We start from the raw sequence: 126,771 nt of genomic DNA, 5'->3' as shown, positions 1-126,771 counted from the left end.
GACCCAGTAAATGAGACCAGAACAAATCCTGATCAACACTGGCAAAGTCCACAGATTTAAACTCTGACCTCCTGAACGAGAGACGAGGGAATGTCAGGCATTACTCTGAGGATTAGACCGTTCCAGATCCTGAACTAGAGAGCAAATCTTGATCTAGACTAAAAGTTTCACTGATTCAGACACTGATTTGTAGGGATTTCTGGAAGAACACACTGACCCTCATAGGACAAAGGATTTATTGACTCATACACTCAGCAGCAAATCTGTCACTTGTTCATTTTGGATTCACTGAATTTAAAGATTCATTGACTTGATGAATGTGAAAGGAATGAATCATTTTTGCAACCAAAAATTTATTCTTTCAGAATCCTGAATCATTCAGTGAAATGTCTTCTAGGAAGTCAGACTTCATTTCAATCTGTTCTGGTTCCTTCGGCAGGAATAAAGTGAAATTTTATGGAAAAAGGTCCTAATAGGTTGGAAGCATGCCTATTCCTCTAATATTCTTTTTTTCTTTTCTTTAAGAGAATAAAGGTCGTCTTCATCTCACCAGGAAATGAAAAACGAGAGATCAAAATCTATATAATATATATTTTCAGACACGAAAAAAACCTCTGGTGTGGAATCATCACTGTGTGTTCTGACTCCAACACTGATATGATAAATGAGAAAGATGCAAATCTTCGCCAAATAATCCACTGTTACAAATAAAAAAAAACGAATGAGAGAAGAGCAAATCTTTTTCATGACAAAAAAAATAATTGAGTCAAATTCCGATTAAACTGACAATCAATGAAACAAAACTTTTTTTTTTTTTTTTGGGTCCCCTGGTGGTCTAGTGGTTAAGATGCAGCGCTCCCACCGCTGCGACCCGGGTTCGATTCCCGGTCAGGGAACCATCCCCAGCCGGTCTTAGTGCCGGTCCCAAGCCCGGATAAATTGGGGAGGGTTGCGTTAGGAAAGGCATCCAGCGTAAAACATGTGCCAAATCGAACGTGCGGAGGATCCGCTGTGGCGACCCCTAACGGGAGAAGCCGAAAAGAAAGTTAGTTAATGAAACAAAACTTTTTTGCGATCAAAAATGTTTTCTTCAAGAATGAGTAATTCAGAAGTAAAAATTACTACTAAAAACCAGAGGTGGATGAAGTACACAGATCGTGTAATTAAGTTAAAGTAGATCCACTCAGTAAAAGGTGACTTCAGTAAAAGTAAATGTGTCCTTTTAAAATTCCACTTGAGTAAAAGTACAAAGGTTTTTGCCTTCAAATGTACTTAGGTATCCAAATCACTCTGATTTATTACGGCTTTAATGTTCCTATTATCATTTTATCACAAGTGTTGATGTGAAAAGACTCGAATGTGACTCTCAGCACACTGATCTATTAATAGAAGGATATTAATGACTCAAACACTGATTGATTTCTATTACAATGATCATGAACCCAAAACCTTCTTTTCAACTACTTCAAAAAAATCACGCAAATGAGGTCACGTGTGTTGTGGTGAGTTCGTGTCTGGAGTTTCATTTTCATTTCATTTCATCTTCTCCCGCTTATCCGTAATTCGGGTCGCGGGGGCAGCAGTCTAAGCAGATTCCCCAGACACTTCTCCGTGTCCAGGGATCGGGCTGTCAAGGCCCCCGCCTTCGACTGCTGCCCAATCCTCTCAGCACCGGTCCCTTACGGTCCCTCCTACGGTCTCCTCCTCTCTAAATGTTCTGCTTGATGTTAAACTGATCAACAAAACAAGTTCAAACAGATCACGCTCGACCCTGATTGGTGGATTGTTGATCAGTTTTTAATCCTCATAAATAAAAAGGGATGACTGATTTTTTTAAATGTAGTTGAGTAAAAAGTACACAATTTGACTTTACAATCCCTTCAGGAAAGTACAGATACAGTAATTCTCCGCTTTAGCGCCGTTTAAATCTCGCCGAATTGCGTTTGCCACATAACTAATTAGCATGGATGATTTCCCCGGTCTCTCGCGGAGAGCACGATAGACCAAAAAAACTTATAGAGAATTGTATTAATGGAGTTTTATGTTAAAATAATGAAATTTATACTTATAAAATGGAGCAAAATGTTAATACGGTACAGTACTGTATACAGGAAATAGCATTTTTGCAATTTCTTTTACTTTTCTACTTCCCACCACTGCTAAAAACGTCCGAACAATCCGTTCTGGTTCCATCAATGGAAACAAAATAAAAGGTCTTGAAAAGGTGAAAGCATTTCTATTCCTCCACCATGTTTTCCTCCCAAATTTAACAACGGACTGCTTGAAAGCGAAATACATGTAGTAGATTTTCCGACACAGAAAAACTTAATTTCCGGTGTGTTTGCTGCACTGCTCTGCTGGAAAAAGAAATCCTAGGGCTCTTGATAATCAGACAAATTAAACACAAAATGTAATTTTTTTATTCGTTTTTTTACTTATTTTTCTTTTACACATAAATTGATAACGATATGCTCAGTGAGGTCCCTCAGGACTGAGCTAATTATGTCTATCTCTATTACAGATACATCAATACCATTAGTGTGTTATACAGTCCTACCCTCTGGCTTTGTGTGTGTGTGTGTGTGTGTGTGTGTGTGTGTGTGTGTGTGTGTGTGTGTGTGTGTGTGTGTGTGTGTGTGTGTGTGAGAGAGATGAGGGAAAGCATGACCTATATTTTTGGATTCTGTCAAATGGGGTCATGTATTCATTATGTTATGACTTTAACACATATAATAAATGATGGAGAAACAAATCTTGCTCAAATGATGAACTGATTCAGAAAATGAGTCAAATTCTGATTGGACGTGACGAAAGCCACTTTAACGCCGCATCAACGGATTTCCTGAGTTTGAAGCTCTGAATGAAGGGCATGACTGCAAGGATTTTCCGAAACAAACACTGAAAGCTTGTAGACCCAAAATAAAAAAGAAAACAAATCACTGATTCAAACATCTCAGTAAATAACATACAGAGCAGGAAATCCTGGTCGTGTCCGTGACAATTCGCTGAATGACATCTTTCATTTCGGAAAGCTTTGAGGATTTCAATTCTTCGAAAAGCCTGAATCGTTCCGAAGAAGAACTAGGAATTTCGATCAGTTCTTCAATCTTTTTGATGGCAACCGAGATGTTTCTGGAAAACAAGGTGGTGAAAAGTATGCCTGTTCCTCCACCGTTCTTTCCTCCGTATCTAACATTAGACTTCTCTGAAGGTCGACCCCCTGAGAGAAGGGTTGATTTCCTGAGCACCTGAACAAGATTTCACCTTTCTCTTACACAGCGTCAGGGACTGACCTTCCTGTGCTTAGGTTTCCTTCCTGCCATCTATGAGATTGGCTACGTCAGGCTCTGATGTCCTTTCCTTCTCCGTTTTCTGTCCTGTCCTTCTCTTTCCATCCACTTAGCAGCAGCGATGCGTATTCCTCTCGGACGGAGGCTAGACTCAGAGCGGAGGCCCACATGGATCCACGTTACCGTTGTGAATTATTCACCAACAGCACTTATAATCGAGAAATAAACCTTTTCCATGGGTTCATTTACCTTTTTTACAGTCCTGGGAATTTGGTGTAACATAATGTGTGATGTTTTCTTAAATATATAGAAGGATTTTCAATAATTGAGCATTTGTAATTGTCATGGAGTTTTATAAACAATATCTTTTTACTACAGCAGAAAAGAAACTTTGAAAAGAGCAAAACTTCCTGTCTCAATTTCAAATCAGATCAATTATGCGTTGTATTAAATATCACTGTAATTCGAATCAATTCATTTTTATTTGTTGTGAACTTCTAACAATGGATTTTGTCTCAAATGAAAGAATGTATACGTTTGTTCCTTATAATTCTAAGCTTGTCCCTAATCAGCGAGCCAGTGGCGTCTGTGGCGAGAAAAATCCCCCCTGAAACATCATGATAATATTCTGTCTACATTTTTTTTTGCTAATGTTCACTTTATCTTGATTGCTGCTATTTGCTCATTTGCACAAATTTCTGCTACTGTTCACTTTATTTTGTTACGACAGGCTTACTCGCAGAGCTATTTTGTGTTTTGTGTATTGTGTATTGTCTTGCACTGTCTTGTGTTGTCTTTTGCACCAGGTTGCACACATGCACTTTATGTGGCAAGGATTCTTCTTACTAGTTCTTGGCCTTGTGGACATCCTCACCACCGAATGTCCATTTATTACAGGTTATCGTTGTTGAGGTGTTCAGTGGTGATTAAATTTTTTTCTCAGTTGCTTTAGAGCGTTTCTCGAATCATCCTTTCATATTTGCAAACCCAGGAAGTGCATTTCTCAAAACAATTTGTACTGATCCTGAGCCATTGTCATAGACTGTATTAATTACAGTCCAAATCCACCTCAAAGCTCACGTGTTGCTCTGTAATTTAATGGCTCGCCAGACCGCTGATGTGAACCGATCCCAAGCTGCACAGAGTATAATGTGTGTGTTCTAAGATGTAAAGATGTGAATCGCACACCTCTCACACACACACTCTTGACCCTCATGATCTTTTTTCTTTTGTTAGTCAGAGTGGTACAATGTTCATGATTGCGGCTCCAAAGAGTCCAATTTCTGAGAAAAAACACTAAAACTGAAGTCAAATATATTTTCTTCTAAGCTGAATTGATCTTTCATCATATTGCTTACCAAGTAAATGCTAAAACCTGTCATACAGCGATAAATGAATGTCATTTAAACACACCTTCTGCTGGCTAAATCTTTCTAAAGAGACGTACAACCTGCTAATTCTTCCTTAATTTAGCTATCTAGACATCCAACCTAGCTTTTCACTTTAGTGAAATTGTTAGCTAGTTACTAAGTTAGCTAAATTAGCTGTAACTCAAACAAATAAAATAAAAAAAAAAAACAGCTGCTGCGATGTTATCATTGTTCTGGTTAGCTAGCTGGGTTTTTAAAATACAGACGCTCCCACCTTACGAAAGAGTTACGCACCGAACAAGCGTTCGTAGCATGAATTTGTTCGTAAGTTTTTACTGTGCTCGTTATTGACTACACATTTCTCCAATTGATGTAAGAGCTATAAATATGATCAAATTAACAATAAAATATACTAAAAAAATCTAAATAATTAAAATACTGTATATAATATATATGACATCTATCTATCTATCTGTCTGTCTGTCTGTCTGTCTGTCTGTCTGTCTGTCTGTCTGTCTGTCTGTCTATCTATCTATCTATCTATCTATCTATCTATCTATCTATCTATCTATCTATCTATCTATCTATCTATCTATCTATCTATCTATCTATCTATCTATCTATCTATCTATCTATCTATCTATCTAAACATCCGTTCTGTTCCCTTTCGGTTGATGGCATGTGAAAACTTTAGTGTTGAGTTGGAATGGTGATGTCTTTGTCCCCCCTCCTCCCCTCTTCCAAACCCCAGCCTCATCTCTCACAGTGTTAACTCACCCAAGCCCTGTCTCACAGATTGGCCATGGCGCTCAGCCAGATACAGTTTCACCCAGAGGACAAGAGGAGGTTATAAGAGAGGTGCAAGGCTGACACAGATGACACAGATAGAGATACAAAGGGCGAGGAAGGCCGAGTGAGATATCGGCCGCGGAAAAGTTCTGGCTGCTCTTTAACAGTACACAAGGTCCCGTCTCGTGCCCTTTCTCGAGGGTTGGGCCTCCGGGGCCATGTTTGCGGCTCGGACTGGCACGGTGGGTCGTGGACTCCCTGACGAGGCGCTGAGGCACCGTAAGCAGTCGGCAGCGTCCCTGTCTGGGCCCCGGGGCCAGCGCAGCTCTCAGGACAGCTCTCGAGATAGTCGCAGGCAGAGCCAACACACGGTGCTGGCACAAGCCCGCAGGGTAGAGCTCATCCGCGAGATCGAGACCAAGTGGTACCTGAAGCTGTGCGGTCGTGCCAAGGAGGACTGCGTGGCCTTCCAGACGGGCATGCCTTATCGGTGAGCTTCTGACTCAGTGAGAATGGAGGACGAATGCTGCAGGGATGACATGACTAATTGACTGATTGGCTGCAAGTTGTGTTGATGTGAATTCGTGGCGATGTTGAATTTGCTCAGCTTGCATGTTGACAATGCTTAGCCGCATGGAATTTCAATTGTTAATTTCAGTTGTAAAAACTAATCAGAATGAAGAAGATGTGGAACATCACTGGTGTAAATGCTATTTATTTTTGCTTTAGACTTGAAGTTTGTATTTTTCTACAAACTAATTCATTTTCATTCAATAATTAATTAATTAATTTAATGGCAGAAAAATATAAGATACAGGAAAAAATATTATTTAAATCCTAAATTTATAATGGGACCGTGTGAAAAAAACACCTAAAATATATTAATTGATGAATAAATCAATGAGTGAATTATTTTACACCAGTATTTTACACAATTTACATTATTTAATTAATTTATTATTTATTCATCCATGATATTTTTTATTTGTTTATCCACATTATTTTTATTTATTTATTCATCCATTTTTTTTATTTATACACAATATTTATTTATTAAATTAAATAATACATAAAAAATTATGCCATCAAATAAATAGCAAAGTAAATGAATTCAATTATGCATTTATTAATTAATTTTTATATTTTATTATATATTATATTTTTATATAAAAAAATAGAAAGCCATTAAATTAATATATGTATTTTTTCTTTTTTTTTAAATCCAGCATTAGTCTATTAGAAAGATCAGGCACTGCTGTCCCACTACTGGGCTCTGAGGTTGAGTTTATGGGCAGGGCAGGTATCCTTTGGTATCCCTTGTGTAATTCAATCTCTATAATTACGCTGCGTTTGTTAATTACCCGAGCTGTCGTGTCACCCGAACCTGAGCTTCACTCTGATACCTCGCTTTGACCGGTTAATGCGAGTGTACATCCTGATCTGTAGTCTTCATCTTGAGATCTCTGAAGAGATCTGAGAAGAAACCGTGTGATCTTGAGTACAGTGAGGAGTTCGTCTCTCTGTGTCTCTCTGTCTGAGTGTTAGTCATGATGAGATAAGGTCTGTGAAATGTGAGCATGCCAAAGCAGTGGCCTTTAATCCTGAAGCTCAAGGGTAGGATTTTCACCTGGGCTTTGTGTCAGGAGCACAGATCAGCGCTCCTCCTCATACCTCCTGTAAGCTTGTGTAAGAAAGTCGCCAGGTTTCTGATTGATGGCGCTGAAATGCTGTAAGTTTTATCTGTAAGGAATGTTATAGAGCGTAAATGCTTCATTTTATACAGCAGTAATAATATACTTGCATTTATTGTCATAATGATGCTGTGAATCTGTCAGGACACATCACACACAATCATGAGCCTTCACCAGACTTTATTCATCTCACGTCATGTGTCACTGATGATATGTTTAAACTGTAGTGAGTGGATGCTTCATGATATGAAACACACAGAAAGAGAGACACAGAGAGAAATCAAGTGAGAGTAAAAGTATTTGGTGCTCTCCATGATCTCCACAGAGAAGCCGTTGATGTTCAGCGAGTAACAGTCAATTTGTTGATTTCCTCCTGAAATCAACAGTTATCTCTTTTGTTTGTCTACATTCAGATACGTTCGGCTTTACATCGGTCCGTTAACCTCTGCACCTTCTCTCGGTATGCTGACTCATTGTTTTTTCAGATAAGACAGACCACGGTCGTGTCAACAGCAAACTGGAGCTGTGCACTGCTACACAGTCGTGGGTCAGCAGGGTGAACAGCAGTGGGCTAATTACGCAGCCCTGAGGGGCCCCAGTGCTCAGTGTGATGGTGTTGGAGATGCTATTCATAATCCGAACTCAATGAAGTCTTCCAGTCAAAAAGTCCAGGATCCAGTTAAAGAGGGAAATGTTCAGGCCCAACAGGTTCAGTTTCATCTGCTGAGGAATGATAATGTTGAATGCTGAACTGAAGTATTTGAACAGGAAACATTTGTATGTATGAATCCTTGTTTTCCAGATTAGTGAGGGGCAGGTGGAGTTTGGTGGACATGGCGTTGGCGGTGGAGCAGTTTGATATGTGAACTGCAGTGATCTAGTGTTACAGGCAGAAGGGTCTTGATGTGCTTAATGACGAGCCTCTCGAAGCACTTCATGATGATAGGAGTGAGTGCAACAGGGCGGTAGTCATTGAGGCAGGACATAGATGGTTTCTTTGGCACAGGAATGATGGTCGTTGTAATGGAGATAGATAGATAGATAGATAGATAGATAGATAGATAGATAGATAGATAGATAGATAGATAGATAGATAGATAGATAGATAGATAGATAGATAGATAGATAGATAGATAGATAGATAGATAGATAGATAGATAGATAGATAGATAGATAGATGTCGTCTTGTCATGTGTCATCTGGTGAAGTCGGTTCCAATGAGGGAATTGCATGGTGTATGTTGAAGTATAGAATGGCTGCCATGTTGGTTCAGGATTCCTCTCACCATTTAACCTACATGTAGATAATGATTTAGCATGTTGTGCAAATAGGAACAGAAACTTGTAAAGTTAGAATGTGACACAGCTACATCCAAAACGTACTGTTAAAGGTCAGTTTGATAAAGATTAATACCATCAAATGACCAAGTTTGTTGGCTAGAAACAAAAGGAAAACCATGTGTGTCTTAAAACCCATCGATGACTAGGTGCTTTTAAACGTTTTACTGACTCTGGATATAAATGAAGAACAATACAAATGTGTTATATCCAGAATATTTCTTTCTCTCTATCATGTCTTTAAAATCAAATCAGATTGAGCGCTTTCTAATCTCCAGGCAATTCTTTAGTGCCCGGGAAAACAACATAAACCGATTGGAGGGAAAAGCGTTAAAAAAAATGCTTTCCAGCCAAGAAGAAGAACGCAACTTTGACTGACATCTCACTTATGATCCATCTAATGAGAGCTCATTAAACATGAGCAGAGGTTTTATGGGCCATTGTGCTGCAGGGCAACTCTGAGTATTTAGCGTGACCCAGAAACACAAATATGAAGATTAAGTGGAAGATCTTTTAGTGGCCTGCTATTGAGCCCTGACCTCAACCCTATTCAACACCTTTGAGATGAATGTGAACACTGACTGCACCCCAGGTCTCCTCACCTTCTCACCTACATCACTACCTGATTTTACTAACACCCATGTGGAAGAATGAGAAAAAATCTCCACAAAATCTAGTGGAAACATCTTCACAGAAGAGTGGAGGTTATTATAACAGTAAATTGGAATTTCGGTTATGGTTTTCCTGGGGATTTGACATGATGGCAAATTGTGTATTTTTGTGTAAATTCTACAGGAAAGAAAACACAAAAGTATAAATGGTTCATATAAAAGTTGTACAAATGTCTGTCTTGTAAATGTCCTTGTATCTGCAACCAAATGGATTTCTTCTACTGTGTCAGCCATTGTGGAATAAATAAAGCAGCTATTAAATCCACATGTATATATTAAATTTTGTGCAGTTTGCTACAGATGTGTTTTTTGACCTCTGACTAGTGCGCTCTCTGACCATCCAATCAAAATACGTCAAAATGCTGACGTTATTGGACGCCCTCTAGGGGGCCTCGATGGGGTTTATGTTAAAAAAACGCAAAAGTTGCTGACTCTGAAGGTCTTACATCAGATAGTTTTGACACTGGCAACTCTTAACGTGACGTCTGAAATCTGATTGGTGTTTGCATAAAACTCTGATTTATGCAAACACTCGGGAAGCAGCGCGCCTGAGAGAGATGCTATGAAATTAAAATAATGGAATATTAGGAATAATTTAATACATATTCATTGACAAAAATGTATTAAAACATAAGTCAGTGATTCTGATATGCCAGAAGAGAAGGTCAGTTAAAGCTGTGGGTTACGGATTAAAAGGTCACGGGTTTAAGCTCCATGAAACAAACGGTGTGTATGGCAGAGAATTAGTTGTGAGCTCACTGTAAATAACTACAAATAGACCAGAGCAGGATGATGTTATTAGCTTTTCATAATGCGTGTTTATGTAAAGTAATTGGTCCTATTATATGATGATTTATGGATTTTGGCAGCTGAACTTAAGGAGAAAAAGTTGGTCAAAAAAAAAATACCAGTATTGAAAAGCTCTTAGGTTATTTCACAGTGTGGGTGCACCTGTGTTTGTGTGTGTGTGTGTGTGTGTGTGTGTGTGTGTGTGTCAGTCAGCTATAAATAACCTCTGCATTAATAAAAGAATTACTGGTTACTGTTGGACGCACACCTCAGTTGTTCCACTCCACCCACTGATAGTGAAATCCGAACACAGCTGTGTCTTCATCCAGCCCCAATATGTGTTTTTTACATGTTCCTGTGTTCCAGCTAAAGGTCCAAATTCTGCTAATTATGTTTTTGTGGTATGTGCCAAAGCTGGTTACTTTGTGATGTACTTCCTTGATATGGAAAATCTTTCCTACAAGGCATTCCCTGATATGATGTCATGAATCAAGTCCCAGCACTGCCAGCCGAAGGGGGAAAAGATCTCGATATCTGGCAAAGTAACAAAATGCTGGAAAAAGTGTGAGTAACAGAAGCATTGCTTCACTGACTGTAATAACATGTTGGATTATGGTTTAATCAGCTCCCAAAAGTTTAATCTAGAACCACAAGTTGTATTTGTTTCTTCTGGATAACCACCAGGTCACCCTCCAAATGGTTCCAACTGGAACCTGAAGGTTCTCCAAGCAAACCGAACACACTATAAGATCATAACGTTTGGTCCGAGTCCATATTAGATAGATGATTAGAAAAATGATGGAAAAAGTGGATGAGTGAAAGGATGAGAGGATGAATAATCAGGAGTGAGAGGTGGAGCATGAGTGAGGGAGAAAAAAAAAGCAGGGCGGAGGGATGGAGAGGAGAGAGAGAGAGAGAGAGAGAGAGAGAGAGAGAGAGAGGGAAAGAGGGAGGGAAAATGTCCCAGATTCCCATGGTGTGTAATGGAGAGGGAAATCAAGCCAAGCCGATTAACCCAGCAGCAAACAAACTCTGTCACACTGTACAGTAGAACTCTTAAAGGGTCTCGAGGACCTTTAAGTAGAACTTTCAAAGGAGCAGAGTACGAGAGATGTACTTATACAAAGCGACTTGCTCAGAAATCCCCAACCTGAAGCCCAGAGGAATTCAGAAGGCGAGTGGAGACAGAGTGCAGACCCGCATCAGCAGGGACAGCTCAGTGGACAAGGCGTATCCGATAATATGCTGGAGAGGCCTGAGGAACAACGCACACCTGGAGCTCAAACATCTGGAGGAGTTCCTCAACACACACGCTACCTCGCTGCAGGACACGGTACCGGCCACAACCGGCATGGTGTACAGGTACACTTTTAAAGAACAAAGAACAAACTTTACGGGGTCCTGAAATACACAAGGCAGCTTTTGCTCCTATACACTGCAAAACAAATAAATACAAGCAACAAATGCAGGATTGAAGACGATCCAGAATAGAAACAAGTCAATGTATCTGCCAATGCAGTGAGATAATTACACTTGGTAAGATTTCTTAAAATAATAAAACATATTGAAGATTTAGAAAAAAACAAAAAGTCTTAAAATGAGCATTCGTTTTTAACAATTTGCTTCTTTTCATTAGTGTGAAAAGATCTAAAAACCAGAGCTACTAAACGATAGAATTCCTCTTAATTTGGGAATCATTATATATTCTGTCTTAAGATGAGACAAAACATTTGAACTAAAAACAAGATTACTATTAAAATCAAGATACATGCGTATTGTCAACAATTATTTATTTAAGACAGTCTTTGTCTTGTGACACGCAGAAGTTATGATGTAGAAATCATTAATTGCTGTTTCTCAAAATACTTAAAATTTTTGCAACATAAAACATTATTGAATGTATTTTGTCACTACTGAACACTGAACGATATTCAACATGAGAAACTGAAATCGAACTACAGAACAACTTTGTATAAAGAACAAAGTTAAAAAATAACAATAATAAAGTTTGGAAAAAGTGTGTGGGGACTTAATGCTTTATATAATTTGTTATTAGGTTGTAAATAAATGTGTTGGCGTTGACATAAAACAAGCTTTTGGAATAAATTCTAAGTGTCTTAAGTGTGATTCTTGAAATTTTTTTTTTATTATTCATTTATTTTTTTTTAAAAGATAAAAGGCCTCAAATGACGTCTCTGATGGTAATTAAGCTTAATGTGCAGTTAAAATAACTTTTAATTTAATAACTTTACTGCTTTTTAAAATAAATTTTATAAGCTTTACTGACTACGGAAAGAAGAAATTGATAAATCTGCTTTTGCATTGTATTTTATTCCTAAAATAAGACCAATAAGATATAAATAAGATTGTAAGACTACTAGATGTGTAGTTTTTGCAGTGTAGAGCTTCTCTTTAAATCTCCTTTTGGTATGAAGAATGTCTGATGCTCTTGTGGGGGAACTTAAGTTTTGGGGATTTCTTGAAGGTACAAAGTAAAGTACCTTCTGCACTGGTTGGTTGGTTGGTTGATTTACTTTTAGATGACTTATTTCTAAATTGTGTTGGCAAGCAATGTGGCATATTGCAATTTATATTGAAAACATTACGATGATACAGTTACAGATTCTAACTTTCAATCATTTATCTCCTGGGCAAGGTTTTCATGGTCCAGAGATTATCCTGGGAACACTGAGCATGACTCATGGTGGTGACTTGACTTGACACTTGACATCTAATTCTGTATCTTAGTTGTTTTTTCTGGTGAGAACCTCTAAAAGGTTCTAGGTGAACCCTAACACTCTACCACTGAGGTCCATGTAAAACCCCTTCAGATCTAGAAAAGTATTTATGAGTTTTTTAATGCGATTGATTCACTAAAATGGAGCAGTTCATAAAAGTCATTTGTTCGCTTTAATAGAAAGATGAGATTTCTTGCCATTATTTACGATTGTATATTTTTTATGTCGTCAATTTGAAGCGCCGCTGCTGTAAATCGGTCGAGGAAACTGATTGCATTTATATTTTATACATTGGAATACCAGTGTTTTAAACAGATTTGAACTCTTTTATAAAACTTCTGCAAGCAAATCCATGGGCTGTACGGTTCTACCGAGGTTCAGTCTTATAAAGCTTTCCCCAGAGCGGCAGGAACATCTTTAGATCTCAGATCTTACATTAGAAGGTTTAACACAGAACCCTACAAAATTCTGCAAAGTTAACACAGGACCTAATGACCCAAAGAACCCTTGATGAACCCATTGTTCTTTCTGTTTTTCATCAACTCCAGTCTTTATCTGAAAGAAGGAGAAGAAAGAAGATCATGATAATGTTCTAGTCATTTCTCCCCATGATATCAGCCCCCAACCACGACGTTACTCATTAAGACGGCATCAGTTCACCCCATTTGTGCTGGAATCTATTATCTTGGTAGCATTAGGAGTACAATTTGGCATGGAGTGTTCTGCTCATCATATCATGCAGAATGTTCTGAACTGGTTTACTTATCCTGAGGCAAATGGGATGAGGTGTGTAGGGGGTATTTGGTACTCAGGCTTTTCTCCGTAGCAACAGAAATAAAAAGCTGGCGGTGGTCCACATTCCAAAACCATGCACTCATGAAATGTTTGGCCTGTGGACATGCTCTTTCAGTACCACCTCATGGCTCCATTGGAAGAAGGAGTCAAATGATACAAACATCTGGGCTTGAGTGAGAATTTAAAGACTGGCTGATGTCTTTGATATATTGATCAGAAGGTTAAAGGTACAATTCCCAACACCAAGTTCTTGATCATGTGTGTTCCTCAGGCTTTGGGCTTCATTTCGGGTTCAGATATGTGAAAGAAAAGTTTCTATTTTCAAGGTAGCAGAAATAAAAGAGGGTTCAGATTTCAACTATATGACCACATGCTCTGATTTTCAATAAACAAAGGTGTCTAATTCTCAACATAACATTTGCCTAGTAGAATCAGACACCAAGTTTCATGGCTGCCTTGTAAAGATGCCAGTTCTGTCACATGTTCTTTGGATGAACTGTAGTTTGAATGGCAGCATGAACACCAAAGTCATATTTAGCATAATTGTACTCATGCACATATGCACCAAGCTTAGTGATTAAAGGGATTCGGCTTTGATCCGAAAGTCGTAATTTCAAATCCCAGCCACACCAAGCTGCCAGTTCTGGACCCCTGAGCAAAGCCTTCAACCCCACAGCTGCTTAGTTGTATGAATGACATAAATGGAAGTAGTAGGTAAAGCCGTCTGCCAAATACTGAAAAAGATGACGTTCTGGCAGCACGTTGTAGCTCAACACTTGCATGGTTGCTTGTGGTTAAGTCATTGGACTTTTTACCTGATGGTCTGCCACTGCTGGGCCCTTGAAAAAGGCCCTTAATCATCTACTGCTCAGTAGTAAGTCACTCTGGATAAGGGTGTCTGTCATGCTAGAGTTTCCCACAAGCCTCTACACAACACTGAACTATATCACGTGATCCTTTCACGTACCTGTTTCTCATTCACTGTAAAACAGTTTTCATTTCTTATGCTTTTGTTTTTTTTTCACCTAAAAACCTAAACTCATGGTTACACTTTCTTTGATACAATTTTAGCACTTCATTTATTTTTATTTGTATTTCACTTTTAACAATAGACATTGTCTCAAAGCAGCTTTACACAGATAACCTGGTTATAAAGTTGTATTAAAGAATGTATAAGTTTAGTTCCTATAACAAACTATACAGTACACCTACATAACAACCTGACTTTACTAACACCCTTGCACAAGCACACTCCAAAATCTAGTGGAACATCTTCCTAGAAGAGTGGAGAGAATTATAGAAGAAAATTAGGACCAAATGTGGAATGCAATGCTTATAAAGCACATACCATAGTTATAAACGGGTGTCCGCAAACTTTTGCCAATATAGTGTAGAGCAAATGTTACTGCGTAGGTTTTCTGCAGTCAAAACACATTGTTCAGTTTTCCTTTTTCTTTTCCGACAAACAAACTTGGACATGATGTATAACATCCTAAATGTAGAGGCATTATAACCTCCTTATGACTCCTCTGGATTTATATATACAGTAAGGAAAATAAGTATTTGAACACCCTGCTATTTTGCAAGTTCTCCCACTTAGAAATCATGGAGGGGTCTGAAATTGTCATCGTAGGTGCATGTCCACTGTGAGAGACATAATAAAAAAAAAAAATTCCAGAAATCACAATATATGATTTTTAAACTATTTATTTGTATGATACAGCTGCAAATAAGTATTTGAACACCTGTCTATCAGCTAGAATTCTGACCCTCAAAGACCTGTTAGTCTGCCTTTAAAATGTCCACCTCCACTACATTTATTATCCTAAATTAGATGCACCTGTTTGAGGTCGTTAGCTGCATAAAAACACCTGTCCACCCCATACAATCAGTAAGAATCCAACTACTAACATGACCAAGACCAAAGAGCTGTCCAAAGACACTAGAGACAAAATTGTACACCTCCACAAGGCTGGAAAGGGCTATGGGGAAATTGCCAAGCAGCTTGGTGAAAAAAGGTCCACTGTTGGAGCAATCATTAGAAAATGGAAGAAGTTAAACATGACTGTCAATCTCCCTCGGACTGGGGCTCCATGCAAGATCTCACCTCGTGGGGTCTCAATGATCCTAAGGAAGGTGAGAAATCAGCCCAGAACTACACGGGAGGAGCTGGTCAATGACCTGAAAAGAGCTGGGACCACCGTTTCCAAGGTTACTGTTGGTAATACACTAAGACGTCATGGTTTGAAATCATGCATGGCACGGAAGGTTCCCCTGCTTAAACCAGCACATGTCCAGGCACGTCTTAAGTTTGCCAATGACCATTTGGATGATCCAGAGGAGTCATGGGAGAAAGTCATGTGGTCAGATAAGACCAAAATAGAACTTTTGGGTCATAATTCCACTAAATGTGTTTGGAGGAAGAAGAAGAATGAGTACCCTCCAAAGAACACCATCCCTACTGTGAAGCATGGGGGTGGTAGCATCATGCTTTGGGGGTGGTTTTTTTGCACATGGGACAGGGCGACTGCACTGTATTAAGGAGAGGATGACCGGGGCCATGTATTGCAAGATTTTGGGGAACAACCTCCTTCCCTCAGTTAGAGCATTGAAGATGGGTCGAGGCTGGGTCTTCCAACATGACAATGACCCGAAGCACACAGCCAGGATAACCAAGGAGTGACTCTGTAAGAAGCATATCAAGGTTCTGGCATGGTCTAGCCAGTCTCCAGACCTAAACCCAATAGAGAATCTTTGGAGGGAGCTCAAACTCCGTGTTTCTCAGCGACAGGCCAGAAACCTGACTGATCTAGAGAAGATCTGTGTGGAGGAGTGGGCCAAAATCCCTCCTGCAGTGTGTGCAAACCTGGTGAAAAACTACAGGAAACGTTTGACCTCTGTAATTGCAAACAAAGGCTACTGTACCAAATATTAACATTGACTTTCTCAGGTGTTCAAATACTTATTTGCAGCTGTATCATACAAATAAATAGTTACAAAATCATACATTGTAATTTTTGGATTTTTTTTTTTTAGATTATGTCTCTCACAGTGGACATGAACCTACGATGACAATTTCAGACCCCTCCATGATTTCTAAGTGGGAGAACTTGCAAAATAGCAGGGTGTTCAAATACTTATTTTCCTCACTGTATATATATATATGAGATCGGAATCTATTCTTATGCTTATTTACTCTCGGCAGTATCTTTCCCTGATTGTGTGATTGAAACAGGCGTCCTTTGGGGCAGGAAAATGCACAAACACACACGCACACACACACACACACACACACACACACACACACACACACACACACACACACACACACACACACACATATATATATATGCATACCCATTCAGTGATGTAATGGGACTGTTTTGGATTTCACACGTCAGTGTCAGTAAATGTTTCTCCTTCATGCTGATCCTAGGTCAGTTCCATGGTATTAGTCATGCTTATGATTAGAATCTGACTGATGACATTAAGGGAATTAAGGGGAACACCAATCATAGAAATCCTCATGAAAGGTCCTGTGTATGTCTGCATAGCCTTAGTTGGTTCTCCTTTGCAGCACATCAGTCCTGGAGGAATGTTGTTTGTGTTTTAAACCAGCTGGATAAAGATGTAATAGACACTAAAGACACTTGAAGTGACTTGAAAAAGTCTCCATTTGCTGTTATAGCAACCTCCATTCTTCTGGGAAGATGTTCCATTAGATTCTGAAGTGTACTTGTGGAGATTCGGGTTCATTCAGCGACATCGCTTAGATTCTCATGTAGGTCAGGTGAGGAGGCCTGGGGTTCAGACAGGGTTCCAGTTCATCCAATTGAATAGGGTTGAGGTCAGAGCTTTATAAAAGGCTACGCAAGATCTTCCACCATGTTTACATATAGCTGGCTTAGTGTACACCCAGAGACCGGCTGTAATATTGATGTTCAGGCACTGAGCATGGAGTGTATAGACTTTGTTTGTGTGTGTGTGTGTGTGTGTGTGTGTGTGTGTGTGTGTGTGTGTGTGTGTGTGTGCAGTGAAGGGCAGGGAAGGTCATGTGACCCACTGGACACAGGGCGTCATATAACCCCAGGCTCAAAACACAGCAGGCAGGCTGGAATGCCGGGCAAGTAATCAATGTCCCTCAGTCTGTTGCATCATGGGACATCAGTGTACATACCAAACATTTCTGCTCTGACCTTTTAAGTCCTAACCCCTCGGTTCCTCTCCGTAGAAACGTTTACATGTGGATGGTTTTGCTTTGAAATAGTTCCTGGTTTCTTTTTCAGTCGCAGACGATTGGTCGGATGGTAAAGGAGGTTGATGTTCGGTCGTAAAGTCTCCCGGGGAAGCCTTTTAAAGTGTAAAACCCAGAGCGTCGCCATCCATCATGCCCTCGCTGCCTAATGAGCGTCTGATTGTAGCCCTTATACGGATGAAGCCATGCTAAGGATTTATAGCAGTTCTGGCAGCTACGGGAATGCTCTGCCTTCCTTCTCCTGACTGCAGGGAACCTTGTTTTGTTTTTCTTCTCCGTGCATCATTTCTACATTTTACGGATAGAATAGATAAACGATCGATGACGAGGCTTATTTTCATCATTTTACCTGATTATGCCGTTACACACTGGCTCAGCATTGGCTTCGGCCTGCTTCTATTTTTAACCAGAGCAGGCAGGCGCTAGCAATTACGCATGCAGACGCTGATTGGCGCTCCAGCCGGATCATGTGTTGGATTGGATTCCTGCTTCAAGAGATTCTACTGTGTTATGTAGTAAATGTGACATGTGCGTTTTAGTCAACCAGCGTTGTTGTGAATATATATATATATATATATATATATATATATATATATATATATATATATATATACAGTGCAACCTCGATACTCGTGGAGGTTACGTTCTAGGACCCCTCACGAGTTACTAAAAAACGCGAGGTTGTGACTCTGCTTTTGATGGTTTGAAGGACAATTGTACATGTACTGTAGAGTAAATCCAACAAAAATTCTGAAATAAATGTTTTATTTACTATTTTAAATGAATAATGCAATAACAAAATTAGCAACTTTTAACTTTTTACTATCAGATTTTTCACGAGTTCCTCTCAGTCCGGTTCCAAATGAAAAGTCGCCAACTATCGAGGTCATGAGTATCGAGGTTCCACTGTATATATGTATGGATAAAAGTATGTGGTAGGGGTCTTTGGATGCACAAAGCAAACTCCATGAAGATATGCTGCGCATGGGTTGGAGATTAAGATCTCCTGCTATAGATCTCAACTCTATTGAACACTTTTTGGATGAATATGAACCCTGACTGCACCCCAGGCCTCCTTACATCCCCTACATCAGTACCTGACTTTACTATCACCCTTGTGGCTGAATAATCACAAACGTCCACAAGCACACTCCAAAATATCTTCCCTGAAGAGTGGAGGGAATTATTAGAGCAAATAATTCCCAAATTGGGACTAAATGTGGAATACCGTGTAAAAAAACATACTTATGACCAGGTGTCCGCAAACTTTTGGTAATATATATATTTCTTCTTCTTCTTCTTCTTTCGGCTGCTCCCATTAGGGGTCGCCACAGCGGATCATCCGTCTCCATACCACCCTGTCCTCTACATCTGCCTCTTTCACACCAACTACCTGCATGTCTTCCCTCACCACATCCATATACCTCCTCCTTGGCCTTCCTCTTTTCCTTCTACCTGGTGGCTCCATCTTCAGCATTTTTCTACCAATATAATTCATGTCCCTTCTCTGCACATGTCCAAACCATCTCAATTTTGCCTCCCTCACCTTGTCACCAAAACATCCTACATGTGCTGTCCCTCTAATAAACTCATTTCTAATCTTGTCCATCCTCGTCACTCCCAACGAAAACCTTAACATCTTCAGCTCTGCTACCTCCAGCTCCACCTCCTGTCTTTTACTCAATGCCACTGTCTCTAATCCAAACAACATCGCAGGTCTCACCACAGTCCTATAAACTTTCCCTTTCATTCTTGCAGATACCCTACTATCACAAATCACTCCTGTCATTCTTCTCCACCCACTCCACCCTGCCTGCACTCTTTTCTTTACTTCTCTAACACACTCTCCATTACTTTGCACTGTTGACCCCAGGTACCTGAACTCCTCCACCTTCTCCACCTCTTCTCCCTGCAACCGCACCACTCCACTGCCCTCCCTCTCATTCACACACATGTACTCTGTCTTACTTCTACTGACTTTCATTCCCCTTCTCTCCAGCGCATATCTCCACCTCTCCAGGCTCTTCTCAACCTGCTCTCTACTCTCACCACAAATCACAATATCATCTGCAAACATCATAGTCCAGGGAGACTCCTGTCTGACCTCGTCCGTCAACCTGTCCATCACTCAGGGCCGATCCTTGATGCAGTCCAACCTTCACCCTGAACCAGTCTGTCGTACCTACTGCACACTTCACTGCCGTCACACTGTCCTCATACATGTCCTGCACCACCCTCACATACTTCTCTGACACACCTGACTTCCTCATACAATACCATAACTCCTCTCTCGGCACCCTGTCGTACGCTTTCTCTAAATCCACAAATACACAATGCAGCTCCTTCTGTCCTTCTCTATACTTCTCCATCAACATCCTCAAAGCAAATAAGGCATCTGTGGTGCTCTTCCTCGGCATGAAACCATACTGTTGCTCACAGATGGTCACCTCTTCTCTCAGCCTGGCTTCCACTACCCTTTCCCATAACTTCATGGTGTGACTGATCAACTTAATTCCCCTGTAGTTACTGCAGGTCTGCACATCTCCCTTATGCTTAAAGATCGGTACCAGCACACTCCTTCTCCATTCCTCAGGCATCCTCTCCCCTTCCAGAATCCTGTTAAACAATCTGGTTAAAAACTCCACTGCCATCTCTCCTAAACATCTCCACGCTTCTACCGGTATGTCATCTGGTCCAACCGAATTTCCATTCTTCATCCTCTTAATCGCTGCTCTCACTTCCTCCTTACTAATCCTATCTACATCCTGCTTCACCAACTCCACATCCTCCAACCTTCTCTCTCTCTGATTTTCCTCATTCATCAGCTGCTCAAAATACTCCCTCCACCTTCTCAACACACTCTCCTCACTAGTCAACACATTTCCCTCTCCATCCTTTATTGCTCTAACTTGCAGTACATCCTTCCCAGCTCGGTCCCTCTGCTTGGCCAATCGGTATAAATGCTTTTCTCCTTCCTTAGTGTCCAACCTCTTATACAGTTCCTCATATGCCTTTTCCTTGGCTTTCACCACATCCCTTTTTACCTGCTGCCGCATCTCCTTGTACTCCTGCCTACTTTTCTCATCACTCTGTCGATCCCACTTCTGTTTTGCCAACCTCTTTCCCCTAATGCTCTCCTGCACTTCCTCATTCCACCACCACGTCTCCTTGTCTTGCTTTCTATTTCCAGATGTCACACCAAGTACTTTTCTAGCTGCCTCCCTCATCACTCCTGCAGTAGTTGCCCAATCATCCGGCACCTCTTCACCACCACCAAGCCCCTGTCTGACCTCTTCCCTGAACCTCACACTACACTCTTCCTCCTTCAGTTTCCACCATCTTATTCTTCTTTCAAACCTTACTTTCCTCCTCTTCTTTTTCGCCTCCAAAACCATCCTACAGACCACCATCCGATGCTGTCTAGCTACACTGTCCCCCGTCAACACCTTACAGTCTCCAATCTCCTTCAGGTTGCATCTCCTACACAGAAGATAATCCACCTGTGTGCACCTTCCTCTACTCTTATACGTCACCCTATGATCCTCCTTCTTCTTAAAATACGTGTTTACCACTGCCATTTCCATCCTTTTAGCAAAATCTACCACCATCTGCCCTTCCACATTCCTCTCCTTAAAACCATACCTACCCATCACCTCCTCATCACCTCTGTTCCCTTCACCTACATGCCCATTAAAGTCTGCCCCAATCACTAATCGTTTTTTCCTAGGTACACCATCTACCACTTCATCTAATTCACTCCAGAATCTTTCCTTCTCCTCCATCTCTCAGCCAACTTGTGGAGCATAGGCACTGATGACATTTATCATCATCCCTTCAACTTCCACCTTCACGATCATCACCCTATCAGAAACTCTCTTCACCTCCACTACACTCTTACTGTACTCTTCCTTCAGAATCACCCCTACACCATTTCTCTTCCCATCCACACCATGATAAAACAGTTTAAATCCACCTCCAATGTTCCTGCTCTTACTCCCTTTCCACTTGGTCTCCTGAACACACAGCATATCTACCTTTCTCCTCTCCATCATATCAGCTACCTCTCTCCCTTTACCCGTCATAGTACCAACATTTAAAGTACCAACCCGAACCTCTACTCTCCTACACTGCTCCTTTCCCTGCCATCTCTGTAGACGCCTTCCTCCTCTCCTTCTCCTCCTTCGGCCAACAGTAGCCCAATTTCCACCGGTACCCTGTCGGCTAACGATACCTGTGGCGGTCGTTGTTAACCCGGGCCTCGACCGATCCGGTATGAAATTCTCATTTGTGATCCGCATATTTGATTTGGCACATGTTTTACGCTGGATGCCCTTCCTAACGCAACCCTCCCCATTTACCCGGGCTTGGGACCGGCACTAAGAGTGCACTGGCTTGTGCCCCCCTAATGGCTGGGTTGGCAATATATATATTTAAACTGGTAAAAAAAGTTTCAAGACTCGCTCTCTGTTTACAAGAAATTACTTTATTTATATACGATTCCACACAATCACCTTCAGAATACTCTCTGTGCACAGCGTTACAGCGCCCCCTGCGTTCCTGACACTTCTGGGATGTGTTCTGAAAGTCTTCTTTTTCAAAATGTGTGGAGCACCTTCTGATATTCGTGCTGGATTTCTGGTGTAACCAACATTAACCTTTAACTTTACTAACACATTTGTAGCTGAGCGAGCACAAATCTCCACAAAATCTAGAGGAACATCTTCACAGAAGAGTGGAGGTTATTATAACAGTAAAATGGTGACTCAGGTGAATTGAATTTGTGTTTTTGGAATGTTGTAAATGTAAAAGCCTCTGTTTGATTCGGTGCGTGTGTGAGTGTGTGAGAGAGAGAGTTTTTTCTGGATTTATTAACCCCTTCGAGATATAATCCTTGTCTCAGCACCAAAATGGCCACTAATGGTTCTGCTTGCGTGACACAATTTTTTGCAAATCGCTCGTTCTGATCATTTATTCATCTCGGAAAGCTGCTGAATGTTTAATGAGAGATCGCCAGGTGTCTCCAGTTAATAGTTAATCAGACGTGAAATCAGAGAAGAGAAGAGAAGACAAGCAAGCTGGGGTTCCTCAGGACCGTCCATCAGGCAATCTGAGACAAAACTCTTGGGATGGAGGTGAGGGGTGAGGGGGTGGATGTAGACAGGGAATTCAAACCACTACGTTCTACATTAGAAATGGTGTTATGGAGTTTTAATGACAGATTGCACAGCCATCGGCCACAAAAGCTTGTGTACAGTACCAACACTTGGGACTTTCCAAATCCTACATCAATGCTATTCTCACTCCATAATGCGTTCTCTTGTGAATTAGCCATGTTAGATTAAGGATAATTTAGAATTCTCACCCAGGTGTGTTAATGACTCAAATTAAATAAAAAAAAATTAATTGCACTCTACAATTTGCACAGATTTCCTGGTTTTTATTTACTGGTTTTTATTCACTGGCTAGCATAGCGCTATTGGATGTCTTGCATAGCGAGTTTTGGTGCACTTGTTTTACTGATATTTTTTATCTTATTATCATTTATTGGTATTTGTACTTGGATTTGTCTTGGTCTTGATCATTGATGTCCTCATTGAGGTCTCAGCTGAATGTATGCAAAAATGCGTTTTTGTTTGTCAGGATTATATTTTCTCACACAATGTCACATGAGCACTACACCTGATCCACATTTACTCGTGATTAGCACTTGTATTAGCATGAATTGATCAAAATGGACTCTCACATTAGCACAGGCGAATATTGTTGTTTTCAGGGGAGATGGTAGCTCAGGTGGTTAAGGCATAAGACTCTGGTTCAGAAGGTCATAATTTCACATCCCAGCACTACCAAGCAGCCACTGCTGGGCCCTTGAGTAAGGCCCTGAACTCTCAACTGCTCAATTGTCTGCCAAATGCTGTTTCTGCTTTATTACGTCCTGTTAACTGATTGCGTGGTATTGGGGAGAGGGTAAGAGGTGAGGAAGCAAACATTCTGTTGATTATATTGCATTGATGTGACTGTTATATGGATTTATATTTATGCACGTCTTTTTTTGACTCATTCAAATGAAACAAAAATCGACAATCGTCTTGTTGAATGTGATGAACAACATTTTGATGATTAACAAGTGCAATGAAGGATTCTCCTACTGCCAATAATCTTTGTACATATATCCTCACGCCACTGTTTTACTCATTGTATCTCGTTTTTTATTAATAGTTGCTCTTTGTTTTAAGGACTTTATGTACGAAGTGTTTTTCTTTTCATGGCTTTTTTGTCTTACATTTGCAATTAAAATAAATAACTACATTTGCATCCACCTTCACTTCAATTACGTCACAGTATTGTTGCAAAAAGTTTTTGACAAGACAAAATTCCTTTTTTTTGGCGCAAAGCATGAATAAGCCAACTAGCTGAAGTTAGTCTTGAACTTTTAGTGTAGATCTTGACTACTTCTTACTTTTATTTGGACTTGATCTAGACTTGGTGACTTGGACTTGTTTTTGACTTCACAATGTCTGTCATGCATATAAGAATGCATACGTAAACATGATCCAGAAATGCTGCCGTCCTCTTTGGGCCAAAGCTCATTTAAATGTACTGAGGCAAAGTGAGACACAGTTCTGTAGTCCAATCAATTTAAATTATTATTATTATTTTATAATTTAATTTAATATTTTATAATTTTACATCACGTCCTCCGGAATAAAGAGGAGAGGGACCATCTGACTTGTTATCAGTACTCAGTTTAATAAGCTGCATTTCTGATGATATAGGAGTTCATGACTGTGGAATGGGCAGCTTGCACATCTGGAAACGCTCAGTAAACAGATAGCATTGTTTGTGTATTTGAGCAAGACAATGCTAACTGCAAACTGCATCACTCTGTAGTAGAAAAGTCTGGGTTCTGAACTGGCCTGGCTGCAGTCTAGAACTTTTACCATTTAAAAACATTTGACGTATCGTGAAATGAAAAAATACAACAAAGGACACCCAGAACTGTCGAGCAGCTAGTATCCTGTATCAGCCACATATGGAAGAACATTCCTCCCAAAAACTTCAGCAACTGATCTCCTCAGTTCCCAAATGTATTCAGACAGAACGTGGTGCTACACAGTGGTAAACATGGCCCTTTCCCAACACTCTTTTCCTCAACAGTTCATCGAACAACCTACAATAGAGCTGATGAAGCGATGAAACTGGCACGAGCTGCTGATAATGAGTGCCAGTTTCAATCAGTGGTAAAAAGGCTGAGGTCAGGTCACCGAGGGCAGATTAATAATAGTTCCGGGTCGTCTGATTGCACAAAATGAGCTCAGGGCTTTTATAAAGAATCACCTACTTAGTGTGATTGAGTGATGTTTTTAGGGGAAGATTTTACTGCACACACTCTTCCTTTTTTCACATTGTGACATGATCGCATCTATGAACAGGCTTTATTTATCACACACACACAAATAAAACTAAATCTAATGCTTTTTCCCCAAAAAATCCAGAAAATTACACATTTACCTATGACTGAGATCTGATGGTATTACGAGGTGGATTGATTCAGGTAGAACACCACTAAAGGCTGAGGGGTGAAATACACAGCCTGAGACTGTATTCCAGCAATAATGTTGTTCTGACTTTCTGTCAGTCTGTTCTTTATGAGGTTTAGGTGATGGAGCTCGTCCCTGTTAATGAGGTGCAGTACGATGTAACCTTCTAAGATCCATGTACATGATATTTATGTGTACTTAAATACATCTCTCTGTAGATGATTGTTTGTGTGTGTGTGTGTGTGTGTGTGTGTGTGTGTGTGTGTGTGTGTGTGTGTGTTTGTGTGTGTGTGTGTGTGAGAGAGAGAAGAGAGAGAGAGAGAGAGAGAGAGAGAGAGAGAGAGAGAGAGAGAGAGAGAGAGAGAGAGAGAGAGAGAGAGAGAGCGAGCGAAATTCAGTGACGTGTAATTGAGCCAAATCATCACTGAATTCCCATCTGCCACTCAGTGGAGATCTTATCTGTTGTGTGTGTGTGTGACTGTGTGTGTGTGTGTGTGTGTGTGTGTGTGTGTGTGTGTGTGTGTGTGTGTGTGTGTGTGTGTGTGTGTGTGTGTGTATGTGTGTGTGTGTTTGTGTGTGTGTGTGTGTGTGGGGGGGGGGTGTTGGTTGTTGGCTGTGGCCTTCAGTTTAAAGTGCAATTAATTATTCAGTCATTGGTTTGACATTACCATTAAAACCAGCAGCATCTTTTAAACCCATAGCAACCAGGAAACAGAAAGTCATCTCTCTCTCTCTCTCTCTCTCTCTCTCTCTCTCTCTCTCTCTCTCTCTCTCTCTCTCTCTCTCTCTCTCCTTCATATCTCATGTCTGTCATTTATTGAAAAAACAATCATATTTTGTAAATGCTGTAGAAAAAAAAAAAGAAAGAAAGAAAGAAAGAAAGAAAGAAAGAAAGAAAGAAAGAAAGAAAGAAAGAAAGAAAGAAAGAAAGAAAGAAAAGGAGAGAAATGCATTTTTTCTTTCCACAGCGATCACAAAAAAAAACGTTTTTGTGAATAAATAACAGAAGTGAGAAAAAAGGAAAGAAGGAAAGAAGGATAGATAGATAGATAGATAGATAGATAGATAGATAGATAGATAGATAGATAGATAGATAGATAGATAGATAGATAGATAGATAGATAGATAGATAGATAGATAGATTTTTTTTTGTCTATAACCTGCCCGTGTGTGTGTGTGTGTGTGTGTGTGTGTGTGTGTGTGTGTGTGTGTGTGTGTGTGTGTGTGTGTGTGTTTTGACCAGCAGGTGGTGGTGTAGAGTCAGTAACACTGTAATGATTGGTTAATTGAGAGTGAGATGGTGATTTGTTTATTTAATCTGAAATCACGAGGTCTGAACTGTAAAGTTTAAGCGTCTTATCATGATCTAAACACTGAGATGATGTTTTTGTTTCTGTCCTCTGTCTCTGTCCTCCGTCTCTGTCCTCTGTCTCAGTGGAAATCAAACAGACAGACTCATTAAAAATCTATGAAGGCGCTATATGACATGGTTGATAATGGCGTGAAACAGAGCGCAGATGATCTTCATTATAATCGATTACACACACGTGTTTCACTCACACCGAGCCACGTGTAAAACCAACACATCAGAGGTTAAAGGTCAGATCTCTATAAGAGGACTGGGCTTTACGGTGGGATTTACACTTTTAATAGACCACACACACATACTGTAAAATAAGCCTGAAATAAAAATAATGAACACATCCATAGTGTAATTTTTTTTATAATTTACAAAACAAATATTTTCTAGTTATTTATATTCTAGTTATAAAAAAAAAAAAAGATCTTCATGGAGCAGACTGTGTACACAGGTGTATTGTCATGCAAAGACACACTATACAATATACAATTGCTTCTGGTAACAGTTCAGGGAAGAACCACATATGGCTGAAAAAGTCAGGTGTGAAAATACTTTTGGATTCATAGTGTAAATGATTCATTTCTGTACACAGGCATCAAAATATGTTCCAGTGAATTTAATGATTCTTTTTTTTTCTCTTCTTTTGTATCACACCGAATGGATTTTTCTTTTATGATTCTTTATAAAAAAAAAAATCCCATTCGATTATTCGATCAGTAACTGGCCTAATCTCGTGCACATGCGGTTTATAAGAAGTGCGTAATGGGATTATATTTGATTGATATATATATGACAAACACGGCCTACTGATGATCATAAAGGAACTGACATGAAATCAATATCACATGGAGGAAGAACAGCAGCTCTCGGTACGAGTACAGCAAAAAAAAAAATGGGATAGTTTTAAAGACATTTTTCTTGGTTGGGAGGCGTTTCTAAAGGCGCAGCATCTTGTGGGATAATATATTTTATAAATGCTGATTGCTGCTTTATAAATGCATTACTATTGTTTATAATAATAGGATAATAATAGTAATAATAAAAATATAATAACGATAATAACAATAATAATGATGAGGATAACAATAATAATAGTAATAAGAATAATAGTAATACCACCCTTACTAATGATAATAACAATAATAACAATAATTGTAATAATAAAATAATAATAACAGAGTACATTACATTTCACATTGTGCATATTCTGTTCAAGATTTACATTTGTTTTTACTCATTTTACACACTTTAAGTTTTCTTTTATTTGCTATTGTTACAGCAGATGAGTAGAGACAGATGCAAATGCAGGAAAGGATTAATAAAGGGGGAAACAAATGCAAGTCGAAATCCAAAATCATAATTTAAAACTCGAGTACAAGCAGGAATTAAAAACCCAGAGCTTCAACTAATGTAATAAAAGTTTTGGTCAGTAAAGCTATTAAGTAAAATTAGAGAAAAATATTGAGAAATTTGAGTGTAACAAATGAGTTGCAGTGCTACAACTGAGCCTTCTTATGTACTGTTTATGTTTGTACTTACTGTAGCGGTGTGTGTGAATGTGACAGAGTGTATTGCTGGGAAGTGTAGTGCATGGTGACCATTTACGTTCAGGATATTACCTCATTTATACACCGGTGCAGTTGAAGCTTGGTGACGCTGAACTAAATTTAATTCATAAAATTTACATTTATAGCATTTGGCAGACGCCTTTATCCAGAGTGAGTTACAATTATCTCATTCAGACTGAGTAACTATGGGGTTAAGAGCCTTGCTCAGGGGCTCAGGAGTGGGAGATTAGTGTGGCTAGGATTTTACTTAGATGGGGCTTTTAAGTATGGACAGTGTCCCAAAGCAGCTTAACAGAGATAAAGAGGTTATAAAATATGAATGCACACGTTTAGTGCCTGTAAGTTTTGGCCCTAATGAGTGAGCTAGTCGAGTTTGTGGCGTAGAAAAACTCCCTGAGATGGTATGAGGAAGAAACCTTGAGAGGAACCAGACTCAAAAGTGAACTCATCCTCATTTCATCCTTATCAATTTTCCAATCAGAATTTCAAAGTTGTATTCAATGGGATACCTTTTCCATATTTGCCATATCTGTGTGTGTATGTGTGTGTGTGTGTGTGTGTGTGTGTGTGTGTGTGTGTGTGTGTGTGTGTGTGTGTGTGTGTGCATTTGTGTTATGGGAAACAGAGTTCTCTGAAGCTAATCTATATAGAGTTTACATATTTAATCAGTAATTATAGCTTGTAAAAAAGTTAACATATTCATTTGCGACCAGAAACTTCCTGGCAGAGGTAGAAGTAGAGCAGTAACTCATTCCTGTAGTGTTTGCAGTGTTATGAGTGTTATATTTTTTTATGGACAACTGGAATGAATGTTTTAGCAGTGCCAGTGTGAACACTGAAAAACACACAGTGACATGGTTGTGTAAGGAAAGCATAAATGAACACCTTCTGGGGAATCAGAACCATGGACAGCACTTGCTTTTATAAAATATGTGAATTTCTTGTCTTCACACATCCAATCTTTTTTTTTTAGGTCATTTGGGGAAAAGAGAGTGAGAGTGAGCATGATGAGAGAGAGAGAGAGAGAGAGAGAGAGAGAGAGGAGAGAGAGAGAGAGAGAGAGGTCAGATAGAAAGAGAGAGAGAGAGTGTAAGAAGGAAAGACAGAGTGAGAGAGCGAGGGAGAGAGAGAGAGAGAGAGAGAGAGAGAGAGAGAGAGAGAGAGAGAGAGAGAGAGAGAGAGAAAGAGTGTAAGAAGGAAAGACAGAGAGTGAGAAAGAGAGAGTGAGAGTCAAATGGAAAGTGAGAGAGAGTGTGGGAAAGAGAGAAAGAATGTGAGATAGATAGATAGAGAATGAAAGAGAAAGAAACAGAGAACTAGTAAGAAAGAAAGTGAGTAATAGAAAGAAAGACAGAGAGTGAGATAAAAAGAGATAGAGAGTGATATAGAGAAATAGATTGAAAAATACAGAGTGAGTCAGATAGAAAGAAAGAGGGTGAGAGTCAGATATAGAGAAGAGGGTGGGAAAGTGTGAAGGAGTGAGAGAGAGTTAGAAAGAGAGCAAATGAGAGAGAGATAGAGTAAGTGAGAGAATGAGAATGAGTAAGAATGATAAAGAGTGAGAGCAGTGAGTTCATGTTTAACGCTGATTACACTAAAAAACTCTTCATGTATTCAACGCTCTGAACTCATGCCTGAACTTCCAGCCAATCACAGTCCAGCATTCCCCTGGAGTATAATTATCAGTACACGATGGTTCATAGTGTGACTATAATGTGGTTTCTGGTTCCCTCGGGAATGTAGCGGATGACAGATTGGAATGTATCGGGATATAAACAGGGGAGCTCGTAACGACTCTCGGGGGCAGCTGATAATTGCAGTAAATATTCTCACCTCTGAGAGGATCGATACTTCGGCGTGCAGCTGTAATGGAGAGAGTGTGTGTGTGTATTAAACAGTGGCAGTGATCAGAGATTGATCTGAGGCTCAGTGAGAGACCTGGAGATATTGCTGGGATTCGATCAACCTGAATCCGCAGTACAGCGATTCACTCCATATACAGCTTCATTTCTGTTGTCTCAGTTATTTTCTCTGTACGCGCCATCAATCCAGGTGATGCACAGGAAGCGGTACAGTGGTTTATTTATTTATGCACACTACAGGGCCAAAAGTGTGCTTCTTTATGGACATCCAATTTTAAATTGAGTTCTCATAGTTCATAGTTCTCCACTCTTCTGGGAAGATGTTCCACTACATTCTGTGGAGATTTGTGAGCTTTCAGTGTCTCCTAGTTTAATTGAAGGGAAATATCAGGAGCATGAGCAATATAATAACTGTCTGAAATGTAAAATACAAACCTGTACAGCAGAGCGAGGTGAAGCTTCAGTCAGACTTTTACGTAGGGAAAACAAACAAAAGCAAAGATCATCTGATTGAACAGAAAAAAATACAGGAGTGAAAAGGAACTGAAGCTCAATTAGGTTTAAGCGAGTGTATGAATGGGGAAGAGGTCCTTCACAAGCTTTAATATTGTGTGTGTGATATGGTGTGTGTGTGTGTGTGTGTGTGTGTGTACAGCCTCACGCTCTGTTCAGGAAGCAAAGGTCAGCCCTGTAACCGTGGTTACATCTCAGTCCATCTTTGTATAAGAAGGAAAACACTCCTGAAACATGACCACATTTCTGAAACGGAGATTTCTCATTTATAGCATTTTACACATAATCTTTTATATTAAACTGGCTGAAAGTACCCGTGCTTCGCTACGGAAGGCAGAACGCTAAGCAATATAGCAATAAGCAGTAAGCACTGAGCAGGACTGGATGATCAGAGATCAGAACGTAACGTCAACAAATAACGTACTACCCCTTTGTAGTAGCGATACAGGGCAAACTACTTTGAAAATAATTTTTATCGTGCATCTAACATGTAATAAGAAACAATGTAGTAAGTTTCATGAGGATCCGTAATGTTATTTCGAAGAGTTTACAATGCGTGAGAAATCTCGTTTTTCGCGAGTTAGCCGCGATCCAGGGCGAATTTTTAAAAACCCTTTCTTAGTGAGCACCTAAGACCCAAGAGGAAGGTATGTTCCAAATTTCATTGCAATCCGTTCAGTGGTCTTTGAGATTTCGTGATGAGTGAGTGAGTCAGTCAGTGGTATTTGAGCTTTATATATATATATATATATATATATATATATATATATATATAGATATGAAGACATCTGTTATATTTTACATACACACCCACACACCCACACCCACACACACACACACACACACACGTACAGATCCAGAGAACAAAGGGACAGGATGATACATATATCCAGCACTCTATACAATGTTTACCAATAAATACTATATATATATATATATATATATATAATATACAATCATTAACATACAAAAGAATATTTATATTATAATATTTATTATTTAGAAAAACAAACAATATTGAGTGTTTTTCCGACCTGTATGTCTGCACGGAATTTTTTTTATACATCATACAATCTTTTATACATTTCCATATACGATTTTATATTCCATCTTTTATTCTAGCTCGATTTTTTGTTTATTAAATCATTAAATAATAATGATGCATATATATATATATATATATATATATATATATATATATATATATATATATATATGTTTTGGACACCTGACCATAAGACTGGTATGTGCATCTTTTTGAACCTTCCATTTCACACTGTTGTTATAATAATCTCCACTCTTCTGGGAAGATGTTCCTCTATATTTAGTGGAGATTTGTTCTCATTTAACTATGATTGTGTTAGTAAAGTCAGGTACCGATGTAGGTAGGTGAGGTGAAGAGGGATGGGGTGCACCATTCCGATTCATTCCAAGGTCAGAATTTTAAAGCAGGAGATCCACATCTTCCAACCCATGAAAAGCATATCTTCATGGAGCTTGTTTTGTGCACAGGAGCATTGTCGTGCACATTCATAGACATCCTATACACTTCCAGATTTGTGGAAACAGTTTTGGAAGAACCACATCTGGTGTCCCAATACTTTTGTCTGTAACCCTGAGAGGATCTGCTTTGATCTTGTTATTTGTTTTTTTTATGGTCATTGTTTTTGCAACTGGAGCCGGTAAAATATTTTGCTGAGTCAGTGCTCCCAGGTGACGAGTTCTGCTTCGGAGCTTCTTGTAAAACCGGGTGATTTTTTTCTGTTGGCACAAATGAGGCTCCTGAACTCATCATTATGCAGTGAATTTACCAAGAGCATTGTTCAATTTCATAAAATAAGAAATGGTGTGGCAGTGGATATCAGCTGTCTTTCTTTCTTTCTTTCTTTCTTTCTTTCTTTCTTTCTTTCTTTCTTTCTTTCTTTCTTTCTTTCTTTCTTTCTTTCTTTCTTTCTTTCTTTCTTCCTCCTGGTTTGTCAGTCACCCACTCTAATTATTTACAGGTCACTCTCTCTCTCTCTCTCTCTCTCTCTCTCTCTCTCTCTCTCTCTCTCTCTCTCTCTCTCTCTCTCTCTCTCTCTCTCTCTCTCTCTCTCTCTCTCTCTCTCTCTCTCTCTCTCTTCCCCTGAATCCCTAGCTCTGTCTTGTCATCTGTATGCCAAAACAGAAAGCACAAGAATTTGTATTGGATGCTAAGCATTGTTGCGCTAAGCTGAGAAGTAGGGGATCTGTTTTTATACTCTGAGTGTGTGTGTGTGTGTGTGTGTGTGTGTGTGTGTGTGTGTGTGTGTGTGTGTGTGTGTAAGTGACACAATATATATATAATGATGTGGATAATGATGTCATTTGGGATGTGCTAATCCCTCCTAGAGAAGGACAGAGTATGGAAGAGAGAAGAAGCAGAGAGAATGAAATTAGTAGCTAGTAGGCAGAAAGAGAGAATGAGCGAGAGAAAGGGAGAGAATGAGAGAAAGAGAGAGAGTTTAGTATCGTATCATTCCCGTGGAGCTGTACAGCTGAGCTCACCGGAAGATTGTCTGGGAGGAGAGAGAAGGGGAGAACAGAGAGGGGGAGAGAGCAAACGATAAATTTTGTTCGTGGCGGGGGAACGAGCGAACGAGTGGAAGAGAAAAGGCGCAGAGAGAGAGAGTGAGTGAAAGATAGAGAGAGAAAGAAAGATAGAGAGTGTGATGGATGTGTGTGTGTGTGTGTGTGTGTGTGAGAGAGAGAGAGAGAGAGAGAGAGAGAGAGAGAGAGAGAGAGAGAGAGAGAGAGAGAAAACGATGTAAGATATGCTGAACCTGACGAAATGCGCTGGACCGTCCTAACATTCCCTCGCTCCCTCCCTCCTTCCCTTGCTCCTTCCCTCCCTCCTCTTCCAGCCGACTTCTTTGTCACTGACCCTGTTCAAGATGCTCTCAGTGCGTGTGTGTGCCATGTGAAAGTGTCTCTGCATCGCTTGCGCTCAGCTGAACGCATTCGCATGTTCACACACACACTCTGGGAGAAAAAGAAGAAAAGGAAGAGGAGGAAGAGGAGGAGGAGGAGGACTGATCAGGATTAAGGCAGGAACAACTTTACGCTGCTCTGCCATGGACTGAGCAGTGTGGACGCTGTCCTGAACGCTGTCCCGGACCCTGTCCTGAACGCTGTCCCGGACCCTGTCCTGAACGCTGTCCTGGACGCTCGCACCTCCACGTCTTCCAGCTCCTCCACTTCTCCACATCTCTACAGCTTCATTCCTCCTCGTCCTCACCGGCCGTCATGCAGGTGTCTATTGCCTGCACTGAGCACAACCTGAAGGGCCGGAATGGAGAACACGGCAAGCAGAGTGCCACCAGCCCCAACGTGGTGAACGCAGCTCGTGCCAAGTTCCGCACGGTGGCCATCATCGCACGCAGCTTTGGCTCCTTCACTCCGCGACACCACATCTCTCTGAAAGAGTCCACGGGAAAGCACACGGGAATGAAATACCGGTATGTGGGGCTGCGATTCCTGCAACTTGCTCACTTGTCTCTCACTCTCTCGTTCTCCCTCCCTCTGTCGTTCCCACTCTCGCTTCTTCTTTCTCTCTCTTTCTTCATCTTGCGCTCCTGAGTTCAGCACTTCAGCATGTTTCTGAATTCAGTCTCTCTCTCTCTCTCTCTCTCTCTCTCTCTCTCTCTCTCTCTCTCTCTCTCTCTCTCTCTCTCTCTCTCTCTCTCATATATTTTCTCTCGCTTCTTCTTCGCTTCTTCTGCATGTTTTCATGTAGATTTCAGTACTTCAGCACTGTGGTAAATTTCTCTCACTCTCTCACACTCATCTATCTATCTATCTATCTATCTATCTATCTATCTATCTATCTATCTATCTATCTATCTATCTATCTATCTATCTATCTATCTATCTATCTATCTATCTATCTATCTATCTATCTATCTGTCTGGCTGTCTGGCTGTCTGGCTGTCAATCTTACAGCATTTCTTTCTTAAATCAGCACATTTCTCTCAACTAAAGTCTCTGTTTTCTTTTTTCCTTCTTTCTCTCTCACCGCTTTCTTTCTTTCTTTCTTTCTTTCTTTCTTTCTTTCTTTCTTTCTTTCTTTCTTTCTTTCTTTCTTTCTTTCATCTATCTATCTATCTATCTATCTATCTATCTATCTATCTATCTATCTATCTATCTATCTATCTATCTATCTATCTATCTATCTATCTATCTATCTTATCCTCTCTTTTCTCTCTTCCTTTCACTGTTTCTTGCTGCATTCCTTTCCTTCTTCTTCATGTTTTGCAAAAAGCCAAAATTGTTTCAGATTTGCTACATAATTGTTTAAACATCATGATTATATAACCTGCATTTAAAAAAGGAACAGGACATGAATGTGTTATTACATCATAAAACTTAGCAGCCAATCAGGAGCTAGTGTGAAATAAACAAACAAAAAACCCTTCATTTGTCTATACATGTGGAATTCTTGGCTGGTGAGGGATCAGAAGTTTTAGGTAGTGACTGAGAATCTTTTGTAGACTTTTGACGGTTGATTACTTAATCCCTCCCTCCCTCCCTCCCTCCCTCCCTCTTTCTCTCTCTCTCTCTCTCTCTCTCTCTCTCTCTCTCTCTCTCTCTCTCTCTCTTTATCTCTTTCTGTTTTTTTTTCTCACTACATCTCTCTGTTAGTTCACAAAAGCTTCAGCCTTCCTGTGTCTTCTTTATACTCGTTACTCATTCCTCACGATGCCTTGTATGGAATTAGTTTCTCTCTCTTTCTCTCTCTTTCTCTCTTTTTTCCCACTTTTTCTCTCATCGTGGTCTGTGTTAGTGTGCTCTAAGAACTCTTGTATATACATGACTTTGCTGTGCAATACAGATGAGTGTGTGCACCAGGTACTGAAGAAGTGAGTGTGTGTGTGTGTGTGTGTGTGTGTGTGTGTGTGTGTGTGTGTGTGTGTGTGTCACTGCATTGTGCTCTGTATTCATGTCTGCTCCATCTACGTCTGCACTTCAGTGCTGTCAGTGAGTCTGGGAAGGTGATGATGGAAACTGAATCAGCGTTCCTAAGACCTCGCAACTTTTCTGAGATGTTCCCTGCTGCAGTGTTCTCTGGTCAGGGGTCACAGAGATGCAGATAAGATCATGTGTTGCCTAAATCCTGTAATTATTCAATCAACTGTGGAATTTCCATTGTTCATTTACACTATGTGTACAAAAGTTTGTGGACACATGAGAAGATTTTTCGAACATTCTATTCCACATTTAGTCTCCATTAGCTGATATAATATCCTCTATTCTTCCGGGAAGATGTTCCACTAGATTTTAGAGTGTGTTTAAGAAGATACAGTCAGCATTCTAGTTTATCCCAGAGGTGTTCCTTAGAGTTGGGGTCAGAACTTTATAGCAGGAGATCTTCCACCGCAACCCAATGTAACAGTAACCAATACTTTTGACTATACAGTGTAACCAACTGAAAATTCTTCCATCATCAAGTAAGAAGGGAGTATTTTGTGCCACTGCATGTTGGTGTGTGTGTGTGTGTGTGTGTGTGTCTGTGTGTGTGTGATATGATGAACGTGTATTAAGCGTTGAAAGCGTTATTTCTGGAAACTCGATCCCTGTTTCTCCTGCTCACCCCCTGCCGCTGAGACGCTTAATGCACTTTTAATGCCACACTGACAAATCTGACAACACAACAATAACACACACACACACACACACACACACACACACACACACACACACACACACACACACACACACACACAGAAAGAAAGAAAGAAAGAAAGAAAGAAAGAAAGAAAGAAAGAAAGAAAGAAAGAAAGAAATACAGAGAAACAGAAGGAGAGAGTGGGAGAGAGGCGACTCAATACAAAATATTAAAGGTTAATTTGTGTTAAATGGATTTTGATATTAATAATAATTATTATTATTTTAATTTGTAGCTTAACATAAAGATATTTAATTCACTTGAACGAGTCATCCATGAAGATATGCTTTGCATGGGTTGGAAGTGCTTGAGCAGCCTGAGATAGAGCTCAAATTGAACACCTTTTAGATGACTTGTAACACAAAATATAGTGAACTTCTTCCTAACTATAGTGAACTTCTGACTAAATGTGGAATGAGATGTCCAAAATCTTATGTTCAGATGTTCACAAACCTTATCCATATGGTGTAATTCCTCCTCTCTGTTTAGTAATCAGCGCCATGTTGGAGGAGACGATGCAACTTGGCCTGAGTTTTGTCTCTGACCTTTCAACGGCTTTGGATTTGAGCCGAGCATCCACTTGCTCCTTCCAGATCGGCTGAAAGGTCATCCATGAAAAATACGTGACGGGCTGGAAGGCTCCCTAGCTGGAAAAATGAAGGCGTTATAAAGGATTACTTCTAAAGAGTTAATTATGATAAAAGTCACAGATAAAGAATTATTGGCACCCCGAATGTAACCCTGACTGAAATCCTGATGGAAATCCTGAATGAAAACCCTAAATATAAACCCTGACTGAAACCTTGACTGAAAACCTTGAATAAAAACCCTGACAAAAAAAATTTACACCTTGACAGAAATCACTGAATGTAAACATTAAATGAAACCCTAAATAAAAACCCTGAATAAAAACCCTAAATAAAAACGCTGAATAAAAACCCTTAATAGAACCCTGACTGAAAACCCTGATTAAAACCTGAAAGAAATCCTGACTGAAACCCTGAAAGAAATCCTGACTGAAACCCTGAAAGAAATCCTGACTGAAACCCTGATTGAAACCTGAAAGAAACCCTGATTAAAAAACATTATTGTAAACCCTGTCTGAAACTGAAAGAAACGCTGACTGAAAACCCTGACTAAAACCTGAAAGAAAGCCTGACTAAAACCCTGATTAAAAAACATAATTGTAAACCCTGTCTCAAACTGAAAGAAATCCTGACTGAAACCCTGAAAGAAATCCTGACTGAAACCCTGAAAGAAATCCTGACTAAAACCTGAAAGAAACCCTGACTGAAACCTGAAAGAAATCCTGATTGAAACCCTGAAAGAAATCCTGACTGAAACCTTGAAAGAGATCCTGACTGAAACCTGAAAGAAACCCTGACTGAAACCTGAAAGAAACCCTAACTGAAACCTTGAAAGAGATCCTGACTGAAATCTGAAAGAAACCCTGACTGAAACCCTGAAAGAAACCCTGACTGAAACCTGAAAGAAACCCTAACTGAAACCTTGAAAGAGATCCTGACTGAAACCTGAAAGAAACCCTGACTGAAACCTGAAAGAAACCCTGACTGAAACCCTGAAAGAAATCCTGACTGAAACCCTGAAAGAAATCCTGACTGAAACCCTGATTGAAACCTGAAAGAAACCCTGACTGAAACCCTGAAAGAAATCCTGACTGAAACCCTAAAAGAGATCCTGACTGAAACCCTGACTGAAACCTGAAAGAAACCCTGACTGAAACCCTGAAATAAATCCTGACTGAAACTCTGAAAGAAACCCTGAAAGAAACCCTGACTGAAATCCTAAAAGAAATCCTGACTGAAACCCTGAAAGAAATCCTGACTGTAACCCTGAAAGAAATCCTGACTGAAACCCTGAAAGAGATCCTGACTGAAACCTGAAAAAGATCCTGACTGAAACCTGAAAGAAACCCTGACTGAAACCCTGAAAGAGATCCTGACTGAAACCTAAAAGAAATCCTGACTGAAACCCTGAAAGAAACCCTGACTGAAACCTGAAAGAAACCCTGACTGAAACCCTGAAAGAAATCCTGACTGAAACCTTGAAAGAGATCCTGACTAAAACCTGAAATCCTGACTGAAACCCTGAAAGAAATCCTGACTGAAACCTTGAAAGAGATCCTGACTGAAACCCTGAAAGAAACCCTGACTGAAACCTCAAAGAAACCCTGACTGAAACCCTGATTAAAAAACATAATTGTAAACCTTGACTGAAAACCTGACTGAAAACCCTGAATAAAACCCTTACTAAAACCTTGACTGAAAACCTGAAAGAAACCCTAAAAGAAACCATGATGGAACCCCATAACTTTGAATAAAAACTCTTAATAAAAACCCTAAATGTAAACCCTGATTGAAAAACTGACTGAAAACCCTGATTAAAACCCTTACTAAAACCTTGACTGAAAACCTGAAAGAAACCCTAAAAGAAACCATGATGGAACCCCATAACAGAAACCCTGAAAGAAACCATGACTGAAAACCTGAAAGAGACTCCGATTGAAACCCTGGGTTTTCTGTCTTGTGATTGGTTCTTTCGTTTATTTGTTATCCTAGTCACAGATAAGTCCACTCCCATGTCCAACTCATATGTGTATATATATATATATATATATATATATATATATATATATATATATATATATATATATATATATATATACCTGGGTTTGTATTTAGTTTTCATGAAGTATTCATTCATTCATTTTCTCCCGCTTATCCGTAATTTGGGTCGCGGGGGCAGCAGTCTAAGCAGGCCCCTGCCTTCGACTGCTGCCCAATCCTCACAGCACCGTCCCTTACGGTTCCTCCTGCCGGTGGTGAGCCCACGGGAAGGCGGCCCCACGTCACTCCGACGTCACGGACCTTGATATTTCCCTCGTAAGGGACCCCCGGAGCATAAAGGGGTTAAGGGCCTTGCTCAAGGGCCCAAGAGTGGCAGCTTGGCGATACCGGGGCTTGAGCCCCAGACCTTCCGATCGGCAACCCAGCGCCTTAACCCCTGGAGCCACCACTCCCCCTTCATGAAGTATTGTGTTCTGCTATTTGCCATATAAAGAGCCTCATTTATCAATTCAATTAACTAGTCATGCTTTTGTTCCTCGCTTTTGTCTATGTCTTCGCCTAGTTCACATTGTTTTCTAATCCCCACACCTGAAAATGCATTCTGCTTCTGGATAATAATATTAATAACTAGTTCCTTCATATGTACTTGCATCCGCTGCCTTTGCCTCTAAAAACTATGACGTCTCCCTCTTTGACAAATACAGAAATGTGGGCCGAATGCTATTGTATAAGAGGAATAGAACACTTCATGTAACTCCTGCTATTAAAAGAAAATAATCAACTTCAGGGTGGTAAAAGTAAAATGCAGTCATATTACAGGTTTTATTACACAGGGCTGGAACTGAGGTTTTATTAGACAGTAGGATATTAAAAGCAAATCAGCCTGAAAATAAAAGGAAAGGAAAAAACTTGCATGTCCTCTGGCTCTGAAGAGCATCAGAGGGACTGGCTGTTACCATTAAACCCCTTTCCCCCGTAAGCAAATCCAGCAGTATTATGCACTTTAAATTCACCTCACAGCCTCCTCTCGGTCCTGCATCCTGAGGATTTTCTTAAGAAGAAAGACAGTGAAGATTTTTTACTGTATTTATTCACTGTACTCCTGAATGTCCACACATCTCTGCACTGAAATAGCCTTTATATTTATTCACTGTATATACTTTCATATATACCACTTGCTGTAAATATGCTAGATAGTTATCTGCACTTTTGCATGACTGCTACATTTTGCACTTCTGGTAGATGCCAAACTGCATTTCGTTGCTGTGTACCTGTACTATGCAATGACAATAAAGTTCTATCTATCTATCTATCTATCTATCTATCTATCTATCTATCTATCTATCTATCTATCTATCTATCTATCTATCTATCTATCTATCTATCTATCTATCTATCTATCTATCTATCTATCTATCTATCTATCTATCTATCTCATTACCCAAACACACACTAGATCACGGCACCTCTTTACCCAAACACACACTACATCACTACACCATGTTATTCAGTTACACACTAGATCACTTCACCTCTTTACCCAAACACACTAAATCACTCCACCTTTTTACCTAAACACACAATAGATCACGGCACCTCTTTACCCAAACACACACTACATCACTACACCTTGGTACTCAATTGCACACTAGATCACTCCACCTCTTTACCCAAACACACACTAGATCACTCCGCCTCTCTTCCCAAACACACATTAGATCACTCCACCTCTTTACCCAAACACACACTACATCACTACACATTTTTACTCAATTGCACACTAGATCACTCCACCTTTTTACCCAAACACAGACTAGATCACGGCACCTCTTTACCCAAACACACACTAGATCATGGCACCTCTTTACCCAAACACACACTACATCAATACACCTTGTTACTCAATTGCACACTAGATCACTCCACCTCTTTTCCCAAACACACAGTAGATCACTTTCCAGAGACAGCAGGAAAAGGAGAAGTGGAGGAGAGTGGAGGTTAGAGTTGGTACATTAAATGTTGGTACTATGACTGGTAATGGGAGAAATGTAGATATGTTGTGTGTTCAGAAGACCAAATGAAAGGGGAGTAAGACCAGGAACATTGGAGGGGGCTTTAAACTGTTCTATCATTATGTGGATGAGGAGACCTGCTATGTTGTATGGTTTAGAGACAGTGACATTGAGTAAAAGACAGGAGGTGGAGCTGGAGGTAGCAGAGCTGAAGATGTTGAGATTTTCATTGGGAGTGACTATGATTGACAGGATTAGAAACCAGTTCATTAGAGGGACAGCGCATGTAGGACGTTTTGGAGACAAGGTGAGGGAGGCGAGATTGAGATGGTTTGGACATGTGCAGAGGAGGGACATGGGGCATATCAGTAGGAGAATGCTGAGGATGGAGCCGCTAGGAAGGAGGAAAAGAGGAAGACCAAGGAGGAGGTTTATGGATGTGGTTAGGGAAGATATGCAAGTGGTTGCGGTAAAAGAGGCAGATGTAGAGGACAGGGGGGTATGGAGACAAATGATCCACTGTGGCGACCCCTAATGGGAAAAACCGAAAGAAGAAGAAGAAGAAGTATGGAATATTTCGATTTCACAAACCAGATCACTCTAATTCTTTGTTAAAACACATACTAGATCTCTTTATATGTAGCCAAACACACATTATATCACTGCAATTCTTTATTCAAACACAGATTCAATGAATCCATCTGTTTATTCACAAATACCAGTTTACTCCAACTCTTAATACAGATATTTGCTAGATTACTCCACCATTTTAACCAAACACACTAGACCACTCAAGTTCTTTATCCAAACACACACTAGATCACTACAGCTCTTTACACAAACACACACTAGATCACTCCAGCTCTTTACACAACCTCAAGATTACTTAAAGGTTTTTTTATCCAAATACACACTAGATCACTCCAGCTCTTTATACATGTTAGATCACTTCAGCTTTTTACACAAAGACACATTAGATCACTTAAACTTTTTTCCACACGTACCCTAGATCACTCCACCTCGTTACACAAACGCACACCAGATCACTCTAACTCTTTACCCAAACACAAAGTAGATCACCTCATTTTGTTACTCAAATACACACTAGATCACCCCAACCATTTTTCCAAACACACTAGATACTCCACATTGTTACCCAAACACAAAATAGATCACTCTTTTTTTTTTCCTCAAGCACACACTAAATCACTAAATCCTGTTGCCCAAACATAACTCTTTACAATATCACATAGGATCAATATATAATTTTACCCAAACACACTAGATTGCTTTTTTCCACAAATCTACTCTAGAATATTTAGTTTTGTTAACAGCTTTGCGACAGGGTGTTGAATGGAAAATAATTTCATCACTGATACTCTAATGTTAGAATGTATTATAATAATAATGTGTGCATCTAGAGAGCTAGCTAGGTTAGTAAGTTACACGCTAGCCAGGACTGGTCAAAGCAATGTTGTGGTTTCTTTTATAACAGCACATCAAGAGCTGTATCTAGCATTTACCGTGAAGAAGAAAAGTTAAATGTGAAAGCAGCATTATAGAGAATCCACTCAGTGCACCAACCTCAGAAGTTTAGCACATCTTTCCCAGTAATATTTCAACATCTGTTCACTCATAAGAGTTACCCTGGTTCTGTATTTAGACTTTTGCGTACAAGTTCATAGATTTTCTGCTCTGGCTTGCTCTTGCGCATAACCCCTTCCTAATCATGGATCATTGCATTTCCATTGAAAAGGGTCTGTGTGAGAGGGATTACCTGTACATAAGAGTGGACGAATGGAAATGGTCATGCAACCCAGATGACTTTGCTGGTGCAGCTGTCAGGGTGAGATTTCAGTGCTGGTGTTGAATAAGAATGTTCTAAAAGAATAATGATGAATAGAGTCCAGAGTAATGCAAATGAAAGCGTGGGTCTGAGTCGCCCTTTGATTCCTCATAAACAGCACCAGGTGTTCAGCTGTTATTATTATATACTATGTAACTTATAGTGTTTTGCATAAGTATTCACCCCTTTAAACATTTCCATAGGGGTTACACTGAAACTGAAATAGAACTGATTGGGTCTTGAGTCGCAAATTGTTACAAACCAGGGCATAATATTGAAGTGATAGTAAGAGAAATATTAATATAGTTTGCAAATCTATATACTAATGCAAATTGTATTTGAAACTAGTTTCCATTAGCAGACACTTCATTTGACATGTTGCTGAGAAAACCAAGAATTTGCTTTAGAACTGAACCAAACAGCATCATGAAGAGTGAAATGTGATTATAAGTCCAGGATAAAGTTCTGGAAAAGTGTCAGGCTAGTAAATCAGGTAAAGTGTTAAATACAGTATTATAAATGGAACGTATACGATACCAGGGTACTTAAATTCATTTCAGTTTGAAGCGTGGGGGGGGGGGTGTTAATGTGATAAATTGTGTTGTCATAGTTGTCATTGTGGTGTGGTTAATTTAGAAAAGTGATATTTAAATCCAATTTGTAAAATCTTTTTTTTTTTTTTTTTTTTTTTAAATATTACACAGTGACTGGAAAGCTGCTAATTTAATTCCTGTAAAATTGTAATAAACAAAAAGAAATAAATATTAGATTTTTTGATATTAATATATTAGATATATGATATATTTACAAACTCAGGTGTGCACAATGCTATAGAATGCCTGTTATCTCTAGCATTACAATTTCCCTATAAACTAAGAGGCTCGAACATTGTTTCATCATGATGATGCCCATTCGTAGGCGGTCTTTATGGACCACCCATAAAGACATGGCGTGTGAAGTAGGGTGGACGGATTCATGTTTGCATGAAGTATGTAACACCTTTATAACCTCTCAGATTGATAAGAAATTTGTAGCAGTTCTACAGTATATATTGGGATATGTATTGTGTCGTTGAGAATCGTGATATGATCTTTCAGCACCCTTTCAGAATGCATCTCATTTTGGAAGAAACTGAACCTCTGTTGTGGTGTGTTGGATTTTAAGTGGAAAAGCAAACACCATTTCGACGCCACTTTGGGGAGAAGCGAGGTATATCGAGGTGTTGGCGTAATGAGAGGTGGCAGCTGTGAGCTCGTGATTAAAACTTGAAGGCGGTGCAGATGAGGCTTTTTACACTGACAGCTCTGCAGTGTGTAGCACTCAGATCACATGACAGTCCACACCGATAGAGTCGATTATACAGTAGGCTCTCTAACGTGGCTGTACAGTACGCTGGAAATAGCATATCGCAATTACCCACGTGTGAGAAAGGTTTGCCTCCACTCGTCAGCATAGGTAATGTGGAGCCGACGTCTGGGACGGGTGGGTGAATATAAAACCGTCTTCTTGACTTCTTATAAGCTTGTATTCTTTCTACAGTCTCAGATTATACTAGTGTTCCACTGTGGCACGTGGCGCTATTAACATTTCATGGCAATTTCCATGATACAGAAAAGAAGCTGCAAAGATTCAACAACACAGAGGCTGAAAGAACATAAAGAGAAATTATAAAATGCAAGAAAGAGGAAAAGGAAGAATTTATTTGCTAGTTTTTGGTGCCTTGTTTAGTAATAATGCAGCTGTTGGTGTTGACGCCTTGTGCCATTTTTAAATCCATTTATATTGTTGTGGGTTTTTTTTCTTACCCATTTACTAAAAACACTGTATTTACTATGTATTATGTACCTTTTCTATTCATACAATACTATATAAGCCACCCAGATGTGGTTCTTTGCCAAACTGTTACCACAAACTTGGAGGCACACAATTGTATAGCACGTCTTTGGATGCAGTAGCATGCAATTTTCCCTTCACTTGAACTAGAAGACCCAAACCTGTTCCAGCATGACACAAAGTGCACAAAGCCAGATCCATGAAGATATGCTTTACATGGGTCGGAAGATCTGGAAGATCTCCTGCTATAGAACTCTGATTTCTGGTAGGTGTGTGGTCTATTCCAGCACATCATTGTGGAGATTTGTGAAATTTCATTCAGATACAAGTTTGTTAGCAAAGTCAGGTACTGATGTAGGTGAGGTGAGGAGGCCTAATCCCAAACGTGTTCAATAAGGTTAGAGCTCTTTAGTAGGAGATCTTTCACGCCAACTCATGTAAAGAAGATCTTCATGGAGCAGAAAATGTTATCCTCCCACATCCAAAGACGTTCTGACAATTGTGTAACTCCAGCAGATGGAAAGAACCACATATTTCTAGAATAGTCATCTTCCAATATTTTGTCCCTATAGTCCTGGTGATGCAGCATAATTCTAACAAACTATATATATTTTGTTAAATTTATTTTATTTTTTTTATTTGCATATTAAAACAAACCTCTGGACATCTGAAGTGTCAAATAGTTAAAGGTTGGCATCCATTAATATGACAAGAAGCTCTGAGGAGGAACATAATTAAAAAAGCAGGTCAGATAATGGCTCATTTGCATTTTCCAGGCGTCTGAGATTTCATTTATTCAAATGACACTATTCTGATAAAATTTTGCGCTACATTGTGCATCTCTAATCTCGGTCACTTATGCTCAATTCTAAATTCAGAAATGAAAAAGCATTATAATTAAAGCTCTATCCTGACAGCAGGAAATAACACGTGTGCTGGGTTTTTAAATTACGTCTAAAAAATAGACCTGCATTCAGATCTGACATTTTTGGTTTTATCTTGTTTGGTTCATTACTCTGCCCATGTTTTTTTTTTCCTGAGACCTTTCTTTAAAATTCAATGACTTTTGCTCATCCTTAAATGTCATGTTTGACTCCCCCAGGCAGTAGAAATCTAAAGCAAGGGCAAAAACCGAGCCATAAAATATACAATGATTCTTTTTGTTGTTGTCTTTATTCCTAAATTCAGGAATCTGGATGTGTTTTATTTTATTTGATTTGATACCATGCACATACACTCAATGGACAAAAGTATTTGGATGTCTGATTCTGGGGTGTACTTACAGTATAATGTATATTCAGCACATTACACTCAAACCTTTCCAGACCAATCCTCCATCCACACTGAGTGAAGAAATGCTGGAATCTGATTGATTGGAAAAGTGTGACAGGTAAAGGATGGACAAAAGATGATTTTTCTATCAAGGAATTGGGGATATAAGACCATTTTATACCTCAGATCTTCTGTGCACAAAGCAGCTAAATGAAGATATGCTTTACATGGTTTAGAGTGAAAGATTTTGGTCTCCTGGTGGTCTAGTGGTTAGGATGCGGCGCTCTCACCACTGCGGCCCGGGTTCGATCCCCGATCAGGGAACCAACGCCAGCCATTAGGGTTGCACAAGCCTTAGTGTCGGTCCCAAGCCCGGATAAATGGGGAGGTTTGCGTTAGGAAGGGCATCCAGCGTAGAAACGTGCCAAATCAAACATGCGGATGATCCGCTGTGGCGCCCCCTAATGGGAGAAGCTGAAAGAAAGTTTAGAGTAAAAGATCTTGAGTGGCCTGCTATAGAGCTCTGATCTTTGATAGGCTGATATCGCTTCAGTACATTTCCACAGATTGTAGAGTCAATGGTAAAGTTCACTATACAAAACAAAATATCTTTTTTCTAAAGAGAAAATGTGGATATTGAACTTTTTTTTCCAGCTTAATTTTTCTATATTTCCTTGTATGCTTTATTCTACATAAATGATTCAGATAATTGAGAGTTCAGTTTAGGGATTAGGTAAGATGAGGTTGGGTTAGGGAACTGGTCCAGTAGTTAAAGCCCTGGGTTGCTGATCATAAGGTCAAGGGGTTCAAAGCCCCAGCACCACCAAGCTGCCACTGTTGGGCCCTTGAGCACCTAACCCTATTTGCTCCAGAAGCACCATACCATGGCTGCCCCTGTGCTCTGACTCCAGCTTCCTGACGAGCTGGGATATGCGAAAAGCAGAAGTGGTATCCCAGTGTTTAGGGCTCTGGTTTACTCATCAAAATGGTGGGTGTTCAAGTCCTGGAATGTCCTTAGCTGTCACATTTGGGCCCTTGAGCAAGGCCCTCAACACTCAATGGTTGATCCTGAGCTGTGGGATATGTGAAGAAAGAATTTCCCTCTTCTGTAATGTACATGTGACAAAGCACCTTAAAAGTAAAACACTGGGTTTCAAGTAAACAATGTGAGGAAGATTAGTAGTAATGAATGAATTAGCTGTGATGTGTGTGAAAAGAAAGTGAGAAGGTTTGGTTTGGTCTGTTATCTCACGTGTCCTATACACAGAATGCATTTAACACACATTGCTTTCCAAAGAGACAATTCGATTCGTCCGCACGTTCTTATATACTTCTCACGTGCCTCGTGTGCTTCCTGTTTCCTCAGCTAAAGAAAGAAAGACTTTTGTATTGTATTTTCACAGCCACGTCATGTGTGCAGCAATTAAACCATTTTTGCCATGAAAAAGCAGAAAAAAATCACCTTCTCCCATTCAGGTGCCCTCTGGGTAATTCCCATGCATAGAGGAGTCGTGTTTCATTACCTGGAGATGGACACAGGAGAGAAGGTAATCTGAAACAGAGACGGAGATGTAAATGAATGTCCCGTCCGTCCGTCCCCCCCCCCCCCCCCAAAAAAAAAAAAAAAAGCCTGATGAAAGCACAGATCTTGATTTGTAAAACGAATCCCATACAAATAGGCATTCCGCTGTTACAGTATTTATATGGCGACCGATGTAGACTGATACAGGGTTTTTGAGAGATGTGATGCGAATTATTTCAGATGAAATCATACTTTGATTTAATTGGGATCACATTTATGTTACCAGTTTAGCAACCAAAAACAAATACATCAAAATAGATTTATATTCATTTTGGCATCTATATTATTCTTGCTGTATCGACAAAAATAGCTATTGTCAACATTTTTATGAAAAAAGAAGCAGACAGAATGAATGTAGATGTGAGAATTTATCAGTGGCAGCTTGGTGATACTGGGGCCCTTGAACCTAAGAGTGGCAGCTTGGCAATACTGATGCCCTTCAGCCAAGGAGTATTATCTTAGTGATACTGTGGCTCTTGAGCCCAATAGTAGCAGCTTGGCAATACTGGGGGGCCTTGAACCCGAGTGGCAGCTTGGCGATTCTGGGGTCTTTAAACCCAAGAGTGGCAGCTAGGTGATACTGGAGCCCTTGTAATCTAAAGTAAGTAAAAAAAACACCTTGACCTTTATTTTTTTCATTTTGAGACAATGCTAGTACATGAATGCTAATTGTCAAATATTGATTTATTTTAGATATTAGCCTCCGCATCGTATAGATTTTGTTACTGGACATGTGCTAAAACTACACTCTGAAATCTGGACACTGCATAATTCGTGGCTTGATTTTTATTATTTTTTTAAAGTCTTTTTCGATTGTCTTCTAATTTAGTATCCGATTGGCACATATCTCACATATGAATTGGCTGCAACACTAAATCCGACGTCTTTAACAGATGCTACAGGTTGTGAAGTGATTTTAATCACTTCATTTCGATTGTTTTGCTTGACTTTCCTTCGTTCAAGTTTACATTTGTGTATCTGTTACGTGATTCTGGTTCATAGAGAACGAAAGTGACAGTGTATGAAGAACGGTTCCACTTACGCCTGTGCTTCTTCTGGACAAGAAACTGGCTTTGATGCATTACCTATCGTCATGGCAACCTGAAATAAAGGCGCCAGAACGAGGAAGCATGTGTGGAAAATGACCTGGTTCAGCATTGGACTCGTGTGTGGAGCAGGTGCATGTGGAGTGTAAATAAGTGTGTGTGTGTGTGTGTGTGTGTGTGTGTGTGTGTGTGTGTGTGTGTGTGTGTGTGAGTGAGAAATAGAGAGAGAGTGAATCAATTCAAACCTACAACGTGTTCCTTACAGTTTTATCAGGTTCCGCTCAGGTACACTATTCGGCCAACAGTATTAGGACAACTGACTTTTCCACCTATATGTGGTTCTTCTTCAAATTGTAAACACAAAAGTTCTAATCACAAAAGGCGTCCAATCACCTCTGCATTTTCAGGTCTGTGTAATCGGATGGTCAGAGAGCGCACTAATCAGAGCTCGCAAACTGCATCTGTAGCAAACTGCACAAACTTAAATATGTTCATGTGGATTTAATCGCTGTTTTTTTATTCCATAATGACTGAAGAAACCGAGTCTGATTAAAAGGCTCCGCTAACTCCACATTGGGGAGTGTTTTCAGTGTTGATAAATATCTCAACTGTTATGATTTATCCAAACTTAAAAAGTACGTGTTAGACATTGTGCTTTGACGGATCCGTGCTTTAAAAATGGCGCCACCGGAAATGCTTCAGAACCAGACATGCTTCCTGTGGGAGCTGCTTTAATGGATGTTGATGGAAGGCGTCTCCAGCGCGACAGAAGTTCGTGTGTCCATGATTGCTGTGTAACATGACAGGCTTAACCATCAGTAACACCATTGGAAACTGAGAAGACAGGGTGTGTTGAGCAAGCGTGAGGTCATTGTGAGGGTCGTGTGAACACTATTTTTCACAAGTATACTGTCTGTTAGCTCTATTTGTACACTTGTGAAACAATACTTGTACAGTTTCCTTTTCTTAAGTCACCCAGGTGTACCCTACTAAACACCTTTAAGATGAATGTGAACACTGACTGCACCCCAGGCCTCCTCACCTCACCTCACCCTTGTGAATGAAGGAGCACAAATCTTCACAAAACCTAGTGGAACATCTCCCCAGAAGAGTGGAGATTATTATAACATCATATGAAGATTAAATGTGGAATGGGATGTTAAAAAAGAAACACATACCAATCTTATGGCCAGGTTTTCCCAATTTTTTGTTCATATAATATGTAAAAAAACAATTAAATACAATAAAAAAACATGTTGAATATGTTGAGAATTGTCCAATGCAGCTCTGAGATGAATTCCACTTCCTTTCTCGCTCTCTTCTCTTTCCACGCCGTATCTATTTATGCCCCAGTAGTCCGGCCTCCAGCTCTCCGGCTCACACACGTGCAATTAGCGTGTTGCTTGTCTCTATGAGAAGCATACAGCAGGCTATAATTGTCCTGTAGGGTTTGAGACTCGCTTGGACAGCTTTATTGCAGGATGACTTAAACGTTGCGTGGTGTAAATCCTGCATAAATACATGTTAAACGCTCGATTTGTACAGCGCTCGGGTGACAGTAATACAGGGGGGACGTTAAATAATAGCCTTGGCTACAAATAGGTTGAGGTTTTTTTTGTTGTTGTTGTTTTTTATGAAGGAATATTTGTTTTGTGTGAATGTTGTGTGTTAATGCAGGGTTGCCAGGTCTCTGTGATGTAATCACATTTCTAAATACTTCAGTTATAACTATTTACTTATAATAAATCCCAGAAAAGTTTGGACACTGTGTGAAATGTAAACAGAATGCAATAATTTGCATGTGTCATAAATCCAATATTGAAAACAAATCAAAAGTTCAAACTGAGAATAGATACAATTTTAGGGAGAATAGTAATTTTAAATTTGCTGGCTTCAAAAAGTGACCTGTTCACCACTGTGTAGCATCACATCTTTTGATCGTATACATCTGGGAATACATCTGACAAGCTGGATGATCCCTTTTCTCTTTAGTCCGGAGAAAATGGTGTCCATGGTTTCTAGAAAAAAATACAAAAATGTGTTCGTCTGACCACAGAACAGTTTTCTACTTTGCCTCAGAACATTTTAAATGAGCTTTAATCGAATAGATGGTTGCATTTCTGGATCATGTTCACGTATGCCTTCTTCTTTGCATGATAGAGACACAGTTGTAAAATGATGCCAATTATTGCAAAATTCAATAAACTGCATTGTGAAATTATACATATTTTAAATTAAAATGTTAATGTAAAGTAATAAATGTAATATAATGTAATCGAACAGAGTAGAATGTAATTCAATAGAATCCTAAATTAAATTGAAGTTACTGTTACAAACCTAAAATTGATTAGTTTCCTACAACAGAATGTCCACAAAGTGTTTTTATCTATGTTCTTCTTATGGATTGATTGATTGATTGATTGATTGATTGATTGATTTATTTATTTACAACACATCATAATTTTTATCCATTACTTGTTGCATCTAATTCTCCTTAAAAGTTCATTCTTGTTTTCACGTTTACTCTTCACAAGTCTTTTTTCATTATCTTAAAATTGATAAGAAAGCCGTCAATTTCAGTCATTTAAAGCTTGCAATTAAAAAAATTACAAAAGTGCTTCGAGCCTCTAGCAATAAATAAATCTACACTGGTACACTAGATTACAAACTTAATATAAATATAACTCTTGAATTCTACAAAGCAAACTTAAAGCCAATTTAAATATTTTAGGAAGAGGTATGTCTCAACCGTCGCTTAATGATAGCCAGGGACTCCGCTGTACAGACATCTACGGGAAGTTCATACCACCACTTCGGTGCCAGAACAGAGAAGACCCTTAAAGTGTACTTCCTTTTTATTTATACATACTACCTTTACACGCTAATAAAGTGAATATTCTCAAATAAAATATTGCTTAAATCTGCAGTAAAAACAGCAGACCTGGCAACTTTGTGGTTACTCGACAGGCTGTAATTATAAAGTGCTCAGGCTTACGTGCTTTCCTTCGTCTATAATGAGTCTTCACTCTGTACTGCTGCTGCCTCGCTCTTTCTCTCTGCTCGCCTCTGCCCCAGTTTATAAGGCGCTTCTTCCTCGTAAGCACTTTCTCACGCAACCTCTGTGGTTCTGCCCTGATTTCCCAATCAAAGCCAATTCTATTCATCATAAGGAGCATGCACACATATACACACATATACACATATACACACACACACACACAAACACACACACACACACACACACACACACACACACACACACACACACACACACACACACACACACATATATATATATATATACAATACATATAACAATATAGATATATACAATATATACACATGCACAAACATACACACATGTACACATACAATATATATAACATTATAGACATATACAGTATATACACAAACACACACACACACACACACACACACACACACACACACCCACACACACACACAAACAGATATACAATATATACAACAATAAAGATATATACAGTATATACACAAACACACAAACACACACACACACACACACACACACACACACACACACACACACACACACACACACACACATACAGTACATTATATATTTATATATATCAGTGTCAGGCCCTGCATTTGGTTCCTGGGCCTTCAGTAGGGACGTACCCGACTTAATCCCCCTCTTAATACCACCACTATCACATCGCAATTATAGAAACCAATGCTATACAAAAACGCAATATAACAACACATGGCATTACAGAGAGAGAGGCATTTCACACCGCTCGTACCGCTCGTATTCACTGGTCTGGAAGTGGAGAACAAACCCTTTCCCAGGCTGAGACACGCTAGCTAGCTTCGGGGTTGGCCGACCTCCTCATGATGTCTAGCTTTTCTTCAAAAAGTTTAAGTCAGATGTATTAATGTGTGAAGAGCTACAGATGTGTTTTGCCAGTCGATCTTGGCTGTAACAGTTTCCCTCTGACCAACCAAATGGATGGAAAAATGCTGACGTTATTCTGGGCCAGCTAGCTGCCCTGTGAGGCAAATATGAAATCTGATTGGTTGAAGAAACAGATTTATTTCTTATAGAGACTAAGGTAAAAAGTCCAGCAGTACTGATTGTGAAGGCCCTGGGAAGATTAGATTGACATGGCAGCACATAGAGGCTGAAATCTGATTGGACAAAAAATGTAACATCCACATACGTGTACTGGAAGCAGTGCAGCCACGAGAAACACTACAGAATGAAGAGAATAAACTTTTGGGAATAAATTAATACAATTTCATGGAACTAATATTATAATTTAGGTTGTAAATGTAGGTCGGTGCTTCTGATAGAGTTTAGGACAGCAGAGAAGGCTTTACTGGCCCTGACCTCCCACTACTGATATATATACAGTGAGGAAAATAAGTATTTGAACACCCTGCTATTTTGCAAGTTCTCCCACTTAGAAATCATGGAGGGGTCTGAAATTGTCATCGTAGGTGCATGTCCACTGTGAGAGACATAATCTAAAAAAAAAATTCAGAAATCACAATGTATGATTTTTTAACTATTTATTTGTATGATACAGCTGCAAATAAGTATTTGAACACCTTAGAAAGTCAATGTTAATATTTGGTACAGTAGCCTTTGTTTGCAATTACAGAGGTCAAACGTTTCCTGTAGTTTTTCACCAGGTTTGCACACACTACAGGAGGGATTTTGGCCCACTCCTCCACACAGATCTTCTCTATATCAGTCAAGTTTCTGGCCTGTCGCTGGGAAACACGGAGTTTGGGCTCCCTCCAAAGATTCTCTATTTGGTTTAGGTCTGGAGACTGGCTAGGCCACGCCAGAACCTTGATATGCTTCTTACAGAGCCACTCCTTGGTTATCCTGGCTGTGTGCTTTGGGTCATTGTCATGTTGGAAGACCCAGCCTCGACCCATTTTCAATGCTCTAACTGAGGGAAGGAGGTTGTTCCCCAAAATCTCGCAATACATAGCCTCGGTCATCCTCTCCTTACTACAGTGCATTCGCCCTGTCCCATGTGCAGCAAAACACCCCCAAAGCATAATGCTACCACCCCCATGCTTCACAGTAAGGATGGTGTTCTTGGGATGGTACTCATTAGTCTTCTTCCTCCAAACACATTTAGTAGAATTATGTCCCAAAAGTTCTATTTTGGTCTCATCTGACCACATGACTTTCTCCCATGACTCCTCTGGATCATCCAAATAGTCATTGGCAAACTTAAGACGTGCCTGGACATGTGCTGGTTTTAGCAGGGAAACCTTTATTGCCATGCATGATTTCAAACCATGACGTCTTAGTGTATCACCAACAGTAACCTTGGAAACGGTGGTCCCAGCTCTTTTCAGGTCATTGACCAGCTCCTCCCGTGTAGTTCTGGGCTGATTTCTCACCTTCCTTAGGATCATTGAGACCCCACAAGGTGAGATCTTTCATGGAGCCCCAGTCCGAGGGAGATTGACAGTCATGTTTAGCTTCTTCCATTTTCTAATGATTGCTCCAACAGTGGACCTTTTTTCACCAAGCTGCTTGGCAATTTCCCCGTAGCCCTTTCCAGCCTTGTGGAGGTGTACAATTTTGTCTCTAGTGTCTTTGGACAGCTCTTTGGTCTTGGCCATGTTAGTAGTTGGATTCTTACTGATTGTATGGGATGAAATGGTGTCTTTATGCAGCTAACGACCTTAAACAGGTGCATCTAATTTAGGATAATAAATGTAGTGGCAGTGGACATTTTAAAGGCAGACTAACAGGTCTTTGAGGGTCAGAATTCTAGCTGATAGACAGGTGTTCAAATACTTATTTGCAGCTGTATCATACAAATAAATAGTTTAAAAATCAGATATTGTGATTTCTGGATTTTTTTTTTAGATTATGTCTCTTATAGTGGACATGCACCTACGATGACCATTTCAGACCCCTCCATGATTTCTAAGTGGGAGAACTTGCAAAATAGCAGGGTGTTCAAATACTTATTTTCCTCACTGTATATATCATATCTTTATGAGTTGCTTTAGAAAAGGGTGTCACACTTTTTTTTCTCTCGTTCTTTTTTTCTTTTATTTTTTGCTGTTTTGTGGAAACAGAGCGAGGTTGTATTGCCTGTGCTGGAGGGGATTAATAATGAATGTTGTTGTCCCCATGGCATACATTATTGCTGTTAGTGTTGATTGCTGCAGCACAATGTTTAGCAAAACACACACACACACACACACACACACACACACACACACACACACACACACACACACACACACACACAAAGCTACACTGGTACATAATGGAAGTGCTTGGGGGGTGATTTACAGAACAAGTCTCTTATCACTGCCACATGGAACAGATAAAACAATCAGAATACAACACAATTATATGGACATGACGTGTGTGTGTGTGTGTGTGTGTGTGTGTGTGTGTGTGTGTGTGTGTGTGTGTGTGTGTGTGTGTGTGTGTGTGTGTGTGTGTGTGTGTGTGTGTAAGAGAGAGAGAGAAAGAAATATTTTCTTTTACACCTTTTTCATGCCATGATTTCATGCTAGCACAAGTCACACTGACACTACAGCAAGTGAAACTCAATATAGTCAGATCAATTAATTATTATTATAAGTATAATAAAGATTCAGCTTTATTGTCATTGTCCTTTAGTTTTATTTACTATAAATATTTTTTTTAATGTAGATGTCAAATTACTTTAACATCAACAACACACCCTTCACTGACACTCATAAACCCCACCCACATTCACACACCGCTATGCCACAGTGGTACGGATGTGTGGAGTTTGTCTATAGGGCATCATGTCCACTGAGCAGGACGATGTTGTCTTCCAGCTTCCTGTGCTCCCTGGTGTCAAGCTTCCTGATCCAGACCCAAACCACACGCCTCCTGTTCCTCGCCGTCCACCTTCAAACTCTGAGCTTTCATCACAGTGAAGTCCACATCTCTACACACACGCTGAGCATGTGTGCACATGTACGGATGGAAGCTCGTGTTAAACTTATATTTATTTTAGGCTCCTATTCATTTTCATCAATTATCCAACATAATAATAAAAATCACAATATAATAATGAACACAATAAATATATAAGAATAGAAATGTAAATTAAAAAAATTATTATAAAAAAATGGTTATAATTAGTTATAATAATAACAATAATAATAATAATAATAATAATAATAATAATAATAATAATAATTGTCTTTTGATTTATAATAACTGATGTTATTATAAAATGTAATAAAATGTGTTTATTAAAAATGTAAGAATTAATAATAATATAATAACCATTATTATAGAAGATATTATTATAAAAAATACAAATAAAATACTGTGTCCATATTATCTGAGAAAAAGCTAAGAAATATTATGAAATGATGATGATGATGATGATGATGATGATGATGATGATGATGATGATGATGATGATTGGTGTGTAAATAGTACAGGATATCTGATGGTGGTTTGGAACAGGGTTCCTGTAGCACTACAGCAGAGAGATCAAAAATGATATCAGATTTGAGCTTAGCAGATTTCTCTTTCTCTCTCTCTCTCTCTCTCTCTCTCTCTCTCTCTCTCTCTCTCTCTCTCTCTCTCTCTCTCTGTCTATTTCTCTCTGTTTGTTCAATCAAATCTTCTCTCTCTCTCTCTCTCTCTCTTTCTATTCCTCCCTTTATCTGTCTCTCTTTATCTGTCTGTCACTTTCTGCATGAGAGCATCAGAGTCAACATATAACATCACCTGAATCATCAGCATGAAAGAATTGGACAAAAATATAATCCCTTTTAATGTATACAAATAAAATAAATAAAAATGAGAACTTGCAGTGTGTGAATGTAGGACACATTTAGAAAAGTATAACTATTCCAATAATACTCTCTCTCTCTCTCTCTCTCTCTCTCTCTCTCTCTCTCTCTCTCTCTCTCTCTCTCTCTCTTTCTTATTTCCTGAAGTCAGATAATAAATCATGATATGAGAAACAGCTGAATAGGACTTTGTTATTATACTCAACTATAAATGGCAGAATGCTGACGCAGCACAAAATGTCACTACAAATGATGTCATTAATCAGCAGTTTAAGAGCAAATGAGTTTTACTGCATTGCGAGTATTGGGACACACGTCTTTTCCGCCAACATGTGGTTCTTCTACAAAGTTGGAGCCACAGGATTATATCGGACGTCTCTGGATGTGGTAGAATAAAACATTCCCTTTAGTTGAACTAGGAAACCCAGACCTGTTCTAGCTTGACATGAAGCTATGATTTACATGGTTTGGAGTGAAAGATCTCCTGCTATAGAGACACTATTAAACACCTGAACTAATGAATCTTACACAAATCTTCACAAACTCCAGTGGAACACCTTCCCAGAAGAGTGGAGGTCATTATAAGAGCAAATGTTAAATTGAAAGTTCAGAAAGAAACACATGCCAATCTAATGTTTAGGTGTCTACAAACATTTGGCTAAAACTTTGATGAACTTAAGGAGGGAATTATGTGACACAGAAGTTTTGTGACACAGTGTCGATGTGGAATGAGATTTCAGCTTGGGGTTACACTGGCGGTTAATAAATCTGCTATCTAAATGTCATTTTAAAAAAAAAAGGAAAGAAAATAAATTCCAGGACTGGAGTTAAAAGCACAAGGGGTGAAGAACACAATTTCAGAATCTACAGCATTTTGACCTTAATGCCATCCATCAACATTTATTGAGAGAAGAAAATGTTGACATGAATCACAGGCTCAGGGTTATGTAATTAGATTGAGTTTGTCTAATATCACCAGGAGACACCACTCACGCCTCAGAGTTCAATGTCAGGCTCTAATAAATTGGAGAAGTCAGACTGAAGTCAGAAAAGAGTTTTAAGTATCCAGAGATGTAAAGAGAACCTGAAAATCATCATTGAGTAAAAGTACCTTACAGCAAAACATATTTGATTACAAGAGTAATCAGTCACAGATTCCAATAGAACTTGAGTAAAAGTCTTCGAGTATCTGATTTAAACAATACTTGAGTATATGATTCGTATTGAACGTATAACCTCAACACTGCATTCGCCAAGATCTACACAACAACCTCTTTAACATGCCAGAATGAAACATTTACAGCATGCCCTCATCCAGAGCTTCTTGCAATTATCTCATTCATACAGTACAAATGAGCAGTTGAGGGCTTTGCTCAGGGGTCCAGCGGTGGCAACTTGGTAGTGCTGGTATTTATACTCATGACCTTTTGATCAGAAGTCCAACATCTTAAACACTGAGCTACCGTCTCCTACAAAGATCTAAACACCAATCAAACAAGTCGGTAAAAAAAAGATAAAAAAATCAATCTTGTAAAAATGGATCCTTATTTAGCAAATACAATTACAAGATCGTGTCACAAAGTAGAACAAACATTAGTTTTCAATAGAAAATCACAAGTCAATAATTTTGGATGAAATAAAACCAAATATTTAGAGTTGACTGTGATTTAATGCACCATTCAGATTCAGAGAAAGCCAATATTTTTATTCAACTTCAACAAAAGCTGCTTCTCAAAATGTTGAATTGATTCGAGCTCTTATTGGATTGTACTATTGATGTACTTTTGTGTGTGTGAAGAGAAGCACATCTTGCTGGAAAAGGCAGGTACACCGTACAATTGCGTGCCTCCAACTTTTGGTAATAGTTTTGGGGAAGAGCCGCATCTGGCTGAAAATGTCTGGTTTCTCAAAACATTTGGCAAAATATTGCGAGCAAACACACAAAACATGTTTCTTGAAGCTCAGTAAGGTCATTAGGAGACCCTCAGTCTGTATGAAACTGGAAGCGCAACCTACCAGTGTGTTCAACGTTCTGAACTCACACCTGAACTTCCACTCATAACATTATAACGTTATGAGTGGTGAAGTGAAGAACACTGATTATCTCCTGTTAGTGGGTGGATTTATTTATTAGGCAGCAGGTGAACATTTTGTCCTCAAAGTTGATGTTAGAAATGGAAAAAATGGGCGATCATTAGGATTTGAGAGAGACGTCTGGGTCAGAGTGTCTCCAAAACTGCAGCTCTTCTGGGATGTTCCTGGTTTGCAGTGGTCAGAATCTTTCAAAAGTGCTCCAAGGAAGGAGCAGTGGTGAACCGGCGACAGGGTCGTGGAGGACGAGGCTCGTTGATGCATGTAAGGAGCGTAGGCTGGTCCGTGTGGTCCGATCCAACAGACGAGCTCCTGTAGCTCAAACTGCTGAAGAAGTTCATGATGTTGATGCTCGAATGTTTTAGCAATAAATGGGGGACCAACACAATATTATGCAGGTGGTCATAATGTTACGCCTGATCGTGTACTCTGCTCTAATATAAATAAATCAGTGTAACGGTTAAGGCTCTGGTTTGATCAGATGGTCAGAATCTCAAGCTTCAGCACTGCCAAGCTGCCACTGTTGGGTCCTTAATTAAGGCCCTTAACCTATTCTGCTTTAATGCTGTATCATGGCTTTACTGTGCCTTAATGTCTGTGCGACAAATAAAAGCTGTTGGTTTGATTCAGGACATACATCATAAAAACTTGAATCCAAAAAAGAAGAAAATGTGGTTGTTTTATATAAGAGCTGTTTTTAGTCATTGCAGCAAAAGCCAGCGCTTTGTTGGAAACCATGTGTCCTAAATTTGGATCTGTCTACACAAAGCCTGAGAGAGAGAGAGAGAGAGAGAGAGAGAGAGAGAGAGAGAGAGAGAGAGAGAGAGAGAGAGAGAGAGAGAAGGGGGGGGTAGTTTTAGTGTAGAACAGATTGTGTGTTGCTGATGCAGCAGAATTTTCTGATCTCTCCTTCCTTCGTCACCGGTCTTAACGGAGCAAACTTCAGCAAACGAGCTGAACCACGCCGGCTCTTTGGCGCAACCGAACTCAGCATTTCCTGTGTTTTTCGGCTCGAAATTGTGTGCGTGTGTGTGTGTCGAGAGACGTCTTTCCTAGCCGTAGTCAAGATCAGAAGCCATGAAGCTTCAGTGTTGGACAGGACGCTTAATCCCTCTGCTTATTCCTGCAGGTTTTACTCACAGTGAAGAAAAATGCAAGCAAGATGTTCAGTGCAGTGACAGCAAATATTGTACAAGTGAAGTGAGGGGTTGTTTTAACCCTGATTGCCATGTTGGACTTGGATCAGAAGTCATGAGTACAAATCCCTGTTGGGCCCTTGAGGAAGGTCTTCATCTGCTTGGTTAGAGCTCAGTGGTGCTATGATTACAATGTTGTTCCATTGTGCAAAAAGGTACTGATTCATTTTTCACAGAGGTACATGACAGTCTAATTAAATACCATTTCCACAGTGACCACTCTTTGACCAGGCTGTGGGAGGTGATAGCTTAGTGGTAAAGCTATTTGACCTTAGTTCCGAAGCTCCTTAGTTCAAGTGAAGAACATCCAAAGACATCTTATACAATCGATCGGCTCCAGTCGGTAACAGTTTGGATAAGAAAAACAGCAGTCTGAAAAAGTCAGGTGTCCAAATACTTTTGGTACACTTTTTTAAAAGTTAAAAAAGACACAAATTCTCAATTGAGCTCAAAAACATCATTAGGAAATGTACACAACAGCCGTCTCAGTCTGTATGGAACTGGACCCCCAAACTACCTGTGTATGTTCATAGTTCTGAACTCACATCTGAACTTCCAGCCAATCACGATCCAGCATGAGATATACTGTAACTAAATCTGGTTTTTAAAACAAAAAACACAAAAAGTTTGATTTCCAGTCTCTCATTAAACACGGTGAATTCTTGGCTCTTCGTGGCCTCCTTTCTTTCACATTCCCTCGTAAATCCTCTTCTCCTAGTTTTACTTTTTTTCACTGAAACTCTTGTTTTTTTGTTTTCTCTTTTACATCCATTGCAAAGATAAAAGAAAAAACACACTAAACACAATTCTGCTTTTCTGAGGTGTGTTAGGGGATAGTTTTTATTGAAAGTTTTTCTTCACGCTATTATTTTTTTCATGCCGCTTCGCTTTCCAGTTAAAGCTCACTACCAAACTTTCTACCTTTAATCCTTCAGAAGTTCATCCTCTCAGTCCCTGTTGTCACATTTCCCTCTACTACATGGTTGCTCAAAGGTTTAAACCTGAAGGAATACATTATTAATCACACCGTAGCGGCGCTTTACGCTGTTCGTTGTTCCTGGGAGGAGTCAGGACATGTAGCAATGATTAGTTTGCATGCGAGTTGTTGATTTTGCAATTGTTTTATATGAATTACCGCTAATGAGTTCTCTCAGTGAGAACACTTTATTTATTTTTAGGATATAATGCATTTCATTCCTAGACGTTCAGTGGCGTCCTACCTGAATCAATCCACCCCTCAATACCATCATTATGATGCCACGGCTCTAGAAAGCATCAGTATAATAGAGAAGTGCAGTAAAACAAAGCGCTGCATCACACACAGGAATCTCATACAGTGAGAACTGTAAATTAAATGAATATTATACTTCAATAAATATGAAACGCTGCCAGTTTACCTCATCATGCTGCCATTTGTACTAAACAAGTCTGCCACTTAACACTACACGGTTTGCATTGTTTGTATTGTATCGCCTCACCTCGATCTAGCCCGAGACTGAGGTTTTAAGATACCCTGCTGCCATTCTTGTACTTGTGCTATTATCACTAGCCAAGATTTCTTTTAAAGACATCATGCTGCCATTCTAGTTGCCTAGGGCTTCCATTTAAAGCATCTGTGCTGCCATTTTAATTACACAAGACTGCCACATGAAATAGTCACGCTGCCATTTTAATTAGGCATGCTGCCATCCTATCTAACCAAATCCTCGACATTTTAATATACAGTATGCACGCTGCCATCGTAACTACTAAATCTGCCACATTAGTGACCAGCTAAACAAGAGTGAAACTTTAATCAGCAGTGTTGCCATTTTAATGGACCACGTTGCCATTTTTAATTAAACTTCGCACATTTTATGGGCAAAAGTATTGGGATACCTGACTTTCCATGACTGTGTGTTTTTTTCCCCAAAAACAGTAGAACAGAGCGCTGCATCAGACAGGAATCTCATACAGTGAGATCGTCATTATTAAAGCAAGAATCCCAATGAACACAGTTCAACACATCTCTTTTCACTGTAGCCGCAACTGCACCTCCACATTCATCATCTATAGCAGAAGCGTTGATATTCTCCTCATCAGAATTTTCCCCTGCATTATGGTTTTCTTATAGATTTGAAATGAAGGCAAATTGTGTGTTTTTGTATCAATTCTACAGGAAAAAATACGCAAACGTATAAATGGTTCATAAAACCGTTTTGGATCGTTTTGAACTAACATTCCTCACAATGTTTTACTTGAAAAGTCCATCTTGTACATGTATGTGTATCTGCAACCAAATCTGTCAGCCGTCGCAGAATGAAAAAACAGATATTAAATTCACATGAATATATTTGAGTTCTAAAAGTTTTTATAAACCTGTAGAAAAGTCCCTGATTTGTTTATAATATCCGATTTCTTAATTTGACTCAGGAGTAAGAAGTGGTCTGTTGCGTTTACCTCATAGACCGGCATTAACGCTAGAATACTAATGCGCTAATAGTTGGGGGTGAAATTCTCCTTTATTTTTCACCACGGCTTCATTAACATGTTTTTTAGAGCGTGTTCTGGAGGTTAAATCGGGTTATACAAAGCTGTAATACGCTAAAGCTCAGTACTCTCTGTGTTTGCTAAACGAACGATCTCGATACTCCGGTCCTGAGGTGAACCGAGGGTCGACTGATGCAATACACCTACAACACAAACAGCAGAAATGCAGGCTTTTACATTGTAAAGAGACAAACCCGCTTGTGTAATCAGTGCAGAAGTCAAAGGGCTTGAAGGCTTTTAGCGTTTGTAGATCCTGAGCAATTAATCTTGCCATGAAGAGCAGCGTACAGTATGGCAGGGTGGAAATAATTCATGAACATGACTTAGAGGATGTCACATGATCTCTGCGAGCGTTTAATATTAATCAGCGTGATTAGGACGCTTTGGGTGACGTCTCGGATGGATAATGAGGCGTGCCGGAGCTGTTTGTGTAAAAACAGTGTTGTGAAAAAGCATTAGGCGGAATTGTACCGTGTGCCATATGGGCAAATGGGACTGGCACAAAAACAACAAGAATGAGAGTGATTACATTGTAATGACAAATGCTTCGATGAAAGCCTTTTGCAATCAACACCAGCTTCCAAAACCCTAAATTCCAGCCATTTTTTTACTATTAAATCTAAGAACTTTATATTTATTGTTAAAGTTTAATGGGCAACCGTTTGTAGACATCTGACCAGACGACTGGGATATGTTTTATGATCCCACACGTAGTCACCATTTGCTCTTATAATAACCTCCTTTCTTCCTGGAAAAGAGATTTATGAGAGATTTTGTTCAGCCACAGGGGTGTTAGTAAAGTGAGGTACTGATGTAGGTGAGGTGAGGAGACCTGGGGTGCAGCCAGCATTTACATTTATCCCAATGGTGTTCAGGAGGGTTTCTTTAGGAGGCCACTGAAGATCTTCTCCAACCCATGGAAAACAGACAGACAGACAGACAGACAGACAGACAGACAGACAGACAGACAGACAGACAGACAGACAGATAGATAGATAGATAGATAGATAGATAGATAGATAGATAGATAGATAGATAGATAGATAATATGTCATATAGAGATCACATATATGTCATATAGAGATCACACAAATCACCTAAAGACATAGAACATGGAGCCCGAATACAATTATTATTATTATTATTCATATATTACTTCAGTCTTGACAATATATTTCTCTAGTTTTTTCCTTAGCTGTGTGGACACAGTCCAAAGTCAGGCTGAAGATCAAACTCAGTTTAACTCTGTATTTTATTGTATACACTCTGCTCTACAGCTCCAGCAGCAGCGCTGCTATTTGGAGTAATAATCCAGACCCGATGCGTACGGTCACGCTCCACAGGGAGCCGCTCCAAACGCTCTCCATTCAGCCTTCAAGCTTTACCTTCTGGACTTTTCCCAGCTGAGCATTATTAAAAATGATTTGGTATGGTTTTAACAGGCCTTTGAGGGATTGCAGTCCTAGGGGGCTTCAGATGATGGTTTTGATTTCACACATCTGCTCTGTTGGGAGGAACGCAGGCTGCGAGTTGCTGGTGTGTAGCTCCAGCTCTGTTTTAGGGATGTTTTAGCTTTCGATAGAAAAAAAGTATCTCTCTTTCCCAATCACTCATTTTTTATAGATAAAATGATTTCTATAGATCCTGAATAAATGTTTCCTGTGATTAAAGTGGCAGTTTATCAGCGTCCGGGTTCGTCTTTGCACTGCGTCTATACGCACTGCGATGACAGCATTTTTTTTTAGCTGTCAATCATATTTAGCACATTTCCAAATTGTTTGTATCAGCATGTAGTTTTCTATATTTTGCAACACTTTGGGTTCAAGGGCACAATTTTTAGAATTGTAGTGCAGAAGCCCTGACAACCTAACAAAAAAAAAACAAAAAAAAAGCTTTCAATTAGGCTATCGAACTGCAGAGGCTGGAAGCTGTCTTGTGTAAAAATCTATTTCGTCTATTAAATGCTGCATTCTCTTGCAGGCTCGTTGCTGAATAAAAGAAAGTGATATGAACTGGAGCAGAGATTTGCCTTTTTTTTCCAGACAAATCATTGTCATGTGTGGCAGCATTCATGCTAGGGTATTAGCATGAAGTAAACAACAATTAAATGAATATTGTACTTTAATAAATATAAAACGCTGCCAGTTTACCTCATGCTGCCATTTGTACAAACACAAGTCTGCCACTTGACATTACACGGTTTGCATCGTTGGTGTTGTATCGTCTCGATCTAGCCCGAGACTGAGGTTTTAAGATACCATGCTGCCATTTTTGCTCTTGTGCTATTATCACTAGCCAGGATTCCTTTTAAATACATCATGCTGCCATTCTAGTTGCCATGGGCTTCCATTTAAAGCATCTGTGCTGCCATTTTAAATACGCCACATGAAATAGACACGCTGCTATTCTAAGAAAGCAAGACTGCGTTAAATAGTCACGCTGCCATTTTAATTATGCATGCTGCCATCCTATCGAACCAAATACCCAACATTTTAATATACAGTGTGCACGCTGCCATTGAAACTACTAAAATTGCCACATTAGTGACCAGCTAAACAAGAGTGAAACTTTAATCAGCAGTGTTGCCATTTTAATGGACCATGTTGCCATTTTTTATTAAACTCCTTACATTTTATGGCCAAAAGTATTGGGATACCTGACTTTTCCATGATTATGTGTTTTTTTTCACCAAACTGCTACTACAGAGCTAGAGGCACACAATTGTATTTGATGTGTTTGGATGCATTAGTATGAAAATTTCCCTTTATTGTAACTAGGAGACCCAAACCTGTTCCAGCATGACAATGTATCTGTGCACGAAGCCAGCTCCCTGGCATGGATTGGAAGATGTGGAAGATCTCCTGCTATAAAGCTCTGACCTCAACCTCATTGAGATAAGTGTGAAAACTGGTTGTACCCTAGGCCTCCTCACCTTCTCGCCTACATCAGTACATGACTTTATTAACACTCTTGTGGCTGAATGAAATCTTCACAAATCTCCACAAAATTAAGTGGAACATCTTCCCAGAAGAGCAGAGGTTATTATAACAGCCAATTGGGGACCCAATGTAGAATAAGATGTTCAAATAAAAGCAGGTGTCAACCAACTTTTCTCCATAATGTGTAAATGTGGACTGGTTTCAGCATGCTGTATTTTCAATAAAGTCTGAAAAATCAATAAAAGCTTTTCTTTTTCTCCTGCTCAGCAGCTTACAAACCAAAAATTATTTGTTCACTGGGCAATAACACAAAACGTATAAAAAACAGATATCCTGGAAATATTAGGTGCAGTCCTGACACCCGGGATAGTGTTCTATCCATCTCAGTGTCACAGCCATGATTCCATAAGTGAAACTCTTTTGTCCAATAAAACAGACTTGAAGACACTCTCAGAGAGACAGTTTGTCATTGGGGCATTACTGTCACTCATCAGGAGCCTGAAACAGCTCAGTAATGCAGATTTCCACTTTGTGTTATCAGACATATGAAATGTAAGTGCTCGGGTGATAAAGATGGACCATATGCGATCTCTGATTGAGGTTTCCCTCTAAGCTCATCAGCATGCCCAGGAAATGAAACGAGGCCCTTTCCGTGTCACCTGGTCTCTATCAGTCAATGTCAGTTGTAAATCAGAGGATCTCTAAACTACGGCCACCAGAGAACTTGTGTGAAAACTATGTGTCCCTCACAGAAAAAAGTTTTGGGACCCCTGTTGTAAATGTTTCACATTCACTCACCTCGTTGTGTCCTTGCCTGTTGGGAGGCGGTAGCTTAGTGGTTAAGGCATTGGATCCGAAGGTCAAGAGTTCAAATCCCAGCCACACCAAGCTGCCACTCGTGGGCCCCTGAGCAAGGCCCTTAACCCTATAGCTGCTCAGCTGTATGCAATTTTTTTTTTCAATATTTAGTGTGGAAGTTGTTTCACTATTTAGACTTCTTGGTACACATACAGCATTTGATTGTCTATACCCAAGATTCCATACTTAAGCCTTTCCTGTACTTCATGTCTCAAGGGTTGCCAGATTTGGTCCTGAAATGACGCATTAGAAATTTACTTGTAAACTCAACCACTTGCCTTTAAGATAAAAAATAAATAAATAAATCAGGGTCTTTTGGATTTACCTCCAGTCCCAATCTGTACATGTTAAAAAAATAGCTTTTTAATGATTTGACTCGAGTCTCTGACTCACTATTGTGCCATTACTGTGCCATTATTGTGTTTGTTCCTTATTAGTTGCTTATTAAAACCCTGCTGTATCTGTAACTCTTCTGAGAATATAATAATAGTTTATACGCAGTTCAAAGTCTCGTTTTCCTATGTTTACTTGTTACTCCCTGCTTTTTGTTGATATCCACCTGTTTTTTAACCCCATGTCCTGGATCCTGGATCAAATAAAAAAAAGGTCACATCTGAATGCAGGTTGTCTTCAGGCGTAATTAGAAAACACAGCACACGTCCCGCTGTCAGGATGGAGCTTTAATTATAAGGCTTTTCATTACTCTATTTATGTGCAACTGAGATTAGAGCTGCACAACGGAGCACTAAATGGTTATCAGAATGCCGTCATTTGAATAAATGAAATCTCAGACGCCTGGAAAATGCATTTTTTATTTTTTTTATTATTATGTTCCTCCTGAGAGTTTCCCGTCATTTCTTCATATTAATGGTTTCCAACCTGTTATCGTTCGACTCTTCAATGCAGATAAAAAATATGTATGGGGTGGCAAAGGGGTGGCATGAGAATGATGATGGGTGGCAAAACTGAAGCAAGCATCTTTGCATGGTTTTTGTGGATTCAAGGAATAATCTCCATATTTGGTGACTACACTGGGGCATACATTTTTAATGTAGATCTTTAATCAGAATAATGTTAGTCTAAATTAACTATAGTAATATATAATTTACTTACATTTGCATTTTTGCAAATGCTTCTATTTGTTTGTCAACAGTGATCAAATATATTACATTCAGTAAAACGAAGCAGAGTCGTTTGTTTGTACAAACAAATTGGAATGCCAATGTTGGGGTGTATATACAAATATATATATATATATTTGTACTTATAATGTGTGTCAAAAATTCATGGACACCTGACCTAAAGATTTTTATGCGCTTCTTGAACATCCCATTCCACATTTACTCATCATGTGCATCTTCTGAAATGTTCCACTAGATTTTTTGGAGATTCATTCATCCACATGGGTGTTAGTAAAGTCAGGTACTGATGTAGGTGAGAAGGTGAGGAGGCCTGTGGGTGCAGTCACCGTTCACATTCATCCCAATAGAGTTGAGGGTCAGAGCTCTATAGCAGGAGATCTTCCACATCTTCCAAACCATGTAAAGCAGATCTTCATGGAGCCGGCTTTGTGCACAGGAACATTTTCATGCTGGAGCAGGGTTTTGGTTTCCTGGTTTAGTGAAGGGGGGAAAAAAAGCTGAATGCTACCTGAAGTATTAAAAACGCCGCTCTGAATCTGACACCAGAGAAAAGAAATCAACAGCAAACACCAGTAGAGCTGTAACTGGATATACTGAATATACCACCCCACCCGTCCCCCTCTCATCTTTATTACACACACACACACACACACACACACACACACACACACACACACACACACACACACACACACACACACACACACACTAATATCCACAACACTGATCAGGCTGAATTCTACAGTATTGTTATAGACACTACACACTCACACATTCACTTCATATTATTTATGAAAGAAAATAAATAACTGATGATTAAATAATCCACTGCATCTTTTTCTCTCTCTGTTTCTCTCTCTCTCTCTCTTTTTCCCTCTCTCTCTCTCTCTCTCTCTCTCTCTCTCTCTCTCTCTCTCTCTCTCTCTCTCTCTCTCTCTCTCTCTCTGTAGGAACCTTGGGAAGTCTGGATTGCGTGTATCATGTCTGGGACTTGGTGAGTATCTTATCTTATGCTTATTTTAATGAATCTGAGCTTATTGTATGTCCTGAGCATTTTGGTGTGAATTTACAGCTTTGTCATTTCACCAGTTCACATCACAGCCTGCTAATCTTCAGAACACAAGCTGACTGGACCTTGACACACAAAACACTCAAATAGAAATAGAATCAGAACCAAGTTCTCGCTTTTTACTATTAATAAAAGTATTATTATTAATAATGATTATATTATTTATTATTTAATTGGATTCTATAGCAATAAACATTATAACATTATACTTACTATTAGATGTTATTGTAGTAGTAGCTGTAGTGTTAGTAATTAGGGTATGAGTAAAGCCAGGTACTGGTGTAGGTGAGGAGGACTGGAGTGTGTCTTCAGTTCATCCCAAAGGTGTTCAATACCATTGAGATCAGAGCTCTATAGCAGGAGATCTTCCACTCCAACCAATGCAAAGCATATTTACATTTATGGTATTTTGGCAGACGCTCTAATCCAGAGTGATTTATAGTAATCTCAGGTGTACAGCTGATCAACTCAGGGGTTAAGGTCCCTGCTAAAGAACACAGCAGGTGGTACATGACCTTCAGATCAGAAGGCTAACATCCAGTCCAATGAGCTACCACTTCTAATCATATCTTCATATCATTAAGGTGTTAGTAAAGTCTGATGCTGAAGCAGATGAAGGTGAGGAGGCCTGGGGTGCAGTCAGCATTCACACTCATCCCAAAGGTAAAGCAAATCTTCACAGAGCTGTGCTTTGTGCACAGGAACATTGTCACGCTGAAACAGGTTTGGAGCTCCTAGTTCAAGAGAAGAGAAATGACGCCGTGTACAAGTGTGGTAACAGTTTGGTGAAGAACCACATCTGGCTGGAGAAGACGGGTGTCCCAATACTTTTAAAGTCTTTAATTGTGAGCCAAGCCTATGATCGCTTATGTCGTCAGCACGTCACCATGTCGAAGTCGTGTTTAAACTATATGCGAACAATGATATAGAGGTATGAAGAGATGCTCCTCTTACACGTTTTCGGATCCGAACTGGATTTCCTTTAATAGTGACACAAACTGGTGCACAGCAAGGCACAGATTCGTGCTGTCCTCTTTTTTTTTGCTGATTTTTTATTTATTTATGTACAGTTCTAGCGCTCGGAGCAGAATTTCCAACCTCACCTGTCACTCAAGTTCTCAGCATTCTGTCTGATTTCTGCTGCACAGTCTGTTCCTGAGAGGGTGAGGGATTGCAGCAGATCAGATGGAATTAATTCTATTCTTCGGGAATTAGAAAATGCATGCAGACTAACGCAGCTGGTTCTCTTCTACGCATTATTAATGAGAAGAGTAAAATCAAGTCGAGTTGAACCTGTAGCCTGCAATCAGACAGTCAACTCTGCATTACATTTCCAGAGGGTAAAACCACTGGGGGGGTGTGAATGTGGATGTTATTAGCATAAGCCTGAATTTTATTGGTTGTGTATGAAGGTAACCAGTGTCAGGTGTTCAGGTCTTTCAGCAGGTCTTCAGGCCTTCTCATCATTTCATAGCGTTTCTCTCGGTTATGCTCTGTATAAGTTTCAATCCAATCAAATGATGCCGAGGTCAGAGGAACCGATCCGATTTCGATTTCATTTAGCAGGTGTACAATAACGTCTGCATTTTCATGTCTTTTGATTGGACGGTCAGACGCGCATTATTCAGAGGTCGCAACCCGCATCTGTAGCAAACTGCACAAACGCAAATATATTTGTCCCGATTTAATTGCTGTTTTTTTATCCCACAAAGAAAGACAGAGGAGAAGAAATCGAATTGGCCACAGGACATAAAAGTCCCTCAAACAGTTCCAAAAAGTTGTTAAGCTTTTTCATGAACCATTTATACTTTTGCATTTTGTTTCCTGTCAAATTTTGCTTTAATATTGACGCTTCTGCTGGAGATGATGTATGTGGAGGTGTGTGTGTGTGTGTGTGTGTGATGAGGTAAATATCGACGCTTCTGCTGGAGATGATGTATGTGGAGGTGTGTGTGTGTGTGTGTGTGTGTGTGATGAGGTAAATATCGACGCTTCTGCTGGAGATGATGTATGTGGAGGTGCAGTTGTGACTCCAGTGAAAGGAGACGTGTTGAATTGTGTTCATTGGATTTCTTGCTTTAGTGATGATGTTCATTCTCACTGTATGAGATCCTGTGTGTGATGCAGCTCGGTTCTACTGCACTTCTCTATAATACTGATGCGTTCTGTAGACGTGGTGTGATGATGGTGGATTGATTCAGGCAGGACACCACTGAAGGCCTGCTGGTGAAATGCTCAGTTCATGAGCTCCAAAAATCCAAAACACATGGCATGTATGATTCAGATCCTGCAGTGAGGCGAAGCATAGTGGAAGTTTAGATGTTCTCAGACTCGAGTGTGATTGCTGTGTTCTCACCTGCTTCAAGAAGCGAACTGAGAGAAAAAACTTGCCAAACTGTCTGAAGTGAAAACACAGCGATTCCCCTTCCAGCTCTCTCTGAGATCTTTCCTCACCACCCTGTGCTGGGGTTTACACTCCACTGGATGGATGGAGAGAGTCAGTGAACTGGTTTTTGACTGATCTGATACTTCAGCTACTGTAACAGATCATTGTTCATCTCGGTTTTAAGTTTATTCGATACAGAGAACAAACGGTGGACGATGGAAGACAAATCCACTGCTGTTCTCACGTTTATCTTCTCTATTACTCTGTCAACTCACTGTATCATTCTCTATGTCTCTGTCTTGTACCATCACTCTATCTTTATTTTCACTTTTTCTCTTTCAATTTCTCTCTCTTTCTTTCTTTCTTTCTTTCTTTCTTTCTTTCTTTCTTTCTTTCTTTCTTTCTTTCTTTCTTTCTTTCTTTCTTTCTTTCTCACTTTCACCCTTTCTCTCTTTCATTCTTTCCTCTTCACGTTTACTCTATCCCTCTCACTTTTCCCTCTCTCTTTTCTTCAAATTTAATTTATCGCTCTCCATCTTTTTTTTTTTGCAGTTTCTATAGATAATAATGATGGTACGATTGATTCAGGTACGACACCACTAAAGGTCGAAAGGGTGCAACACACAGGTCACCAATCCGTAATGCCTGACCAATCAGAATTGAGAATTCATCAGCTCGGTGGTGTCAATAATAATTAAAGCTCATCACTGTTGACCTTTGGTTTTCAATCAGTCACACATTCCTGGGTTACGTTCACAGTTGACCTCAAATGACCCCCTGTTTTTTTGCTGATTAGACTCGTCTGAACCTGAACAGAGCAGCCTTGGTGCTGCGAGTTCAATCTGTCGCTTTGCTGTTTTAAGAAATATTAAAGGAAAAGATTTTTTGAGCTGCTGCATCAGTAAGAAACAAGAATAGATGCATTTTCTTGAATAATCATTGCCGTGCCTTGTGTATACACTGTTCAGGAAGGAAGGAAGGAAGTATCTAGCGTTCAGGTGCTAACACACTCTGTGTATCGACGCATGCTGCATGAAGATCGATGTGTCCTGGCCTCGGTGTAATTGTTTGGGAACGAACACAGAAGCAGGCAAACGCAGGATTGAGGACAAATCGATGGGTTCTGAACAATCAGCAGTTTTTATTCTGGATTCCTCAGAGGACTGAGAAAAGAAAGGAAAAGAAGGAAGGTGTAGAGAGTGGGAGGAGGAAAGACGCCCTGTTCTGTTTGCAGGGTTACTACAGGAGTGCGTCATCATTCTGCCATGCGGCGCACTGTGGAGTGCAGGCTATGTGTTTATATGGTCAAAAGTATTAGGACACCTGACATTTCCAGCCTTATGAGGTGGTTGTAAAAAAAGTTTCAAAACTAATGATGCAACTGGTGCAGTTCTGACCGACACACGTTCTCACGTCTGCGATTTCATCATGGACAGCGAATTTGAACAAAGGGTAAACGTGAAATTCTGCCTGAAACTGAACAAATATGCTTCAGAAACGCTTTATACGACGTACGTTTGACATACAGCGATACTGCAACGAGTCATTCGAGATCTTTTGAGAAGCACACCGGCTTCAAAAGCAGAAGAACATCACTGGAAGACGACGAGATAGCAGAAAGACCTTTAACCAGCTCAACCTCAGAAAATTACGAAACCATTTGGCAACTTGTGCATGATGATCGTCGGAGAACAACCCACATGATTTCACTTCCGCAGCCACCCTTCTTGCCAGATTTGGCTCCCGTGGACTTCTTCCCGAAGATGAAGCTTTACATGGATTAGAATATCTCATGCTCTAGAGCTCCGACCTCAACCCTACTGAACAAGGTGAATTGGAACATCACACAAGGTCTCCTCACCCCCTCACCTACATCAATACCTGACTTTACTAACACACATGTGGCTAAATGAATCGCCACCAAATCTCAAATTCTCTAACATCTTCCCAGAAGAATGGATCTTATAGGGACTAAATGCACATACGGTTTGCACAAAAATTTCTCCATATAGTGTACAAACACACCCAGGCAGTGCATTTAAAGCCTTCAAGTCAGTTCCTCAGTTCCTCACTGTCTCTATATACTGAGGAGAGCTGAAGTAAATGTTGAGCATCTCTCCTGTCATTTCTGATCTGTTCTGTAACCAGCCCGTGTATCATTCAGTTGAGCTGACATTAGTGTGATCAGTGTGTGAGTGTGTGTGGGTGTGTATGGTTTGCATTCGCTGACTCACACGGCTCCTTTAAGCAGGAGCCTTTCACAGGAAATGATCCGGGATGACAGAAACGACAGATATTTAGTGAGGGATGCATGAGAGGAGAGATTTCTGATTAAATGCCACACACACACACACACACACACACACACACACACACACACACACACACACACACACACACACACATGTTGTCCAATACTGAGTTATGTGCTTTAGTTTACACAGGTTTTCACTGTCGAAAGCGGAAAAGGCTCATCGACTTTAATTAACGGCTTGAACAAATTCATAATTAACAAGTCGTCATTTTCTTCATAAACCCGCGATTCTCGGTGTGATTCAGTCGTTTCTACAGTTCGTGTTTCAGCCATAAATCCTCTCCTAAATAAATGGGCTTTCTGATGAGTATATGGCGCTTTAGTGATCTAGAATAAGGAAGAAACTATTTGGGTTTTTCTGGCCCTGAAATTAATCTTCACTCCACTCCATTCTGCCTGGCTCCATCTCTTTTAAAATCAAAGCAGGAGATCAAAGGATCAAAATTAATAATCAAAGGAGATTTAACTTTGACGAGCCGTCACCTCACAGCCCATATTAAAGAGCTCAGAAATCGCATACCGCCCCTTTAATATGTTGATTTTATTAAGAAATAATAATAAATGTATTGATCCCACAGGGATATTTATATTTCTTCACATATCCCAGTGATACCAGGCAGCTGGAGTCAGAGTGCAGGGTCAGCCATGATACAGCGCCTCTGGAACACAGAGAGTTAAGGGCCTTGCTCAAGGGCCCCAAACATGGCAGCTTGGAGATTAATTATTGAATAATAAATTCCAATTCTTGTTCCATGAAATTGTATTCATTTATTCCCAATAGTTCTTCTTCATTTCGTAGCGTTTCTCTCGGCTGAACTGCTTCCAGTACGTGTATGTGGATGTTAGATTTTGTGTCCAATCAGATTTCAGCCTCTATGTTCTGCCATGTCAATCGAATTTGCCCAGGGCCAATGTCAATTGTTGAAAACGCAATACAAATAAAAATGAATTGAATTAAAAAATCACGGCGTCCCTCATAGAGAATACTAGAGAAAATTATAATTTGAGAAAAAAAAATTGAGATCTAGAAATAGGCAACTTGCACCTTATGCTTTTACAATGAAATACATTTCTTCTAATGAATAAACAAACAAACAAACAAACAAACAAACAAACAGATAAATAAATAAAACAACATGGTTTAACTGCTAACTGTGTGACTACAATGTAAAAAAAAATAAAAATAGACTTTCCCAGAATGCACCTCTTCTCACTCGACTGTTGCAAAAACCTATAAGTCCATGAATTATAGTCCACTCTTCTGGGAAGATGTTTCACTAGATTTTGTGGAGATTTGTGGAGATTCATTTAACCAGATGAAGGAGGCCTGGGGTGCAGTCAGTGTTCACATTCATCATGTTCAATAAGGTTTGAGGTTAGAGAGCTTAAGCAGGACATCTTCCACATCTTTCAACCCATGTTTTCACGGAGCTGGGCTTGTGCACAGGAGCATTACTGCATGCTCCAATACAATTTTGATAATCAAAGAACCACATCTGGCTGGAAAACCAGGTGTCCAAATATTATTGCGTCTCCGTTGACCTTCATAACATGACACATTTAACACAATAATCAGGAGCATATCATTAATGCACTCTTCAAGTTCTTTACAAGTTCTTTTATGTCTGTTGGACAATGATTCTGCCAAGAACCTTTAGGGTTCTCCCATGAGATGATGGTTTTCCAGTTCTTCTGCATTACACTATTAATGATTGTTCTTTCTTTCGTTCTCAGGAACCTGGGTGACTTTTGGAAGTCAGATATCCGAAGAGGTAATGTTTTAAATTTTTCAGCTGCTCCTGGATTTTTATCCATTTATAGCTACTTTCCTTGGATGTAAAGTCAGATCCTGTTCTTCTTTATTCTCTAACACCAATAAAGGTTCCATCTGCATCTTTCCTTTCATTAAGATGAAGATGCCGCAACCTCTGATTGCGATCAAAGCATTGACACTGGAGACTCCTTTCCTAGATTAGCATTAAATAAGCATCTTCTTACAGAAAACCTTTCCCATATCTCTGTTCCCATCTGTACGTTACTATAGAAACGATCATCAGCCTGTTAGATCACGTGAATCAGACTTCACTGTCCAGGAAGTACAGGACATATCTCTCATGGGTGGACATGTGATGATCTGAGGGAGCTTCAGCACATGCTCTCTGTCTGAGATTATAAGAATCCATGAGAACATGAAAAAAAAACAACAGCTGGGTTATAGGTAATTTGCATGTTAGTACAAATGTGATGCAGTAAGCAGCCTAGCAGTGGTGTGGACATGTCTCTGTGTCCACATGTCCTCCAGAGCTTCCCATCATTCAGTCTCAGTGTCCCTGGCTTAAAGAGCAGAACCTCCGGGTGCATCTGAGGCAAGGTCTCTCACTCCATTCATCCAGAACATCATACACACACACACACACACACACACACACACACACACACACACACACACACACACACACACTTGTGGTCTCCTCAGGCGACATAGATGTCCGGAGGATTTTTATACAAAGTGACAGTTTTTAATGCTCAAGGCTTCAGTAACCGTAGGGAGATAAATGAAAACTGTAAGGCATTTACTCTACACTGGCAGGTGGATTAGTGTGTGTGTGTGTGTGTGTGTGTGTGTGTGTGTGTGTGTGTGTGTGTGTGTGTGTGTGTGTGCAAAAATGCACTCGAGGCTCTCAATCATTTTCGCAGAGCTTTTTTCTTCTACTTCTGCCCCATTTACTGTTTTATTCTCTGACTCGTCAACTTTCTTTCTTTTTTTATACATTCATCAACAACATGTACAATTATTCACACTGCAACACAACTAAACACAACTATACACAATCAATCACACTCCATCTCACTACAATACAACTATATTTCATATCTTCGTGGATGAGTGCTCACCAACTAAAACTCAACCCCAGCAAAACAGAACTGCTGGTCAGCCCAGCTGATTCATCTCCAGGTCAAGATCTCCAAATAACACTTGAAGACTCTCTACTCTTCAGCCACTGCTCGTAACCTTGGGGTAACTATGGACAATGAACTGTCCTTCTTCCCACATGTTGCTAATGTTGCTCGTTCCTGTAGATTTCTTCTCTATAACATCCGAAGGATTGGACCATTTCTATTCACACAGGCTGCCCAGGTGCTTGTTTAGTCTCTTGTCATTTCAAGACTTGACTACTGCAACTCTCTGCTGGCAGGTCTTCCCCTGAACGCTATTCGTCCACTGCAAATGATCCAAAATGCAGTTTCACGGCTTGTGTTCAATCTGCCAAAGTTCTCAAACACCACCCCACTGCTGCGCTCCCTTCACTGGTTTCCAGTAGCTGCACATATCTGATTCAAAACACTAATGCTTGCCACCAAGGTCAAAAATGGACCAGCACCATCTTACCTCAGTGACCTCATCACATCTCGCACTACACCACGCTGTCTGAGATCCTCCAGCACTGCTCGACTGGTACCACCTTCTCTCAGAATGAGAGGTACATACACTTCAAGGCTCTTCTCTGTTCTGCCACCGAGGTGGTGGAATGAACTTCCCCTAGATGTCCCTGACTATCTTCAAGCAATGACTGAAGACCTACATCTTCCTGAAATACTTAAATTAGCACTTTCCAAGTTTGTAGAATTTAAGAGTTATCTTCTTCTTCTTCTTTCGGTTGCTCCCATTAGGGGTCGCCACAGCGGATCATCCGTCTCCATACCACCCTGTCCTCTACATCTGCCTCTTTCACACCAACTACCTGCATGTCTTCCCTCACCACATTCATTAACCTCCTCCTTGGCCTTCCTCTTTTCCTCCTACCTGGTGGCTCCATCCTCAGCATTCTTTTACCAATATAATTCATGTCCCTCCTTTGCAGATGTCCAAACCATCTCAATCTCGCCTCCCTCACCTTGTCACCAAAACATCCTACATGCGCTGTCCCTCTAATAAACTCATTTCTAATCTTGTCCATCCTCGTCACTCCCAATGAAAACCTTAACATCTTCAGCTCTGCCACCTCCAGCTCCATCTCCTGTCTGTTACTCAATGCCACTGTCTCTAATCCATACAACATCGCAGGTCTCACCACAGTCCTATAAACTTTCCCTTTCATTCTTGCAGATACCCTACTATCACAAATCACTCCTGTCATCACTCTTCTCCACCCACTCCACCCTGCCTGCACTCTTTTCTTTGATTCTCTAACACACTCTCCATTACTTTGCACTGTTGACCCCAGGTACCTGAACTACTCCACCTTTTCCAGCTCTTCTCCCTGCAACCGCATCACTCCACTGCCCTCCCTCTCATTCACACACATGTACTCTGTCTTACTCCTACTGACTCTCATTCCCCTTCTTTCCAACGCATATCTCCACCTCTCCAGGCTCTTCTCAACCTGCTCCCTACTCTCACCACAAATGACAAAATCATCCGCAAACATCATAGCCCAGGGAGACTCCTGTCTGACCTCGTCCGTCAACCTGTCCATCACCACTGCAAAAAGGTAAGGGCTCAGGGCCAATCCTTGATGCAGTCCAACCTTTACCCTGAACCAGTCTGTCGTACCTACTGCACACTTCACTGCCGTCACACTGTTCTCATACATGTCCTGCACCACCCTCACATACTTCTCTGACACACCTGACTTCCTCATACAATACCACAACTCCTCTCTTGGCACTCTGTCGTAAGCTTTCTCTAAATCCACAAATACACAATGCAATTCCTTCTGTCCTTCTCTATACTTCTCCATCAACACCCTCAAAGCAAATAAGGCATCTGTGGTGCTCTTCCTTGGCATGAAACCATACTGTTTCTCACAGATGGTCAGCTCTTCTCTCAGCCTGGCTTCCACTACTCTTTTCCATAACTTCATGGTGTGACTGATCAACTTAATTCCCCTGTAGTTACTGCAAGACTGCACATCTCCTTTATGCTTAAAGATCGGTACCAGCACACTTCTTCTCCATTCCTCAGGCATCTTCTCACCTTCCAAAATCCTGTTAAACAACCTGGTCAAAAACTCCACTGCCATCTCTCCTAAACATCTCCACGCTTCTACCGGTATGTCATCTGGTCCAACCGACTTTCCACTCTTCATCCTCTTAATCGCTGCTCTTCACTTCCTCCTTACTAATCCTATCTACATCCTGCTTCACCAACTCCACATCGTCCAACCTTCTCTCTGTCTGATTTTCCTCATTCATCAACTGCTCAAAATACTCCCTCCACCTTCTCAACACACTCTCCTCACTAGTCAAGACATTTCCCTCTCCATCCTTTACTGCTCTAACTTGCAGTACATCCTTCCCAGCTCAGTCCTTCCTTAGTGTCCAACCTCTCATACAGCTCCTCATATGCCTTTTCCTTGGCTTTCACCACATCCCTCTTTACCTGCTGCCGCATCTCCTTGTACTCCTGCCTACTTTTCTCATCACTCTGTCTATCCCACTTCTGTTTTGCCAACCTCTTTCTCCTTATGCTCTCCTGCACTTCCTCATTCCACCACCACGTCTCCTTGTCTTGCTTTTTATTTCTAGATGTCACACCGAGTACTTTTCTAGCTGCCTTCCTCATCACTCCTGCAGTAGTTGCCCAATCATCCAACACCTCTTCAACACCACCGAGCCTCTGTCTGACCTCTTCCCTGAACCTCACACTACACTCTTCCTCCTTAAGTTTCCACCATCTTATTCTTCTTTCAGTCCTCACTCTCCTCCTCTTCTTCTTTGCCTCCAAAACCATCCTACAGACCACCATCCGATGCTGTCTAGCTACACTGTCCCCCGCCAACACCTTACAGTCTCCAATCTCCTTCAGGTTGCATCTCCTACACAGAAGATAATCCACCTGTGTGCACCTTCCTCCACTCTTATACGTCACCCTATGATCCTCCTTCTTCTTAAAATACGTGTTTACCACTGCCATTTCCATCCTTTTAGCAAAATCTACCACCATCTGCCCTTCCACATTCCTCTCCTTAAAACCATACCTACCCATCACTTCCTCATCACCTCTGTTCCCTTCACCTACATGCCCATTAAAGTCTGCCCCAATCACCAATCGTTCTTTCCTAGGTACACCATCTACCACTTCATCTAACTTACTCCAGAATATTTCCTTCTCCTCCATCTTACAGCCCACTTGTGGAGCATAGGCACTGATGACATTTATCATCATTCCTTCAACTTCCACCTTCACGATCATCACCCTATCAGAAACTCTCTTCACCTCCACTACACTCTTACTATACTCTTCCTTCAGAATCACCCCTACACCATTTCTCTTTCCATCCACACCATGATAAAACGGTTTAAACCCACCTCCAATGTTTCTGGCCTTACTCCCTTTCCACTTGGTCTCCTGAACACACAACATATCTACCTTTCTCCTCTCCATCATATCAGCTACCTCTCTCCCTTTACCCGTCATAGGACCAACATTTAAAGTACCAACCCGAACCTCCACTCTCCTACACTGCACCTTTTCCTGCCGTCTCTGTAGACGTCTTCCTCCTCTCCTCCTCCTCCTTCGGCCAACAGGAGCCCAATTTCCACCAGTACCCTGTCGGCTAACGATATCTGTGGCGGTCGTTGTTAACCCGGGCCTCGACCGTTCCGGTATGAAATTCTCATTTGTGATCCGCAAATTTGATTGGGCACATGTTTTACGCTGGATGCCCTTCCTAACGCAACCCACCCAATTTACCCGGGCTTGGGACCGGCACTAAAAGTGCACTGGCTTGTGCATCCATAATGGCTGGGTTAGAATTTAAAAGGTTATTTTATATTAAGTTTGTAATCTTGTGTACCAGTGTAGATTTATTCATTATACTAGAGACTCAAAGCACTTTTGTACGTCGTGCTGGATAAGGGCGTCTGCTAAATGCTGCTGATGTAAATGTAAATGTACAATACAACTAAACACAAGTAACATACCGCAACACAACTAAACACATCTCAACACAACTAAACACACCTCATCACACCACAACACGACTAAACACAACTAAACATACTGCAACACAACTAAACACAACCAAACACACCTCAACACAACTTAACACACCTCATCACACCACAACATGACTAAACACAACAAAAAATACTGCAACACAACTAAACACATCAACACAACTTAACACAAATAAACACAACCTAACACATCTCATCACAACACAACACGACTAAACACAACTAAACACACCACAACACAACTAAAACCAACAACACAACCAAACACAACTAAACACAACTAAACACACTTCATCACACCACAACACGACTAAACACAACTAAACACACCACAACACAATGCATCACAAAGCAGCACACACCAATTCAATTCATTTTTATTTGTATTGCGCTTTTAACAATGAACATTGTCTCATGGTGACTTGTCTTGGATTCTGGCTGAGCTCGAAAAAAATGTCAGATTCCAATTCCAAGCAGAGCCTTAGAAAAGGCAAATCACATTGGATTAGTTGGTTTAGAAAAGGCCCCTAGGAGGTAATTTTGTACTTAAACGCATACACACACACACACACACACACACACACACACACACACACACACACACACACACACACAGTGCTCTGGAGAAAACTATATTTGCTGCGGAGTGATTATTCTGTGCCACTGAAAGAGCAAAGTGCTGCTGTGACCTTAAACCTTCTCCTGACAACCAAAACACTCACCAACACACAGCACCACACACCGTCACACTCCAACAGACACCAACACACACAACACCGCACATACCAACACACAGAAACACACACACACACCCACACACACACCAACACCAACACAATGCATCATAAGGCAGCACACACCAATTTAATAAAATTTTTTTGTATTGCGCTTTTAACAATGAATATTGTCTCAAAGCAGCTTTACACAGATAATGTGGTGATAAAAATGAATATGTTCTTTATAAGTGTAATTTTGTCCCTGATGAACAAGCCGGTGGCGACTGTGGCAAGGAAAAAACTCCCTTAAATGGCATAAGGAAGAAACCTTGAGAGGAACCAGACACAAGAGAGAATCCTCATCTGGGTTGCACCGAATGTTCATTTATTACAGATAAATGATGTTTCGGGGTGCAGTAATGGTGATCAGAAGCAAACTGTAGTCCTAAATCAATGTAGCAGTCTGTTGACATTAACTACAGTCCAAATCCATCCTCAAATCCTCCCGTTCTTACTCCGTAATTTCATGCACCCCAGGGCATTGATGGGAAAACATCCCCAGCTACATAGACTGGCCTACAATCAAAGAGAACACTATCCAGAGGCAGGCTAGGACGAAGTGGGAAGATCCAAGGAGGTAAAAGGGGCAGGAACAGTGGTCACTGAAACCTCAGGAGCATGTTGACTCAACCGAGAGAGAGAGAGAGAGAGAGAGAGAGAGAGAGAGAGAGAGAGAGAGAGAGAGAGAGAGAGAGAGAGAGAGAGAAGAGGGGTGACAGGTAGAGAAGGATATGGATTATTATGTGTCCTGGTTAAGGACACTGTGCAGTTGAGGACTCCGGCAAGACTCGCTATGGCAGCATAACTAAAAGGGAGAACCAGAAGGTAACACCGACATGAGGGATCTACGGGATAAGAGACGACCCACCATACCACCGTCAACAAACCTGAGTGAACGTGTGAGAGTAAGGGGAAGACAGCAAACAGTACAGTGTGCATTCCAATGACTGAGAGTTACAGATACGACCTGGGATTGGAATTCACAACCCTCAAATTCAGTTCTCACTCACATTCACTTTCATTCACTTATGATGATCACGTATAAAACTCCTGGTCAGTAATAATTTCGTTTATAGTCAGCGCTTTTCATGTGAGAGATCTAATATTCAACAATAATATCGTTAGATCAGAAGTGCTGGCTGTGCATTCAAACATATTTAATTGAATGTTAATCAGGTTACTTGAACAGACTTTCTGAGAATTTCTACATTGGGTTTCACTTTGGAGACAGACACAGTCTCAATATGGTGGATCCTGAGTGACGACTCTGTGCAGCTAGCAGTCGGTCAGCCGGTCGGTTTAGCCTGTCTGTCTGCTCCCTGGCCTTGGCTCTGGACAGTCTCTGGTTAACTAGTGCTGTTCTGAGACTATTACCTATACTACAAGATATGAAAACAGCACCTTCCAGAGTGGGATGGATACAGTCCCGCCCTAACAGGCCAGCCTTGCCCTCAAAATTGCTCCAATTATCTATAAAGCCCACATTGTTTTTGGAGCACCACTCGGACATCCAGCAGTTCAGTGACCATAACCTGCTGTAAGCTACGCCGCCATGCCCGTTGGGATGGGGCCAGAGCATATTACTGCATTTTACATTGCCTTTGCTAATTTACACACCTCTATAATATTACTCTTAGTAACCTCACAGCAACACAAGGCAACACACACCAACACACCGCAACTCATAGCAACAAAAAAAGCAGAACATAGTAATACACAGCAAACACACAAACACACATACCAACACAGTGCATCACACAGCAGAACACAGTAACACAAAAAACACACACCATCATGCTTCAACACACAGCAACACACGCCAACACACTCCAATACACACCAGCCCACAGCAACACACGCCAACACACAGCAACACACACGTCACACTCCAACACAAACCAACAGACAGCAACATGCACCAACACACAGCAAAAAAACACTGTTATGCAACACACACTGTCACACTCTAATGCACACCAACACACACAATCATACAGCAATACATACAATCACACACCAATACACAGCAAAACACACCAACATACACCATCACACTCCAACACACGGAAACACTACATAACTTTTATAAACTTGTTTTATAGACATATAAATGGATAGAAAATATTATGGTTTTTTTGGTTCTTAAGCAGTATAAACAAAAATAGTTCAGATCACTATAAGAATAAATCAGTTCAGTTCATACTGTAGGAAGCTGTTCAGTGATCAATATAATATATGAACAGAAACTAATGTTCCAATGGAGCAATAAATGGATAAAAAGTGTTATACATTACTCATTCTTACATCATTGACAAATTGCTTGTATATAATAAATTGTGTGTGTGTGTGTTTTGCAGGTAGCAGAACAACTGATGACCATAGCCTACGAGAGTGGTGTGAACCTGTTCGACACGGCCGAGGTTTACGCTGCAGGAAAGTGAGTGAGAACAGAATCAGAGGGTTGTGAGTTCTAATCCCAGGTCGTATTTGTAACTCTCAGTCGTTGGAATGTACACTGTACTGTATTAAAAACATTAAGTGTGTGAGGGCATCTCATCATCTTCCCTGCTGTGTTCCACAGAGCTGAAGTCATCCTGGGAAATATTATCAAGAAAAAGTGCTGGAGGTAAAGTATTTGTGTCTGCGGGAATATCAGTGTGTGTATGTGTGGGTGTGTGTGTGTGTGTGTATATGTTGCTGCTCCTCGGTTGCTCGACTCAGGCAAACAGTTAAACAGAGAAAAATACAAGACTGAAAGAGAAGTAGCGGCTTTTGTTTTCATTTGTCACAAATACACACAGTGTGAGACAGATTCAGGGCAGGAAACAAGCTTCAGCACAGAAAAGCACACCTGAGGTTTCATCCACATTATTCCAAACACAGAAGATCGAGTAGAGGTTTCGGTGTGAATTGCACTTCGTCTGCACTGTTGTTTTCATCCACAATGAAACACCGGAAAACACTCACATCCTCCGAGTTAAAAATGCATTTTAAAATTTACATACACGTATATACTGTATGCGCATATAATAATAGGTCAAATGTATTCATTTCAGTTTTGATTTAGCTTTATTTTATTTACAATACCAATGCTGTCTAGCTACACTCTTCCCCGCCAACACCTTGCAGCCTCCAATCTAGGTTGCATCTTCTACGTAGAATATAGTCCACCTGTGTGCACCTTCCTCCACTCTTATACGTCACCCTATGCTCCTCCTTTTTTTTAAAATATGTATTCACCACTGCCATTTCCATCCTTTTAGCAAAATCTACCACCATCTGCCCTTTCACATTCTTCTTTAGAATGTTTCCTTCTCCTCCATCTCACAACCCACTAATGAGATTTATCATCGCCCCTTCAACTTCCAACTTCACGTTCATCACCTTTTGAGAAACTCTCTACACCTCCACTACATTCTTACTACTACATACTCTTCCTTCAGGATCACTCCTACACCATTTCTCTTTCCATCGACAACATGAAACCTCCACTGTTTCTGCACTTACTCCTTTACCAATCATTGTACCAACATTTAAAGTACCATCCCAAACCTCCACTCTCCTACACTTCTTCTTTCCCTGCTGTCTCTTTAGACGTCTTCCTTCTCCTCCTTCGGCCAACAGTAGCCCGATTTCCACCGGTACCCTGTTGGCTAATGATACCTGTGGCGGTCATTGTTAACCCGGGCATCAACCGATCCGGGAAGAAAGTCTAATTCATCATCCGCATATTTGATTTGGCACGTTTCTCGCTGGATGCCCATCCTAACGCAACCCTCCCAATTTATCCGGGCTTGGGACCAGCACTAAGAGTGCTGTTTGTGTTTCAGTGATGCATTGCATACACACATAGACGTTGCTTTCGTTTACGTGTGACAGTCCCTGCACATGGTTTTAGGTTATGGTGTTCAGTGTCTATTTCTGTGTGTTTGGCATTGTTCAGATTTATATTCGGCGATCTTCATCATATTTTGCACACAGGACAGAACTATAAAAAGCTGTAAAAAGAGAAAAGTATGAGGACTATACAGCATATACAGCATTTGGAAAAAACTCAAACTTTAAAATACAAATATACTGGATTAATTTATCATAAATAAAAAAAAAAAACAGACAGGATTATTATCTTTTAATTACAACCTCAGTGTTACTCTCAGAACGACGTTTTCTGGAAATCTTTCGCTTCTCCCTCATAATTTGACTTTCATCACTTACTCTCAGTGTCGTTCTCTCTCTCTCTCTCTCTCTCTCTCTCTCTCTCTCTCTCTCTCTCTCTCTCTCTCTCTCTCTCTCTCACTCTCTCTCTCTCTCTCTCTCTCTCTCTCTCTCTCTCTCTCTCTCTCTCTCTCTCTCTCTCTCTCTCTCTCTCTGGGTGTTTTGACTCTACAGCTGGTTGTACTTTTACACCCAGAGGAACCTCACTGAGCCACTGAGTCACACACAATCGATTACTCCACAGACGCCATCTGTTAGAGTGCAAAGTGTGTGTGTGTGTGTGTGTGTGTGTGTGTGTGCGTGTGTGTGTGTGTGTGTGTGTGCGTGTGTGTGTGTGTGTGTGTGTGTGTCTGTGTCTGTGTGTGTCTGTGTGTGTGTGTATATATATATATATATATATATATATATATATATATATATATATATATATATATATATATATATATATATATATATATATACACCCCTGTGAGTCCCTGAGGGTAAATGACTGTCCATGTGCTTTATATTAAGGACTTTTAAAAAGCGTATCACATGTTCCTCACTGACGGAATTATGACAGGGTTTTATGTTGTGTTAGAACATGAGAGTTCCTGTATATCTGTGTGTGTGTGTGTGTGTGTGTGTGTGTGTGTGTGTGTGTGTGTGTGTGTGTGTGTGTGTGTGGAAAGAATGTGTCAGTGCCACACACACTTTACAGTAAGAGCTATAATCAAGGTAGGGTCTGGAGATCCTGGACTACTAAACATTACACTTAAACCACACAACACACAGATACATGTTCATATCATTTCGGGGACTCTAAAGAGAACCAACATGGCAAAGCAAGGACACAAAACTCCACACACAGTACCCCAAACTCAGGAACTGAAAAATCACTTCCATTTGTTCTATCGTGTATATTTTACACACGACTCTCATTTCATATTCTCATGGTGTCTCTGTCTCTGTCTGGTTCTTCCCTCCAGGAGATCCAGTTTAGTGATTACGACGAAGCTCTACTGGGGAGGAAAGTAAGTGAAGCACGCCCTGACCTCACATCCTGTAAATATTTAATCTGTCAACCACTGAACACCTAAATCACATGCTTACATGTAAAGAATGTCACATATTCCAGATTCCGTATGGAACATCATATAAGTCCTGGGACACCTGATTTTTCCAGGCATATATGGTTCTTTCCCAAATTGTTACCAGAAACTTGAAGACACATAATTGAATAAGATGTCTTTGGATGCTCTTCACTGAACTAGGAGATGCAAAGCTGCTCCAGCATTACAATGTTCCTGTGCACAAACCCAGTTCCATGAAGATATTCTTTCCATAGGATGGAAGATGTGGAAGATCTCCAGCTAAAGAGCTCTGAACTCAACTAGTACCTGACTTTACTAACACCTTTGTGGCTGAATGTGCACCAATCTCCACAAAATCTAGTGGAACATCTTCCCAGAAGACTTTACAAACACCTTTTATGGCTGAATGTGCACCAATCTCCACAAAATCTAGTGGAACATATTTCTTATAACAGAAAATGGGGACTCATTGTGGAATTAGCTCAGACCTAATGCCAGCGGGAAGTTAAAGAACATAGCGTTCGTTCTATCATCTCAGGAAAAAAAACCTAACGAGTTTATTTCAAAATTAAAGCTAGAAAATGTTGGTACACCAGTGAAATTTCCCCACACACAAGACTCTTGAAAGAAACGTTCAACTTTATGTCCTCATATTCCCTGCGATCATAATTAAACACACTTTGTTTTACTTGAATTCCTTTACCCGAATGTTGCAGCGGTTCTTTTTCAGGGTTTAAATCAGAGCGATGCAGAACTCAAGATCTCTGGAGATCCTCAGCGATGACTCACTCAGTGCAGAAAAATGTCAGCAAGCCTCTTATAGACTCTAGAACACAACTCTGGCCATTTATAGCAAAAAATACTCTGCATGGTGCCATGTGCTTTGTGTTCGTCTGTGATATAAAATACACACAACTCAATTTATTGTACCTTTGAACAGGTTCAGGAGTTCAGGAGCTGCAACTGGGGACTTGTATAGAAAGATTCTCTTTTAAATTCAATTGATTTGTACTTGTATTCTTGTATTGTGTTATTTGTAAAATGAGGCTCTGTGCCTTAAAAGTTTTTTAAAGAAGTATTGGGAGCCCTGAGATCTCCAGCTATATGTGGTTCTTCCCTACCTGAAGGTGGCAGCTCAGTGCTTAAGATACTGAACTTTGAATTGGAAGGTCATGAGATAAAATCCCAGCACTACCAGGCGGCCACTGCTAACACTCAACTTAGTTTTGTGTTCCAGCATGAGAATGCTCCTGTGCACAAAACCAGCTACATATAAATCTGCTTTACATGAGTTGGCAGGTTTGGAAGATCTGCTGCTTTAGAGCTCTGACCTCAACTTTACTGAACTTTTGAATTGGAACGCTGCCTGCACTCCAGACCTTCTCACCTCACCTACATCAGTACCTGACTTTCCTAACACCCTTTTGTCCTGAATGAGCACAAAATCTTCAACAAATAGAGTGGAACATCTTCCCTGAACAGTGGAGGTTATTATAAGAGCAAATTGGGACTCGGTGCAAAATGGGATATTCAAAAAGAAGCACATACCAATCTTGTGGTCAGGTGTCCACATACTTTTGGCAATATAATGTATATACATAAACTATTATATACATATAGCTTCCTTTTTTCTGTCACAGCAGACCACAAGGACAGAAAATGTCACTGAAAAATCTACACACAGTAGCCAGTAATCAAATGTCCCCATAAGGTTAAAAAAAAACCTTGAAAACTGATATTTATATCAATGTGGGGACATTTGGTTTCAAATAAGATGTAAAAACATGCCCCAACACACCACACACGCCACAAATATTACGCACACACACACACACACACACACACACACACACACACACACACACACACACACACACACACCACACACACACACACACACACACACATACACACACACACACACACACACACTCACACACACACACACACACACACACACACACTCACAGGTGATGTCAAAGCACTTTTCTTATCAGTTTGTCCCCTGGACAACTTGGGTTCTTATGGATCGTCTCAGCTGGGAGCAATGATAAGGTTAAAGCAGAAAGGAAATTTTAATTTGTGTAGCCATGAATAGTAGTGTGTGTGTGTGTGTGTGTGTGTGTGTGTGTGTGTATGTGTGTGTGTGTTGGAAAAAAATCTTTTTGGATTTAATAATAAAAAATGAATGAATGCGTTTCAGCCTAAGGATAGAGAAAAAGCAAAAATTTCACAAGGCAGGCAGACGGATCTGCAGTGTACTGATGCAAAGAGACAGACAGGTAGACGGGGAGAGAGACGGGCAGACAGAGAGAGATAAGTGAACAGACAGAGAGACAGAAAGTTAGACAGAATAACAGATGGGTGGGCAGACATAAAGGTAGACCGAAAGACAGCTGGGCAGACAGACAGAGAGACAGAGAGGTAGACAGAGTAGCAGACAGACAGCGAGGTAGACAGAGAGACAGATGGCAGATGGACAGAGAGACAGAGAGGTAGACAGACAGAGAGGTAGACAGACAAAGAGGTAGACAGAGAGACATACAGATAAAGAGCCAGACAGAGCGGTAGACAGCAAGATATACAAAAAATGTAAAAAGACAGGAAGTAGGGGGCAAATGTTGAAGTGGAATGAATTCACTTCAAGCTGACTTTCTTAAATTGTGTGTGTGTGTGTGTGTGTGTGTGTGTGTGTGTGTGTGTGTGTGTGTGTGTGTGTGTGTGTGTGTGTTCACAGAGCTGAGACTGAGAGAGGCCTTTCCAGAAAGCATATAATAGAAGGTAAGCAATCATAATTTGTCTCTCAACACACACAGTCCTGTGTTTATATAAGATGGCAGAGTTGCTGCAACAAACAGATGTGGACAGAAGAAGAATAGCCTTTTTTGCTACATATACATTACAGCACAGTGAAATTCTTTTCTTCACATATCCTGGCTTGTTCACTAGCTGGGGTCAAAGCGCAGGGTTAGCCTTGATACAGCACACCTGAAGCAAAGAGAATTAAGGGCCTTGCTCAAGGGCCCAAGTGTTGCAGCTTGGAAATATTGAAGCTTAAACCCCCAAAATTCCAATAAGTAACCCAAAGCCTTAACTACTGAAGCTCTAACCTCATAGGGAGAAGATAAAAGAGTGTTTGTGTTTTCACCACCAGCTTGCACTTTGCTCTGTGGTTTGGAGTTCGACCTTGAAGATTTGTTAGTGTCTCTGTCTCTCTATCTTTCTCCCTCTCTTTTCCAGTCCTCCTCTGTTCATCTGGTGTGTGTCAAACAAGTCACATTATGTTCATACTCTTGAGTGAAGTTCAAATCTTGGTCTTCTCAGACCTCACAACACACACACACACACACACACACACACACACACACACACACACACACACACACACACAGCTACAAATATACTTTTCATTCCACTTAAGCATGCACACCCAAAGTGTGTGTGTGTGTGTGCGCGCGTGTGTGTGTGTGTGTGTGTGTGTGTGTGTGTGTGTGTGTGTGTGTGTGTGTGTGTGTAGCCAAAATGACTCACTGGCACTTAACCATGAGATGCATACAAATAGGCCGATGTGTTTGGAAAAGACAAATAATCAGTGTACACACTCGCTAATCTGCATGTCATCTCACACACACACACACACACACACACACACACACACACACACACACACAATCACACTCACACAAACAAGCTGAACAGAATGTGAGTCTGTTACGTGAGCAAAATGTTCCTACCTGCAATATTGTGTAATACAAGTGATGTGTTTATCACAATGAACTGCAGCCTGGAACTCACTTCAGTAAGCAGAGTTACAGTGTGTTTTATACCACTGAAGGAGAAAGTATTGAACGTGTTCAGTTGAAGATTATATTAAATTGATACCAATGGGATACTGTGTAAAATGTAAATAAAAACATCCATCCACCCATCCATCCATCCATTTTCTCCCGCTTACCCGTAATTCGGGTCGCGGGGGCAGCAGTCTAAGCAGACCCCCGCCTCCGACTGCTGCCCAATCCTCACAGCACCGTCCCTTACGGTCCCTCCTGCAGGTGGTGAGCCCACGGGAAGTAAAAACAGAATGCAGTAATTTGCAAATCTCATAAAAGCATATTTTATTCACAATAGAACATAGAAAACATTAAATATTTGAACTGTGGAAATGTACATTTTAAAGAAACAATAAGGTCATTTGAAATTTCGTGGCTTCATGCCTCATGTCTCAAAGGGTTGGAACAGGGCATCCAAAGTGTGGTAAAAGTACATGTTATTATAGTTAAACAGTTGGTAAAAAAGGTTTTGCACTCATGAAGTTAATTGGCAGCAGGTCAGTAAAATTTCACTTGCAAAACAGTGAAATATCTCATCATTTACAGTACATAATATCAATAAGCATCTTTGTGCACAAGGGACAAAGGTAAAAATAAATATTGGATGCTCGTGATCGTATGGATTTTCTGTAAAGAAAATCACTTCATGGGATCATTAACACCTCCATAAACTATTCTTTCAACACAGTTTGCCCTGTCATTCACAAATGCTGGTAAAATCTCTACCATGCAAAGAAGAAGGCATGCATGATCCAAAAACGCCACCATCCTCTCTGAGCCAAAGCTCATATAAAATGTACTGAGGCAAAGTGGAAAACTGTTTTGTGGTCAGACGAATCAAAATTTGTATTTCTTTTTGGAAACCATGGACACCACGTCCTCTGGACTAAAGAGGAGAGGGATCTTCCGACTTGTTATCAGCAAAATTCCTCACAAAAAACTTGTATACTGACAGAAGTTGTTATGCTACACAGTGGTGAACATGGCCCTGTCCCAACTATTTTTAGATCTGTTACAGCCATAAAAATTTAAAATGACTTTATTTTTTCCTTAAAATGGTTCTCAGTTTTAACATTTGTGGTTTTTAAGTTGTTGTTGGTTTTATCATGAATAGAATATGGATTTATGGGATTTGATAACTATTGCAATCGGTTTTCATTTACATTTTACACAGCGTCCTAACTTTTTTGGAATTGAGGTTGTATATGTTTGCCATATGTTTTATTTCATACGGTCTTTTATAAAATGAAATACAATCTAATTGTACATAGAAATACTGTACAGGTGATTATATGGTACATCTTTGGATGCAGGAGCATGACATTTTCCCTTCACTTCAACTAGGGGACCCAAACCTGTTCCAGCATTATAATTGTGCACAAAGCCAGCTCCATAAACATCTGCTTCACATAATGTGGAAGATCTCCTATTAAACTATTGAATGTAAACTCTAACTGCACCCTGGGCCTCCTCACCTTGCCTAGATCACTACCTGACTTTACTAACACCCTTGAATGAGTACAGAAAATCTTCACAAACGCTAGTGGAACATCTTCCCAGAATGGGGAATCAATATAAAATGTGGAAAGGAGCTCAGGCGTCCACCAACTTTTATTCATATAGTGTATTTTCGTTTCACACATGGATTGATGAGTGTATACCATTCCCACTTTCTTTTCTCCATTGACTATCCATTTAAATAGTGGATAGTAGAGGTCTATTACAGTAAAAGAGAAAGGGTCAGTGCCTACAGGGAGTTCTGGTAGCAGCGGCAGCAGCAGTAAACTATCAGAAATGAGCTTTCAACAACAGCACAGCTGCAGATTTAAAGCATCTCATCGACTGGAAAGCACCGCTTTCCTGGGAAAAGCTCATAAACCCGTTCATCCAGGGAACAAGCTAATGTTCCGCATCATTCCCAAACTCAAGGGCCCAGTTCAGCCGGTGCTAATGAGTCCTGCTTTCTGCTCTCCACTCAATTTCTCGCTCCTTTCCCAAGAGGAACTTCTCTGTGCTTACATGGTTTATGACCCGACACTACAGGCTCATCACACTGTAGACAAAAGATTCACAGAGTTTCTCAAAAGCTGCTTTGTCCTTTCCAACTCACACACACACACACACACACACACACTCACTCACAGTTCCATAGAAGTGTGTTTAATGGTCTTTTAGTGGAGCTTGTGTTTGGCCCATTGGCAAAACACAAACTGAGTTTAAATATTAACAAATGGGACGATGTCGCGATTCGCATCGGTGCATCAGCGTAAAAGTTAACGATGTGATGCATCGATTTTAAAAAGTCTGCATCGAATATAAGTTCGCATTTGTATCGTGATGCATTGTTTTTACCATATTTGCATCAGTATAAAAAAATTGATTCATTTATATATAATTATTAGTAGAATCCTTATACTTTTATTATTTAGAAAGTAAAAAATCATTTGTGAACAATATTTGATATTTGATTGTCGCTAAACTGTTTCTCGAGCGTGTTTTCTCAGCAACGCTGCTGCTACGTGAATATGATGCATCACAATGCTACAGAGACCGAGGCATGTCCTGAAAATTGTATAGAATACAGATTAACATGGCAGAGGTAGAGCTGTAACTTTCTACACACAAACAGGAAAAGAACATCTGGTTTTATTTAATTTTTCAAAATGTTTGCACTACAAAGGCATATTTGTGAAAAGGGCCATGCGTAAGAAGTCAGAATCAAATAAATAAAAGTGAGTTTCTGTACCATATTGAATTGCAGAGCACCGTATTGCATCACATTGCATGTTGAATCAGATCGTAAAAGGGGTAAATCGCATCGCATCGGTAGCTTTCTTCATATTTATATTTAATGGATCGTATCCTCGGCTGTGCATCAAGATGCGAATCGCATCAGCCTCAGTTACGGAGATGCACATCTCTATTCTCTTTTCGTGGTTTCTATACGATCTCTGAAGATTAATCTTTACAGGCTTAAAGATGAACCATTAACACATTCATACATTTCTGAGCTGGAAGCATTCCAGATGTTTCTCACAAATGATTCATTCCTCTCTAACATTCTACATTTATGGCATTTGGCAGATGCCCTTTTCCAGAACGACCTACAACTGAGCAGGGAGGTTTAAGGACCTTGCTCAAGGGTCTAGCAGAAGCAGCATGGTGGTGGTGGGATTGGAACCTGTGACCTTTCAATCCAACGTCCAATGCCTTAACCACTGAGCTACCACCTCCCTCTGTTTCATGAAATGGTTTCTTTAAAGAAAACAGTCACGTCCTTGGTTACCAAGTAAAACTTTCTTTTCCGAAAACCATTCTTTGGATCCTGAACAAGCTCCTGGGGTCCTGCAGAGGTTTCGTTTGTAGAAACTCATGACACAGTTTCTGAGTTACCCAAAACAATGATTCTAGGTTCTTGAGCGAGTTAACATTTTCCTAGAAAGTTTCCTTTCATGGGAACATAGCAAGGGTGCCTGAAGTTTCAGGAAAACTTAATAAATTTCCAAATAGGTTTCTTTGCAGGAAAGAAGATCAGAATCAGGTTTAAGCGCCAAGTGTGTTGACACACACAAGGAAGTTCTATCCAGCTGTTGGTGACTCTCAAAACTACACACATAAAGAACACTATGCATTTAGCTTATAGAAAAGATTATACATGACAATACAGACTATACAGATGAAATAAGACCACAATATACAGAGTTTATGAAGGATCAGTGTAAGAGCTGTAGTGTGCATCTCAAAAACTTTCTTTCAGCTTCTCCCATTAGGGGTCGCCACAGCGGATCATCCGTATTCATGATCCGCATGTTCGATTTGCCACGTTTTTACGCTGGATGCCCTTCCTAACGCAACCCTCGCCATTTATCCGGCATTAAGAGTGCACTGGCTTGTGCAACCCTAATGGCTGGGTTCGGTTCCCTGACCGTAAATCGAACCGCGGCGGTGAGAGCACCAAATCCTGACCACTAGACCACCAGGAAACCCTGTAGTGTGCATCTCATAGGATAAAAAATGTACTGTAAATAAATAAATACCTGGTTCCTTTGTTTCAAAAATGCTGCTGTGGTATTGAAAATGTCAATAGTTCGTTAAGTAGGTTTCCTGATTTCTAAAAATGTTCCTGGTTTCTTGAACAAGATCATTCCCTGAAAAATTGAGGTTCCTTAATTCCTGAGGAAATTCACTGGTTCCTCATGTGGAATCTCACCAGTAGTTCTGAAGGTATTATGTTTGTGAATATTTCATTTGTTCTGTCGTTTTTTCCAGGTCTCAAGGGCTCTTTACAGAGAATGCAGCTGGAGTACGTGGACGTAGTCTTCGCCAACCGTCCTGACAGCAACACGCCGATGGAGGGTGAGATGGAGAAGGAGTTCGCTCTGTACAACTCTATACAGGGTTTTGTTGTTTTGCTGAGGAACCAGTTAGAAAAGGATGAACAAGGTACAGATCAGTTTCAGCATTGGAGTGATGGCGACATGGTAACACAGTCTGTCCGCCAGTGGCTGTGTCTATTTCTCTTTCTCTCTCTCTCTCTGTCTCTCTCTCTCTCTCTCTCTCTCTCTCTCTCTCTCTTTCTCTCTCTTTTTGCCCGTCTTTCTCTCTGTGCATCTGGTGCGTGTCAAACGAGTCGCATTATGTTCTCACCCTTGAGCAAAGTTCAAATGTTGGTCTCCTCAGACTTCACAACACGCTCAGAGACACACACACAAATACACTGTGTACTCCAGTTGAGCATGCACACACTCCGTCTTAAACACCACAAAGTGTGTGTGTGTGTGTGTGTGTGTGTGTGTGTGTGTGTGTGTGTGTGTGTGTGTGTGTGTGTGTGTGTGTGGCCACAGTGACTCACTGGCACTTAACCATGAGATGCATACAAATAGGGTGATGTGATTGAATAGGAAGAAAAATCATTGTACACACTCACTGATCTGCATGTTATCACATACACACACACACACACACACACACACACACACACACACACACACACACACACACACACACACACACAAACACAAACACAAACACACACGTACAAGCCAAAGGGTATTCGCTTCTGTTACGTGAGCAAAATGTTCCTACCTGCAACGTTGTGTAAGAGGGTGATGTGTTCATCATGAGGCGCCGTGAATCATTTCAGCTTCAGAGATCCAGTTTCATTTCCTACAACTGAAGGGCAGGTATTACATTTGTTTCGCTAATACATTAACGAAGGGTTTACTAAGTCGGTGAGGTGTGTTCCCCTGGGGACACTGCATACACTTTAACGCAGGGGTCCCCAAACTTTCCACTGTAAGGGCCACGTCTTTTTTCCTTAAAAGGTCCATAAAGGGTTGATCTGTAACAGAAAATGACTGACCAGAGTAATTACCAGTATTACTGTGGAGATTTCACTATGATTTTAAATGTATTTATTAAATTAGTTTATTATTATTTTGTTGTGCACCGTAAAACACAACACTGTTACAAGATTTCAAGAGATTATATCACCTCTCAAAAGATTGTTACTATTATAATGCCATTTTTCATATGCATTGATACTTAAATAAAAAAATGTTCACTTATGCATATGCATAAGTGCATCTAACAAATAATCAGGCTACTTTAATAACTAGAGGTTGACTGATACTGATACAGATCGCTAAGTCGGATCGTATTTGCCGATAACCGATTAATTGTTTTTCAAATTAATACCGGATAAAAAACAAACAATTATAACACATAAAATAGTACTGAACTTTATTACAAAATAAAGGTACTGAATCTAGGGTTTATGAAAATGTGCTAAAATAAATAAATATTCATTAATAAATATAATTATATAAATAATAAATAAATATAACATAGAAGTCACTTGTAAAAACAAAAAGCACGTGGTGTCGCTGATTCGCCTCCAGAGGCCGCTCTCGTATTGACAGCGGTTCGAAAGCCGGAAAAACTATCACAGTGGATTTTTCTGATCAACTCTCGGTGCCTCGACCTCTTTTATTAAATAGGGGACATTTTAGTTTGAAAGCCGACCTTCATTATCAAATACAGATATAATATGAGTAAAATATATATTTAAAATGACATTTAGAACATTTCTGGAATTGTTCAGAGGCCCATTGTAAATGCGGAGGCCGAGGTTTGGGGACCCCCTGCTTTAACGGCTTAACTCTTCGCTTACACTTTGTAAGTGCTTGACTGCTTTACAACTCCATTACTCAAGCCGCTGAGCCGCAGAGAACAGCGAGCACACCGAAGCTGCATTCTGAGAGTGTATGAGTCAGGAAAAAGCGTGTGTGTGTGTGTGTGTGTGTGTGTGTGTGTGTGAGTAAGACGAGCTGGAGACATGGAAAGTGACAGATCCGTTTGCCGTAATGAGATCTGTGTTGCGAGACAGCTAACTCACTTTAGCCTTCAGAGTGCTTAACGAAACGATCCTTCAGGGATAACGTGCCACTCACTCTGTCAGTCTCTCCACTTCACCCCTCCTTCACCCTTCATTTGTCTCGTTCTTTCTTTTTCTTTTGTGCACTTTACTTGACTTTTTTCCTAAGGTTAGTATTTAGCCTTGTACACTGTTGTACTGCTGGATGAAGAGTAAAAAGCAGCTCTTTTGGCTCAGCATCGTAGTTTCTTTTCTTATCTGTGGTTTCATGCTGAATTTCAGCTTTGTGAAAAACGAGAAGATATTCGGCTAAACGCGAGCCGAGCGAAAGGCTTGACAGTGTCTGATCGCCCCGTGCCGCGTTTTGTTCTCTCTTTTGAAGCTCGTGTGTTTGTGCTTTGTTCAGTTTCCTCGCAGGCTTTTATTCCCAAAAACCAAACCGGAGCTGAATGAGTAACAAGGTGTAAGTCGATTTTGAACACTGCACAGCACATTATCGTTCACACTTGGACATGAAAATAAATCCAGGTGGGCCAGAAGCCTTTAGGATCTTCATCTGGTCAATTTTTCTCTAAGCTCATTCACAAAAATTTAATTACAAGAATAAGAGCTCATTTCCACAGCGTAAGACTGTTAGACTGTTAGAGTCCAAATCCATCTTCATGGTTCTTCAGTTTTACCTTCCACAGTAATCTCATGGATCTTTAGACTGCTCATAGGGAACCAACTTCAGCTGCGGCAAGTGGTCTCAATTGAAAAGAAGTGGGTGCCTGTAGCATAAAACTCATGTCGCTTGAAAGCTGTGGCTTTAAACATATTAATCGGATTTCAGGTTGGCAACACCGGGGCCATCCAGCAGGCGTACAATAACATAAGCAGACAATATCGTAGGTAATCATGTTTTATAAAAAAAAAAAAAAAAAAAAAAATGGAGACCGCAAAAGTCAATAAAATGGACATGCAGCTTGCTAGCAAATGATCCGGTACTGGTCCACAGTCTTGAGGCTCAGGAGCGCAGAGATCCCGCAGCAGCGTATTAGAGATATATACCGGAGCTCCCTTTGAATCACTAACCCAGAGCTTTAACCACTGAGCTACCACTTTATTGCTAATTATTTTTGCACTTACAAGGAATGATAAATAAAATTAAATAAATTAATAATAAAAAATATTTTTTTATTGCACATTTTTTATAAAGAAACCTAAGTATTATTGCACAGAAGAATACAAAAATATATAAGTAAAAAGTAGTATTGTGTATATTTTTATATTTTAAAGGGGAGAGCATTAAAACAGTCTTAAAAAATGTTGAGCTATTTTATGAGTTGCTCAGTAGCTCCTGGTTCTGTATAAGTCTGTAGAAAGAACATTACTCATAATATTACACTCCAGTGCTCATCTTAGTTCTCACTCTCCAGTGTTCTGTATTGTTTAAAGACTATACACTCTTGATGTCACCCAAATGAGGATGGGTTCCGCTTTTGAGTCTGGTTCCTCTCAAGGTTTCTTCCTCATAACATCTAAAGGGAGTTTTTACTTGCCAAAGTCGCCCCAGTCTTCATCATCAGGGATAAATACACATTGTTCACCCTAACTGTTAAATTCTGTAAAGCTGATTTGAGACAATGTCCATTGTGAAAAGTGTTAAAAGAAATAAACTGGACTTGTAGATTTGATTTTTTGCAGTATTTCTATTGATCTGGGTTTTGGTCTACAGTCTACCCACTAATATTCCTAACGTGCTTCAAGAGTGTAAAAGCTCTCCATGTAAACCTGATTAAGAGCCGAGCATCGTGTTGCTTTGTTTGCCGTGATTAGACGTGATTAGACGTGATTAGAGGCGATGAGCGTCTTCGCGAATTCTAATTCCGCTTCGAAAAGATCTCCAGATTGCCTTTTAATGCTCATTAAGCTCTTTTTGCAGCTAATTATTGCTCGTTTTCCTTTTCTTCACTCCTCTCCGTACTTTTTCGGTCTATCGATGTACTATTGGACAGATGGTCTTATACTTTGAGACAGAATCTGAAAAGATAAAGAACCTAAAAAAAGGAGGGATGGAGGGAGGGAGGGAAGGATGGAGGGAGGGAGGGAGGGAGGGATGGAGGGATGGATGGAGGGAGGGTTCGCATCATGAAGCCAAGTGTCACATTACTTCCTCTTTCTCGCTGCCTCTCTGGTATGCGCAAGCAGGAAGCAGTGCGGTGTTTTTGTGCTGCATTGAATGTCCGAGAGCTGCAGCTTTGGCATTATACCATCTGTGTGTGTGTGTGTGTGTGTGTGTGTGTGTGTGTGTGTGTGTGTGGGTATGAGATGCATTTTAAAGCCTCCCATAGAGCTCATCCTGCAGTCCCTTCAGATCTTAAGGACTCCGCACTGCCCAAAACTCACACACACACACACACACACACACACACACGCACACGCACACACACACACACATGCATTCGCACTTTGTTACCTTCTATCTTCCTTCAGTACTGTTCCCTGAAGTTAAAACATAAAACTGAGCAGGTCCCCTCAGGGTGAATATATTTAAAGCACCACTGATTCTGCAGAGCAGCGTTTCTCCCACAGCTACAAATTACAGAACCGGGTTCGAGTCTCAGCAGTGCTGCAGGACTCTCCAGAGCACATTTGCTTTGTTTGCAAGGTATGATTCACACAGCCAGCAGTTCATCCTGAAATTCAGACCAACTGTAAGAAGTATAAGTACAGAATTAAGCCCTTAACCTACAAAGAGGGGGCGGAGTTTAAACACGTTTAACCTAAACACATTTTTTGTATGATATGAGCTGAGTGAAGTTCAAAGTCTGATGGTGTCACCAAACCTCAACCTCATTCCTTATGTGTGATTAACATTAAGGTTGTTTAAGGTGCACAAAAAGGATTCAGGTAGAAACTTTATACATTTCTGAGTAAATCTGCAGAAAAAAAATGGAATCGCTCATAACTTGAGCTTTAAGTGTGAGAGATGTGTGCATGGCCAGGAATCCTTTAAACCAGGAGTGGGTAGGTGTGTAAGTATGTAGGTAGGTAGGTGGGTGGGTAGGTAGATGTGTAGGTAGGTAGGTAGTTAGGTAGGTAGGAGTGTAGGTGGGTGGGAAGATGGGTAGGTATGTAGGTAGGTGGGTAGGTTATCCTCTCTTATCCTCTCTGTTTTTATTTCCTATTAGAGATCGTAAGAGCGATGACCCACGTGATCAACCAGGGGATGGCTATGTACTGGGGCACATCCCGATGGACCGCGATGGAGATCATGGTGAGCAGATAATTTTTTTTAAGGATCCTCGGTATATTAGATGAACTTCTGGATTCTGGATTATCTGGATTTGAGATTTAGAGTAATTTTTGTAATTCAGATGAAAAATCCATTAATGGTATTTTCCATTTATACCCCTCAGATGTAGCTTACCATCAGATATTCAACACTCAAGTTGCTATACACACAATATGGCCAAACGTTTGTGGACATACATATTATTGGTATGTGCTTCTTGTTGCACATCCCATTACACATGTAGTCCTCATTTCCTGTTATCATAACCTCCACTCTTCTGGAAAAGATGTTCCTCTAGATTTTGTGGAGCTTTGTGCGATTTCATTTAGCCTCATGAGTGTTAGCCAGGTCAGGAGTGGAGTCCAGTTCATCCCAGAAGTGTTTAATCGGGTTGAGGGTCAGAGTTCTATAGCAGGAGACCTTACACATCAATTTTGCTTGAAGAAGAAACACATATAGCCAAAAAAGGCGGGTGTCATAATACTTTTGGACTTGTTGTGTATTTACATGCGATTTATAAATAAATCGTACTTACTCACAAAACTGAGTAGCCAGTGTCTTGTTCGCGACTTGCCTGAGAGGCCAAAAGGAGGAGGAGGACGAGTTGTCCAAAAAAAACCCTGATTTGTGTGGGGAATGATCAAGCACACAGTTGTGGTGGTGTGTTAATCGCAACACTCCTTTCATTATGTGGATGAACGCTAATATTGTGCGCGCTAATGACAGATTAGCAGTGTGTTAGCTGTCAGGAGGGAGTCGTTCGAGAGCGGAGGACTGTAATTCAGACGGCGTCATTAATCCAGAGGTTAATAAACGGCTGGTGCAGCGGGGTCTGGTGAAGCAGATGCGCTAATCACATGTAATTTGTGCTACACCGATCTGCTTTTTTAGTGTTGCATTAAAAAGGGTCCCTCCTACACGGACACACACTGATACACAAATGCACACATGCCTGCATCGGATCCCAGCGGGTGATGCTTCAATGATACTCTTGCAGAAATGTATATTACTGGAAAGCAATTAGCAGCCACCAGCTGGATGTAACATAAGCACATAAAAAATTGGAGGAAATCTGTTGTAATTGCTTCAATTTTGCATTTTTCTCTCTCGTTCTTTCTTCTTTTTTTTTTTCCCTCGGTCTCTCGCTCTCTGTCTGTTCGCATGAGCAGGAAGCGTACTCGGTGGCGAGGCAGTTCAACTTGATCCCCCCAGTGTGCGAACAAGCCGAGTATCACCTCTTTCAAAGAGAGAAAGTGGAAGTGCAGCTGCCTGAGCTCTACCACAAGATAGGCAGGTGTCAATCATTTTCACTTTCTCTTTCCTTTCTTTCACATTTTATTCCTCTGTCTGTCTGGTGTCCAATCTGGGTGTTCAATCGTTTGATTTGTTTCTATTCATCCTGTTTACGATCTCGCTCTTGCACCGAACATCTCGCATTTCTGTTCTTACTTACTGACTATGTGGTGTGTGTGTGTGTGTGTGTGTGTGTGTGTGTGTGTGTGTGTGTGTGTGTGTGTGTGTGTGTGTGTGTGTGTGTGTGTGTTTGTAGGTGTAGGAGCCATGACGTGGTCCCCTCTTGCCTGTGGAATCATCACCGGAAAGTACGAAAATGGCATCCCAGAGTCCTCCAGAGCTTCGATGAAGGTGCAGCTCGAGTTCACTAAAATAAGTACAGCAGTAAAACGTCATGTTTTCAAAAACATATTAAAAGTTTCGAGACTCGCACAACTTGCAGAATGGCTGAGGTTGTCAAAGGTATTCCAGATCTCTCGTTACCTTCCAATAAAGTTCTTCCGCTCTTGAAGCCCTCAAAACAAGCGTCGCCAAACGTACGTCATGTCAAACGTCTCTGTGGCAGATTTGCCCAGTTTCCCGCAGAAGTTCACATTTGCTCTTTGTTCTAACTTGCTGCTCATGATGAAATCGCAGACGTGGTAATGCACGTGGGTCAGAATAGCACCAGTTACACCATTAGTCTCCAAACTTTTTGATCCCACCTCATGTCTGCTCAAAAGTAGACCCTTCCACCCAGATGTGGTTCTTCCCCAAACCACAAAGTTGGAGGCACATTATTGGTTGTGGTGACATGAAATTCTTCCTCTACTTGAACTAGGTGTCCCAGAGCTGTTCCAGCATGCTTAGAGTGGTTGGAAGATGTGCAAGATCTCCTGCTTTAGAGCTCTGACCTCAACCCTCTTTTCAATGAATGTGAATGCTGACTGGACCCCAGGCCTCTTCATTTCACTACATCACTACCTGACTTTTCTACACTCTTGTGGCTGAAGGACTTCAAATCTCCACATCTTTCCAGGAGATTGAAGCTTATTAATGTCAGGTGTCCCAAAACCTTTATTCAAATAGTGTATAATGTTAGTTATTTCCTCTTTTTATTCACATTATAGCAGCTATAAATGCCCATTCCTTCATCATTTTTTTATATTTCTGCAATAAGATGACTGCAAAAACTGCAAACAAAATGTTGCCTTAGTAACATCAAGGAAAAGGGCAGCTGAAGAGGGTGAAGGCATTTCCAGCTCTTTTTCCTCACCAGGAACACCTTCTGACCAATCAGAATCCAGAATCCAACAGTTTTCTGATATACCACTGAAGCATGAACAGCCAGTAAATCATTGGTAAAGTGAGTGTGGGTATAAGCGTGGGTCTAATAAGAAGTCTCTCTCCTTCTCTGCTGCAGTCGTACCAATGGCTGAAAGAGAAGATCATGAGCGAGGATGGAAGGAAGCAGCAGGCTAAGCTGAAGGAGTTGGCTCACATTGCAGAGAAGCTTGGCTGCACACTTCCACAGCTGGCTGTGGGTGAGAGTCGCTCTGGCCTCCTGTCCTCCAGTTCCTCCATTCCACCGTCTTCTTTTCCTCCTGTACTTGCATTTTCCCCCACCCCATTCACTTTTCTTCTGTTCTCCCATGCCCCCATTTTCCTCCCATTCTTGTGCTCTCCTCCTCCTGTCTTCCTGTGTTCCCCTCTTTCTGTCCTCCTGTCCTCCTGTTCCCCTATCATCCCCTCCTTCCAAACTTAATTCCGACTGTCTTCCTGTCCTCCCCTCCTCCCACATATGATTCTCCAGACATAATTCCTAAAAAGGAAGGATCCTGGAAAGGCTCATTTTGAATACTTATGGTTATATGGCCAGCTTATGCAAACTGTCAGGTTTTCCAATAAGTGTAGACAGATGTCCTGTGGAATAGGGGAAACGTATCATTTTTATCCTGTCCTGAACAGCAGATGGACAACGGGAATCAGAAATCTAGATGTCACAGGGTCAATTCTCAAAATCGAACTACCACAGTAATCTACCTTTTGTTTTTTAATGAATACAAATGTGTGTGTGTGTGTGTGTGTGTGTGTGTGTGTGTGTGTGTGTGTGTGTGTGTGTGTGTGTGCATGTACTTTGTCCATCCAGCCTGGTGCCTGAGAAATGAAGGTGTGAGTTCAGTTCTCTTAGGAACCTCCAACCCAGAACAGCTAACAGAAAACCTGGGAGCCATTCAGGTGTGTTCACACACACACACACACACACACACACACACACACACACACACACACACACACACACACACACACACACACACACACACACACAGCCTGCAAAACCCTCACCCTCACCCTCACTTTCTCCCCTCCTCCTATCTTCCTGTCCTCCCATGCTCCTTTCCTCCTGTTCTACTCTGCTCCCATCCTCCCATCCCATTCATTCATTTGTATCCTCCTGTACCCCATCCTCTTATCCTTCTGTCCTCCCATGCCCCCATCCTCCTCTCCTTCCGTCCTCCTTTCTTCTTATCCACCTGTCCTCCCATACCCCATCCTCCTCATTCTCTTGCCCTCTTATCCTCCTGTCCTCACATGCTTCCATCCTCCTATCCTCCTTTCTTCTTATCCTCATATCTTCTCCACAGAAGGAAAAAAAGGATTACAGTTGCTATAACGTAAAAATACAATGTTCTTTAATCAATGAAAAGTGTACAACAGGTAAATATCAGTGACAACTCTTTAACGTTGTGTAAGAAAAACCGGAAAAGGTCTCAATCTCAGGTGTAAAATATTCTGATTCTTATCTCACCTCACTCAGGTTCTACCTAAGATGACGTCTAATGTCGTAACTGAAATCGACCACATACTTGGAAACAGGCCGTACAATAAGAAGGACTATCGCTCGTAGGGGATTAGGCGTCGTCAAGCCGGTGTGTTTCTTGATCTCAAAACCTGTCTCCTCCTCCTCTTCCTGTTCCTGGGTTTGCTCTCTCAGCGTATGGGAGAGAGCCTCGCCTTGCCTCGCCTCGCCTCGCCTCACCTAGCCCGTCTTCTGTTTGTGCATGCCCCCTTTTCCTGGCTGACTCAACAGCCGCGAATCACCATGACGACAAACTCTATGAATATAAAACGAAGCACGAAAATAAAAGAAACGTCATGTAGCAAAGGAAGTGCAATGCTCCGAGAGACGTGTCAACCCCTGACAAGTCTTCCGCTCGTGGAGCTGGGAGCCAAGGGACGTATGCTGGAGACCTGGAGATTGTAGAGACAGGAGGTGTGGAGAACATCTCACTCTGCTGTTTCAATAGGAGAACTGCAGCCTTGCTTACGAGAAACTGAAAAGAAACAAGGCATCCTGTTACACGCATCCAATCTGGTCTTTGCTTGTTTAGCGAAAGCCTGCATTAGTAATTGCATCTGATTAAAGAAAAGCCTGTTTTCCTTTTTTTTCTTTTTTTCGAGAGCACAAATAGTGTGACACTGATCACAATGCTTTTAGCAGAAAACTGAATGGCTTCGGAGCTTAAAATAAATTAGTGCAAATTTGAACAAAAAGCCAGAACGCTTAATTATGGTCGCTTACCTGGAGGATGTTTTACGTTTCTAACACATCAAATTAGATTCCAGATAGACGGCATTGTAGAATTAACTTGATATATGTAAATAGTGCATCCTGAACACACACACACACACACACACACACACACACACACACACACACACACACACACACACACACACACACACTAACAGTTATACACTGTGAGAACTTTTACCACTATGGTCTCGTTTGTGTTTTTTTTCCCACGGTTCTTTTCACTCATAAGGATGAAGTTCAACTCAATTCAATACCTTTGTTTAAATGCAGATTGATAATCCATCGTTCTGATAATCTGACTAACAATAAGAGAGTATCGCACTGTCAAGAATTCAAGACTTTTCGAGGTCCACATGCATGTTCCTTTTGTTCCTATGCATTTAACAATATAAAGATGTCCTTTGACCAAACAAATCTACAAATGTCCAGACTTTATTTTCAGTGAAAAATCCTCCCTCAGTATGAAGAACAGCTTTACACAATATCAGCACCTGGACAGTTCCTTTTACCAAACATTCAGCTGAAATACTGTGCCTCATGGAAACCTCGCCAAATATGTTCTTTACTGGTTGGAGATTTCTTTCTGACCTTATGTTCCAGTTAATCTTAGAGCATTTCAGTAGGATTCAGGTGCGGTGACGAGGCAGGTTGTTCTATTATAAATATCACTCCAGACGACTGTTTTCTCTCTAAATAATACTTAAAGAGCTCGGACGTACGGTTGTTGTACGGTGAAATCGGTTCCACACGAGCTGCATGGTGTTGAAGGAATTGGTTCAGGATTCCTTTCACTTTCCACTATCACATCTTTTCTCCTTCTTACACAAGTTCTTCTGTTAGAGACATAAATATCATATTTGGACTCTGTAGAACTTTCTTCTGCTCATTCAAAGTCCAATTACTGTATGTCTTTGCCTTTCACCAAGTTTGTTGCATAGAAACAATGTGAACATTTACAGCAGACACCCTTATCCAGAGCGACTACTACGCTAGACATTCACGTGTCTCAATAACAGAAGGTGTCTCCAAACTTTTGAGCCACTATGTGTATTTAAAAGAAAAGAATTCCAGGCAACCTCAAATGCGCAGTTGAGTCGACTCAGTTTCCGAGGAATTAACGAGAATAAACTGAGCATTTACAAAATTGCAGTGAGTCTATAACAGGCAACTTATATATAGTTTACTGTTTGTAATTAATCTTGCAGGATTAATCTTTGGGTAAAACAACCAGACTGAATGCAACTTCATTTGAATTTTACCTTCACATCCATCGATCACATGCACACAGCAGACTTCCTGCAGGGCGACTGAGGCCACGCCCCCTACATGCATTGTGCATTCATGCATAACATATAACACACTATTTCTTAAATCGTGCACACAAAATAATGTCCAAAACAATTTCCAAAAAAGTTTTCACATAAATTGCATAAATATTATGTTTAAAATGTCCCTGTGCTGTGTGTAAGCTATTGTGCAACAAAATTGTACTAACAATTAAGTCAAAAATGTCATTTTTTCATGTCAGCTTATGACCAAACAAAATATTTATATTTGTTTGTATGTGTGTAGGAAATTTCCCCGACTTTTCTAATTACTTCCGATCAATTCCCACACATTCCTGATTCCTATTTCCTATTTTGTTTCCTGTAAAACTATTTCCAAAATTCCCCAGAAGAAGTTCCTATAGAAAGTTTCTGGAATTTTTTCACCGCTTTGCAAACCTACTTTTTATGAATAAAATGAAATAATGCAGTGGAATTCAGTGAAAGTTGTAAAATCCATTTTTTACAGTAGAATTTCATCTGAATATCAAAGTCCAAGGCAGGATTTACTTCAGACTCAATTTCTTCTTCTCGTTATGTGTCCAAGTGGGAATTTTTAAAAATTATAAATACGATTTACCATTTGTTATCGACAATAATTAATTATTTGTGTGATTGGACACTTGGCTAGCATGCTAACAGAGACCCTCTGAGAGAGCCTTGAGTGTGTCTTCTTGTTTTGGTAACCTTGAGACACTCATAGACACAATATATGTCTATAAACTGTATATATATATATATATAATTCCATCCTCCTCTCCTACATTGCCAAAGGTTTTTCATTTCTGACATGATGTGTGTAGAGACATTTCCTGGTAAATGTGTGCATTGTTTGGTTTGTGTGGGTGGTGGTGGTGGTGGTCTGCGAAAAACCCATTAGTTACAGCAATATACTTTATATTTACTAAACTGTATGGACAAAAGTATTGGGACACCTGTCTTTTCCACCCAGATGTGTTTCTTCCCCAAAGAAGAACTCCAACTTTGTCATCACAAAGTTGGAGACACACAATTGTAAGGACGTCTTGGAATGAGATAGATTGACATTTTCCCTTCACTTGAAGTAGGAGATCCAAACCTGTTCCAGCATGACAATGATCCTGTGCACAAACCCAGCTTCATACAAACATGTTTAACATGGGATGGAGGATGTGGACGTTCTCCTGCTCTAGATCTCTGACCTTAACCCTACTGAACTATTAAATGTGAACACTGACTGCATCCAAGGCCTCTTCATCTCACCTACATCAGTATCTGAATCGACATTACAACCACCTTTGTGGCTGAATGAATCTCCACACGAATCTCCACACAATCTAGTGGAATATCTTCACAGAAGAGCGGAGGTTTATATAACAGAAAATCGGGATTAAATAAGAAATCAAACAAAAGATGCACATACTGTGGATTCTCTCACAGTCATCTCAAGTGGCTGTAAATGTAAATGATTTCCTGTTAATGAGAACTTTATCCTGAAGGTTTCCAGCAGGTCCTGAGAGCAGAATGGGAATAGGACCACCATGGCTGGTGCTTAAACTTGGACTTTTACCTCAGAGATGTGGATGAGGCTTTTAATCGAAGTAAGATCTCATGCTTTGCTGTTAATAGATGACCTTCTCATTGTTAGTTGTCTGATAGTTTTCCAATCTTCACTTCTCACTGATATACATGAAAATGAGGAACATCTTTCAGTGTTCCCAAAACTTTGTGGACACCAGACCATAAGATTGGTATGTGCTTCTTTGTGAACATCCCATTCCACATTGAGCCATCATTTGTTGTCATAAGAACCGCCACATTTCTTGGATGTTCCACTAGATTTTTTGAAAATTTGTGCTCCATTAGCCGGTTAGTAAAGTCAGGTACTGATGTAAGTGAGGTGAGGAGACCTGGGGGGCAATCAGTGTTCACTTTCAATAATTCAATAGGGTTGAGGATCAGAGATCTAGAACAAAAGATATTTTGTATCTTTCAACCCATGTAAAGCATATCTTCATGGAGCTGGTTTTGTGCATGGGAACATTGTCATGCTGGAACAGGTTTGGGTCTCCTAGATCACACGAAGGGAAAATTTCATGCTCCAGCATCCAAAGGCACCCTATACAACTGTGTGCCTCCGTGCCTGTGGTAATAGTTTGTGGCAGAACCACATATGAGTGGAAAAGTCACGTGTCCAAATACGTTTGGGTAAATAGTTCGAATCTGACCAGGGGAAAAGTTTTCTCAGGCAGCTTTCACACTAATGCTCATCCACACGTCCTCACGTTGCTACAGCACACCTCTGGACCGAGTGCCTTTATAATTACATGCTTGGGATTTCACACAGGGAGTCTACATCATACATCATACATCCAACACCGGCCATGTGTATGTGACGAAACAACCAACTCTGTAAACGAGAGACACAATTGCTCTAATAGTAGTATCATGTGTCACCTGACCCCCTCCTGGATAAACTTAGTGACTTATGTACACAATATGTACAATATGTAGGACTCAATTATATGCCTGAAATAAAAACAATAAAAAAATCAGTGTTGGATGCTTTTTTCCCCCCTATTTTGCATTCATTCCAATAATTATACAATTATACAACAATCAGTCATTTATTTCTATATTCATCATTCAAAAGAACCTAAAGTTTTAAATCTTATCGGTCAAAATGAGTTGATTAATTGCCCTTGCGTGTGTGGTGATGTTTCCTGGAAGGTAAGAATGTTTATAGGATGTTTATGGAAGGAGTCTCCAGTTCGAGTTTTTTGTAACATTACGGTTACACTACAATTTTTCCTTTCCATCAACTTCCACTAGTACAGAGAGTATAATCATCCACCATAATCCCAGTCTACCATTATAATCACCCAACCACCCTAACCGCACATACCACCATAACCCCCGTCTACCACCATAATCACCCATCCACCATACCACCATAACCACAGTCTACCACCATAATCACCCATCTACCCTAACCCCCACATACCACCATAACCATTCATCCACCCTAACCCCCACATACCACCATAACCCCAGTCTACCACCATAATCACCCATCCACCATACCACCATAACCACAGTCTACCACCATAATCACCCATCTACCCTAACCCCCACATACCACCATAACCATTCATCCACCCTAACCCCCACATACCACCATAACCTCAGTCTACCACCATAATCACCCATCCGCCCTAACCCCCACATACCACCATAACCATTCATCCACCAAAATCACCCAACCACCCAAACCCCACATACCACCATAACCCCCGTCTACCACCATAATCACCCATCCACCCTAACCCCCACATACAACCATAACCCCCGTCTACCACCATAATCACCCATCCACCATACCACCATAACCACAGTCTACCACCATAATCACCCATCTACCCTAACCCCCACATACCACCATAACCATTTATCCACCCTAACCCCCACATACCACCATAACCTCAGTCTACCACCATAATCACCCATCCACCATACCACCATAACCACAGTCTACCACCATAATCACCCATCTACCCTAACCCCCACATACCACCATAACCATTTATCCACCCTAACCCCCACATACCACCATAACCTCAGTCTACCACCAAAATCACCCAACCACCCAAACCCCACATACCACCATAACCCCCGTCTACCACCATAATCACCCATCCACCCTAACCACCACATACCACCATAACCCCAGTCTACCACCATAAACACCCAACCACCCTAACCACCACATACCACCATAACCCCATTCCACCACCATAATCACCCACAGACCCTAACCCCAATCTACCACTATAACCACTCATCCACACTAACCCTGTTCTACCAACATACTCACTCATCCACCCTAACCCCAATCTACCACCAGAATCACCCACACATATGAGTTTATATATGGAGCAGGATTACAGACTAGACAGCAATTTTAGAAACATTTATTGCATTTTCACTTTATCTCGTTCAATTTCTGTTTTTGTTGTTGCTGTATGTTGTGAGAAAGAGAGAGAGAGACTGCAGGAGAGAGATATGAGAGAGATGAAAAAAGAAACACTAGGTATTAATCAGGGTTTAAAGGTCATTTATTGGTATAAAAAGTGAACGAGTCAGAAACGACCCCTCGGCGCCACACGGATCATGAATTTCATGAAAGTCCACTGATGAAATGAAATCTCCAGCTTACACCCTGTTCATCACACACTCACACACACATTTGCCCAGAACCAGTCATTCATTTGTTCATTCCTCTTCTTCCTCAATGGTTTAGATTTCATGACACCTCTCTCTCTTGTTTACTTGGAGCCGGTGGACAGCAGAGCGATGAGACCAGACGAGGCACTGATGGACAGAATGTAGTTCCTGTAGGAATGCAAATCATCAGCAGTGGGTTTTATTTATTCGAATTATCACAACTTGAAAAAGTTATAAAAATTTGTGTTTCACTCATATCTGTATTGATAAAAAAGTTTGGCTTGCAAACTAAAATTCCCCCGCAGTTATTAACAGAGATCGCGATCTGTCGTCATTACGAGAGCGGCCTCTAGAGGCTAATCACTGACGGCGCGTGCTGCCGGTTTTTACACGAGAGACTGCGCGCTGCACGGAGAGCGCTGTATTGTATTTATTATTTGCTATTTTTTATTTGCAATTTAAAATTATATCCATTAATGAAAAAAATATTTCCTTTAGCACATTTTCATGATTCAGTACTGTTTTTTTATTTTATTTTTGCAATAAACTTTAGTACTATATTGTTTTTTATTCTGTAACCATTTTAAAAACTAATGCTCTTTTAATAGGCGATATTTCTTGAAACGTAATGCTTAATAATTGTCTGCACGGTGCGGAACAAAATAATAAACCCATCTTACATTAGAAGGCATAATAAATAAATCTAATAAATCATAGCCCACCTCAAAAAAAGGAAAATTATGTGGTCCTCACAAAAAATAAAAAAGTTTGGGGACCCCTGGAATAGACGATATAAGAAAAGGAAAGAAATAATCTAGCGTGCAGTTTTTTTTTACAGAACTTTAGCGAAAGGCTGTCCGGACTGGAGAAAGAGCCAAATATATGCAAACGGGTCTGTAGAGAAAACAGGGTGAGGATTCGGGTGGAAATGAAGACACTTACACTGTTGGGTTGAAGTTCTTCAGGAGGAAGAAGGAGGCGATGATAACCAGCACGAGGAAAAGAGAGTTGTTGTAGAAGATGGAAAAAGTTGTGGCCTCGTAATCCGCCACCTCGTTCTTCTTCCACAGAATCCTGCCATCAACAATAAATAAGTAAATAAATAAATTTTAAGTGAAAAAGAGAGAATTTGCGTTTTAAAACTTTATATATATATTTATCTTTTAAATTGTTTCAATTTAATTTACTGACAATCAGGCCTGTTTCTGCAGAAAAAAGCTTTTATTACTCAAAAGTTGTGCGACACGATGCACACCACTGACACCTGGTGGTCAGGAAGAAAACATTCTTCTATTTTTATTATTCGAGTTTGTCTGAAACTGCTTCAAAAATTCTATATTCGAATGGTACCATTTATTCTATAATAAATGAAGACACAAAGCAATATACAAGATGCATAATGTCTGTAGGTTTGTGCACAACTGACCATAAAAATTTTTTTTTAACATCCCGTTCACATTTTTTCCCTGTTTGCTCTTTAACCTCCACTCTTCTGGGAAGATGTTCCACTAGATTTTGGAGTGTGCTTGTGCTCATTCAGCTAGTAGTAAAGTCAGGTAGTGATGAAGGTGAGAAGGCCTGGGGTGATCAATAGGGTGGATATTTTCCACTTTAACCCACATAAAGCACATCTACATGGTTTGCTAACAGGTTTGGATCTCCTATTTCAAGAAGAGGAAAAAATCCATGCTACAGCATCCAATGACGCATTATAAAACTGAGCACCTCCAAGTCTGTGGTAAAAGTTCGGAAAATATCGTATAGACACAAACTTTAGAAATAGATTGGACAATAATAGAAATTTTTCCCGGCAGAAGGAAACGAAGAAAAAATAATGTCATTTATCTACATAATTGTCAATTCGCTTCTCAATAGAACTACCGTCAAAAATAGCACAAGCTGCAACTGAATCTGTCCAGAAATGCAAACAGAGCATACTGATGCAATGATCTACTTCACAAGGGAACCTCACGTGACCCACCCCTGAGTGACTCCCTCCAACCGACCAGGGTGCCAGAATTTACGCTTCTGTTCAATCTCATCCTAAAATCACAAGGAGGTGATCGCTTTACCTCTCGTCCTTCTCTTTGCGGGACATCTTGCGGCTGTCTGCTTCGGACAGTTTGCGAGTCACTTCCTTGGAAACGGCGTCTTCTCGTTTCTGAGCGACCCTGAAATAGGTGTGACACACACACACACACACACACACACACACACACACACTTTAACCCAGCATCTCAAACACCACTTTACAGCGCAGTTTCAGTGCAGTCAAAACCAGTGCTTTCTATCGTGAACACCCTCAGAAGGCTCTTACTTGTGCTTGAGGACGAATTTAACGTTCTTGTAAGCGAAGGCCACCAGGTACGTGCTGACCAGAGTCATGACTGCGTACAGGACCGCCGACTGCACCAGGTCCATGTGCCAGATCCTCCAGAAAAGCCCTTTGAAGAGAGAAAAAACGATTTTAAACACACATAAGAACGTCGTGCATTGTATTTGGTGGCAGTATACAGTATATTTCCGTAATATTTACACTTCATACTCTCATGAACGAAGCAGGAACAAATGCATCAGTCTGAGATTCTTATGTGTTATAAGGACCTAAATTATATCCTGTTTTGTGTTGAGTTTGGTCGCAATATATAGCATAATTTCAGGAACAAATCCGGTTCGAATGCACGAGCTTCAGTTTACATTTCAGCACTTCGACACACACAAACGTGATTTTTAAGTACGTTATGAGGACCTAATGAATTAGTGAATCCCTCTCATTACATCATGCATATGGTGCCGTGTATTTCTGCAACGATCAGACTTTAGATCTCCTCAGGAACAAATCCGGTCCTCATGCATAGGTTAACATTTCACTTTTACACACAAACGTGTTGGTTGAGTGAATTATGAGGACCTGAAGACGGAAAAAACACACATCCTGCATTGAGTTGATTTGGGTTGCTGTATACAGTAGTATATCTCTGCGATGATCATCTTTACAGGAACAGATCTGCTCTTGGGTTGATACTTCACCACTTTTACACATATTTACACCTAATAAAAAGGCCCATATATATTTATATTTAAAAAAAGGGATGATATGGTTCCATTTCAAGCGATAAATTATACATTTAGAGAAAGACTGTCGCCCCAAAAAGCACACAATAAGGTTTTTTTTTTTTCATATTTTATTTTATTAAATTGCAAACCATATTGGTCATATTCTTATAATTCTACATATACATATAACATATAATTCTATGTTAATTATTATTGTTGTTATTATTATTATTATGCTTCCTATATAGTGTACACCATATATTATCAGGGACTAATCAATGCACATTACTAATTTCCAATGTTTCTCTACTATAATATTAAAAATAAAAGATAAATAAATGAGACAGATGGAGAGAGAAGGAGACAGAGGGAGACAGAGCTTCAGACTTACAGATGGGAATGGCGGACACGATGAGCGCGTTCCCGTAGAAGAGTGCGGTGGACTTGGCGGAGAGGTTCCTGCTGAAGTCCTGCAGGAGTAAATCCTCCTCAGACTGCTGCTTATTACCGCTTTTGGGTGCCATTAGTTCTGCTCGGGCTGCTCCGTGGACCTGAGATGTGGAGGTGAAGGAGGATTGAAGAAGGAGGACTGACACGTAGTCGCTCGCTGGTACGGGAGTCGCTCTAACGCCGCGTCAGCGCAAACACGGAAGTGCGTCGGCGACACACCGGAAGCGGAAGTTGGTTCGGCATGGGGGGCGCCATGTTTGTTTGTGCGTTTGTTTTTATTGTATACTGAAACATTTGGTATGAATAAATGGTGGATGAAGTACACAAACCATACACTCGAGTTAAATATCCAGTGTATATTTTAACTTTAAACAAAAAGTTAAAGTATTTGCCTTCAAATGTACTTAAGTATCCAAATCACTATGATTTATTATAACTATAATGTTCCCATGATCATTTTTATCACAAAACTCTTCACTTAATCCATTTAGATGATGTGAAAAGACTCGAATGTGACTCTCAGCACACTGATCTATTAAAAGATTGATATTAATGACTCAAACACTGATTAATTTATATTACAATTATTTTAAGCGATGGTTGAAGACCTACTTCTTCATGAAACACTTAAATTAGCACTTTTCAAGTTTGCTTTGTAGAATTCAGGAGTTATATTTATATTAAGTTTGTAATCTTGCGTACCAGTGTAGATTTATTAATTTCTAGAGACTCAAAGCATTTTCGTACGTCGCTCTGGACACGGGTGTCTGCTAAATGCAGCAAATGTAAATGTAAAATTATCATGAACCCAAAACCTTTTCAACTACTTCATTTATTCCTCTCTGAATGTTCTGCTTGATGTTAAACTGACGCTGAACTGTATGCTGGTGATAAGTAGATACACCAAACATTGATGGCGGTTTTAGCTTATATGACGCCCCTGGGGTGAACCACACCATGACCCAACGTCTCCCACACTGATTAGTTTCAGCTCGTCTCTGTTTCAGCTACAGTCACTGGATGAGTAAAACGTGTTCTCAGAGCAGTCCATATCTGAGAGCTTTATACATCTATAAATATCACCCTAAATGCATTTATTGCACAATTTCATTCATGTCATTGTGCACAATTTCTCTTAGAACCGAGAACCAAAAAAACTTCTTGGCGAATTGTAGCCATAAGATACATACAACATCTATATAATTATAATACACATCTTTTAAATGAGCCTTTAAGCTGCAGTGGAGATTCTGTTTAGTGAACTCAGTAGGACCAATTCAGTATAATCACAAAAAACATTTCTGACATCACTTCAATTACAGGTAACCAGAATCAATAGTTCTGTTTAACTACAATCCAATCGGACTTGTTTGGCTGTAATTGTTTTGTTGCTACACACATTATGATAAACTACATATTATAAATTATAATGTTATGCAGTTAAAAAAAAAATGTGTTGCTCTCTTTTTCTCTCCTCATAGCGAGATGAGTGATAGAGCTGCATACATCTTTATCTTTTGCACATTTGCCTCCTACTTCTTTCCTCTGTTTTCTTTAGGGGTTTAGAGCTTTTTTGTTATCCATAATTCTAATTTGGTTTCAGCTCTCCTTACTGACATGAAGTCACCCAACCTCTGGCTCTCCTTTCTGAGTGTATGACTGAGGGAACTTCTCAGAGACGAGATACCGCTCTGGGCAGCTGCCTATGTCGCCTCTGTCTAAATCCGCCACTGCCAATCAAAACGAGTTTGAGAGTTTAAGAGCGCTCAACAGAGTGCACGCTTTACCCCGATTGGTGGCCTGGTTTTATCCGCTTATTAATAAAATAAGAACGACTGATTTTGCAAATGTAGTTAAGTAAAAAGTAAAATATTTGAGTTTGAAATGTAGTGAAGTTACAGTAAAAGTCTCAGGAAATACTTATATTTTATAAGTTTGCTTATTATGAATCCTTATTGTTATATAAAAGTTACAGACAGTGTGCAGTGTGATCAAGGTGTAAAAAGGGCAGCTAGCGATGGCAGCAGAACCTAAAGCGAGAGACCAAAGGTATCACAGACACCGAAACCTGAGTGAACGTGTGAAAGTGGGGGGATGACAGAATCCAAATATCCCAGTTCACCAAAACACTCTATATCCATGATCCCTTCAGATCTGCTTCTTCATCTACTGACAAAAGGTTTGACTAAACAAATATAATTTCTACCAAGACTTGACCACCAAGACTGTGTCTGAAACCTGAACAGACAGTAAGACTTCGTATCATTATACCATTGTCAGGTAATTATCAGGCGTTATGTTATGTTGTGGGTTGTGATGGAAGAGTATCTGTGAGAGTGAAAGGGAAAGTTTATAGGACTGTGGTGAGACCTGAGATGTTGTATGGTTTAGAGACAGAGGCATTGAGTAAAAGACAGGAGGTGGAGCTGGAGGTAGCAGCGCTGAAGATGTTGAGATGTTTGTTGGGAGTGACGACGATGGACAGGATTAAAAACGAGTTTATTAGAGGGACAGCGCATGTAGGACGTTTTGGAGACAAGGTGAGGGAGGTGAGATTGAGATGGTTTGGACATGTGCAGAGGAGGGACATGGGGTATATCAGCTGAGAATGGAGCCACCAGGAAGGAGGAAAAGAGGAAGATCAAGGAGGAGGTTTATGGATGTGGTGAGGGAAGACATGCAGGTAGTTGGGTTGAAAGAGGCAGATGTAGTTGACAGGGGGGTATTGAGACGAATGATCTGCGTTGGCGCCCCCTAAAGGGAGAAGCCGATAGAAGAAGAAAAAAAAAAGACCCGAACAGAGTCTATGAAATATAAACATGGAATGGAAGGGTGCAAATATATGAAATAAACCATTTTTATTTTATATGTTAATTACACTAATTGAGTCAGGCAGAAGAAATTTTATACCGAAAAATACTTTTAACCATTTTTATTTTTAGATTTTATTTTTTAACTATAAATTGGGCCACTTTGACCTGCAGCATAACACAAGGTGGTGAACATCAATAATAGTGACGTCACTCCTAAACAATTTTCTTCCATTTCTTTCTAACATTTTCTTCCTTTTCTTCCATGATGGTTACAGTATTCATTAGCACCACAAGGGGGCACCCAAGACCTATTTTACGTGTTTAACAGCTGCAAGGTTGTTTTGGACCCAAAGAGCTAATTTATTTTTATTTTTCTCTTTTTGTAATCAAATTACACCAGGGTTAAAATAGTGTTAATATTGAATTGAACCCAACCCAAAGGTACTGTTACAGTAGGAAACATCTGGAAAGTGGAACAGGCCTTGAGTGGACAGAAGACCCAGGGACTGAAAGCTTAGAATATTTACACACACTCTTAAAACAGCTGGGATTATGTATTCCATTCTTACATTTATGTATGTAGCAATTTCAAGGGCAATGCTCACAAAAAAATTACTAGCAAGAAATAACCATATGGCAGGTACAACTTGTGTTTTGAAGATGATTAAAGAAAAAGGAGTAGTCGAGAGTGGAAGACTTAAAAAAAAACAACTAAATGGCCCAGAATGCAATGCGAAAGAATTACAGCAAAGATTTGGTTTGGCTAATAAGCGATCTGAATGAATGTGAAGGCATTGGTGGCATTAGCATTAGCATTGTAGGCAATGGTGGACAGAAACAAAGTAAATGTAATTGGTTACTGTACTTAAGTAGCTTTTTCAAGTATCCGTACTTTACTGGAGTATTTCTATTCAGGGAGACTTTTACTTTGACTTTCTTCTACATTTCAAAGTCAAATTTCATACTTTTTACTGACCTACATTTTGTCGTTCCTTTTTTTTTATGAGGATAAAAACTAAACTGGTCAAACACCGTTTTGTTCTGATCAGCGCTTGGTGTATCTACTGATCACCAACATACAGTTCAGCATCAGTTCAACATCAAGCAGAACATTTAGAAAGGAATAAATGATGAAGAACGTTTTGGGCTCATGATCATTGTAATAGAAATCAGTTTTTGACTCATTAATATCTGTCTATTATTAGATCAGTGTGCTGAGGGAAAGATACTTAAGTACATTTGAAGGCAAAAACTTTGGTACTTCTATTCAAGTGAAAGTTTAAAGGGACATTTTTACTGTTACTGGAGTCACATTTTACCGAGTGGATCTACTTTATCTCAACAAAATGATTTGCTTACTTTGTCTACAACCAGTGGTGGAGGAAGTACACATACCATGTACAAGCACAAGGTGAAAACAAAGCAACACGTCCATAAACGTACAGATAGAAAGTTGCTGAGAGGTGAATTTTCCTCGAGTTCAGTTTATCTGTGGAAGCCACCGGTGTCCTGTTTGCTTATAACCTGGCATTAACTGTCAGGTCAAGTTTGAAAACGGCCATGTGCAAGTCTTTTAATTACTGTTATCTTGACATGGCGTCACCTTGTGATTTAATGCCCATGCTATTTCGGTGGACACACACAACATTAGCGGAGGAGAACCGTCTCTGCTGTCCCTGCACGCCTGGCCTGAGGGAAGAACCCAAGAATGCATAAATCTACCGCACCTTATTTCCGCACTGTTTTTTAACCTTCACACCTGTGCAGGAATCAAAACAGCCATCATTCGGCATGCTCAGACTTTCTATTAGCTTAATTGCAGGAAAGATGATGATGTTTCAATGGCCAGAAGGCCTGCTGAGGCAGCGTAAAGGCAGGTTGTTATTTGGTCTTTCTCCAGTTCCTTGTGGCTTTAATCGCCACAGCGTGAATTCGTCTTTCTGAGAGAAAATCCAGAGCTGAAAACTGATGCATCAATTATCAGGAATTAAGCACAAGGAGAAAAAGCTAACATTCATAAGAGCAATGTCCCCAAACCTAGTGTTCCCTTCTGCATCAGTTTATAACCAAAGTATATATATTGTATAGTAGAGATGGTAAGATTCAGCGATGCTTCGGTGCATCCGCATGTAACTGTGATGCATCGATTAAAAAAAAAGTGTAAATCAAATACAAGTCGGCATTTGTATTATGATGCATAGTTTTTAAGATATTTGCATATATTAATTTATATAAATAATTATCAATAGATGCACTATACTTTTATTATTTAGAAAGTGACCAATAATTAGTGAGCGATTATTTTCTATGCTACATGAATATGACGTATAATAACACTATGGAAGGCATGTTCTGATAGTCACATAGAATACAGATTAACATGGCAGAGGTAGAGCTGTAACTTCCTGCACACAGACCAGCAAAAGAACATCTAGTTCTACTGAGTCACTTATTGCAGACGTACAGTGAGCAGCAGTTGGACAGAAACTCCTTCTTAATAACAGAAATTAGAGGAGAATTGCCAGACTGGTTTGACCTGACAGGAAGGTTATGATAAGTCAAATAATCACTTTATACACGGTACGGTTTGAGGTACAGGTAGAAGACAGGTAGAGAGGGGGGGGGGAGTCATGTAAAACTTTAAACATGTAAAACTCGTTTCATTGACTTTATTTTGCATAATCAACTGATGCTTTTATCCAACATGAAGAAGTTGAGGTTAATGGATCTCTCCCAAGCACCTGACTGTTGCTGCTTTGTCATGCCACTAAACCAACTTGAGCTTCTTGCTTAATCTGTAACTGAAATATCATTAAGACAGTAAACTGGTCTTCATAAAATGCTGTGTATGAAGCCCTATGAGGCTTGAATCTAGCAGAAGAGCTGAAGGTGGAGTTCAGGTTTAGGTAAAGCACCTGGAATTATGGTTCTGCCAAAAAGCCATGCATTGGCGTGAGTGTTTGGAAGCTCTTGGGTCTCCTCAGCTACTATTACATCAGTTTAGGTGGGTCTCTGAGGCTCTTCTCAACAGCCTTCACATGACATGCGTAGGAGAGATTTGCTGTGGAAAATGTCTTCGTGAATTAAAAGTAATTTACGGATATTAAATATGATTAAATGACGTGCCGTCTCTCGGCAGGCCTGAGAGAAATTGCGCCAGAAGTTGACATTTTTATGCAGATCGAGTCGAGGCAACTGGAGAACATTGTGACCAGGGTCAAACAGCACAGAAGAAGAGACTGTTCTAGCACACAGGAATAAAAACAGGTAGAAAGCGTTCTGTTCCTGCGAAAAAAAAAAAAGAATGTGATTTTTGAAAACTAACAGAATGTCCTGACGACGGGATTAGCGCTTAAAAGCAAAAAAAACGTCCACAAGTCGCCAGAAGAAATGTTCTGACTGAGACGTTTCAGCTCTTCCGCTTTCCTGCGGATGATGTGTGATGTGTTTATGGACTCATGATGTGTTACATGTGTTTATGTAGCCAAAGGGGACATGAGAGCAGGAACAGCAGTGTTCATTATCGTCGCTTCAAACTAATTCGATTCCATTCAATAAAGTCAAACGATTTAGCTAAGCGTACTCGCAAATAAATACATGTATATTTCATCTAATGAACTGAAATTCACTTTAACAACCAGCATTGTCAAGAAGAAGAATTCTTCCTCACATCTGTGCCCATTTCTTTGGAGATTGGTGCTTATTCAGCCACAAGGCTGTTAGTAAAATCAGGTACTGATGAAGATGAGTTAAGGAGGCCTGGGGTGCAGTTGGCGTTCAAAATGGGTTAAGAAGATCTTCCTTAACCCATTTTGATTTTCATGGAGATGTATTTGTGCACTTAGTGTCATGCTGGAACATGTTTGGGTCTCCTCGTTCTCCCAAGTGAAGGGAAAGGTTTATGCTACAGCATCCAAAGACGTCTTGTACAATTGTGTGCCTTCAAGTTTGGGGAAAAAACACATCTGACTGGAAAAATCAGGAGTCCCAGTTCTCGAAAAAGACCCACTCGTTTTTCACAATCCAACACACTTCGCTTACAGATGCGAAGGTCATCACAGCCTGCCAAAAGCGCCCACGAAAACAACTGAAAACGAAAGTGCAAAAAAAAAAAAATCACAAGATGTCGGTTGACATTCTGGCAGCAGAGGAAGTCTTATTCGGCTGTTTTCCTCTAAAAGGTCACCGAGTTTTTGCCATGGAGTCGGCTGTGTGTGCGTGAGGAGCGCGGGAGGTGGAAAGATAAGCTCGGTGTCACCACTTGAAACACTGAAAAACAACCAGGCGGGAAACTTAGAAGGAAATAAAACATGACGAGCAACAGGACTGAAAGTAGATCTTGAAACGTGCATCGGAAAAGGATGGAAAGTGGATCCGTGTGGAAAAATCGGAATAATATGAAGTCACTCGAATAGAAAAAAAAACTACATATGGACTTGGAAAAAAAATAGAAAATGGTCAAATAAATACATGTGATTAAGTTGCGATTAACTCATGACCATTAAATCAAGCGATTAATCATGAATAAATATAAATTGAGTGTCCTAATATATATTATTGTATTATATTATCTAATTATTATGTGTTAATGTATATTTATCGCTGTCAATCAATTAAAATATTTATTAATCGTGAATAAATCAAATATTTATTCACGATTAATCGCACAATTGTCATGAGTTAACTCGTGATTAATCGCAATGTAATCGCACATTTTATCTGCTCTAAATGTACCTTAAAATGAATACTTTTCAGTATTCTAATTAACATATGATTATGCTTTATGCAAACGTATGTTTATTATTAGTTAAACTCAACATAGAGCATGAAGACAAAAAATTCTTGTAAATGTTTTGAAGTAGTTTCAAATTACGCAAATCTTCAGGACACCAAACGGAACTTTTGCTATGTTTCCACACGGACGGTTTTAATTGCCGGATGTGCGCGTCATGGGGGATTTTGGTGCCGATTTGAGACTTGGCGCATCAGTAAAACAAATGTATAGTGATTAAAAGTTACTTTCGGTGGAATTTGTTTTATATCTGAGTCAAGAAAGGACGTGGAGAATAAACGTGTTGCGTTGAAGCGTTAAATTTCGCTTCCTTTTATTGATATTTTTAACAAAAATGTTTAAACAGAAATGCATGCTGCATTAATCGTGCGTTTAAAAAATTAATGCTGTTAAAATAAATTTGCGTTAACGTGTTAATTTTGACAGCCCCAATATATATATTATAATATACCCCACCACAACCCACCACACCCCCCATACCACACAATTTCCGTGTGGGAACCAATATTTTGGTTCCAGTTTCTCGTTGTACCAGAAGCGTTCTGAGCCTGTGCATGCTTTATCAGCGCTTTTGTACGGCCCCTATGCGACGAACGAGATCGAGATCGTAGCTGCTGGTGATGTTACACACACAGTGCTCTCAAAGAAGCCTGCGGAGGCAGTGGGCATGTAGCGACCATGGAGTTTCATTATATTTAATGCAGCGCTGTTGACTTAACCCCCGTCTATTTCTCTCAGGGGGATTCCCAAGGCCAGCGTTACTGTGAACTCTGGGGAGGGTTCTCGATGAAGGATGGAGTGAAACACTGGAGATGATAGGAACATGACAACACAACAACACAAAATGCTAAACAAAACCAAGGAAAGTGCAAGTAGATTACAAAAAATGGGCTATAATGTTGTTTACCAGAGAACATTTCCTGTGAATGTTTGAAATGACTATTGTGTGTGTTACTATGGTTACAGTGTAAAAGCAAGTTTTAATCTGGAGTATAGCTTTCGGTCTGGTTGTTTTTGTTTTGCACTGTGTCTCACACATTGACACACTCACTTACATACACACACACACACACACACACACACACACAGTGGTAAAGTGAGTGGTGCGAATGGTGCGTGTGTCAACAACAAAAGTGTGTGTGTACTTGATGTTTCCATAATAGAAAGAAGCATCTCACACACACACACACACACACACACACACACACACACACACACACACACACACACAGTATACCCTAGTGTATATTTGAGCCTCATGAAGGACCTGTTGATGAGCGGATGAGTCGGAGTGTTAGAGCAGGGTAAACACAGCCGTGTGCTGTAAGGGGACTCCGTGGTGATGATTAGAAAACACTGGCCTACGCCAACGAGTCCCATTGTTTCAATAGGGGTTGTGTTTGTGTTTGTGTATGTGTGAGGACTTGATAACATGCAGGCTGTGGAAAGACAGAGGTCAGTGAAGAGGTCCGGTGCTGAACAAAGCCGCTCTGGATAGAGTGCTTAAAATGCGACCTTCTCCAGTTCGTCAAATTCATCTTGTACCTCCACCACGTTGTCAGAATCATCATATTCACCATATAGTTTCACCACACAAAGATTTCTCCATGAACACAAACTAGCAGTATGTTTAATTTTCTGAATTCACACCTACACTTCCAGCCAATCACAATCCAAACTGTGGTATAAACTAAATTACACTCTATATGGTTGAACGTTTGTGGGACACCTGATTGGCTTGTGCTTTCTAAACATTCGACATTTAGTCCCATTTTACTGTTATTATGCTCTCCACTCTACTGGGAAGATGTTCCACTAGATTCTGTAGAGATTTGTGTGAGATTTCATTCAGCCTAGTAAAGGCAGGTACTGATGTAGGTGAGGTGAGGAGGCCTGGGGTGCAGTCAACAGTCACGTTCACCCCAACAGGGTTGAGGTTAGAGCTTTACATGGGTATGAGCAGGAGATTTTCCACTCCAACCCATGTAAAGCAGATATTCATGGAGCACCTGAGGAGCATTTTACACAACAAACGTACCATTTACATCAACAAATCATCAACAGGGTTTTTCAATGATAATAACGTGTAACGTTTATATATTTGTTTGGTCAAGTAAATCATTGCATTAGCTAGTTTGTTGTATAGAAACCAAAGGAACATGCATGTGTCTCTCAAAAACCAAAAGCTAGGTGTTTCCATACTTTTCACAGTATACATAGATTTTTGACATCACGGGTATCGAAACGCTGCATTACACACAGGAATCTAATACAGTAAAAAGTCTCCTTTCACTGTAGCCACAACTGCACCTCCCACGTACATCATTTCTAGCAGAAGCATCGATATTCATCTCATCGCGTCACCTTGGGTTTCCCCTGCATTTTTATAGTTTTTCGGGGGATTTGAAATTTGAGTTGAGGCAAAATGTGCAGGCAAAACCCACAAAAGTATAACTAGAACTTAGTCTTGAACTATTTTGGCCGAACTATTTTCCTCACGATGTCCATCTGGTGAATGTGCTCGTAAGTGTATCTGCGACCAAATCGATTTCTTCTCCTCTGTCAACCGTTGTGTCATCAGATCCATAACAATACATGTGAGCTCGTGCAGTTTGCTACAGATTTGGGTTGCGAGCTCTGACTAGCACCGTTCAACCAAAGGATGTGAAAATGTAGACGTGATTGAAAGCCTGCTAGACGGCCCCAGGGACTCGCAATCTGTTTGTTTAAAGTAACAGATTCATTCTCGTTCGTCCGCACTGCTGCTTCTGAAGGCATATTTTGGCAACACGTGATGTGACAGCTGTAATTTTAACGTGTATTTTCCTTGCCGCAGTCGCCACCGGCTTTGTTAAACAGGGATTAACATTTATAAGGAACGAACTTATAGGCAATATTCTTTTATAGCTTTTATAACTTACACATTTTTTATATAATATTGTCTTATCTTATCCTCTTATGCTTTGAGACACAATGTCCAATGTCCATTAAATTGAATTATTAGATATTAGACGAGTAGAGAAGGCCTTGCTGACCCTGATGGCCAGCAAGTCTCAACTCACTTCTCACGACTCAACTCACTTCTTCTCCACCTTCATATTACTATTATCATATTACAATGAAGGTGGAGAAGAAGTGAGTTGAGTCGGGGGAGTAAGAGGACAGGAAGCTGGATAAAGGAGGAGTGGTGTTACGGTGTAGCTGCACGTACATGTACTCACACGTGCAGCATCACACAAGCCAGCTAATTGCATTCCAGTGTGCATATTTCTCTTCATTGCTACTTGGCCGTGCTTGTGCTTTCTGTATATACACACCCTGACTTCCACAGAGCTTTTGGATCACTGATGTCCTGGAATAATGAAGCAGGCTGTATTTACTCTTCTGTGGTTCTGAGGTTTTATTGCCTGAAACACACACACACACACACACACACACACACACACACACACACACACACACACACACACCGCTAATCAGTTATTAATGCTATTATTCTTATGTGGCCATGCGAACAGTTTATCACTACCGTATGTAACCAGTAGATGGCAGACTTGTTTGTGCTGTTGAATTTGTGTGTGTTTGTGTGTGTGTGTGTGTGTGTGTGTGTGTGTGTGTGTGTGTGTGTGTGTGTGTGTGTGTGAGTGAGAGAGAGAGGGGGTTGGGAGACTAATCGCATGCGACATGATGTGGGACTCCTTCATGCATAAAGTGCTATAAATCTGAAAACAGAGTTTACCATAGAATACGAGTGTAAAGTGTGTACGTGTGAAACATAAGGTCGTGTGTGTGTGTGTGTGTGTGTGTGTGTGTGTGTGTGTGTGTGTGTGTGTGTGTGTGTGTGTGTTCGTGTGGGTGCATGTTTTGTGTTTCTGATGTTTGTTTTCCCTGTCTGTCTGTCTGTCTGTCTGTCTGTCTGTCTGTCTGTCTGTCTATCTATCTATCTATCTATCTATCTATCTATCTATCTATCTATCTATCTATCTATCTATCTATCTATATGTCGATTAATCTATTAAATTTTTTTTATCTCCTTCTCCTGTCAGTCAGTTTCTTGTCATGCTGTTTCTTGTCTATCTGGCTGGTTAGCTTTATGTCCATCTGTCTGTCTGTCTGTCTGTCTGTCTGTCTGTCTGTCTGTCTGTTTAACTAAAAAAAAATAAAAAAATAAAAAAATTCCGGGTTTTTTTGTACAGTGCATTTAAAAGTGTACATCCTCTCAAAGCAGCATTACAGCGATAAAAGAATGTATAAATTTATTACTTATAATTGTACATTTGTCCCTAAAGATATAGCCAGTGCTGACTGCAGTTTTCCACAGTGACCTTTGCCCTTTGTGTTGCAGGTGAAGGATGATCTGTGAAGCTGGAATGTTATCTCTCTGAATGCTGTGTGAAAGATTACAGTGAGCCGTAAACAGGGAGAAGAGGGGCATTCCATACGGCTGATGGACGAGCTGAGTACACACGGACCGCTCATCTGCAGGAAGCACCCACAGGTGGTTGCTATGGCAACGCAACAACAGTTTATCATAAGAATCTGTAGTTGCTTCGGCATGGGAATGAAAGTCATCCCAATAAACCATCCTGCTTCCTGTCGGACTTCTGTTCCCTCAGAGTGTTTCCATAACGCTCAGAGAGAAAGCTTACTCTGTCTGTCTGTCTGTCTGTCTGTCTGTCTGTCTGTCTGTCTGTCTGTCTGTCTATCTATCTATCTATCTATCTATCTATCTATCTATCTATCTATCTATCTATCTATCTATCTATCTATCTATCTATCTATCTATCTATCTATCTATCCTTGTCTGTGCCTTTCTGTACTTTTGTGTTTTATCATTTGTGTGGGAGTCCAAATAACAGGTGTGTGTGTGTGTGTGTGTGTGTGTGTGTGTGTGTGTGTGTGTGTGTGGGTGTGTGTGTGTGTGTGTGTGTGTGTGTGTGTGTGTGTGTGTGTGTGTGTCTGTGTGTGTGGGTGCAGATGGCGATGCATCACAGACAGCTGTCATCCGACTTCACTGCAGACCACAGGGGAGTCTGTGGAAAACACCAGGAAAGAGTGAGCAGGAGAGAGATGGCTGAAACACCATCTGATGCTGATAGAGGTGAGACAGGAGAGAGAGATGAGACAGTTAAGAGAGGTGAGACAGGTAAGATGCTTATAGAGGTGAAACTGATGAGACAACTGAGTAAAGTGAAAGAGGTGATATGGGTGAGAAGAGTGAGACAGGTAAAACAGGTAATAGAGGTGAGACAGCTGAAAGAGGTAAAACAGGTGAGAGGGGTGAAACAGGTAAGAACAGTGATAGAGGTGAGACAGTTAAAAGAGGTGAGACAGTTGCAATAGATGAGACGGTTAAGAAAGGTAAGAGAGGTGGAAGCTGACAGGGGTGAAACAGCTGTAAGAGGTGAGACATCTGTAAGTGAGACAGCTGATAGAGGTGAGACAGCTGTAGGGGGTAAGACATCTGTAGGAGGGGAGGAGGGGAGACAGCTGTAGGAGGTGAGACAGCTATATGAGGTGAGACAGCTGAAGGGGGGTAGGAGGTGGGACAGCTGGAGGAGGTGGGACAGTTGTAGAAAGTGAGACAGCTGTAGGAGGTGAGACAGCTGTAGGAGGGTAGGAGGTGGCACAGCTGGAGGAGGTGAGAGCTGACAGAGGTGAGATGGCTGTAAGAGGTAAGACAACTGTAGGAGGGGAGGAGGGGAGACAGCTGTAGGGGGTAAGACATCTGTAGGAGGGGAGGAGAGGAGACAGCTGTAGGAGATGGGACAGCTGTAGGAGGTGAGACAGCTGGAGGAGGGGAGGAGGTGAGACAGCTGGAGAAGGTGAGACAGCTGTAGGAAGTGAGACAGCTGGAGGAGGGGAGGAGGTGAGACAGCTGGAGGAGGTTAGACAGCTGGAGGAGGTAAGACAGATGTAGGAGGGGAGGAGATGAGACAGCTGGAGGAGGGGAAGATTTGAGACAGCTGGAGGAGGTGAGACAG

At 40.4% G+C, this 126,771-nt stretch overlaps 2 protein-coding genes and 1 long non-coding RNA gene across 5 annotated transcripts; 2 read left to right on the top strand and 1 right to left on the bottom strand.

Annotated features, from left to right (window-relative positions):
- Positions 1–5,561: 5,561 nt before the first annotated feature.
- On the top strand, positions 5,562–105,913 carry kcnab1a (potassium voltage-gated channel subfamily A regulatory beta subunit 1a). 3 transcript variants are annotated; one of them, XM_083552464.1, is made up of 14 exons: positions 5,562–5,939; positions 67,949–67,992; positions 74,502–74,539; positions 82,864–82,943; positions 83,088–83,132; positions 85,690–85,734; positions 88,532–88,575; positions 93,894–93,980; positions 99,174–99,259; positions 100,447–100,567; positions 100,827–100,921; positions 101,973–102,093; positions 102,699–102,787; positions 103,368–105,913. In XM_083552464.1, exons 1-14 carry the CDS (start codon positions 5,668–5,670, stop codon positions 103,455–103,457), a joined length of 1,257 nt encoding a protein of 418 aa, XP_083408590.1. In that variant the 5' UTR covers positions 5,562–5,667; the 3' UTR covers positions 103,458–105,913. The 3 variants fall into 3 exon arrangements, with proteins under 3 accessions (XP_083408590.1, XP_083408591.1, XP_083408592.1); XM_083552465.1 differs by lacking the exon at positions 5,562–5,939 and adding an exon at positions 10,896–11,299; XM_083552466.1 differs by lacking the exon at positions 5,562–5,939 and adding an exon at positions 32,991–34,045.
- A 3,635-nt stretch (positions 105,914–109,548) lies between these two features.
- On the bottom strand, positions 109,549–113,380 carry ssr3 (signal sequence receptor, gamma). The gene is made up of 5 exons (XM_083552521.1): positions 113,124–113,380; positions 111,993–112,119; positions 111,748–111,846; positions 110,618–110,749; positions 109,549–109,843 (listed from the first exon to the last, which is right to left on the bottom strand). Exons 1-5 carry the CDS (start codon positions 113,254–113,256, stop codon positions 109,777–109,779), a joined length of 558 nt encoding a protein of 185 aa, XP_083408647.1. The 5' UTR covers positions 113,257–113,380; the 3' UTR covers positions 109,549–109,776.
- Positions 113,381–125,136: 11,756 nt separating this feature from the next.
- On the top strand, positions 125,137–126,333 carry LOC310732208. The gene is made up of 3 exons (XR_014535387.1): positions 125,137–125,888; positions 125,951–126,112; positions 126,192–126,333. It is a non-coding gene; the product is annotated as an uncharacterized lncRNA (long non-coding RNA).
- The last annotated feature ends 438 nt before the right edge of the window (positions 126,334–126,771 follow it).

Source organism: Silurus aristotelis (genome assembly GCF_946808225.1).
Source record: "Silurus aristotelis genome assembly, chromosome: 10".
Taxonomy (NCBI): Eukaryota; Metazoa; Chordata; class Actinopteri; order Siluriformes; family Siluridae; genus Silurus; species Silurus aristotelis.
This window is presented reverse-complemented; position numbering and strand designations above follow the sequence as displayed.

Bases quoted from the DNA above. Each gene is read 5' to 3' on its own strand.
- kcnab1a (XM_083552464.1), top strand. From the start codon at position 5,668: ATGTTTGCGGCTCGGACTGGCACGGTGGGTCGTGGACTCCCTGACGAG. The intron at 88,576-93,893 runs GTAAGCAATCAT...CGTTTTTTCCAG, and splicing joins CAGAAAGCATATAATAGAAG to GTCTCAAGGGCTCTTTACAG. The intron at 100,922-101,972 runs GTGCAGCTCGAG...TCTCTGCTGCAG, and splicing joins CCTCCAGAGCTTCGATGAAG to TCGTACCAATGGCTGAAAGA.
- ssr3 (XM_083552521.1), bottom strand. From the start codon at position 113,256: ATGGCACCCAAAAGCGGTAATAAGCAGCAGTCTGAGGAGGATTTACTC. The intron at 111,847-111,992 runs GTAAGAGCCTTC...CACCTATTTCAG, and splicing joins AAATTCGTCCTCAAGCACAA to GGTCGCTCAGAAACGAGAAG. The intron at 109,844-110,617 runs GTAAGTGTCTTC...GCATTCCTACAG, and splicing joins AAGAACTTCAACCCAACAGT to GAACTACATTCTGTCCATCA.